This window comes from Phlebotomus papatasi, chromosome 2, assembly GCF_024763615.1.
Source record: "Phlebotomus papatasi isolate M1 chromosome 2, Ppap_2.1, whole genome shotgun sequence".
In the NCBI taxonomy this organism is placed as follows: domain Eukaryota; kingdom Metazoa; phylum Arthropoda; class Insecta; order Diptera; family Psychodidae; genus Phlebotomus; species Phlebotomus papatasi.
Window position 1 is genome coordinate 89,644,834 of NC_077223.1, and position 144,179 is coordinate 89,789,012.

Consider the following 144,179-nt stretch of genomic DNA (forward strand, 5'->3'; position numbering starts at 1 on the left):
TTGATTTTAGAGTATTATGGTTTTGATTTTAGAGTATCATGGTTTTGATTTTAGAGTATTGTGGTTTTGATTTTAGAGTATCATGGTTTTGATTTTAGAGTATTGTGGTTTTGATTTTAGAGTACTGTGGTTTTGATTTTAGAGTACTGTGGTTTTGATTTTAGAGTATCATGGTTTTGAATTTAGAGTATTGTGGTTTTGATTTTAGAAACTTATGGTTTTGATTTTAGAGTATCATGGTTTTGATTTTAGAAACTCATGGTTTTGATTTTAGAGTATTATGGTTTTGATTTTAGAGTATCATGGTTTTGATTTTAGAGTAACGTGGTTTTGATTTTAGAGTATCGTGGTTTTGATTTTAGAGTATTATAGTTTTGATTTTAGAGCATTGTGGTTTTGATTTTAGAGTATTGTGGTTTTGATTTTAGAAACTCATGGTTTTGATTTTAGAGTATCATGGTTTTGATTTTAGAGTACTGTGGTTTTGATTTTAGAGTACTGTGGTTTTGATTTTAGAGTACTGTGGTTTTGATTTTAGAGTATCATGGCTTTGAATTTAGAGTATTGTGGTTTTGATTTTAGAAACTTATGGTTTTGATTTTAGAGTATTATGGTTTTGATTTTAGAGTATCATGGTTTTGATTTTAGAGTATCATGGTTTTGATTTTAGAGTATTGTGGTTTTGATTTTAGAGTATTGTGGTTTTGATTTTAGAGTATCAAGGTTTTGATTTTAGAGTATCATGGTTTTGATTTTAGAAACTCATGGTTTTGATTTTAGAGTATTATGGTTTTGATTTTAGAGTATCATGGTTTTGATTTTAGAGTATTGTGGTTTTGATTTTAGAGTATCATGGTTTTGATTTTAGAGTATTGTGGTTTTGATTTTAGAGTATTATGGTTTTGATTTTAGAAACTCATTGTTTTGATTTTAGAGTACTGTGGTTTTGATTTTAGAGTACTGTGGTTTTGATTTTAGAGTACTGTGGTTTTGATTTTAGAGTATCATGGTTTTGATTTTAGAAACTTATGGTTTTGATTTTAGAGTATCATGGTTTTGATTTTAGAGTATCATGGTTTTGATTTTAGAAACTCATGGTTTTGATTTTAGAGTACTGTGGTTTTGATTTTAGAGTACTGTGGTTTTGATTTTAGAGTATCATGGTTTTGATTTTAGAAACTTATGGTTTTGATTTTAGAGTATCATGGTTTTGATTTTAGAGTATTATGGTTTTGATTTTAGAGTATCATGGTTTTGATTTTAGAGTAACGTGGTTTTGATTTTAGAGTATCCTGGTTTTGACTTTAGAGTATTGTGGTTTTTATTTTAGAGTATCATTGTTTTGATTTTAGAGTATTGTGGTTTTGATTTTAGAAACTTATGGTTTTGATTTTAGAGTATCATGGTTTTGATTTTAGAAACTTATGGTTTTGATTTTAGAGTACGATGGTTTCGATTTTAGAGTATCAAGGTTTTGATTTTAGAAACTTATGGTTTTGATTTTAGAGTATTATGGTTTTTCTAAAATCAAAACCCTGATACTCTAAAATCAAAACTATAATACTCTAAAACCAAAACCATAAGTTTCTAAAATCAAACCCATAAGTTTCTAAAATCAAAACCACGATACTCTAAAATCAAAACCATAATACTCTAAAATCAAAACCACAGTACTCTAAAATCAAAACCATGAGTTTCTAAAATCAAAACCATGATACTCTAAAATCAAAACCATGATACTCTAAAATCAAAACCATAAGTTTCTAAAATCAAAACCATGATACTCTAAAATCAAAACCACAGTACTCTAAAATCAAAACCACAGTACTCTAAAATCAAAACCACAGTACTCTAAAATCAAAACAATGAGTTTCTAAAATCAAAACCATAATACTCTAAAATCAAAACCACAATACTCTAAAATCAAAACCATGATACTCTAAAATCAAAACCACAATACTCTAAAATCAAAACCACGATACTCTAAAATCAAAACTATGATACTCTAAAATCAAAACCATGAGACTCTAAAATCAAAACCATAAGTTTCTAAAATCAAACCCATAAGTTTCTGAAATCAAACCCATAAGTTTCTAAAATCAAAACCACAAAGCTCTAAAATCAAAACCACGATACTCTAAAATCAAAACCATGAGACTCTAAAATCAAAACCATGATACTCTAAAATCAAAACCATGATACTCTAAAATCAAAACCATGATACTCTAAAATCAAAACCATAAGTTTCTAAAATCAAACCCGTAATTTTCTAAAATCAAAACCACAAGTTTCTAAAATCAAAACCACAATGCTCTAAAATCAAAACCACGAGACTCTAAAATCAAAACCGTAATACTCTAAAATCAAACCCATAAGTTTCTAAAATCAAAACCATAAGTTTCTAAAAACAAAACCATAAGTTTCTAAAATCAAAACCACAATGCTCTAAAATCAAAACCACGATACTCTAAAATCAAAACCATGAGACTCTAAAATCAAAACCGTAATACTCTAAAATCAAACCCATAAGTCTCTAAAATCAAACCCATAAGTTTCTAAAATCAAAACCATAAGTTTCTAAAATCAAACCCATAAGTTTCTAAAATCAAAACCATGATACTCTAAAATCAAAACCATAAGTTTCTAAAATCAAACCCATAAGTTTCTAAAAACAAAACCATAAGTTTCTAAAATCAAAACCATGATACTCTAAAATCAAAACCATCACACTCTAAAATCAAAACCATAAGTTTCCAAAATCAAAACCACAATGCTCTAAAATCAAAACCACGATACTCTAAAATCAAAACCATGAGACTCTAAAATCAAAACCGTAATACTCAAAAATAAAACCCATGTTTCTAAAATCAATCTCATAAGTTTCCTAAATTAAACCCATAGGTTTCTAAAATCAAACCCATAAGTTTCTAAAATCAAACCCATAAGTTTCTAAAAACAAAACCATAAGTTTCTAAAATAAAAACCACAATGCTCTAAAATCAAAACCACGATACTCTAAAATCAAAACCATGAGACTCTAAAATCAAACCCATAAGTTTCTAAAATCAAACCCATAAGTTTCTAAAATCAAACCCATAAGTTTCTAAAAACAAAACCATAAGTTTCTAAAATAAAAACCACAATGCTCTAAAATCAAAACCACGATACTCTAAAATCAAAACCATGAGACTCTAAAATCAAACCCATAAGTTTCTAAAATCAAACCCATAAGTTTCTAAAATCAAACCCATAAGTTTCTAAAAACAAAACCATAAGTTTCTAAAATCAAAACCACAATGCTCTAAAATCAAAACCACGATACTCTAAAATCAAAACCATGAGACTCTAAAATCAAACCCATAAGTTTCTAAAATCAAACCCATAAGTTTCTAAAATCAAACCCATAAGTTTCTAAAAACAAAACCATAAGTTTCTAAAATCAAAACCACAATGCTCTAAAATCAAAACCATGATACTCTAAAATCAAAACCATGATACTCTAAAATCAAAACCAAAAGTTTCTAAAATCAAAACCATAAGTTTCTAAAATCAAAACCAAAATGCTCTAAAATCGAAACCACGATACTCTAAAATCAAAACCACGATACTCTAAAATCAAACCCATAAGTTTCTAAAATCAAAACCACAATACTCTAAAATCAAGACCATAATAGTATAATAGAATTCAAAACCACTATACTCTTATTTCGAAACGATGATTTTGCTGAGATCAAAACCAAAATAGTCTTAACTCGAAACCTCTATACTCTAAAATCAAAACCATGACCTTCTAACTTTAAAACTTCTGTATGCTCTATCAGTGTTCAAAACTACGATTCTCTAAAATCAAACCCACTGTTCTCCTATTATTAAGCACAATTTATTCTATTTTTTAAACTATCATACTCTTTTAGAGAAATTCAAGCGCAAAATATCTCAATTATAGGGGAAAATAGTTTGAAATTCTTGTACTCTTGATTCAAAACCACGTTTCTTAATTTTTTCTAACTCAAAATTTTTCTCTGTGTGAGGAATTCTTTTCCTTTTTCATTCTCCATCTTTTCACTTCTTTTTTGGTTTACCAAAATCGGTCAATTGAATCAGAGATCGAATTGACAAGCCTAATACGACAAAATTTGGATTACTGTTATGAAACTATTTTATTTTTCTTAAAACAGCGGAATGTGTCAAGAATTTAGACAAAGTGGTGTGTTATACAAGATAATTGGTATTATTCTTAGTTAAATTGCTTGTTATAACTATCGAATTGTCAAGTTAATTAGGCGGTAACACTCTTCAATAGCAAAAAATTAGATGGAAAACAATGAGTGCTTTAATTGTCCTTAGTGTCTACGGAATATACAGTAGAGTCTCGCTATAGTCCATATTTGGTTTCAAATTTGACACTTGGGTCGCACTATAGTCCATGTAATTTTTAAAATTATCAACGACTTTTAGTATTGAAATTGCTCGACGGCTTCCACTTTCTTTGCGATTGTGGTACTTGTCCTTGCTCTCTTCATTGTGGATCACAATTATCACAACTACTTAATAAAGTTTGCCAAAAATATTAAAATAATTATGCATATCGCATACTAAAAAACATAACCTAACTTAAAATCAGTGTTTTGAAATCAACGGTCGATAAATTGTGGACTATAGAGCGATGGCTTATAGCGAGACTCTACTGTATCACGAAACACTTATTGTTCTCAAGTACTTCTGCATTATCGACTTTTCTTTGTGTTGGTTCCTGTCTGAACTGTTTGGTGGTTTTAGAACATGGAAAGGACTGGGGAAAATAGCCGAGACAGGAACCAACACAAAGAAATGTTGGTTATGTAGAAACACTTCAGAACGGTAAAGTGCTAAAAAGCAACATGTTATGTTTTTCATTGGATTAAAAAATCATAAAATAGAATCAAAAACACAACGCGGCTTAGAATGAATACATATTGTTGTTATTTTTTTAATAATAAGATTTTAGGGTCGGCGGTCCAGCTGCTGTAACATACTAAATCCGCGCCGTGTTCCAAAATCACCAAATAGACATGACAGGAACCATTACTATTAAAGTCGATAACATAGAGGCACATGAGGACAGGTGGGACAGGTGGTCTGATGATTAGGGGGTCTGACACTTCATCGTGGAAACGGAATCCAGAAGGACCACTAATATCTCTGGGGTATTGAATACATAAAAGAAGAGCGTGCGTTTTTCGGTTTAGCGTCACTCACAAGATCTTCCATTTGAGCTAATCTATGATCAACAATTTAAAATTTAAAATTCATTCACTTTCTCGCCTTGATTGCGAGATCACAAGCCTTATGTAAATTTCAAAAAACATTATTACCCAGAGAGCATCAAATGCTAACCGATTTCAATTCAGCTGAAAACCTATGTATTTTCAGCAAAATACTGCTAACATTAAAACGACACTTGCAGTGTAGTGCTATTGCCATATATTTGGTTAGCGCTATTTGTTCGAGAACTGCTGATCGGTCAGCATATTTTTGCTGGTTAATTCAGCAAAAATATGCTGAAAACGTTACCTTTTCAGCTAACTGTGCTCGCTGGTACGACAGATCTTTGTGATACCGTGATACATATCTCTCCGGAAAATATTATGGAGTTCTATGTTAATATGTTTTTCCTGCTTTTTCCGTATCGATTCTCTTCAAAAGAAGTCCAACCCCCTTTCCGCTTTCCTAATTAGTCATTAATTTTCTTTCAAGAAGAAAAATCAATTAGACTATTCTTTGTTTTCTTATGCTTTGGTTCAATAGAGAAAGCAAAAAGATTCTCACACATTTTACTCTTCGAATGACCATCTGACGCAAATTGGATTATTCCATCATGTTTCTTGCTCATCCTTCGTTCAGGAAGAGCTTTTTTTTCAAATCCAGAAAAGAAACCAAGGGTTGTTTTTTATTAATTTTTATCACAAAATTATACCAAATCCTGAAAAGCATCACGAGAGAAACAAAGTGGAAGATTTCTCTGAACCGGAAGGTTGAATTTTTCTGGGTTCAGAGAAAAAACGGATGTGGAAAAAAAGGGGAAAAGAAAATTGTGATGGGAATTTGATTAAATTGTGTCACCAACAGATGTTTTATTTATTGTACATTTTTTCCCTCATTCACAGAGTTAAGATTTTAGAAAAAAAGTTAGTTAATTTAAAAAAAGAAACAACTTGCTGAACATTTGGAAATGAAATACAAACAATTCAAATGCAATTAAACATTTTATATGAATAAAAATCACATTTTAATGTAATTTGTCAATTTTCACTAATTTTATGGCGTCAATTTGTTTTATCGATGCTTCCATGTGTTTATTTTACTGACCAAAATCGAAAGTAATTTCATTGACAATCTAATAAAAAATAGCATAAATTTCTTTTAATGCTCAATTTTTTTTTATGCGAAACTTTTAATTCACGCCAAATTATCTCCTAAAGGTGTTTTATAAAAGAAACTTTTTAGTGTCATGAATCAAATCTCTACAATAAATCAACACTCTTGAAATGTATTTTGAGGAAAACCTCTTCCGAACAATTATACCACAAAATTAAATAAAAAGACATTTCAGAGGTCAAGATCTTGAGTATATTAGTTTGTTTATGTTTTTGATACTGCACCACTCTACGAAAAATCTCCGTAGTTCCACGGGAAATAAAAACATGTTGTAAACGATAATCTAAGGAAAAAGTATTTTTACGTTATTCGAATTATTAATGCGAAAATAAAGTTTAAAGAAAATTTGTTAAATTGGCAAAAATTTTGAAATTTTTTGTATTATTGTGAATGGGACTGTTTACTACCTTAAGAAAGCGACAGAGATAGTAGTGACTAGGCCAGCTGCAGTGACAAGGCATATGTTCCATTTCAACCACTATTATTATTTGTTATAACTTATAACCTGGGTTTGGGAATTTGCGAGGTAGGTTAATTGTATTCCAAAGGTGTTTCTTGATGACGAAAGGACGTCTTCCTGGACTGCATCCGAATTCCTAATACGTGCCTTCTACTTCTGTGGGAGCTAAGGACGACTGGGATCGCTATTTGTCAGTGGTACAGTCGGTAGAGTCTCTATCTGCAGAATATCAGATGGGACAAAAGCCACGAGAATCTTAACGAGGGGACGTCGTCGAGCTAGCAGGAAGTAGCACGCATAAGGGGAAGTGGGACACTTTTGATTAGGGGCAGCTTTGAAATTTGGCTTTTTCTGCTATTTTTAAATGAAACTGAACCTTATAATGCTGTAATTTAGCTCACATCAGGATGTAGCTCAATTCCATTTAAAAACAAGAGAAAAAATACTAATTTCAAAGGTGCCCCACTTCTTCCTACTGCTAAAAGGGTCCAGACATTAGAGCATCCTGTTCCAAGCATCCAGGACATAACCTCTTGTAGAATTATGTTGTTATGTATGATAAGGCCCTTCATTCCTTAACGATGGGCGACAGACCTGTAGAATTCCAATCGTAGCGGTACCCATAGTCGTAACGCTGATGCGACCTCACCCGGCCGAAGCTCCCATTTTAATTCCAATGGACTGAACACTTAGGTAGACGGTAAAAATTCAGGCACAAAATTGTTCCAAAAATTAGCTCGTCCACGGACACCGAAAATTTTTGGTATACATTTGTATCTTCTAGAAGAAACAAAAATATACCCAATATTAGTAACGAATTTGTTTCAAAAAGTAGCTCGTCCACGGACACCGAAAATTTTTGGAATACATTTGTATCTTCTATGAGAAACAAAAAGATACCTAATATTAGTAACGGATTTGTTCCAAAAAATAGCGCGTCTAGTATAAAATCGTATCCATCCTCTCACACTCAGTCACCCATCTCCGAAGCGAGGAGGACGCCAAATCTATGGCAATTTTCGTGCTACATGGGTTCACTTTTTTAATTCGAAATTCCCTTCCTCTCCTGCTGCCAGCACTTGCTTATGATTTCGTCATGCACGCGTCTCTATAAAACACTCTCAAGTTGATTTTTCTTTGATGTTCCTTATGAACTTTCACCACCGAAATCCATCTCGACTGAAGTATACGCCTTAACTGTAAGACGAAATCACTTACACGAATTTGTTCCCGATAATGGGAACAAAAAAATTCCCCATATGAGTAACAATTTCGTTCAAAAAATTACTTCGCCCACGGACACCGAAAATTTTTGGAACAAATATGTTACAGTACAGATGTAGAAATAATATCGTTATAAAAAATGTACCGATTTGTTCCTGACAGTTGGAACAAAACAGCCGAGTGCAACAAAGTCTATTCCAACTTTCAGGAACAAATTTGTATAAAACGAAATAAACTGAAATTTATAGACATTCCACCGTATCAAAACGGTTCCAAAAGAAAACTCTAATAAAATTGTAACTATATTTCGTAGCAAAACGTAAAGAAAACTTTTTGGAACAAACAAATATCTTCTCTAGGTAGAAATTAATTCCAAAAAAAAACTGTTCAAGGAAAACTTGTTCCCATATTTTGGTCAGTGTCCAAAAGTTTTTACCGTCTAGGACGGCTTGCGGCCTTCTGAGGAGCAGGCAATTTTCATCAAGCCAATCCGCTGATTTGGACGAGGGTTCTGGATAATTTTCCGCGAAGCATATAGAAATGGGCTTGACTAAGAAGGATCTCGAAGTATAGACAAAGAAGACAGGTGCACGCACATTAGGGTGGCTCAAAGAGAAAAAAATCTGTTGGAACTAATCTCAGGGTGTTCTACATGGTGAGACAAGATAGTTTTTCTTCGATGACCATATGATTGGATGCTGTTTAGAGGTATCGTAAGTGCAGGTGACTTTGAGCCCTTCCCCCTCCCGTTCGTAAGCTTTTCTTTTCTTCTAGAACTTAAGAATGGTCTTTACCGATCCGATCTATCATATCTGATAGGTTAGAACCATTCTTAAACATTAGAGTTAAAGAAAAACTTACGAACAGGAGGGGATCAAAGTTACTTGCATCAACGGTAGCTCAAGGACCCTTTTTAGTGTGTAAAATCAGAAAATTGTTCTGTAGGGTAATTGAGCTACCTTCAAATAGCGTTCGATCATATGGTCGTCGAAGAAAAACTTTCTTGTCTCATCATGTAGAACTCTCTGACATTAGTGTCACAAGATTTTTTTTCAGTTTGAGCCACCCTAGTGCAAATTTTAGATTCGTAGGGGAGATTGAGAAAACCACTACTTATTAGAAGAAAACACATCCCTTCGTATTGATTGAAATATTTTTCAGCCTGGTACCTATACTTTTTGTACAAATTATACGTAATCAAAAATTTCATTTGCTGGCTAATTCTGCCCTGGTCTACCCTATGGCTTACACAGTTCTACAAGAAGTGAATAGAAAGCTTATGGCGGCTATTCTCAGGGGAAGGAGGTCTAGAAGCAATTGAGAACGTGAGATACTAGGCTGCGCTATAGAATGCTTCAAGACCAATCTATCGGATCAAGAGCTTAGAAGCTTTTTAGGGGAAACTGGGACACCATCAAACACGAGGTACCACCAAACACTGCGATTTTTTAATAGGATATTGGATATCAGAGGATAAGACAGATAGGAAACACTGGGAGCAATTGAGAGCGTCAGGTACGAATTTGTACTACAGAATGATCTAGTACCACCAGTCATTGAGGTCAGTAATAGCTCGGCTTCATGCAGCGCTTGAGAAGGCGAGATTAGCGTACCAATGGTGCCCGCTCAATGAGAAGCCCATTCAGACTCACTCAGCTTCTTGTTTCACCTCCAATGCACCTCATTGTCGTTCGTTGACATATCAGTTGCTCGAATGAATTTTAGCCTTTAAGCGTAAATGGCACAAATGGCTTATTCTCTTGTCTTTTTTTTTGCCTTAACGAGAGGGAACTTCAGGTGAAAGCAACACCTATTGACACTTTCAATATCATTTGGGATATGAAATTTGAACACATACTGTCTTAAAATTTAAAAAAAAGGAAGCATTTTATCTCAGAAACAAACCACTTTGGGATTTTCCAAGGCTTGTACCGGTGCATATCAAAATAACCTCGTATAAACGGGTTCTTAAGGGTTAAAATATAACACAAATTCATTGCAATCTCTACCAATCATTATTAAGTTCCTATTTTCTTGAATTTCAATCAAAATAAATTTTCTGAATTGAAAGTGATGGCTATAAAATGTGTAAGCACATTGTAACTCAATTTGCTACAAATTATACTAACATCGAAGAATATTTCAGTATCACCTTCTCGCGAGTTTGTGTGCTGGAAAAGCATTGAGAGAAAAGTCAAATGGTATGGGAAAAGTTCACCCTCTAATTTCCTTTTAATCCACTTTTGTCGAGAGCTTTATTTGCTCTCCAGTTTGCCTGGTGGAGTCATAAATAAAGTGGAAAATATTCCTCTTTAATGTGCATTTTGCCCTCCCTATAGGGAATAATGTTTCTCTCTCTCACTCCTTTCAAATGTTTTTCCCTGGAAAATTTTCCCATCATGACTTTTTGGGAGGGGGCATGAACATTTATTATAATCAAATAACAATAATGTACTTAAATTTTATGATCAGAAATATGGCGAATGAGGGCAAAATAGCGCGCGATTTGGGGCCTCATTCTCCTTGGGGTTTTTGTGCGCGGAGAAAAGGTTTTGATTTAACGATATGTCAGGAACAGAAATTGGAGTTGCGTTCTATTTTTGCCATGAAATTCTACCCACTATATATTAGATTGGATTAAATGGAGCAATATTCGCTCTGCTTCACTCACTATAAATAATATCGGCATCCTTTTTCTCGCATAATCCTTCTTCTCTCATTCCATTCTCTCGTTTTCACCTCTTATTCCGTTATTTTTCCGACAACACGGCCGCGAATTTTCCCAATTCCCGCAGAGTTTTTCCATCATCCACGATCAACAAAGAGGTGCTCTGAGATCAGTTGCAGGTGAAAATTGTTTAGCTTCAGGTTCTCTAGCTGCAAATTAATTAACGTTGAGTATTTCCACGTTTTTCCCTCAATTCACAGAGATAGAAGATGTGCGCTTTTCATCTTAAGACATCAAAAGAATCCTCCTCCACTCCCATAATTCGGAACACCAATTAATTAAGTCAATTCAACGCGGATCCATTGAGAGCTTCTTTGCACATGAAGGCATATTTGATGTGCTTGGATATTGAGGAAGTATTCAAATGATTGGCTTATTGCTTAATTGTTTGTTCGGTTTGGTGAGAAGATTAATTCAAAATTCAAATGATTAGTCATTTTGCGGCTTCTAACATACTCGTGTTATGTTTGTCTGGCTTTATGGTTTCAGTAGTCAAATGTTTGGGATATAATTATTCTCCGAATTGAAATTTTATATAATAAATGTGTGATTTTGACCACGAGGTAATATTATTTGAAGAATTAAAAAGCATTTTTTCATTCTGCTTTTGGGATGGGGGGTTCCGCAAAATGTCTTCGTTATCTCAAACTCTTTGAGCTCTATGTTTATTTGTAAGGGGCTATAGGGGAGACTTTGGCAAAATTTGTCAAAACGGATATTATATTTTTTCACAAACTACTAGAGAATCTGAATTTTTTTTTATCATATTCTTATAGGAAATTTACCGCTCTACAACTTTGCCAAAGTTATTTTCCTTCAACTCAAAAGAACAATGCGCTTTTAAAGCCATTTTCCAAAAGATGATTTTGTGGAAATTTTCAAAATTGTTGGGGCAAATTTTGTCAGGCATGGGGTATTTTTTGTCATTTTCTTTCGTTTTGTTACGAGTTCTTGTAAATCAAAGAATTATCCAATTGAGATATTTTGATAGGAAATTTATTCCTTTATAACTTTTGCAAACCATTTTTTATTATCTGAATGAGAAGTGTGTTTTTCAAGTTATTTTGGAAAAGCTGTTTTTTGCAAGAAAATTCTCTTCTTGGCAGAAGAGCGAATTTGGCGAGTTGTACTGAACGAAGTTTGACGAGTAAATGTCATATCGCAAAACAGAGAAAGAAAAAGGTGGCAGAGAGTGTTTTGCACTGAGAGAAATCCGAAAAAGTTAAAATAACATTCCGGAAATGTTTATTTTACCCTGCACTGCAGTATTGATCCGAAATCGGTGTAGATATTATGCTTTTTAGGTGTATTAGGGGTTAAATTTACACTTTTCATGTTAATTTTACCCTTAAAAAGGTGTAATATTAACATTAAAAAATGTTGATATATTTTTACACCTAAAAATGTTAAAGTTATGAGGAAAAAAGGTTATCGCACCCCGTTTTTTTCTGAGTGTGTGTTTATTGATCTGAAGAAAAATTTTAGCCCTAAAAACAAATTTGTGATGTTGAGACTGTTGGAAATTCTTCCAAAAATCATTTAATTAGGGTCGAATGAACACCTCTTCGACAGGGAACCCCTATTGACACTTTTATCAAAATGTTGAAAATTATTTAATGTATTTAATAAAATTTAAGTAGTATTGCGTTTTTCCATGAATCTACGTTTTTCGATAAGGAAAAATGTTCAAATTTCGTTTACCAAATGGTACAGTGTAGGGTGTCAATAGGTCCAGACACAAGTTCTTAAAGTGTCAATAGGTGTTCCTTTCACCCTACTTCCTGTTGGAATTGTATTGTTTCAAAAGTCGTCTGCAGTCTAATCAGAACCAGTGACTGGATGTGCCTTTTCGCCATGTGAAATGTCGGAATTATTCACTTTTTGCCAATTATTGCCCCATGCGTTCTGACAAATTTTAGCCCGAGTTTGATAAAGCTGAATCTGGAGGAAAATTACTCTGGAAAATTCGCAAACGGATAAAAGATTCGTGTTCACGATATCAAAATTATACAACAAACACACCTGAATGGAAAATATTTTAAAAACTTACTTACTTACTTACTTATCCGGCGCTACAACCAATTACTGGTCTTGGCCTGACTCAGGACCCGTCGCCACTCGAGCCTGTTACGCGCCACTGTTCTCCAATTCCGCACCCCTAATGAGTTGGCGTCCTGGTCCACGCCGTCGGTCCATCTGAGGCTGGGTCGGCCTCGTCTCCTCGTAGCATAAAGTCCGCCCCTAAAGACTTTCCAGGCTGGGTCGTCCTCATCCTTGCGAACCAGATGACCAGCCCACCGGAGCCTATTGAGGCGTATTTGCTTGACGACAGTTACCTCTCGGTAGCGCTCATACACCTCATAGTTGTATAGGCTCCGGAATCGTCCCTCCTCACATATGGGGCCAAAAATCCGTTGTAGGATCCTTCTCTCAAACGCGGCTAAGAGTTCGCAATTCTGTTTGCTGAGGACCCACGTCTCAGACGAATACGTGAGGACTGGCAGGATCATAGTCCTATACAGCAGTAGCTTAGTCTTTATGCTTAAGTTTCTGGACCGAAACACTCTTGATAGACTGAAATAGGCTTTGTTGGCTTTCAGCAGCCGTGCGCGGACTTCTGTTGAGATGTTGTTGTCGGCTGTGATTGTTGACCCAAGGTACACGAAGGAGTTGACAACTTCAAAGTTGTAGTCCCCCATCGGGAGCCCTGTTTGACCGATGCTCTCCGTAGATGTTGCCGGAGTCGCTGCTGACGAGGCCACCATGTACTTCGTTTTGCCTTCATTTATCTGCAGCCCCAGATTTCGTGCCGCATGCTCAATCTGGATGAAGGCCTCCTGTACAGCTCTGGGATTGCGCCCCATAATGTCAATTTAAAAAAAAAAAAAAAAAACAGGGCTCAAAATTTCAATATTTTTTATTTTCTATATTCCTTGATCGAATTTCTTAAAACCTTTGACGTTTATTAAGGTTCATGGAAGGCAATCTATGATAAAAATTTGAAGTCTTGGTCTCTTTTCTCTTATAGTATAGGGGAGACTGGGGCACATGTAATCATTTTCGATACATGCGAATTTGAGGTGATTTTCCTCCAAAACCATATTTTTTTGGTTTATTTCGAAAGCGGATCCTAGATTTTTTGCATTTTCGAAAATATTTTGAAGATAGTCAAGATGAATATTTCGTCCTATGTTCGAAATAAATTTCGATATCGAGTTTTCGGATGTCAAAGTTTAGAGGGTCTATTTTTTTAACCGATTTGCTCAAATTTGGATTTTTTTGAAAGATCTTGAAATGGGACTTAATCGGTAAAGTACCCGGAAATGATATACCTTTCTCGAATTTACTCTTTTGTTTGTTCTTATTTCCTTTCCTAAAATTTCCTTTTCTTAAGCAATTTTTTATTTCGGAATGGTAAACCGGTATATAACACCCAAAAACCATTAGAAAAGGTAATAATTGGATAAAAATTACTAAATTTCTAATGGTAGCCGTGGTGGAAAACGTAATTTTGAGAATAACGCGTTGAATTTTTGGTAATGTTTTGAAAACACATATTTTACGCGTATTTGGACGCGTAAAACTTTTTCTCAAAAACAGGTCATATCCTACAGCATTGACATTTATGTAATTAAGGCACAAAAGAAGAAGCGGCGAATAAAAGATTTGCAGTAGGATACAACTTCTTAAGGGGTTACGTGGGCTTTAAAGGCTGAAATGCAAAAATATTTTCTCAATTTTTTTCAACAAAAGTATTTTTAATGGAAAATCTTAAGCACATAAAAGTATAATTGAAAAATATTTCCTCAAATATTTTTTAAACATTTTAAAAATTCAGCATTATGACTTTATTTTTGAAGATCTATTTTTAAATAAACAATATTTGTGTTAGTAAGGATTACCATTTGACTAATTAAGGTTTGTTGAATGTGAATTAGTGTTTAATTATTTTAATGTATATCGACGACTCAGAATATAAGTCGAACAACTCGATTTTATTATCGATAATTATTTTCAAAGTTATGGAAATTTTAAATCTCAAAAATATACACTGCATTAAAAATCTCAGCTTCAAATCGCTCTCCTGTAAAATTTCCCTACTTCGAGTTATTCGTTTCTTATCCTGAGCGATCGATAAACCTTTTTTAACAAAACCCAGTGCCCATTTTAGTTTGTTGACCGCATGATAACAAAATTTACGTTTTAGATATTTGTGGCTATATTTCATAAATCTTCATAAATATTTTTTTGGTAAAGGAAGACCATGTAAATTCCCAGCAGAAACACATTGTAAATCAATAAAAGTTTCTGGAAAAGTGAGAAGATCAAAGAATAAAAATTTTACACGTGAGTAGACCATAAAAACCGCTACTGATGAAATTTCATAATGTTCCATTTGATGGAAGATATTGATAAACCTTAAAATATTTAAGAATCGTCATTGATATAGCCAGCTTCAGAACAAATTGGTGGGATAGAAAAAATGCGAATCTATTCCGTATTTTTCTTTACACTTCGTCTCGAGAATTCAAATTAAATTTGATGGATTTTTGGGGTTTGTGCTCGCAAATAAAATGCTGTCGATTTATTTTGCACAACATCTCGCATGAGCATATGTCAGTGGGGGTGGCAATTGTCGCCAGGGGATGAGGACACAATAGAGACCACCAGATTGTCGGCTTCAGAGAGCATTCGGTGTGTGTTCTTAGGGGCAAAAAGTAAACGATTATTTAGGCGATAGAGCTGTCAAATGCACTCGTTTATCCCACCCTCCTGGCCAAAATATCCCCTGGAAGCATCATCAAACACCCCCGATTCTCTTTTTTTTACCCGTGTCATCAGCCTTCTTCCCGTCTTCGGCACTTGGTCCCAGTCTTTCCCTCTCTCTAATACATTTATCGCCTCCTATCGATGGACCAACGTTGGACACGATGAATAATTTATGCGGAATTTTCATAGGAAAGTGCCGTGAAAGTGACATGGAGAAGATTTTAAGCCAGAATCTCAAGTAAGTAAGTAAGCCCAAAAGTAAGTCAAGTAAGTCCGAAACAATGGCTATACGATTATCCTGTATCGATTTTCCTTGTCCTTATAATTTCGACAGCCATAATCAAACTAAAGCTTTTAGTTTGCAATATTGACGCGTGGACTTCTAATTCCGGAACCACACAACTAACTCCCGGAGCATTACATCGCTTAGAACCAAGCATGTGGAAAGTTGACTTTTTTTATATGGAGCTATTTGAAGCCAAGTCCCTAAATTGAACTCGGACTCAGCTCACAGTGCTCCGAAGAAAAATGTATTTAAACAAAAATTTAGTATATTTATCCCTCGACGCGGTAAGGGGTGTTATAATACGAAAAAACTTCTTAATTTTTAGATATTTAGCGTAACGGTCGCGAGTACAAAAAAAATGCCATATAAATTTAAATCGAAGTATGAGAAAGTGGCTTCAAATTTCAGGCAACTTGCCAGGGGCTAGCTTAGAACGATAACACAATCAAAACGCTCCAACATAGGATGCTTCCCTCCAACCCAAGACCTACCATTCCGAAACATCTTGCAACCTCCGCCGTTTTACTTATGGTCACATAACAATGCATCTAAAAAATTGGGTTATCTTCAGCTGCCTGTGCCACAATTGTAGAATTCCCAATATCCATTCCTGTGCTCTTTAACAAATCTTGACTCTTGAATCTTAAAGCTATGCTCTTCAGCAGCTTACGATCGCCTTTAAATGCATTATTCGTAGCTCCATCGTAACAAACTACGTATTCATGAACTACGATGGGCGATCAAGATTTAATTCTTAATAAAATCGGTTGACTAATTCGATCCGAACTCAGGAGGACAAAAATAAGGGGAATATCCAGCTTATTTGCGCTCTAAAATATGGCGAGGGGGTTTGGCAAATAGACGATGTACCCAGGACCGTAGCGCTGGGGGTGGGGGCATTGAGGGGTAATGCCCTACCTTCACAGAGAAAAATTTTGAGTTAGAAAAAATTAAGAAACGTGGTTTTGAATCAAGAGTACAAGAATTTCAAACTATTTTCCCCTATAATTGAGATATTTTGCGCTTGAATTTCTCTAAAAGAGTATGATAGTTTAAAAAATAGAATAAATTGTGCTTAATAATAGGAGAACAGTGGGTTTGATTTTAGAGAATCGTAGTTTTGAACACTGATAGAGCATACAGAAGTTTTAAAGTTAGAAGGTCATGGTTTTGATTTTAGAGTATAGAGGTTTCGAGTTAAGACTATTTTGGTTTTGATCTCAGCAAAATCATCGTTTCGAAATAAGAGTATAGTGGTTTTGAATTCTATTATACTATTATGGTCTTGATTTTAGAGTATTGTGGTTTTGATTTTAGAAACTTATGGGTTTGATTTTAGAGTATCGTGGTTTTGATTTTAGAGTATCGTGGTTTCGATTTTAGAGCATTTTGGTTTTGATTTTAGAAACTTATGGTTTTGATTTTAGAAACTTTTGGTTTTGATTTTAGAGTATCATGGTTTTGATTTTAGAGTATCATGGTTTTGATTTTAGAGCATTGTGGTTTTGATTTTAGAAACTTATGGTTTTGTTTTTAGAAACTTATGGGTTTGATTTTAGAAACTTATGGGTTTGATTTTAGAAACTTATGGTTTTGATTTTAGAGTCTCATGGTTTTGATTTTAGAGTATCGTGGTTTTGATTTTAGAGCATTGTGGTTTTGATTTTAGAAACTTATGGTTTTGTTTTTAGAAACTTATGGGTTTGATTTTAGAAACTTATGGGTTTGATTTTAGAAACTTATGGGTTTGATTTTAGAGTCTCATGGTTTTGATTTTAGAGTATCGTGGTTTTGATTTTAGAGCATTGTGGTTTTTATTTTAGAAACTTATGGTTTTGTTTTTAGAAACTTATGGGTTTGATTTTAGAAACTTATGGGTTTGATTTTAGAAACTTATGGGTTTGATTTTAGAGTCTCATGGTTTTGATTTTAGAGTATCGTGGTTTTGATTTTAGAGCATTGTGGTTTTTATTTTAGAAACTTATGGTTTTGTTTTTAGAAACTTATGGGTTTGATTTTAGAAACTTATGGGTTTGATTTTAGAAACTTATGGGTTTGATTTTAGAGTCTCATGGTTTTGATTTTAGAGTATCGTGGTTTTGATTTTAGAGCATTGTGGTTTTTATTTTAGAAACTTATGGTTTTGTTTTTAGAAACTTATGGGTTTGATTTTAGAAACTTATGGGTTTGATTTTAGAAACTTATGGGTTTGATTTTAGAGTCTCATGGTTTTGATTTTAGAGTATCGTGGTTTTGATTTTAGAGCATTGTGGTTTTGATTTTAGAAACTTATGGTTTTGTTTTTAGAAACTTATGGGTTTGATTTTAGAAACTTATGGTTTTGATTTTAGAAACCTATGGGTTTAATTTAGGAAACTTATGAGATTGATTTTAGAAACATGGGTTTTATTTTTGAGTATTACGGTTTTGATTTTAGAGTCTCATGGTTTTGATTTTAGAGTATCGTGGTTTTGATTTTAGAGCATTGTGGTTTTGATTTTGGAAACTTATGGTTTTGATTTTAGAGTGTGATGGTTTTGATTTTAGAGTATCATGGTTTTGATTTTAGAAACTTATGGTTTTGTTTTTAGAAACTTATGGGTTTGATTTTAGAAACTTATGGGTTTGATTTTAGAAACTTATGGGTTTGATTTTAGAGTCTCATGGTTTTGATTTTAGAGTATCGTGGTTTTGATTTTAGAGCATTGTGGTTTTTATTTTAGAAACTTATGGTTTTGTTTTTAGAAACTTATGGGTTTGATTTTAGAAACTTATGGGTTTGATTTTAGAAACTTATGGGTTTGATTTTAGAGTCTCATGGTTTTGATTTTAGAGTATCGTGGTTTTGATTTTAGAGCATTGTGGTTTTTATTTTAGAAACTTATGGTTTTGTTTTTAGAAACTTATGGGTTTGATTTTAGAAACTTATGGGTTTGATTTTAGAAACTTATGGGTTTGATTTTAGAGTCTCATGGTTTTGATTTTAGAGTATCGTGGTTTTGATTTTAGAGCATTGTGGTTTTGATTTTAGAAACTTATGGTTTTGTTTTTAGAAACTTATGGGTTTGATTTTAGAAACTTATGGTTTTGATTTTAGAAACCTATGGGTTTAATTTAGGAAACTTATGGGATTGATTTTAGAAACATGGGTTTTATTTTTGAGTATTACGGTTTTGATTTTAGAGTCTCATGGTTTTGATTTTAGAGTATCGTGGTTTTGATTTTAGAGCATTGTGGTTTTGATTTTGGAAACTTATGGTTTTGATTTTAGAGTGTGATGGTTTTGATTTTAGAGTATCATGGTTTTGATTTTAGAAACTTATGGTTTTGTTTTTAGAAACTTATGGGTTTGATTTTAGAAACTTATGGTTTTGATTTTAGAGTATCATGGTTTTGATTTTAGAAACTTATGGGTTTGATTTTAGAAACTTATGGTTTTGATTTTAGAAACTTATGGGTTTGATTTTAGAAACTTATGGGTTTGATTTTAGAGTATTACGGTTTTGATTTTAGAGTCTCATGGTTTTGATTTTAGAGTATCGTGGTTTTGATTTTAGAGCATTGTGGTTTTGATTTTAGAAACTTATGGTTTTGTTTTTAGAAACTTATGGTTTTGATTTTAGAAACTTATGGGTTTGATTTTAGAGTATTACGGTTTTGATTTTAGAGTCTCGTGGTTTTGATTTTAGAGCATTGTGGTTTTGATTTTAGAAACTTGTGGTTTTGATTTTAGAAAATTACGGGTTTGATTTTAGAAACTTATGGTTTTGATTTTAGAGTATCATGGTTTTGATTTTAGAGTATCATGGTTTTGATTTTAGAGTATCATGGTTTTGATTTTAGAGTCTCATGGTTTTGATTTTAGAGTATCGTGGTTTTGATTTTAGAGCTTTGTGGTTTTGATTTTAGAAACTTATGGGTTTGATTTCAGAAACTTATGGGTTTGATTTTAGAAACTTATGGTTTTGATTTTAGAGTCTCATGGTTTTGATTTTAGAGTATCATAGTTTTGATTTTAGAGTATCGTGGTTTTGATTTTAGAGCATTGTGGTTTTGATTTTAGAAACTTATGGTTTTGTTTTTAGAAACTTATGGGTTTGATTTTAGAAACTTATGGTTTTGATTTTAGAAACCTATGTGTTTGATTTTAGAAACTTATGGGTCTGATTTTAGAAACATGGGTTTTATTTTTGAGTATTACGGTTTTGATTTTAGAGTCTCATGGTTTTGATTTTAGAGTATCGTGGTTTTGATTTTAGAGCATTGTGGTTTTGATTTTAGAAACTTATGGTTTTGATTTTAGAGTATCATGGTTTTGATTTTAGAAACTTATGGGTTTGATTTTAGAAACTTACGGTTTTGATTTTAGAAACTTATGGGTTTGATTTTAGAAACTTATGGGTTTGATTTTAGAGTATTACGGTTTTGATTTTAGAGTCTCGTGGTTTTGATTTTAGAGCATTGTGGTTTTGATTTTAGAAACTTGTGGTTTTGATTTTAGAAACTTACGGGTTTGATTTTAGAAACTTATGGTTTTGATTTTAGAGTATCATGGTTTTGATTTTAGAGTATCATGGTTTTGATTTTAGAGTATCATGGTTTTGATTTTAGAGTCTCATGGTTTTGATTTTAGAGTATCGTGGTTTTGATTTTAGAGCTTTGTGGTTTTGATTTTAGAAACTTATGGGTTTGATTTCAGAAACTTATGGGTTTGATTTTAGAAACTTATGGTTTTGATTTTAGAGTCTCATGGTTTTGATTTTAGAGTATCATAGTTTTGATTTTAGAGTATCGTGGTTTTGATTTTAGAGCATTGTGGTTTTGATTTTAGAAACTTATGGTTTTGTTTTTAGAAACTTATGGGTTTGATTTTAGAAACTTATGGTTTTGATTTTAGAAACCTATGTGTTTGATTTTAGAAACTTATGGGTTTGATTTTAGAAACATGGGTTTTATTTTTGAGTATTACGGTTTTGATTTTAGAGTCTCATGGTTTTGATTTTAGAGTATCGTGGTTTTGATTTTAGAGCATTGTGGTTTTGATTTTGGAAACTTATGGTTTTGATTTTAGAGTGTGATGGTTTTGATTTTAGAGTATCATGGTTTTGATTTTAGAGTACTGTGGTTTTGATTTTAGAGTACTGTGGTTTTGATTTTAGAGTACTGTGGTTTTGATTTTAGAGTATCATGGTTTTGAATTTAGAGTATTGTGGTTTTGATTTTAGAAACTTATGGTTTTGATTTTAGAGTATTATGGGTTTGATTTTAGAGTATTATGGTTTTGATTTTAGAGTATCGTGGTTTTGATTTTAGAGCATTGTGGTTTTGATTTTAGAAACTTGTGGTTTTGATTATAGAAACTTAGGGGTTTGATTTTAGAAACTTATGGTTTTGATTTTAGAGTATCATGGTTTTGATTTTAGAGTATCATGGTTTTGATTTTAGAGTCTCATGGTTTTGATTTTAGAGTATCGTGGTTTTGATTTTAGAGCTTTGTGGTTTTGATTTTAGAAACTTATGGGTTTGATTTTAGAAACTTATGGGTTTGATTTTAGAAACTTATGGTTTTGATTTTAGAGTACTGTGGTTTTGATTTTAGAGTATCATGGTTTTGATTTTAGAGTATCATGGTTTTGATTTTAGAAACTCATGGTTTTGATTTTAGAGGATCATGGTTTTGATTTTAGAGTATCAGGGTTTTGATTTTAGAGTCCCATGGTTTTGATTTTAGAGTATTATGGTTTTGATTTTAGAGGATCGTGGTTTTTTTTTTTTAAAAAACATATTGTTTTGACTTTAGAAACTTATGGGTTTGATTTTAGAAGCTTATGGGTTTGATTTTAGAAACTCATGGTTTTGATTTTAAAATATTATGGTTTTGAATTTAGAGTATCAGGGTTTTGATTTTAGAGTCTCATGGTTTTGATTTTAGAGTATCAGGGTTTTGATTTTAGAGTCTCATGGTTTTGATTTTAGAGTATTATGGTTTTGATTTTAGAGTATCGTGGTTTTGATTTTAGAAACTTATGGGTTTGATTTTAGAAACTTATGGTTTTGGTTTTAGAGTATTATAGTTTTGATTTTAGAGTATCAGGGTTTTGATTTTAGAAAAACCATAATACTCTAAAATCAAAACCATAAGTTTCTAAAATCAAAACCTTGATACTCTAAAATCGAAACCATCGTACTCTAAAATCAAAACCATAAGTTTCTAAAATCAAAACCATGATACTCTAAAATCAAAACCATAAGTTTCTAAAATCAAAACCACAATACTCTAAAATCAAAACAATGATACTCTAAAATAAAAACCACAATACTCTAAAGTCAAAACCAGGATACTCTAAAATCAAAACCACGTTACTCTAAAATCAAAACCATGATACTCTAAAATCAAAACCATAATACTCTAAAATCAAAACCATGATACTCTAAAATCAAAACCATAAGTTTCTAAAATCAAAACCATGATACTCTAAAATCAAAACCACAGTACTCTAAAATCAAAACCACAGTACTCTAAAATCAAAACCATGAGTTTCTAAAATCAAAACCATGATACTCTAAAATCAAAACCATGATACTCTAAAATCAAAACCATAAGTTTCTAAAATCAAAACCATGATACTCTAAAATCAAAACCACACTACTCTAAAATCAAAACCACAGTACTCTAAAATCAAAACCACAGTACTCTAAAATCAAAACAATGAGTTTCTAAAATCAAAACCATAATACTCTAAAATCAAAACCACAATACTCTAAAATCAAAACCATGATACTCTAAAATCAAAACCACAATACTCTAAAATCAAAACCATGATACTCTAAAATCAAAACCATAATACTCTAAAATCAAAACCATGAGTTTCTAAAATCAAAACCATGATACTCTAAAATCAAAACCTTGATACTCTAAAATCAAAACCACAATACTCTAAAATCAAAACCACAATACTCTAAAATCAAAACCATGATACTCTAAAATCAAAACCATGATACTCTAAAATCAAAACCATAATACTCTAAAATCAAAACCATAAGTTTCTAAAATCAAAACCACAATACTCTAAATTCAAAACCATGATACTCTAAAATCAAAACCACAGTACTCTAAAATCAAAACCACAGTACTCTAAAATCAAAACCACAGTACTCTAAAATCAAAACCATGATACTCTAAAATCAAAACCATGAGTTTCTACAAAACCACAATCTAAAATCAAAACCATGATACTCTAAAATCAAAACCATGACTCTAAAATCAAAACCATGATACTCTAAAATCAAAACCACAAAATACTCTAAAATCAAAACCACAAAACCATAAGTTTCTCTAAAATCAAAACCATGATACTCTAAAATACTCTAAAATCAAAACCACAGTACTCTAAAATCAAAACCACAATACTCTAAAATCAAAACCATGATACTCTAAAATCAAAACCACAATACTCTAAAATCAAAACCATGTACTCTACTCTAAAATCAAAACCATGATACTCTAAAATCAAAACCATAATACTCTAAAATCAAAACCATGATACTCTAAAATCAAAACCATGATACTCTAAAATCAAAACCATAATACTCTAAAATCAAAACCATGATACTCTAAAATCAAAACCATAAGTTTCTAAAATCAAAACCACAATACTCTAAATTCAAAACCATGATACTCTAAAATCAAAACCACAGTACTCTAAAATCAAAACCACAGTACTCTAAAATCAAAACCACAGTACTCTAAAATCAAAACCATGATACTCTAAAATCAAAACCATAATACTCTAAAATCAAAACCACAATACTCTAAAATCAAAACCACAATGCTCTAAAATCAAAACTATAATACTCTAAAATCAAAACCACGATACTCTAAAATCAAAACCACGTTACTCTAAAATCAAAACCATGATACTCTAAAATCAAAACCATAATACTCTAAAATCAAAACCATGATACTCTAAAATCAAAACCATGATACTCTAAAATCAAAACCATGATACTCTAAAATCAAAACCATAATACTCTAAAATCAAAACCATGAGTTTCTAAAATCAAAACCATGATACTCTAAAATCAAAACCATAAGTTTCTAAAATCAAAACCACAATACTCTAAATTCAAAACCATGATACTCTAAAATCAAAACCACAGTACTCTAAAATCAAAACCACAGTACTCTAAAATCAAAACCACAGTACTCTAAAATCAAAACCACAGTACTCTAAAATCAAAACCATGAGTTTCTAAAATCAAAACCATGATACTCTAAAATCAAAACCTTGATACTCTAAAATCAAAACCACAATACTCTAAAATCAAAACCACAATACTCTAAAATCAAAACCACAATACTCTAAAATCAAAACCATGATACTCTAAAATCAAAACCATGATACTCTAAAATCAAAACCATAATACTCTAAAATCAAAACCATGAGTTTCTAAAATCAAAACCATGATACTCTAAAATCAAAACCATAAGTTTCTAAAATCAAAACCACAATACTCTAAATTCAAAACCATGATACTCTAAAATCAAAACCACAGTACTCTAAAATCAAAACCATGATACTCTAAAATCAAAACCACAGTTCTGTAAAATCAAAACCATGATACTCTAAAATCAAAACCATGAGTTTCTAAAATCAAAACCACAATACTCTAAAATCAAAACCACAATGCTCTAAAATCAAAACTATAATACTTTAAAATCAAAACCACGATACTCTAAAATCAAAACCACAATGCTGTAGAATCATCACCACAATAGTCTAAAATCAAATCCCCAATACTCTAAAAGAATTCAAAACCACAATAGACCAACATCAAAACCAATGTACTCTAAAAGCAAGACAATAATATTCTAAAATCAAAACCATATTAGTCTTAAATATTTCAGATTAAGCAACATACTTCAGTGGAGATGAATTCCGATTGGAAAAGTTTATATAAAAATATCGAAATAAGACAGACTATGAGAGGTTCTAAGCCTTGATACTCTAAAATCAAAACCATTATACTCTTAAATATTTCAGATTAAGCAACATACTTCAGTGGAGGTAAATTCCGATTGGCAAAGTTCATATAGAAAATTGAAATGAAAGATGCATATGAGAGTTTCATGGAAGTGAATACGCGCGCATCATATGCATCACGTGGAAAAAGGTAAAGAATGAAATATATAACATTCACAAAAAACCCTCAAATTGCCTTGATTCAAAACCTCAGAATACTCTACTTTCAGAACCAGCAATACTCGACAATCAACACAGCAAACACTCCAAAATCAAAACCATGGTACTCTAAAATCAAAACCATGGTACCCTAAAATCAAAACCATGGTACTCTAAAATCAAAACCATGGTACTCTAAAATCAAAACCATGGTACTCTAAAATCAAAACCATGGTACTCTAAAATCAAAACCATGGTACCCTAAAATCAAAACCATGGTACTCTAAAATCAAAACCATGATACTCTAAAATCAAAACCACGTTACTCTAAAATCAAAACCATGGTACCCTAAAATCAAAACCACAATACTCTAAAATCAAAACCACGATACTCTAAAATCAAAACCACAAGTTTCTAAAATCAAAACCACAATACTCTAAAATCAAAACCATAAGTTTCTAAAATCAAACCCATAAGTTTCTAAAATCAAACCCATAAGTTTCTAAAATCAAAACCATAAGTTTCTAAAATCAAACCCATAAGTTTCTAAAATCAAAACCATAAGTTTCTAAAATCAAAACCACAATTCTCTAAAATCAAAGCCATGATACTCTAAAATCAAAACCACAATACTCTAAAATCAAAACCATGATACTCTAAAATCAAAACCATGGTACTCTAAAATCAAAACCATAAGTTTCTAAAATCAAAACCATAAGTTTCTAAAATCAAACCCAAAAGTTTCTAAAATCAAAACCATAAGTTTCTAAAATCAAAACCACAATACTCTAAAATCAAAACCATGATACTCTAAAATCAAAACCATTTTTGCTATAAATTCAAAACTATTTTTCTCTAAATTTAAGAGTAAAAAAGTCTAAATTCAAAGCTACTGAATTTCAAAACCATCGTACTCTAAAATTTAAGAAAATGCTCTTATAGAAATTTTTTCTTAATTTAAGCGAAATTTAAGAAAAAAATTGCTTGGAGCAAAATCGAACCCTTAGTTAGAGTATTTTTTTCTTGAATTTAGAGGGTAATTTTTCTCTGTGTTAAAACTTCCAATACCCTACATTAAAAACCAGAAACTAAGATAATGTTCTAAGTAAACTGTTCGTAGTATGATATGGTTGAGAAGAAATTAATCTCCTATTAAATGGCCTGATACGTCTAATCTAATAGTTATCGATTGAAGTGCTTAATGCAATTGGTTAAAATGGTATGGAAAATCAAACGATAATTTTGTGAAAAATTTAAATATTTTCACAAACATCTTTAAAAAAATAAAATAGAATATTTTATCCATCAATTTGGCTTGTTATCAATGAGTTGAAATTGCAATTATTTGATGATTAATTAAATGAAATAATGTTTTTCAATGGTTCTGAGCAAAACGAGCGTAAAGATTCTTAGATTTCTTACATAAAAACTCAATATATTTCCTTCTCTTATTTACGCAATCTCAAGATAGTTAAGGGGTTACGTGGATCAAGAAGACTGTAAAAATATACATAATTTCTTAATTCTTTTCAGCATATTAAAAAAGATATTTAATTTAAGCTCTTAGGCATATAAAAGTAAAATATTAACATAACCTATATTTTCTAAATTTTTCATTTAAAATTTTTAAAAATTTAGTCATTGAAACCATATTTTTGGAGATTTTTCTGAAAAAGAAAACATACTTTTCGGTGAAGAAGTTTTCTCGGAATTGGTCCAGCTAAAGTCCAAAAATCAAATATTCTTGTTAGCTGATAAGTCAAATTAATCCTTAAATGAAAGACTTTTTGTTGATCATAACGTATTCTACATTCTACAAGACGAAACATTTTTTTTTGTTTCACTTCATTCACTTACATTCAAGCGAAGTGGACGGCAATCGACTAACCAAAATAGATCAATCAAAAATTTTGATTAATACCCTAAGTTTAACTACTGATGCCCTATCTTAAATTCAACTCTAGCTACGGCTCTGGATGTACCTAACTGCAGGTACAGCTATGAGCGACACAGCCACTCTCCTCGCTACCAATCTATTTCAAAAGTCAGCAGGCCACAAATAACCGGAATGTCCGGTCACCATTACTGTGGCTCCAAAATTTACAAAACACAACTGGAAGCGATCCTGGAGATAATCATGAGATCTTGTTCTTGATCTCTTTCATCCTAATCCGTTAATTCGTATAACTCTATTGTAAGACGAATCGATTCCGCGGCTAAAGTTACTGCCGTTATTGATTGGGTACATAAAGTGCCTTGTCCTTAGGGGTAGCACACTGAATATAAGGTGAAGGTTGTGAATCTCTAAAAGAGAGAGCGATCATGCCCACCGATGGTATAATACTCTAAGCTGATAGCCAGTTGATCCTGAGGTACAAGTACATCAATACACCCTTAACAAGAGAAATATTGTCGAGCTACCATCAGCAGTAGGCTGTTGATGCCCGATTTTCAAGTCCTTGATTTTTTTTTCTTATCACACTATTCAATTACAAAGAGGAATTACGAATTACGAATGGGGGTGATTTTGGTAAAGTGATACGCTAGAGGATGTTTTTTATGGGAGAGGGGGGTCATCAATGACCGGGAGTCCATATCTACTACCGCTTAAATTTAAGAATGTTGACAAGCTGAGAAAAGGCTATTTATTGATACTGCTTGAGTTTGAACAAATCCTGAAATATTTTAATCTGAATCTATAAGACATCAATTTAGCTTCTTGTATGTAGCAGCCTCGGAGAGAAATTTGCATTCGCCCTAAAAGAAATGTTAATAAATGACCAAGTAATACGGCACGCAAGATTTTTAGTACAAGATGCTGGTGAATGAATCGATAAAGAGCGAATAAAAATACCCACAATTACTTATCTTACATTTTTCGGAGTCAAGGGCTTCGAGTTCTTTCTCTCGTGGACATTTTTGCAGACTCAATTGACGACTTTGGGCCAAAAAGGTGTCTTTAGCACCAAATGATGAAGACAAAATACCTTTCGATTAATAAAGCTTTTTTGATTTTTTTATGGGATTCACCTTGTTTTGCGATTGTCTGATGGCTTTATTATCTTCTTCCTTTAAGTAGTAAATCCATTGCTTTTTCGAAATCCATCCGCTCGTTTTACCAATAAATTTTAACAATTAACTTCCATTTTATTGAGTTTCATTTTTTTGGCCTAAAAATTCTATTGATGAAAAATTATGGTATTTATGTCGTTGATATAAAACGCTACTCATTGGTAAGACTTATAGAGACATATTTTCTTAACAAGTTATGAAGATGCAATTATGCATAAGTTATGACAATTTTCATTGTCATGCCATGAGATGCCGTGCAAAAAGAGTCCATGACACGCGACCAAGTTAAATACCAAAGAAAATACCTCAAAGCATTTATAAATATCTTCATTTATTTTTTGGAACATTTGACTGACAAATAACAGTTTAAAAGAAAGACACACTGTTGAGTTCTTGCATTCGAATTGGCACAGTATTTGGAATTATTATTTCGTAATTCGGGCTCTGTGTGAGTCTCCTTATTCGATAATAGAAATTAAGAAAAGAATCAGCAGTTTTATCAGCAAAATTTGCATTTTTTTTTGAGTATCTACCTAATATTTACACTTTACATCCTAACACTATTGCAGTAAAAATAAATGTATAGTTTTGAGAAGACACGCAATCACAGCATAATGATATTTTCACGTGATATTTTTTCGTTTTTTTCTTTATTAATTTACTAATATATTCTTTTCGATTAGTATCGGAAGAGAATAATTTTCTATCAATATGATTACATAATTTGATATCTAAAATTTTCCATTCGTTTCTTTTGTTATACATTTTTCTCCATAATGACTGTCATCAAATTACTTAAAGAGACAATTTTTCATATATTTTTTTAAAAGTATATTTTAAAGCTAATATTTTCTGCAAAATTCAATGCAACACTTTACCCATGAGTACAAAAAAGATACTTAAAACTAAAGGTTTTTAATAATAAGTTAATACTAAAATAAACTATTTCATTTATGATAACGACTAATGAGCGTATTTTCTTTTCACGTATAAAAAATATAATAAAACTAGCACTGGGCTTAAAATTACAAATAATTTAATCCCAAAACTATTCGTAAATGTTTGAATATAGTGTGAGAATTATATTCAGTTGTAAACTTAACATCAGAGTACTAAATTAGCACACTGAATATATATTTTTTTAATTCCCTAATTTAGTACACTGACAGAGTTGAAAACCCTATAGCCTAATATTTCTATAGATAAAGATAAAATTCAAGTGTCTTCTTGAGCAACAAGCTGAGATAATTAAATTGATTTTTAGACTTACATTAGAACTAATAAAATTTTAGAACATAACTTTGATTCACATTATCTTGGTATAAGGGAAGACTTGCAGGCTTCGCACAAACTCTGGCTTGAACACTTGACCACTTTATATTTTTCTCATATTTCTTTAATGAATCTGAATTACTTTTTACAGGAATTGTGTGAATTAGTACTAGCTATTAAAATTTATTGCTAGAGGTAAGATTCATTAAAGGAATATGGAAAGAAACATGAAGTGATCGAAGCCAGAGCGTGTTCGAAGTCTTAAAGCATTGCCCTATTTTATTTACCACATATATTTTTAACAATAGAAGCACCAATAGATTCAACTCTAATATATTACAATTTTGTATAAAAATACAAGTATGTATTTGTAGAAATTTTTTAAATCCTCTATAAGAAGTTGCGGAGTATCCTGTAAGAATTATTCCTTGAATAATTCTAAATTTTTGACAGATGTTTTTATGTTATTTAATCAATTAAAATTAACATTTTAGGATATTCAGAAAGTATATTGAAGTTGTCAAAAAACAAAAGATTCTGTTATTCTTTTTAGTACAAAAGTTCCATTATTTTTTAGAGATTTCCTTTTAACTTTAAATAGTGAGAATTTTAAAGGTTGCGAACAAAATCTGCGAAATTTTTTAAAGTAAATTATATTAGATGGGATATTGTTAAAATTTCATTTTAGTACTTTAATATTTTAGTACTTAAATATTTAGTACTTCACCAAGAGGGAGAGTGAACTGCAAGATAATCTGCCATTTAGAAATTCCTCGTGATTAGGATAAATTATCATTCGTGTCGAGGCTTAAAATGAAATATGTCTTGCCCAAAAACGGGCCACGTCAATGGCAAGCGAACTTGCCGACATCAAAGGACATTATCTTGCTGACACGTCATTAGGATCAATGACAATAATAATCTTTCAATAATCCCACTTTAGCAATGAGATTCTTGTATATGTTTTTAAAAATATTTCATGATTTTCTGCGTATTTTGAAAGTAGTTGCTTTAATTTTTATCACAACTTACATGAATTTCAGTACTAAATATCTTCATTTTTAGTACATCTCGGAATTTATCCACTTGGTTTATAAACTTTAAAACTTTTCATCAGGATCTAGAAAATATCTACAATTGCGTAAATTGACAATTTTTAGTACATCTCATGTACTAGAAACCTTTCCTTTCATTTCTAGTTCTCTTATAAATTTTTCACTAACTTTTCTTCTTGTTTGAAGTAACAAAAATTAAAAAAAAATTGGTCTCATTAATCGAGTAGTAAAACAAATTTGTTACTATAAAATTTCTTTTTAAACAATTAAAATCACTTTTATAAAAAAAATCAACACTTTTGACTAGCTTACGGGCAAATTAAATTTGATTTTGAATAATTTTGTTTGTTGCAAAGAGCAAGAAAATTTTATCTTACATCCAACATCTTCAACTCTGCCGAGATTGAGCATTCTAAAGTTTTTATAGAATGCCTGACAATTTCGTGATCGTGCATTAGATCTTCAAAAAAAAAATCAGTTAACCGAGGAGCGGTGAGACTTGTCACAGTACAACTTCACTGGGGAGAGTATCGAAGATTGTTAACTAGGAAGTTCTTCGCTTGACTAAAGTTATCGTGATCTTGTTGCTGGTGATCACGTTGGGGAGGAGTCTGGTGAATCGGCATCATTGACCACTTTAAGAAGGGTGTAGCTGTCACGATTCATCAGACGATGCTGATGCTGGGCAATTAAGCTGTTGCCACGTCGCAGAGATCTTCGTCCCATTTCCAGAATCTCCACGGCAGGGTCAGCTACAAAGTTTTTGTAGGCGCGCACAAAGACGAAGATCATCGAAAAAGTGCCGCCTACAATGAGGCTGTAGGAGAGGATCGGAATGGCTGTAGGTCCAAAAACTGTCGCTACATATATCCACCTTCTGATTGGCGGTGTTAATTCACTAATGCCCTAAAAGTAAAACCAAAAACTCAGCCAGATGATCTCGGTTTAACTTCACTGTCAACCTACCTCCTCAAGCCACATAATCGGAAAGACAAAGTCTCGGAATTGCTTTACTGACTGGATGTGAAGGGATTTCTCTACTTTCAAATTGAGCTGCACTCGAATTTTTCCTTCCAGTGGAACTCCCAATTTCTGCAAAAGAATAGCAAAGTCGAACGGTTATAGCGATGGGCTTTCGAGATTACAAACAATAAAAGAGGAAGAACAAAATTATTTTGAGTTCTTTAAGGTATTGGAAAATTTTCTAATCTATTTAAGTTTATTTCGATTAAACGGTATTGATTAATTATTTGGTAATCAAGTATTTTATCAATATATCATACATATTTTTTACTTGAAAAATAGAAAAAAAAGAACAGGAATTAAATTAAGTTTTCCCGTTGCTATCTTTAAGGAAATTGGTATTTATTTTGACATTGATAGAACGTTTGTTGAATGAAGATATCTAAAGCTCAGGAAATCCGTTAATTTTTATAATCTGCTGTTTAAACTTAATTGTTTCTGAATAATTAAATTATTACACTGATATTGTTACATAGACCATCAAACATTTCACTCCCTATGTTGTACGGTTTTCAGTTTTATCGATACATATTCCAAAAAATGTTTAACTCTTTCCGGACCGTATCATATCCGGCGAGCCTATTTTGCGAATTTTTAATTTAAGATATCTTAGCCCAGAAATTAAATATTACTGTTTCTAATCAATTACAAGGATCGGATTTTATCGGTTTTAAAGTTCCTCAGGAGATAATAGACGTTCTACGATCCTGTTTAATGAATTTATAAACGAAATTAAATGATAAAAAAATAATGATAGGTGAAAAATTTAAATTATCCTTTGTGTATTTAATTTTATAAGAGCTTTAGTCCCCTACGATAATTGGATATGCCCTAGAAAGACCTACGGCTTATGCCAAGAGACGGCTTAATGGGAAACTGGTGGGATTGTAGGGGAGATTGGGGCAAAACTTGTCTAAACGCATATTTAATTCTTTCACGAGCTCTGAGAAAACTTAAACGTTTTGTAATGAGCATCTTTTAGGAAATTTAGTGCTCTACAACATTGCAGAAGACTATTTTCCTCTATCTCGAAAGAAGTGTTATTTTCGAATCATTTTCTAAAAGTCGATTTTGTGTAGATTCTCAAAATTGCTGGGGCAAATTTTGTCAGCTTCGGATAATTTGTGACGTTTTACTCTCGCAAACGTTAAAATATCAAATAGACATATTTTTTTTATAGGAAATTTATTCCTCTACAACTTTGTCGAAGATAATTTTTCTCTATCTTAACGAGAAATGTGTTTAAATTGAGCTAATCAGTATACTGATATTTTCTGTAAGCCAAATATTCCGAAAATAGGGCTAAAAATTTCATTATTTTTATTTTACAAAATCCTTCCTCGAATCCCTTGAAACTTTGTTAGTTTAAGAAGGTTCATGAGGGCTATCTTGTAATAAAAATTTCAAGTCTCAGTCTCTTTTATTTTCGAAAATAGTGAAAATTTAAATTTTCGTTTTGACAAATTTCAGTCCAGTCTCCCATAGTCCAATTTATTATTTTAATAATAATTATGTTAAGTCATCTCTCAGTTTAAGTTGGAGATGTGTCAAGCGCAATAGGGAGTAAAAGAATTTAAAGATATACATTCCCGAAACATATAAGTTCTAAAAGGTAATCCAATTCAAATGTGCTCTACTCCCCCCTAACATAAAATTTATTTAATTTCGTAAACAACATTATTAATATTCTTCAAATTAAGGCAAGTCAAGGTGGGAGTTCGGTCTATTTTTTTGTTCTTCAATTTATTTCTTCAGCCAACGTTTCGATCCTGGATGGGATCTTCTTCAGGGCCTAATTACAATACTTAAATATCCATACGGTCGAAAAACCATAAGTGAATTCTTCAAATTATCTCCAGATATCTAAAAATTATCTCTGCAGAGCCGATTCTCATACACATATTGCAAATTTTCTTCATAGCGATATATAAAAAAAAGATTCCAAAGTTTAATATATTTTGTAAACAAAAGCCATGTCATTAATTCAATATTTGCATTTTATTAGAACTTATAGCGGAGAATACTGTATAAGTGTTTATTTGGACAGTTAAGTTTTTTTTTTGCTTTTTATATATATTTTTTCATGTAATCACCGCAAATTTCTGTCATTGATCCTTTTAGTACGTTTATGTACTAAATCTTGAGTAACGTGCAAAATATTTGTTCAAATGACAACTTATTAATTTCGTTTATTCACTGCGCACGGAGTTTTTTTTGTATAAAAATAGCTTTCTGTACTCAACAATTAATTTGGGGAAGTTTTGCCAAAATATTTGCGCTCATATCCCGCATGATAAATTTCTATACGTTAATTGCAGTGGAGTAGTGTTAGTTATTAAATTTTCGGTAAAAAATTCTTTTCAGAACTTTTTTTTTGAATTCTTATTTAACGTATCACAGAACATTCTAAACTAAAAGAATATCGTTCGTAAAAAAAGTGTAATATTCGTTCTGAATAAATCTACAACAATTAATCCATAAAATAATTTGTCATTTTTTTTAAAAATATTTTTAAAATTTACTTAGAATGTAACTGAAATTGAAATAAAATAAAAGATAAACTTACCGGTTGAATTTTGAAGTAACTGCCATGCAACGCCCTATTGGGACTGAGTCCTTCGACACTATCGAGCAGCATTGGATCGGCTTCCATGAAATGAGGATGCGAAATGTAAACAGGAGCACCTGATAAGGACAAAAAGAACCACCAGTAAGTAACTGATACAAAATTGAAAAACTTTTGTGTCTTCCTACCATATTGACACGGACTGATATTCTGAAGACCACGAGTTGCAGCATACTCTTCAGTGTCGAAACAACTGTTGTTGCTGTTGCTCTTGGCGTCACCGTAAACATCTTCTGGCATGGTGTAAAGATCAGCGTCTAATCCTGCATTGAAAACAAATGAAGAGTTCGATTGAGAAATGGAACTATGGGGGTCTTATGTGCAGCCATCCTTCATTGTGGCAAATATTAGTTCAAATCTCTCAATGCCTCAAGTTCAATATGGCCATATGCGTTTCCTCGGCATCGTGGCACATCTTTTATTTGGTTAAGAGATTTCCCGCATCAGAGGTAATTTTTCTAATCACCTGTGTATGTGTGTGTGTTAATGAATTCATATGATGTGCAAATATTTGCTTAATTTTGCACTGCAGTGGGTGGGAGACGAACGAGAAAATCAACAGTGAATTTGAAGTGATAATAGAGCCGAGTGACATGACATTATTTTCCCAATGTGCACAAACCGACCAGAGCTTTTATGTACTCTTCATTAGAGATTCGAAGGTTGTTGCGATGGGCGAAGGCTCTAAGCTGCGCAAAGTATCGCATTTGCCGACCAAATGGAGTATAAAAGATTTGTCCACATCAAACAAGTGCTTCTTGTGGCCAAGGCCAAGCCATTGGTAGTTGAAGCTTTCGTGCAAAGAACTCTTCGAAGTTTTCACATTTTGTCCATGGAATGAGATCAAGAAGATTATCCAGAATGGCTTGCAACATCGCATTATGTGCAATACACCATTCTTTGATGCTCAGGCCATCGGACTTTTCCAATGTGATTTTCCTATGAAATGCACTTTTCTTGCCTTGCAGCAAAACTTTTCATTAGATATTCCTCAGAATGTTTTGTTTATTGAGAAATAATGATATAGAGAAAATGGTAATTCTCTTTAAAATTTTGCAATATTGATGGAACTCTTTCACTACAATTGGTGGTATGATTTATTTGCTTGGATTTTTTATAGCTGAGCTTTAGGATTTATTTCTAATGTAGCTATAAAGATCATAGATGATATAAGATATATTACATCTGTAAGTATGTTCTTTATATTCATTTCACAATTAACTTCACAAATTATCTAATTTAAAGATATTCATGACTGATCATTGAGCTCAGAATGACTAACATGGATTACAGTTTATATCCAAACCAATAGATGGATGGATACTTATTTCATCATTAATAACTTAAGGGCGCGGTACATATACTTTTGTGTTAGATCTGTAATTCTGCGGCCACCGCCGTCTTAGCGTTGATAAACCACCCCAATCCTATTTTATGAAGGAGCACCGCCCTTCACTGAGAAAAAAGGGGGTGCGATTAACTTTTTTTCCTCGTAACTTCAACACCTTTTTAGGTGTAAAAATATATCAACATTTTTTAATGTTAATTTTACACTTCTTTAAGTGAAAAATTAACATGAAAAAGGGTTACTTTAACCCATAATACACCTAAGAAACATAAATTCACATCGATTTCGGATCAATAATGCAGGGTAAAAATAACATTTCCGGAATGTTATTTTAACTTTTTCGGATTTCTCTCAGTGTTAGAACAAGACCTAGGACATGGTGGTTGAAGTAAATGTAGAATGTGGCTTGGGAACGCCCCGATGTCGATTCCAAACACATTGATGAAGCCGCGGAGAATTGAAAGAGGTGGAAGTTTTATCTATTAGTATCCTAACGCCATGAACCCATTAGGAACAAGTTTTTGAAAGGTCATGTGCAAAATATTTCAGCGAATAACAGGTCATCGTCGGATGGGAAAGTTCAGCCTCGAATAAATAACTTTTCTTTGCATGAGAACGACGATTCTTCCCATCCGACGATCATCGGATTATTGTTGTTAACAAATCAGATTCCTGAATTTTCAAACATCAGTAAAGGGTCCAAGACACAGGCTGATCCTCAGGAATTTTTAACTTGTAAAATTTGGCAGTAATTATTTATCCCAAACCATCATACACCGAGGGCTTAGGATAGAATTTATCGATCAGAAGTTCTTTGCATACATTTTTTTACTTAATTTTTTACTATAAAATTTTACAGACTAAATATTTTCGAGGATCATCCTGAGTCAACTTAATGATTATAATAGACCCAGGTTAATCTTTAAGGATATTTATGCTGTAGAATTTGGTAGTAAGGGATTAAGTGAGGGAAATTTGTGGAATTATCTCTAATCGATGATCGTAAGCCCTCCATGTATGACAGTTTGGAATAAATAACATTTTACAGACTAAATATTCTCGAAGATCTGCCTGATACTATTGGGGCCTTTAGACTAGGTGAACTCTTTAGAATATTACAATAAATTAAAAAACTTGGATTTTTGGGATTTTGAATATTCTACAATCCCAAAAACGATTCCATTTCACAGTTCTTTCTTGAGTAAAAATATAAATTAATTAAGATATAGAATCTTTGGGGCTCTGTTTTATAAATAAAAATGGTTCTAGAAAAACTATTGCTTTTCAGACAACACTAAAGCCTTCTATGGAATTGTCAAACTTAACAAAAACTCTTAATTCGCGCATAATCTGATCATTTTTTTATTAGAGATCTTCTGGAAATAAGAATCGGCTTTTAAATCCATATTTGAGCTTAAAGATATTTATCTCTATAAATTATAGAAAATAGGCAAATGTTATTTAAAGTTTTGGAAAATACTATTAGAACTTGGTATTTAAATAAGAAGGACCATTGTACCATGTAAAATAGTTAGAAAATGGTTGTTTTATAAATCTTCTTACAGGAGAAAAGGTTATTTAAAAATAAGCTAATCATATTGAATGAAATAAAAGACAGTAAAAGCATATGTGAAATGAATGATCGACTTATGTTAATAAGTTCAGGAATTCATTATGTTTATGATTTAGATGTGTATTAATTTCCTCAATATAATTTTGTAAACCTTCATATGAACACATACACATAACCATTCAATATATAAGAAAAGTAATCTAACATACCATCTTTACCCACAGGCCCTCTGTAGATGAGTGGGAGGGTGCGGCAGATGTCCTTGTCATAAACATAAACTATGTCAGATCCGGTAATTTCGCGTGGTGGGAAAAGAGATCCCTCTGAAGCTGTGATGTTCCTACATGGTGGATCCTTCCAAAATGGTAAGTGATCCAGTCCATTGATACGATTGAGATAGCCAAACTTATCCATTCCCGTGTGTCCTGTGTAAATCGTTTGTATTTCGGGTAGTGTTCCATTTCGCTGAAGAATAGATCAAAGTACCAAAATTATTTGTGAATATTTAAGCATTGACAGAAAATTGGAAATTGGAAAAGAAGATGAAACTTGTGGATATGATTAGTCTGATCGTAGAACTTCACACAAGCAGCTGATCAATCGATGAGAGAGCACAATCAAGTTTAAGGACAAACCACTCTGTTATGATCTAGTTCGGGTTGTGCTTGAGTGAGAAGCTCTCGCGACCTCATGCAATTAGAATACTTGCAGAATGAGATGAAGGTAATTGGTGTGCTTTACAGGCTAATTTAATGCCTCTCTCGTTCATTTATTAATCATATGCGACACGGTATTCTACTCTCGGGTGTCTCGGAATTCGGTTAATGCTGCCTGCACAAGGAGGGCCACTTCTTCAGTATAGCCACTGCTATAAGCCTGTTAGATTTATTCTTATCGCTTCAAGATCGTCCGAATGACGTCGTAGACGCTATTCGGACCTGTTATTTCAAGTGAGTTTTCTCAAAAAGGAAGTTTTAATTAAATTAACTGTTTGTTTAACAGTTTTAAATGGTTTTAATTTTCTTCTTACTAACGATGGAAGGAGTCTTGAAACATTTCTTTTAAGTATAAAATTTAGAAATTTGGTTTTTGTTTGATTTTTTTACAGTATTTACGAGTGAAACCAGTATTTGCAAAAGGATCAAATTTGGATCAATTAGATCCTATTATTTTTACCAGTGCCCCTTTAGGATCACGGACAAGTATATTCTTTTGTTTATGCATTGTTTTATGAAAATAGCCCTCTTTGCTCTGTATTTAATTTTGTCTTAAAAAAAGCTAATTTAATTAGTACTTAATTTCCCATTTTCAAAATTTAAGGTACACCTAGAAAAATGAGATTTATTTAAATTAAATATTTTGGATTTTAATTTTAAAAATTCTGGGTAAATATTCGAATGAAATGAGTTTCCTTTCAATACAAACGAAATAATTTTGATTTTAAAAATATTCACCATAATTTTAAATATTTTTGCATTCAATTTATTTTATTTATTTATTTTTTTTTATATTTTTGCAGTAAAGATTAATTTAGGTTTTTCAATCACAAAATTTATTTTTGAACTTAGCAAAAGAATTTTGCTTTCAATGGAAAATATAAGCACTTCTTTTTCCCACTTCAAAAAAAAAAAAATCCTATGAAGTGTTTATTTGACTTTAATTCAGTTTTCAATAGGAATGTAAGTTTAAGACCTTAAGAAGGGGATAAGTTCATACAGACTTCAGACCTTATGCCCTAAACACACTTACGACTTTAGCCGAGAGACGACTTTGAGAAAATTATGGATATGGAGTTTAAGCATTATTTTTAATATAATTACGCTAAGCCGTCTCTCGGCTAATCCTCAGGTCTGTCAAGGTCTTTTGGTTTAACCGTACTGAAAGCTGAAACGCTGAATTTCTTTGAATTCATATCAAACAGGATTTTTTTGGAAAATTTTCTCATAAAAATTAATATTAAGGATGGAAGATCCATTTAATTTTAAAAAATCAATAAAATTTCTTGATTTTTAAGATTGTTAAATCTTCAAGAACTGGGCTATTGTGCTGGACACACTTTCGGCTTAAGCCGACAGACACTTTACCGTTATTATAATCAAAATAATATTTAGGCTGCATTCCCAACAATTTCCTATACTAACCCTTCTCTCGGCTTAAGTCGTATGTCTTCTAATGCATAAACCTCTAGTCTGAAGACCGCTTAAGGCAAAAATTTGTAGTAATACGGGATTCAGATCTAAGGTTTATCCATCAGGCTTAACTTCTCTAATTCCTTATCAGGCATGATTTTTTTTTAGGAAATTGTTGTTTTGGATTAAATGTTAAGGGCAAAAGATCCATTAGATTTTGAAAAATCAATAAAGTTGCTTGTTATTTAGATTTTTGTGACCTTCGGGAACTGGGCTAAACCTCCAGTCTGAAGCCGGCATAAGAGTCAATGCCAATGGAACTTTATTCGAATTTATAAGTTTTATCTTCGTAAAATACTTACTGCTATCAGTAGACCCATCCGAGACATTGGCCTCTTGTTTCGAGGATAAAACTTGTGTGCTAAGCTCACAAGGGTGTCATCGTAGCCAAAGACCAATTCGTCAACTGTGAGTTCAATGAAGGGCTTGTACTTTGCCGCCGTGAGCATTAATGAAATGGTTTTGGCCAGGAAATATCCTAAACTATTGCTTTGGGTTGAGAGAGTCTGGAAAATACATTTTTTAAACGATTTTTAGAAAGGAAATCTTACACAAATGCTAAAATTAAACTTACCAATAGGGGTATATTTGGTGTGACTATTCTTTGATTCTTGTCAACACTGAGTTCAGGAACAAATTGAAGTATTTTCTTGTGTTGAAATGTGACTGTGTAGTTGTCATGGAATTTGATATTCGTCTTCTCCATGTCCTCCCTGAAAGAATAATAAATTAATATAAACTTGAATTCAAATCAATTGCGTTTTTAGATGAAGAATATTGTTAAAGGAGATCACCAGTGGGGGGCCATCAGTGATCGTGAAAAAGTTTTTTATTAATTTCCATATCAGTTACTTGTGTCAGAGACTGAGCATTGCGTTCTCTCAACTGTGGCATGGTCTTTGACGCAACGTCTAAACTTGAGGGCTTCTATCATTACTTAGTGCCATCGATCATTATCAAGGTGTGTACACATGTGCTTTCTTGTATCGCGGAAGAATGGACTAAAATGCTACCAATGCATAGTCAAGTTCACCTGAAGCAATTCATAAAATGCACAATCCGTATAATTTTTACACAGAAGCTCCATCACTCAACAGTAATATCGATAAATGATCATTAAGTCAATATTATCACGATTATCGCTATATACAAAATGATTGTGTAAAAATAATTTTGTCAATTATAGAAGCAGAATGGGTATCTTAAATGTTGAATTTTTGCAATTTCTCAACATATTCTTTCAGTGTCATTCACGATATTACGTAATGACATTTTCGCACGTTTTTTTTTTTCAAGAAAAGGCTAGCCAGCCAGTTCGAGAGAATGAATCTTCATCCATAATGGACAATTTCTTAAATATTTTCTTTTCACAGTTTCATGTGATTTTGTCTGAAAAAAAGTGAGTTAAAATCTTTGTTGAACTGACCGAGTGTCGAGACATAAAAGTAAATTATCTCAATGAAGAAATTTTGTGAGTATTTACAGCATTTGTTGAAACAGCAATTAAGGAATAACTTCAATAATTTCAAGGGAAATTGATGTTTGTAAATTAGTGTGGGAAAATTCCTCACATTTGCTCCATTCAATGTGAAAATAGTGCGGGATTTTCACCTATTAACATTCTATTTACTGCACAATTTCACACATTTTTTATGAATTGATTGACAGAACTGTTTTATTGGTTCTTGAGTAACTGCCTAACATGAATTCTATAAATAAACGAAATAATCTGTTTATTAATTTGAGGAATAGACGGATATTTTATAAAAAAAATCGGGTAGGGGAAAATGCCCGTGCTTCGTACGGTCCCAAGCTTTTTAATGACTAATTTTTTTCTATATTTCTGATTAGGGGAGACCGGGGAGGTTTGGGACAGGGGTAGTGTGGAACAAGGCGATTTTTTCATTATTTTTTTTTAAATAAATGGGATTTAACCATTACTCAATTCATAGGCAATATTAAGATATATCTTGATTAAAAGAATGGATATCCTCAGTTTTATTTTTTTAATTCTATGAATACTTTTTTAAAAATTGATAAAAATAGTTAATCCTGAGCCTTGTTATTATGTAATTTAGCTTCACAATTGGTTTGTGGAACTAAATTACATCACGGAAAGGTCCAGATCCATTTAAAAATACAAAAAACCTCCAGTTGAAAGGTTCTCCAATTCAAAGGTGCCCTTCGTCCCCTTAATAAGTATGAATTATTATTAATTTTTTAATGTTTGAAACATATATTTACAGGCTAATTTTATGCCATTTTTTTGTAGGCCAAGATACCTTTTTTCAATTAGATCAAAGACTAAATGATAATTGATTTAAATACACAAGTCATACCTTTGAACAACTCATTAGCAACAATTAATTGAAATCACATTAAGACTTTAATATGCAAGTGTGATACCCGGATTATACAAAGAACAATTAATTTTTATTGTAAACTTGTAAACTAGTTATTTATTCTTTTGTCAGAATTTAAATGGAGGGGGCTCAAAAAACCCAAGAACCAAGAATGGGCAGAAGATATGAATGCTAAGACGAATTTTTCCGTAAATTGCAGTATAAAATTGCATATTTTCATAATTCCGTGGAAGGTTTATCATATTATTCATCGGAATGTGCATATAAATCACTTTTAATTCCAAAATAGTCATAAATGTAGACGCAATCATAAATTATGTCAAAATAATAATAAATGAAGCTTCTCGATGAGTTAAATCTTCAAGATTTAGAACAAATCTAAACAAAACGTTATTTGTTGAAGTTTAACATTAAAGCGCTTGGTCAAATGACAGATAGCGGTAAGGATATTTAACATGTTTTTCTTAGAAAAGAAGAAAAAATAAAATTTAAGCACTGAATAATATAATTACATGTATTCTTTAAGAAATTCATAAAGTTTGATAGCGACATTGTACCGTTTAAATATGTGTTAATTTTAAAAAGTTTTTAAACCGGACAATTTAACCGGTTTTGGTAGGTTTAGTGTTAACGTTCATGGTTTCATCATCCTACCCCTTAAATCACGAGGGACAAAGAACCGCTTGAAACCGAATAAACGTCAAAATAAGTTTATCCAAGTAGCGTTTTCACTACACAGAAAAAAATATTTTGTAAAAATGTTCGTAAATGTTTGTGAATTTCTATGGAGGAGTTACGAGATACTCGTGAATCGTATAACCCACATACAAGCTCGTAAAAGTTTGTACTTTTTTCACAAACATTGTTCGTAACATGATCATGAGACGAAAATTTTTGTACTTTTACAAACATTTGTTCGTAAATATTTGTAAAATTTTGTCATTTGTTCGTAAATGTTCGTAAAATGTTCGACAGAGAAACAAAAATTTACGAACAAATGACAAAATTTTACGAATATTTACGAGCAAATATTTGTAAAAGTACAAAAAATGTTCGTCAAATGATTATGGTACGAACACTTTTTGTGAAAAAGTACAAACTTTTACGAACATGTTTGTGGGTTTTACGATTCACAAGCATTTCGCAAATCCCCCATAGGAATTCACAAACATTTACGAACATTTTTACAAAAATATTTATTTTTCTGTGTATAGACGTACAATTTTCATTTGACGTTTGTTCAGTTTCAAATGGTTTTTTCTGATCTCTGCTTTAAATATTTAGAATTTAAAAATTACCTGTAGACGAATGGTCCCACTTCAACCAGTTTGGGCTTCTCTCCATTGAGAAATCCCTCGGGATTAGTGACATTGAAGATGTAAACTTTTGTCAGTCGTACGACCCCAGGCCGCTGCCAGTATTGAAAACTTATTGTGTTATTCCAAAGTTTTAAATTCTGCAAGAAAAATCAAAATGATTAATAAGTCTTCCTTGTTGAGAGTTATGCCTTAGACAAACTTACGGCTTAACCCTTTAAGGATGAGTGGGAAACCGGTGTCCCAAAAACAAAAACAATTTTTTTGACTAAAGGAAATTCTTTTGCTTTTCTCTAAATAGGGTAAAGTGTGGTATTTCAGGACACTTTTTAGCACTTTCGAGTTTCAAACAGCTTAACGACTTCTCAAATATTTTTTTCCTTGCTTATACAAATATTTATGTTCCTTATGCTGTCCAGAATAAGATTCTTATCGAAAAATGTTGAAAAATGCATTATTTTTTTTATTCAAAATAGTAATGTATTTTTAGTGATGTATTTCGGGACAGTTGGGTATTTCGGGATAGACAAAAGTCACTACTATTATGCAAATAAATTTCACAGAGCCTGATTATTTACCTTTAAGTATAAGTTCTAAACTTTACTCTTTCATAAAAATTTTGTTTAAATTTCACTTTTAAAGTGACTTAAATCGAAAAAAAAACTAAGCACTGTTTGTGCTGACATCTGCAAAATTAACCATACTGAAGGTTTTGTAAAAAGTGAAATTCATATGTATTTCACGCTTTAAATTAAATTAAATTTCAGAAGTTTTAAGTTTATCTGATACGTAAAGAGCTTAATATTTCACATAGGACTTAAAAATAATTAGAAAACAAATATTTATAGGATTTTTGATGTGTCCCAAAATACCCATATTCACAGCGAACAGACTGGGCTTTTCTACATGGTCATTGCTTTTTTACGCCTTCATTGCTTTTTTAAACGTGGAAAAAATAATCAAAAAATTGCGTTACCAAACCAATTTTTGCACTAATTTGATATTTTTTATGCCTTATGAGTTAATTTCCTTTAAAAAGAAAATGATGTATTAGTATTATTTTCCAATTCTTGAGAAAAGAGCAAAGAGCAATTGACTGTTCAATTGCTTTTTGCTCTTGATTCAAGGTGTTTAGATTTGGCAAATTTTACTAAATAAATCATTTTCTTTTTAAAGAATATTGTCTAAGAGAATGGAAAAAACATCAAATTGGTGCAAAAGTTGGTTTGGTGCCGCAATTTTTTGAATATTTTTCCCACGTGTAAAAAAAGCAATGAAGGCGTAAAAAAGCAATGACCATGTAGAAAAGCCTAGTGTGTTCGCTGTGACTATGTTCCGAAAAGCACATTGTCCAGAAGTACCACACGTTGCCCTAGTTCAAAAAATAGTTTTTATTTTTGGGACAATGATGTCCCATTCGTCCTTAAAAGATTAAACCGAGAGACGGCTTAATGGGAAACTGATGAAAATGTAGTCCAATCATTGTTTTGATTATAATTACGTTTAAGCCGTAAGTGTGTCCAGCACAATATGGTCTAATAAATAGTCTCAGGCTGACACTTGAAAATATTTAGCTTGTAAAATTGGACAGTAAAGATTTATTCTAAACTGTCATACACTCAGGGTTTAGGATCATCTTATTCTTTTAGTGCCTAATTTTACAGGCTAAATATTTTCGAGGATCAGCCTGAGTCATTAAGGCCCTGTATAGGATGATTATTCTTTCAAAAAACTTACCCTAAGAATACAGTAATCTAACCATGGAATTGAAGAGAGAACTATTCCAATGATAAGTGTTATAATTCCTATTATTATCACAGCCACACGATCTGAAATGAATGGAAGTACAGGTTATAATATATAGTTAACTATATATGAAAGAAACCTGACATTGACTTGGTCATTAAAGAGCTCATAGCTCAAACCGTCATCATTATTTCAATATGATGAAGAAGTCGATTGGTCACATTAATCGATTTGGAGGTCTGTACAAAAAAAATTAAAGCTGGTTGAGCAATTGGGTTATCGCTTAAGTGAGCTTTCGACAAACACCTTTTTCATCTGATCATCTGTGCTCAGGTACAAGAAGTACAATGCTCAAATTTTAGCTGCACTAAGAAATCCAAATGTATCTATCTATTCTTCAAATGACGAACATAACTTTTTACTATTTTTTTTATAGTTTAATGTTGATGTTTTGTTGTAGATTTTTTCTTTGGATAGAAAATCCATTTAGCGCAATTTTGTGTTTTTACATTGCCTTTTCTCAATTTTACCACACAATCTGAACTTCAAAAAGCTATATATTTCATTTGATTGACAAGGATGGAATTGAGTTGATATGTGGATAAGGTGCGTTTCCCATTTGTTGCTCACATGGGGGTGTCTTTTCTTTTAATTAATTGTTTTTTCGTTAGTTTGGTTGCTTTTATAGTTCAAGGCTGATCGATAAATTGCAAATTAATTGCAGGATTTCCAAATATATTATTTCTTCATTTGCCATATACTCCAACTCAAGTAAAATAAGTTTATCTGAGTATATATCAATAGTACTCAACACTTTGTGCAAGGAGAGTGATGAATTCAAAGTGTTTTACTTCCTCAAAAATACAAGTCTTCAGCAATTAGAAAATACTTTTGTTAGCCAATTCACGTTGATTCTGCAGCCATTTTCGTACAATTACAATTAATCTCTTTGGCAATCGTTGTGTTAGTTCTGCACAATGAGTTCTAATAATGATCAAAGCTCTTGTGGCATTGAAAAAAGGCACACAGACCATAGTTTAATTTGCTACTTGCAGTTTTGTTATTTTTTTCTTAATAGCAATTTTGAAGAATAATTTTTTGTTGTTGCAGCTTTTCCTGAAAGTGCGACATAATCCTAAAGTAGGACGGTGTTGTGCAAATACTACGCAATATGTCAATGTCTCAATTGTAGCCCTAAAATGGCAAAAAACAAAAATGCACGAACAACGCTTCAAGAAGCTTAAGAAGCCACTCAATTTGTCCCAGCATTGAAAGAGCTGGTCATATCTCATTTTCTCCCCTCAAGAGTCACGCCTAAAGTATTAATTTTGCTACCAAAAATCTCACTTTCTTCAGACGTCTTGCACAATTTTCCAATTATCATTTATCATTGCCGTATAATTGAAACAATATTCAAGATAGTTTATTGGTCAATTTGACTCATATTGGCGTTGTTCAATCGATGAGGACTTTAATTATCAGTCCCTGTAAATGCTAATTGCATGGAACGTATTTTTGTGAATAAAAAATTGTCTTGAATTCTTCATTTTTGGACAAAAAAGTGCCGCAAAACATGAGACCCGGAAGCAATGGAACGTAATTCAATTTTCTGCGTGGAATATGATGAGGTAAAATGTCGCAAGAATAAAAAAAGAACATCGTGTTTCCATTTCACAATTAACAGGCAGAAAATGTGTAATAAAACATCGTTTAGCAAAACTGGCAATTACAGTTTTTAAATTGCGATTTTTTGGTCTTGGTCGAAATGTGTTGAAAATTTCAATTGAAAGTTCCCAGAAGATTTGGTCATAATATTTTTCAATTTGCCATTGAGGTTAATCAAAGATTTTGGTTATTGCAGAAAAATCGGTAGCATTATTAGTTCTATAGTAAAATTGATAGAGGAGCGTGGGGTAGTTCCACGTCATGCATTACTTTTGAAAATTGAGGTACAGTAGACTCTCACTCAATCGGCTCTTTCTCAATCGGGCGTCAAATTTTGTTGACAGTTTTCACGCTTAATTATGAAGCTAATTTGCTCAAATTCGCTGTAGTTCTTCCTATTTTATCGTGATTCTTTATAATTGAGCACTTTTTGTTGAATTTACAAAGGCTTTGAGGCTAAATTCAATCGCTAAACCGGATGACATTTTGCCCCATATTCACGATTGAGAGAGAGTCTACTGTATTTATTTAGAATTCAAGAGAAATTATCAAAATATATTTTAGTTTGGATATGGTTCATCATCGTTTAGTAAATGATTTTTTTTTAAGTTCAGTTGCGAGAAATTGCCTTACTCTGCCATAATACAATTTCCATAAATGTAGAGATTTTTCTCAATTATGATGCAAATCTTTTTTAATTAAAACTTTAAATTAATCTTTAAACTATCACGTTTTAATTCAAAATTAGATAGGGTAAAGGCTCATAATTTTGGACAGTCTGCTTAGAAGCATCGATGATCCAAGTTTGAAGTGCGATATTTTCAAAACTAATTGATTTTTTGTTACTCTCTTTTCTGAAGGGTTGTTTAGAAACTTGGAAAGCTATTTATCGTCTTTGTTTTTACTAGAATTAGTCTTAATAGGTTTAAAAACGAATTGGTATGTAGAGGTGTATTTGACTCAAACTTTGGACACCTCGGCTATATATTTGGACAGCTAATCCGTCTTAATAGGGTGCCCATTGTTCTCTATTTCAAGAATCAATCTTGCGAAGTCCTCTTCTTGTAAGGGAACCGTATATCACAAAAAGCCCGAAAACTTTCCATATCATTCATTAAAGTGAGTTGACTTCTGTAATCCAAGTACTCGCGGATTCGCTCATTCACTGGCTTTTCCGGGTGCCTTTTAAAGCTTTTCTCACTACATCTTGTTCGTAGAGATAATACTCCTTTGTTTCTCCATTTCTCCAGGCATTTATACAACCTAGTCATCACAAAAGCTAAAACTTCAGGAAATTTCTAGGAAAAAACACCTGTCCAAAATAAGGAGTATCACCTCACTGGTAAATGTCTTAAAAAATTGCACATTTTTCACACGAAAAACGTAATTCACAATGCAAATCTCACTTCAGGTCAAATGTACAAATCACCACTAACGTGAATCAACACAATAATCAATGAATATTTAATAATAGGGGAAACTGGGTCACCACCAAACACGGGGTACCACCAAACACTAATTTTTATGTCTAAACTACTTGGACTATCTTTACCATTTCTTCCATGGACAAGCATTTCTATAATGCCTATAAATTTCTATAAGTCTTGTCTTTCGAAGTCGAATATCTGATTAAAAAAGATGGATCAGTGTTTGGTGCTACCCCGTGTTTGGTGGTGCCCCAGTTTCCCTTTTCACTGTTGGATAACGTTTTTACAACTTGCTTGGTTAAAATAACCGTTTTTTACCGTTGGCACAACGATAATTTCTGGTTAAGTTATTATGTGCTGCTTGGGATGACACCAAGTTTAACAGCCCACGCCTGCCGATCCTCCGCCACTTCAGGAAGATGTTCGGATTCGATCCCAAGGCGCTCCCACGCAAGATCCTGAATTTTATCCTAAGGCACTCCCACACTGAATTTTCAATAAAGCAATTTTAACTCAAATCATATTCAAAATTTAGTGTATTTAGTGTTAAAATCTTCCAAAAAAGAACAAATCTTTAGATTGAATTCATTATTCATCAAATATTGGAATAAAAATCCATAATTTTAATCAATTTATTTATAGTGTCCAATTTTATCCTCAAAGTGTCCAAATTTAGAAACTGTTCAAAATGATGAGTCTTTCCCCTATCCTTAATATTTCAAAATAAATAACATTTTTAACGTATAATCGGTGCCTGAAGTTTCATACCCGTTCTTACGTTTTATGCGAAATTTATGGTTGCCACGCTATGATAGTCGATATGGAAATTCTATGTTGATATGTTTAAACCGTTTAAACAGTTGGAATAAACAGAATTAAACAGTTCAAGCTTTGAATAATTAATTTATTTCAATATGTTTTAATGAATTTTGTCCAATGTAATAATTATACTTTAATACCTAGTTCTAGGCCTCTAATTTTCTGGATAGAACCATGTGTAAGATCCTTTAGGGCCATAGAAAAAATGAATTATCCGAAGCTTGAGTTGTCCGAAGGTACCGCGCATTCCCTTACACTCCATGTATACTAAGGAATTCTAATTATGTCACAAGATGCATTGATGATGGAATTGATTTCGAGTTTCATGACCATGATATGTCTTATTCTGTTAAATAAATTCTGTTTAATTTTATGTTTAATATTTTTTGCAATCACTCCAACTGTTTCATTTACTCGAACCCAAGATAGAGGCAAAAACATTGACAGAAATTAATCACTCTAGGCAAATATTAAGTGAATATTGGTGTGTAATCGGATAGTATGTGAAACATGTACTTTAATAGGCAAAAACGTATGGATGAAAATTTTGAAATAATTAGTATTTGTTCTTGTTTTGTGCCTCATACACTGGCTTATTTTGGCTACTCCGTGAAATAAACTTGAGTAATTGCAATTGTACGTGGAGAAAAAGACCATTTGGCTGGACTTTTTTTTACTCCATCTAATGTATCTCTTGTGGTTTAGAAAAAAGCCCTCTTTCGAGATAGTCTTTGTTGGTAAACTCTTGCTCAAATTGTAGTTCAATGTTCAAATTCAATTTTCTGTTTTTTTTTTTGTATGTGCGTTTCCTCAGCAGTATTTTTTCTCCATATAGACACGATACTTTTTATTTTTATCCACAAATTCAGTTGATGGATCTAAAATCATGTTTAGTCACTATATTAATATTTTTGAATTGGATCCGGAACGTGGTTGTTGATCGTGTTGATTTATTTACAATGACACGACAATAAAGTAAGTTTTTTTCTCCATATATTTCTCGGAATCGTCTACACTATTATTATTAAGAAAGTATCCATCAAGAACGCAACTGTAATTTAGTAAAATTCGAGAATTTAAAAGCTAAATTCCCTTTAGTACAATTGCGTCATTTTTATTTGTACAAATTTTCCTAGAATGTTACAAAAATCAATAGAGTTTGATTTAATGAAATAGACTTTCTTATGCTTTATTTGCTTTCCCAATGTGCATCATCTAGGAATTACAGGTGTAAAATTAGGTAAGATTAAGTTGCAAGTTTAATAGGAAAATAATAAGTTGTGAAATCAACAAAATTCACAAATTCGCACTATTAATTTTATATTTATTTGAGGGCTTTACCCTGCCACAACTGCTTGCTCTCTCACGTTATAAAGTTTATCTAAGAGATGGTAAATTAATTAGGGCGCATTATTTGTAATTTACAGTTTAAATTAGTTGCAAAGTGTTAGGTAAACTCGAATTAAATAACTGATTAAAATCTACCGTCTTTCCTCCATAATTCGTAGTACTTGAAGGGCTACAGATAGACATTAAAAATGTTTTTTTTTTCTCAATTTCTTTCGAAAAAATGACGTTTTAGGTATAATGGCTGTTTAGTTCTTATTATTGTCCGATTTATTTTGTCTCAATTCTTAATTAAAAATATAGCAGAACATAACTTTAATAAAAACTACTTATTATAGGGGAAAGTTTTCAGGATTCTCATACACTCTAGCTTCGAATACTCCATCACTGCACTGAGAGAAATCCGAAAAAGTTAAAATAACATTCCGGAAATGTTTATTTTACCCTGCAGTATTGATCCGAAATCGGTGTAAATATTATGCTTTTTAGGTGTATTGGGGATTAAAGTTACCCTTTTTGATGTTAATTTTACCCTTAAAAAGGTGTAAAATTAACATTGAAAATGTTAATATATTTTTACACCTAAAAAGTGTTAAAGTTCTGAGGAAGAAAAGTTAATCGCACTCAATCAGTTAATCGCATTTAAAATTATTTTGGAGAATCTTTTGAGAGATTTATGAATCGGTTCAAATCGATTGAGAACCGGTAAAGGGTATATGATGCAAAAGAAATTTTGCGGTATAGCATCTAAGTTACGAGTTCGAGCATTTTTTCTTAAGGTTTAAATTTTGCCTTATTAAAAATGTATAATAAGAATCTCAATGCGGATGTCATCCATCGGAGAGTAGTGTATTATTTCAATAAAACAATTTCAACAATAAAATGAAAAAGTATATATTCTGATGTTTTGAATGGTAGTGTATTTAATTTTTTAATTTGTATTTTGCTGAAATACTTTTATCATTTTAATTAGTTAGTTGACTAATTAGTGTTAGTGATGTCTTTTTTTGTCTTTTTGGTTGTTAAAAAGTTATATTATTACAGTTTAAAAATAATTTTTAAGTACTAAAATAAAAACTTTAAAAACTAATGAAATTATTTAAAGTTTGCCAAAGAAAGAATCAAGAATTTATGTCTACTAAATCTTAAATTAGATTTTATGGAAGACTTAATCCTATAAAACATTTGAACCTTATTCCATTTAGTAGGGGATGCTCTGCAGCTCCGTACAGAAAATGAAGTCCGACTTTCAAGATTTTTTTACCAAATGCCACAAAAGTCGAATCAATTCTACCGCTTTATTAAATAAATCTCTTACTTATTAGGTTTGTAATTCCACTGTTTATTGTAATAAATTCTTAACCGTTTTCTAAATAAAAGAAGAAGTAAAAATATTCTTAAATCTTCTGCTCGTAGTGATTGTTGAACTAGAAAAATTGCTCAAGTGAAGCCAAAAATGGGCGGAAAAAGTGTTTTATAATATTTGCGTATGACGATATTACTAGTTCTTGAGGTGACTCTTGAGTTAATTATCCGTGAAGACAAGCCTTAGCATCCTTTCACTCATGCGGAGATCTCAGTGAAGCCACTGACTTATCGAGAGAATGTCATGCTTCATTTGTGGTTCTTTTGCAAACAAAACTTAATTCAACAATAAGATCAAGCAAGTACCTCTTGGGCTGACGTGGTGAAAGGTGTCAAGATACGAGTCTGGAAATGAGACTGAACTTGCGCGTGTTGGAGATTCCAGAGTCTGGGAGACATTGCACGAAATATATAATAAAAAGCTCCACGCGCCACCTTTAACTGTGAACCGGTGAGAAAATGTGAGCGTTCTTGACAAGGTGAACCAGTGCTTTTCCTAATAATTCACCTTATGAGGTATTTTGTTTGTACTACAAGGGAATTATATATGTATCCACTCTCTTCACCAATCTGACCAGTAAACACCATCGCAAACAATTGCGCATTCATTGATGTTGATACATGGACCAATTGCCTGGTTTTTCATTACACACAGCCCAACAACCGCATCTATTGGGGCTATATTGGATGGCTGATTGAAAATTTAATAATAGCTCCTGTGAGAGGTTTTAATTTATATAGCAACTCATTCAACATTTACGATGGCAATATTTATGCAAGATTGATGACTTCTTCTCCCACTGTGCGTGTGGGGCCCCTCATAGCACCGGAGATGCATTTGGGAGGTTCAGATGGTAATTTGAAAGCATGCGATCCGATTTTATTCAACATTGAACTGAAAATTACATTGAAAAACTAATTCGCCTAGACTCCACTAAGACGTAGAGTATCAGGTTTTCCACTCGAGAAGCTGCAAGGTGGGTATTGAGAGTATTGCAAAATATTCCTGAGAGAGACGCTTTTCAACCAACTCGCGCGTAAAATTCCGCTGTAGCGAATTTTTCGTTTAAAGCACAAATATACACAAAGTGCTATACCATATGCTAGATTTAATAGTCAATACAAACGTTGATTCAATGAAATGTGCGCTGCTTAGTAAGGAGTGTAATCCTCTAATCCATTGGAATTTGTTAAGAGAAATGATCATAGTACTATTGGTATAATTTAATCGAGATTCTGGTATTTTACATTTGATATATATTAGATATAGTGTAAATTTTCCAAAGTTGTCGCGAATAGAAATGTCGTGAAGTCGGTATACTCTTGTTGAATTCCAGGGTAAGAGATTGTCCCAAAGTATTTTGAGGCTCTTGATATTCATTTATTTCTTTTAAGACGACAAACTAAAGCTAGAAAAGTTGGATATAAATTTTATCAATCCTTATTGAACTGAACAATTTCATAAAGGGATTAGGTATTTGAGAGGATCGGATATCTAAGAGTTAGGACCCAAGTAAACTCAGGCTGATCCTCAAGAATATTTAGCCTTGGAAATTTGGCATTAGAGAATTAGGTAATGAAAAAATTTATGCAAAGGATCTCTAATTGATTATACTTAATCAATTAGTTTTTAAAAATGGGTGCGATGAGTCACATTAATTGAAGAACATAGAAAAAAAATTAGTCATTATGAAACTTGGGATTGTGCAAAGCGTGCACACTTTCTCCTATCTGAGAAATTCAAGAACAAGCACACACTGTGTATGAATGGATGTACTTGAAATTTGAAAGGATAATTCATGTTTCTGTTAATCCTGCAGGTATTCAAAGTAATTCAAACAAATTTTTGATAATCCAAAAAATTCAAAAATTTTCAAAATTCAAGTTTTTAAAACAAATCAAGATGCCTAACAATTCCATCACCTTACATTATTCAAGTACTCGGGTAAATTAAAGTAACTGAATTACTTTTATTCTGCAAAATTCGGGCATACTAATATTTAAAGAATTTGAAAAATTCAAATAAGGGGTCAACCTGAATTATGAGGCCAAAACTTAGTAGTTTTTTCTCGCTTTTTATTGAAGGAAAAGGAAAAGACTAAGTTTTATAAATTTTTCGGTACATGGTTAAGCATATTTCAACTGCTTAAATATTTTTTTTTCGAAAACCAAAAATTACCAATTAAAAATTAGTGTTCAAGAAGAGGATTAATGCCGAAGAGAATAAGCCCTTTTAATATTTATTTCATTTTTTTAATAAGATTTTTCTTAATCTTTTACGCCAATTCGAAGAGATGTCGTAAAAATGAGAAGTGGATAAAATGCCCTTGGATGTTCGCCGAGTCCTTGCAAATCTCCTCGATGCGTTTTGCTATCTTCCCCATATCTTCGGGCCGGAGGCAGCCAAAATCGCGAAAGCCAAAATCCCGAATGCCAAAATTCCGAAAAGTTTATCCATCTATTAAAGCAAAACAATTATGGATTTGTTTTGCCCTTGTATTTAAGGGGAAGTGAGATATCTTTAAATTGGGATACCTTTAAAATATGATTTGTTCATTAATTGCTTAGTGATATTGCCCAGATCTTATTCGAAAATAGTAGAAAAAGGCCCATTTCAATGCAAAAGTGTCCCAATTCAAAGGTACCCAGCTTCCCCCCAAACCGTTATACGGGATTCAGACCTAAGGCTTAGCCATATGGCTTAACTGCTCCGATTTTTTTTTATTACTCACGATTTTTTTGGAAAAATCTACCTGAGAATTGGATTATTAAAGATAAATGACCTATTAGGCTATCAAAAAGGAATAAAATTGCGCGCTATTTAAGATTTTGAGACCCTCGGGAACTGGGCTAAGCCTCTAGTCTTAAGATCGCTTCACTAGGCATTTTAGGGTATGTTGTGCACTATAATAAGTGCGGTGGCAACCAAAATCCCGAATGTTCAAAATCCTGAAAGGGATTAAATTATGGAGGATAATGTGTAGAATAATTTCCCAAGATGCACAAATTTTCCTTTTGCTTCCAGTAAATGCGGATGCAATCGTGGGAGTACCTACGGAATTTTTAAAAATTCTGGATTTTGGCTTTCGAGATTTTGACCGGGACCCTAATAAGTGCTAAATCCAAATTTTAAGCCTGTCATTTCGTTATATAGTATTTGATTTCTGTCCTTGTAATATTGAATATTTAAATATAAAAATCCGCTAATGAAGTTTTATAAGGGGTAGTTTAGAAAAATTGGTTATTCTTAAATCTTACAGAACGAAATTCTCAGTGGTACTTTTGATTATGTTTTCTTGATTTGTTGTAAAAATTGCTATATTTAAAATAAATTTAGGGTAGGTAGTAATTCTCTGTTCGAATTCTAGATCTTCTATCCAAAAAATTTCGTAGAAATCGATTTTTTAGGACACTTATCGATCTGCTCATCGAACTTTTACCATTCAAATTAATATATTGATAAATACTCGAATATTTATTGTTTAGAAAACTCCTTTACCTTTTCAAGTTACTTATTTCTCGTGCATATTTTTCTAAGTTCAACTACTACTCTAACTACTTCAGTACAGTGTTTGAATTTAATATCCCAGCATTCTGCAAACTATTAATGCATCGCTCATGTTTAAATATTTAAATGGAAATTCAAAATCTCCGTAAAGTTGTTTTTTACCATCATTTAGTAGCATGAAAATACTTCTTCAGCTGCTGTGCAGCAGCACAGGAGGAATGTCATGTGAAAATTGCAAAATATGCAATTTTACACACGGACACACACAGTTTTCCACATATAAAAGCTTCTCTTGTGGTACGGTGTTGTAGGAACTGCCAGAGAGCTTCTCGTGTGACAAGAAGTTCCATCCGGCATGAAGAACTTATGAGGCACGTATGGAAGATTGTCGTCAAAGCTCTAAACGACCTTTAGAGTAGCTACATCTAATTCAGGTCAGTGACAGTATAAAGTTGTCTGATCTCTCGGCGAGCATCATAATTGCAGAACAAATTAAATAAGACTGTTATAGGATCGTAAGTGAGAAAAAATAGCTGTATTATTGGTGTTATTAGAACTTGGTAACTTATGAACTCCCATGACGATATCATTAAGGCAAGTCTACATCTGTTTTTTTTAACTAAGCGTGAATTATAGCTAGAAAATTTGCTAGTAACTAATGTCCCAAGTAAAGGAAAAGATTATTTAGGAATTGTGCACATGAGTCATGTTAATTATATTTGTGATTAAGCTACCACTAATTGTAAAGTGATCAGTTATATAATTTTACAGCATTAATAAAGCAATAATGCATAAGAATTAATTACCGATATTCTTTGAACTTATGCAACTTTCTCAACTCCTCAAGGAGTCTCAATTTAAAGCTGTACTGCAAAATTACATAATTACTATTGTTTCCATTTATTATAAAATTTTATCTAATATTGAGCTTTAGGCTGCTATCATACCTCCTTAATTCCATAGTAGAGTCACATGAAAATCACTTAGTAAGGTCAATAGACTTTTACATTATGTATATTGACTTTTGATTTTTTAGTAAAATCCTAACAGTTTGTTTTTTAATAAAACGTGTTAACTATTCCAAATTGACCTTGTACTTAGTGGTTTTAAATTACTTCAATTTAAGATGTGTATTAAAAAAATGTCACAAGGTTTCAGGAAGTAATTTCCCATTCTGTGAAGATCTTTTGAGAATGGTTAAAATATCACGAAAAGGAAATAAAACTGGTTGTACACACCAAAAACGGCAAATATCATTACTATAATTTCTTATTGTTTAATTCGAAGAACTATTTTGCTAAACTTTTTATTAGCATAAGAGTGCTTTCAGAAAGAACTTATTGAAGTGTCCAAAAAGGCCGATGCTTAGTGGAAAGAACTTGGTATGCAAAAAGCAACAATTGTTTTTCAGATGTGATTCTTTCATAATCTCATCTATATTGAACAATATTCTGTTTATGTATATAATGTTTCTCAAATTACGATGTAGATGATTATTTACGCTAAATATTTTTTTAAACATATTTTTCATAATTCTAAGCTTTAAAAGTGATCTTGCTGTTTAAAATTGAGAAGAAAATGTATACGGAATATTTTTAAAAACGTGGTGAAAGAACGACCAACCGAATATATATTTCAGATAGACATAAAATATTTATTTATCATATGCTTACTTTACAAATTTATGCAAGAATCTTTTAAATCAATAAAATCTTATAGATCCAGATTCAAATCAAACAGAGAATATCATTTCAGATTAGGTACTTCGAATTTTTTAACATTATATTTCTCTGATTCATTTACTTTTCTAAATTTGTTAGATTTATGTATAAACCACATGTAATTAAATATGTAATTGTATAAAAAATTTAAATCTAATGGAATTATTTTTATTAGCTAAAGCTTAGAATGATTTAAATGCTTTTGGTATCTGACAAATCAGAGCACTTGACAAGACTGAAGTAATTTTCAGGTTAATATATTGTATATCATTAGATATAAGTATATAATATTTTATTGTACAAATTTTCAATATTTTTGTCTAATACTTCAGTAAACATAATCTATTTTTCAAAATTCCGAAAGGGAAAATCCCGAAAAACTAAAATTCTGCAAAGTCAAAATCCCGAAAGCCAAATTTTCGCAGGATGAGATTTTGAAAGAGCAAAAATCCCGAATGCCAAAATTCCGAAACCCAAAATCCTGAATGGATCACAATCTTGAAAACTCAAAATTTCGAATGGGTAAAATCCCGAACAGCCACAATCCTAAAAGTCAAAATTTCGAACATCAAAATCCGGTAATTCCAAGTCCTGATTGCCAACATCCCAAATGTCAAGAATCCGAATTCTTAAAAGTGTCACAGCTACTTTCACGGTTGTAACCGCACTTGCTGGAGGCAAAGTGAAAGTATCTGTACTTTCGGAAATTATTTCGTTCCTTTGAGGATTTTAATCATTCGACTTTCGGGAATTTGGCGTTCCAGGATTTTAATATCCGGGGTTTAGATATTTTGGGACTTTGGTTTTTAGAGATATTCACTCATTCGTTATATCGACCCATTCAGGGTTTTCGACTTTCGAGATTTTGACGCATTTGGGACTTGGGCTTTTTCGGGATTTAGGCGTTTAAGATTTTGGATTTTAGGATTTTAGTCGCCACCCATTTAATTCCGATAGTCTCACTGCGTGTTCGATGTCTGCCTAAACTTTAATTTAAATTACTAAAAGTCGAGCCAATCAGTGAATTTTTTAAGGTCAAAATACTATTCATTTGGATTAAATGTTCAATGTCATATAAATAAATGCTTTGGTGTATTATAAGAACGATTTCTATATGTTACAAGCAAAACAAAAAACATTTTTTTGGGTTCTCAAGAAAGTTGAGATATAGGATGAAAAAATATGAGGAAATAGAACTATTAGTAAAAAGACTGCAATACATCAGAAGCACTGTTCAACTAATTATCCTCGTTATACTCCTAATTATTTAAACACAATGATTGTGCTGTAAAAATCCTCGTAAAACAAATTTACTGGGGTTAAAATTGAATTTAACTAGCTTTTTTTTTACAATTTGTTTTATTAACTTTTTTTTGATTTGTTGCAGAAATGATTTTGATTTCATTTACGGGATTTACAAAAAAAATTGGTTGCTTTGTAAAGTGATAAAACATAATCAGGAGATCTACGTGTTTGCTGAATGAAGTAAAAATTTATAGCGATGTTTATATTCGAGAATGTAATGAAATTTACCAAGAAGCAAAATAGCTGCCTTATAGAACCAAGTATTATGTCTTTTAGTGCACTTTTAAAAGACTTAAAGTGTGAATTTTCTGTTGAAATTCCTATAGAAGCTCTTAAGATCCTTAAGGGTGCGCCACTTTACTTATAGTAATCTCAGTGATGGAACCAAGAGCGTTATAAGTAAATAAAAAGACTTTGTTCTATAGTGCCTTACTTAAGGAATTCTACAAGACTATATTAAGAAAAAATTGCTTCTTGGGTTTGATTAACGTTTTTAAGACAAATTTTCACGTTAAAATGAACTATACTAGAATATTTTTAAAAAAGCCCTGAGACTAATTTTTATATCGACTCTGGTAAGCTTCTTTAATGACCTTATTATCATAACTATGATGCTTTTCTTCAAGAGATTACTTACTGTTATTTAACTTAACTCCCTGAGAAATGAGCATGGAGAGTGGGGTTGGCCCAGATGAGGGCTTTCCATCGCGCGGAGGGATTCCAAATAGCTGATCACGAGCATTGCGACCCACTTTCAGGTACTGTTTGTGCAATCCCATTTCTTAATTCTGCAATAGAAGATAAGAAGAAGGAAGTTAAATTTTATAAAAGTGTACGAAAAGAATCCAGTCATTGTTTCAATAAAGCCAGGAAGGCTTATATTGTGAAAAATCCATTAGATTAATGAGGGTTACAAAAAGTACCCCATCAATTTATGATTTATCGCGCAAATCACACTTTGGAAGCTTCAATTAAGTCTTCGGCTTTGGGATGAGCTGTGTTGTGAAAATACAATGCGAAAATGTGTGGAATACCCGAGGAAATGTGAGCTTCTTCTCACACTTCACATGAAACATTGGATCACAGGTAGTAAATAGTAATTAGATACTGAAATAAAACGCCTCTCACATGGCAAAAGGTTTGGATTTCCCCATTTTTAATCGTCTCGTGAGCTTTTTGTTATTGTTTCTTTTTTTTTGCACCTGGCTCTCCTCAAATTATTGATCAGACCAAACATTCCATTCGTCTTATTTTTCTAACCATCAGTTACTAATTTGTTTATGATCGGTCGGTATGAACTTCTTACGCACAAGACAGCAAAAAAGCGAATTTTTAAACTACCTTTTTCGAATATTATATTAATAAATATCAATTTGTGACCTCATAGATCAAAAAATTACATATCTCTTCTGTATATCTCGCACGCAGATCTGCAATGTACAAATTCCCTAATGGAAATTGATTTTTAATATCAATACGAGATGGTAAGGTGTTAATAAAAAAAATAATATTCTGTATCTGCAAAATTTGCTCGATTTCTACGATATTAAACGATTTTATTCACAATTCACTTGCGAAATCGTTTTGTGCAGTCTGGTATGCTACACAGATTATCATTGAGATCAAATTGTAAACATCAGACTGTTTGCGGAATTCTCAATCAGCAGCACATATTCTCAGCAGAGATTGCGACAAGTAGATTATTTAAATTTATTACAATATTATGAATTCCTCATTTCCATTGTGATTAATGCAGTAGAAGAAAATTTAGCAAAATGCCGTACAAGTCTGCAAGGGGGGAGTCCCATTCATGAATAGATCAACATTTATATTTGACATCCGCATATTTATAAGAAAATACAGGAATAGTATGGATTAAAAATCAAATATAGCAAAGGCAAAATTTCCTGAATTATCTCGAAAGTGCAAAATATTTTCATGATGAACAATGTTTCATAATACTTTTAATTTCGTCTTGTTCATCTCATATTTATGGTAAAAGAAACTATGGCAATTGTTAAAAAGTTATGTCGTGACTCGTTTTTATTACTTCTAATGTTATTATAGGGGTGAGTAGGGTTGTTTCACGCAGCTAAACTTCTTTTCACATATCTTTTGGCAATTAAATGTGAATTCAAGCTTATTGATATATTACAAATATGATTTGTACAATTCATAGATGTTATTTTAATATCGAAAAAATATATATATTTTTTTTAAATTTTTGTGTGTGAAACTGCCCCACTTTTCGTATGAACTTCTTTCGAAAATACATTTTCTTAACAAAATTTTGGAATATTTCTTTTGGATTTGTGAAAATTGCTAGCTTTATTCTAATTACAAACTTTTCTAGTCTATGAAGAAATGTGAAATGTCATATTTCACATTTTAGAAGACACTTTAGTACATGTAGATTGACTTACAAAATTTTTAAAATTGATTATAAAAAAGGTGGAATAATGTATTTTATTCGAATAAATTTCACACACTTTTCCCATACAGTTTTATAAGTTTTTTAGACATTCCGATCTTATTTGTACTAATATAACGTTTGGTTGTTGTTTCGAGAAGAAAAATAGGATTATTTTTTCACATCTAATTGTAAAGTATATTCTTTGGTATTTATTTAAAAATTTTAGAAACTACATTGCAAAAGAGTTAGTACACACATGTACTAAATGTTTTCAAATTCTCGGCTGAATTTCCTTTTACAATTCCGTGATCGGTTTTCGAGATTTTTCTCTCTCACATTGTAATTCAGTTTTATTATACACTGGATCTTAGTTGTACTAAATACACTTGGTGTTAATTATATCAAAACCCTTGTTCTCTATTAAAAAATTCAAGATCAAAAAGTATCGATAGTATCTTTCCATAAGTATCAGTTCCTTTTTTCTCTATTTTATTTTGCTTGCAAATTCAAAAGTTTATTTACAAATTATTTTAGGACTTGTTTTGTACTAAATCTTTTAAAATTTTCCTCATAGCGTATTCTCTTTTTTTTGTGATATGTTACACAATTTGTAATTAAACTTGAAATTGTAGCAGAAGTTTGTAGAAACTTCAAATTTTAGTACATTTTTTGTACTAAATTTTTTAATGTTTGCCTCATAGCGGTTTAACTTGTTTTTAGCAGCGACATTATGTTACATAATTTGCGATAAAATTTGAAATTGTAGCAGATGCTTGTAGACAGTTCTAATTATTTTAGTACATATACCTGTTTTGTACTAAATCTTTTAAAATTTCCTTTATTGCAGATTCACTTGTTTTTATTAGCGACATTATGTTACACAATTTACCATAAAACTTGAAATTGTAGCAAATGCTTCAAATAGCATGTTTTATTCGTGTACTTTAGTGCCCTCAGACCTTTTTAGCATTTCATAATTCAATCAACATTATACCAACATGCACTCGTGAGGTGCACAACCAAGTCTCTGGGCGATGCTACTCATTATTGTAAACTTGATACATGAAACAGAGCTATAAGTGAAAAATTATGAAAAACTGTTGTGAAATCATTGCTCGACAAAAGACCATCCATGGGAGCAATTGAGGACTCAATGAGTCTCAAGATTGATCAACGTAGTGCACAAAAAAATCGCAATTACACCTTCAGACGCAAAACATTCCGTCGAATTTATCCATGAGACAAATTATTCACGAAGCTCATTTCCCCCCCAAAATGCTACCTTTTTTGTAATGGTGTCCCAGACGAAATTGAAATAAACTGCTTCTAATTTATCCAAGAGGTGTTTTGAAATAAGTTAAACGTTTAGGAGAGGTGTACAAAATTCTGGGGGGGTTGTTTCTTAATCGGGGGACTATTATATTCATTAATGTTTATTACTTTTTATGATTCCATGGCATTAACTTCACACAGAAGTCTCAAAAATGTCTGATGAAAAAATATCCTGTTCTACGACTTGATTTTCAACGTTTTTTGGCAGAGTTTTTATTCTTAGTACTACATATTTGCGTTGTTTTAATGCCCTCTCATGATCTCGAACTTTGACTAAAGGCCAAAACTTTCTTGTTCTTCTTAACTTAAAGCTCGCCATCAACGTCATCAAAATAATATATGATGGATTTTATAAATTGTTATTCATCATGTAAGTGACAAGATCTTGATCATTTTAGTTGATGGTTGGTTAGAAAAAGTAGCAATGGTACTTTAGCAAGACATCCGTTTCGATGATACTTTTATTAAAATTTTGAAAGATGAGTTGAAACAATTGATGACTCTTCAATTTTAGCACATATATGTGAAATATCTGTAAAATTATTGGTATAATCATGCAAGGAATATTCTAAAATAATGAAAGAAACTTTTTTATAAAATTCATAAGCAAATAAGGGGTAATATAAAAAGAGAAAAATTCCACTTTTACTAATAACGTCAATTTCAACTCAAAATGTGATGAATCTCAGTTAAAATGTAAACAATTTTAAGTTAATAATTAGGTTTGCTGACTTATAATTCATTATAATAATTGAGCAATCACACATTGCGTCAATAATCCGGCATTAGCAGTTTTAATACTGATTCTTGTTAATTAATTGCATCTTACCATGGAATTATATTAAAACACCCATGGGTCTTTTTAGTCCAAGTCAGTTAATTTGTAAAAATAAGAAAGACAAGTCCTCAACGGTTAACGACGAATATTCTTTTTTAGTCTTTATCTTTTCATAATTTTTCTTTAAATTTTATTTCTTAAACTTCTTCATATTTACTAAACAGTTAGAACATGCATGTAGTAAATGTTTAGTATTATAAATATTGTATTGTATTGTAAAGGGACAGATAATCCTAACCGGCTTATGTAGGTGAGATTCTTAACGTGAGCTAACTCGGAGTGCATGCAAATTCGATTTGATGCTGAAGTAGGGAGACGCCATTCAGTTATCTTGAATCAAATTCGTGAAATTATACAAGTTTTGTATTTGAACCAAAATGTCAAGGATTTGGATGAACTGACAGAAAAGTGTTATATGGGTGAAATGTAGACCAGAATGTTCTCTATAATTTTGCCGTAGAACTTGAACTCATCGATTACTCAGAAGCCAAGATAAGCGAGGTTTTTTGTTTCTTAACTCGTTTTTTCATCCAGAGTGCCCCAAGTGTTCATTTGTTGAACTTCAACTAAATCAAAGAATTGTTGTATTTTGCGGGACTTTCCATTTAAACCCCTATTTTAAGTGGCTTGGTGGAGTAGAGGCAGTCAAATTGGCATCTGAGTGATTTCAAAGCGTTATTATGGGAAAAATCAATTTTTTCACACTTAAACGGCAAAATCGGAGTGATAGCGTAGTCTGAGCGGAAAATGATGTATGGACGAAATGTAGAGACAAATATCCTCTACAATTATGTTGAAATAATCATCAAAATCGGTTCAGCGACAGTCGAGATAATTGAGGTTATGTGATATTGAAATTGGTTTTTCGACTGTGGCGCCCCTGGTGTTGGTCCCACGAAGTTCAAATATTCTAGAAAGTTGTAGCATTTGGTGAGATCTTTCGTTTAAGCCCTCATTCATCAAAATCGGTCACATAGAACCGGAGATATGATTTTTTGAATTTCGTGAACTTTGACCCCTCATATCTCCGGTTCTATTGAAACCACAGCGCACATACGCACCATTTTGGAAACGTCCTAGACTGGACTACAACATACTAAAATTTCATTAACTTGCACAATGCCGTTTTTGAGAAAAGTGACTTTGAATTTCGATGAATTTTGACGCTATCACAGCGCCACCTGTAGTGACTTTTTGAACTTCCATCTGAAAGTGCTCATCGAGACGAAACCAAAAAGATAAAATTTAGGTCGCTATGTTAATTAGAACCGGAGATAGAGGCCGGTCAATGTTCGAACTTTGACCCCTTATAGCTCGGGTCAGGGGTTATGGATCGACTTAAGGTTTTTTTTGTTTGATAGGTATAATCAACGGCTACAACATACTAAATTTTCAGCCCGATGCACAATGGAATTTTTGAGTTATTTAACTTTTAAGATTTAAAAATTTTCTTTTTAAAAAAAGCGCCCCTAGCGGTGGTTTTATGAACTTGCGATGTTAGAAGGGGAAGTGGCATTTCACGAGAGCTTTCCAAAAAGCCCTCACTTTTTAAATTCTGACAATTAGAACCGGAGTTATGGCCATTTTAAGAAATTTTTTTTGGACCCTTATAGCTCGGGTCAGGGGGGTCGGGGGACCTTAAGTTTGGTATTGATGGAAAGCTCTAAGGCCCAGCTATAACATACTAAAATTTGAGTCCGCTGAATGCCATAGGGGCGGAGCTATTGAGAAAACAAAAAAAGGGGGGTCTTCAAAATGGCGGAAGGAGGGGTGGGGGGTGGGGGGTCAATGCACCAAGTTGCAATTTTCACCCGATATATAACCTTTGCCGAAAACCGCAAGTCGATATCTTTTTTAGTTTAGGAGCTATTAAGCTCCAAAGAGCGGCCGGCCGGCCGGCCGGCCGGCCAGCCGGCCGGCCGGCCGGGAACGTAAATTAGCCACATATATATTCGTGATCAGGAAGTGCTGAAACACATTTTGGCCAAGTTTGAGGTCGATCGGACGACATGAAATTTTGTTAGGATTATAGTAGGTGAGATTGTTAAGAATCTCACCTAATATTTAGTACATGCATGTACTAAATGTTTAGTAACGTAATTACTTAAGTGACAATTTGTAAAAAATGCTGAAGGATTCTGATACTTTTCATTTATATCATTCTGTTTTATTTATTTATTATAAACAAAAATTTAAAAAAAAAGTCCAGTAAATAAAAAGAGTTTTTTTTACATAAATGTTTAGTGTTTTAAAAAAATCCTAAACTTTTGTCGTGCCTTTTTTTCAAAAGTCAAATTTTCTGAAAGGAAGAAAATTATAATCTAAAAAGTTGTTTTTCAACTACTAATGAATTCTTTGGGTTGTAAAAATGATTTAATTACGAATACAGTTATTATATAAAAATTAGTACAAATATTTAAGAATTTTTTTATAAGAATGTAATTACTGCTTTATTCAGTCAAAAGTCTCACTAAACATAATAAAATCATTATTCTGTGGCATATTAATACTTCTTATTGTTTCAGTTTTCTTATTGTTTTTAAACTTTCTAATTTAGAACATACAAGTACTAAGCTTAGTGTAAAAAATTGGAGATGCAAATAACTTAAATGAAATTGTACGATTTAGATCTCTTGGAATGGAATACTATTGAGGTCAGCAGAAAATTTCTAGTATTCAAGGGTGTTAAATCATTGCTATTTGTTCTTTAGAACATGCTTGTACTAAACTTAGCGTAAAAAATTGGATATGCAAATAGCTCAAATGAAATTGTATGATTCAAACCTCTCGGAATAGAATGTTTTGAGATCACCGGAAAATTTCTAGCATTCAGGATGTTAAATAATTGATCTTCGTTCTGTAGAACATACATGTACTAAGCGTAGTGTAAAAATTAGGGGAACAAACATCTAGAGTAAAATTATATGATTCAAATCTCTCGGAATATAATGCTATTGACATCATTAAAAATTTCTAGCATTTGTTCTTTAGAACAAGCATGTACTAAATTATTGAATATGTCCATAATATTTATGTGATAATATTATATTTTTCATGTAACAACCTTACATATCTCTTTGGAATATCCTTTGACTAATTTCTTTGATCATTAAGTCAGCAGATTTTTGAATAAGTGCCAATTATTTCTTTTACATTTGCACACATAAAATGTATGCGCTGTTAGTTAAGTCAACAAATTGAAAAGACATTAGATAACAGTGACATTCTCAATCATCATTCAATCAGAATTATGCAACCTAATTAATATTGCAGCTAACAGGAAAATTAATAGAAATCATATACAATTTCTTGCGATTCATTGAAATATGCACCGTGTTAAATTTTTTTTTTGCTTAAACACAATCTGAAGAACAAGCCAGAACAGCAGATCGTTAGGAAAACTGTTGAAAAAAAATGCCTTAAGGTAAATTGAAATTCCGAGAATTTTTCCGACTTTTCCCTCATACGCGAGAGAGGTTAATTACCGGAATTTCCTTGGTGAATTTTTTGAGGTTGCAAAAATTAAATGTTTGGTTAAAGAGTTAAGGATTTTTGTGGCAAGTGGCAGATATTACAGTCGAGTGTCTGCATTTTTGAATTATCGTACTAAATGTGGAGCAATGACTGCATCACGTGTTGAGATGCATCTCAGCACTTTCCATTGAATAACCCAGTGAAGGCTTCAGAGAAGATCGTCTCGAGGTAAGAGTAAAGGTGTTTTGCGAGATGTGAGCAAACAGAGTGGATGTAATACAAGAGTGGATCTAAACACGAGACACGAATGCAGGTGAGATGAAAGAGGATTATATAAGTCTTCATCATGCACCAATGTTGACTCTCTCTCGCGATTCTTGTCTCAATTGCACTTTCGCCACAAGCTGAACTCACGATCGAGCGAGATTAGTGAGTTAAACCTCATTGAGTAAACTAACCGCAAGAGATAATCCGTTGATGTCCTTTGCGACCTCACTGACACCACCGACAACACTCTTGCGGAATTCCTCAATCAGGTGAAATTCATCGGTCTTTCTCCCTACTTTCGTCTTGTGCAAATTGTGCAGCCGACAATCAAGGTTATGGGTTGCGTAATGGCATTTTGTCCATACTGATCCGATTGAATAAGCATGTGTCTCACACCCAAAACAATCATAAACCACTTTCCATTGCCTTTCGGATGCGATCTTGAATTTGGTGCTCACAAATAAAATTCTTTTGCAACACTTCACACCCGGATGGTATCCACTAAATCTTAACTCTGCCGATGACTCAATATTTATTGTTGGCACCATAATGCAATCGATCGCTGGCAAATAGAAGCCCAAGAACAACAACAAACTTTATGGATCCATTCTTGAAACAAAAAAAAATAATAGTAAACCTATGTACGTTTACAGTTCCGAAATCATCATTACGTCTATTATACGATTATACCTCAAGGTCTACCACAGTTTATGATCTCTTTTCTTACTCACTGATTGCCTATCGAGAGTGAAAAACACTTTCCATTTCATAGAGTGCAATTTCACAGTTTCACGCAATGTCTAGACTGTGGAAGTTTATTTTCATTTTCCAGGATCATTATGACACAATATTCGTTATTTTGGATTAAAGATATGGACGGTTCAAATAATTCCAAAATTAGGTTACAGACCCACAACATTGTACGATTATTAATAATAATTTTCAATTTGATAATTGTGATATACCAATACTGACATTGATGATTTAATAATTTGTTAAATCGATATGGTGTTGAATTCGAATTTCAGCAGATTTTGCTTAGTCTCTTCAGACATGAAGAGTTTCAATTCTCTTTGCTTTGCATTAAATGCCACAAGGTATCGGATCAAAACTACGACAGCATGAAGAATATTTTGGTGCAAAAATTGACATCAACTTTTTTCACGAGTTTACCTATTTATATCCAGAAGTGTTATAGGCCTACAGGGTCCTATTTCTACGATAAAGCATCAGATCACCTGAATTGCACCTAAACTGAAGTTTAGTTTAACTTCTCTTCAGCCTTAAGGTTTAATATCTTAATTGCATCAATTTTTTCCTTCTAATATTTTAAGAAAAATTGAGGATTCTAATTTCTAAACATAAAGGAAAAAGGGACAGATAATCCTAACCGGCTTATGTAGGTGAGATTCTTAATGTGAGCTAACTCGGAGTGCATGCAAATTCGATTTAGAACTGAAATTGTGAGTCGCCATTCAGTTATCTTGAATCAAATTCGTGAAATTATACAAATTTTGTATTTAAACCAAAATATCAAGGATTGGGATGAACTGGCACAAAAGTGATATATGGGTGAAATGTAGACCAGAATGTACTCTATAATTTTCCTATAGAACATGATCTCATCGATTACTCAGAAGCCAAGATAATCGAGGTTTTTTGTTTCTTAACTTGTTTTTTCATCCAGAGTGCCCCAAGTAGTCATTTGTTGAACTTCAACTATATCAAAGAATTGTTGTATTTTGTGAGACTCTTCATTTAAAACCCTATTTTAAGTGTCTTGGTGGAGTAGAGGCAGTCAAATTGGCATCTGAGTGATTTCAAAGCGTTATTATGGGAAAAATCAATTTTTTCACACTTAAACGGCAAAATCGGAGTGATAGCGTAGTCTGAGTGGAAAATGATGTATGGACGAAATGTAGAGACAAATGTCCTCTACAATTATGTCAAAGTAATCATCAAAATCGGTTCAGCGACAGTCGAGATAATTGAGGTTACGTGATATTGAAATTGGTTTTTCGACTGTGGCGCCCCTGGTGTTGGTCCCACGAAGTTCAAATATTTTAGAAAGTTGTAGTATTTGGTGAGATCTTTCGTTTAAGCCCTCATTCATCAAAATCGGTCACATACAACCGGAGATATGATTTTTTGAATTTCGTGAACTTTGACCCCTCATATCTCCGGTTCTGTTTTAACCACAGCGCGCATACGCACCATTTTGGAAACGTCCTAGACTGGACTACAACATACTAAAATTTCATTAACTTGCACAATGCCGTTTTTGAGAAAAGTGACTTTGAATTTCGATGAATTTTGACGCTATCACAGCGCCACCTGTGGTGACTTTTTGAACTTCCACCTGAAAGCGCTCATCGAGACGAAACCAAAAAGGTAAAATGTAGGTCGCTATGTTAATTAGAACCGGAGATAGAGGCCGGTCAATGTTCGAACTTTGACCCCTTATAGCTCGGGTCAGGGGTTATGGATCGACTTAAGGTTTTTTTTGTTTGATAGGTATAATCAACGGCTACAACATACTAAAATTTCAGCCCGATGCACAATGGAATTTTTGAGTTATTTAACTTATAAGATTTAAAAATTTTCTTTTTAATAATAGCGCCCCTAGCGGTGGTTTTATGAACTTATGATGTTAGAAGGGGAAGTGGCATTTCACGAGAGCTTTCCAAAAAGCCCTCACTCTTTAAATTCTGACAATTAGAACCGGAGTTATGGCCATTTTAAGAAATTTTTTTCGGACCCTTATAGCTCGGGTCAGGGAGGTCGGGGAACCTTAAGTTTGGTATTGATGGAAAGCTCTAAGGCCCAGTTATAACATACTAAAATTTGAGCCCGGTCGATGCCATTGGGGCTGAGCTATTGAGAAAACAAAAAAGGGGGGTGTTCAAAATGGCGGAAGGAGGGGTGGGGGGTGGGGGGTCAATGCACCAAGTTGCAATTTTCACCCGATATATAACCTTTGCCGAAAACCGCAAGTCGATATCTTTTTTAGTTTAGGAGCTATTAAGCTCCAAAGAGCGGACGGCCGGCTGGCCGGCCGGCCGGCCGGGAACGTAAAATAGCCACATATATATTCGTGATCAGGAAGTGCTGAAACACATTTTGGCCAAGTTTGAGGTCGATCGGACGACATGAAATTTTGTTAGGATTATAGTAGGTGAGATTGTTAAGAATCTCACCTAATACAGGCCCAAATAGACCTGGAATATTTAGCACGCGAAGGATCAAACTGTGAAAGTTTACGCAAAGACCCCTAATCCATGATCCTAAACTTTCGTAGATCTAATATTTTGGGATAGTCTTGTACTATCAAATTTTTCTGACTGATTAATTCTGATGATCAGCCTGCTCAACAATTCTAAAATAATTTGTTCTAAAAAATCGACTAATTTAAAAGATGAGAAATGATAAACCAGCGTGATTTCACTTCAGTTTGAGGAGGCCTTAATCCTGTAAAAAGTAAAAAGGGATTTTTAGATTAGAAGTTTAGCTCAGCTTAGGTCAGGATTTTCAAAGAAAATGCAGTGATTTTTTGAGATATTCTAAGTGAAGCCATAATGATAAACCATAGTGTGGGTCAAAATCCCGAAAACCAAAATCCCAAACACCAAAATTCTGAAAAGCCGAAATTCAAAAGAGACAAAATTCTGAACATCTCAAAATCCCGAAAGCTAAAATCCAAATGTGTCGAAATTCCTAATGGGTCAAAATCCCGAAAAGTCAAGATCCAGAATGAGTTATTAGGGATTTGGATTAATTTTGGCTATTTGAGAATTAAACTTTTCCGGATTTTGACTTTTCGGAATTTTGGCTTTGAGGATTATGTCATTCAGGATTTTAGCGTTTCGTGATTCAGGTTTTTAGGGATTTTGGCGTTCGGACTCTTGACACATTCGAAATTTTGAGTTTTTGAAATTTGACTTATTCGTTATTTTGGCCTTCGGGATTTCGATCCATTCGGGATTTTGGCCCGTTCGTGATTTAGGCTTTCAGGATTTTGACAGGAATCTGGATAAACCTAAAGATAATTAAGTCAGGGGACTAAGGGCTGTCTCATATTCATATAAAATTAAACGGAAATTTTGAACTAGTTTGAAGTGTCTATATAAATATAACATTGTGCTAGATCGGAATGATTTTTATTCTAAAACTTCAATATTACAAAATGTTCTTTTATCAATTGACTAAAGGATTGACTGAGTAAAGAAAATGCAATAACGCATATTCAGAAATCTCGCTTGTAAAACGCCTATTTCCTCTACACAGAGAAAAAAAGAGGGTACGATTAACTTTTTTTCCTCGTAACTTTAACACTTTTTAGGTGTAAAAATATATCAACATTTTTTAATTTTAATTTTACATCTTTTTAAGGGTAAAATTAACATGAAAAAGGGTAACTTTAACCCCCAATACACCTAAAAAGGGTAATATTTACACCGACTTTGGATCAATACTGCAAGGTAAAATAAACATTTCCGGAATGTTATTTTAACTTTTTTGGATTTCTCTTAGTGTACGGTATGATGTGCCAGCAGTATTATTATTTTGTCTTAAAAAAGTGTTTTTTACTAAAGGCCTCTGCCTATATTTTCTATTATAAAATATACTAAACAATTGTCTTAAAACATTGAGAATCATAAAACAAACCATTTAAAAGAGAAGATAAAAGATAGATATTTGGAGTGAGTGAAACAACGCAGTACATAATGTTTGAATAAGATGATCTTATTTCATGGGTTTAATAAGAATTAGATACGACGATCCATGACGAAATTTATTACTTCAAAATAAACTATTGCAATTCAAATTTGAGCTTGAGGTCAAGGACTATGATTACTGAAGAATTCAACATATTTGTAAAGTAAAACCTCATTACCTAAGATTCTTTGTACAATCTTGGCTTTCAAATGCCTTTCTTGAGAGTGTTCACATTTGTAATTTGATTTTAAGGGCCAACTCAATGACTTTTTGATATATTAAAATCAATATAGAAATTGCAATTACGGGAATATGTGCAGTCGTAAATTCTGAAATTGCCTCTTAAAGTCCAACTGGTTAGCATTTCATAAACTTGTGAGAAAAATTCGTTGCCAAACGGAATTTTATGTAACGTGGTGCATACCGCCAGAATCAATTTAGCATTCGATTCACTTTATTTTGGTACCACGGTCATACAGGAGAAACACCCAAAAAATCCGCGCAATTTCCCTCCATGTGTGTTGCCTGAAAATCAAAAGAAATTAATAATGACCCACAAATGACTGGTCGAAAGCCGGTGTGGCTAAGGTAAAAAAGCTCAAGTGCTTTTCAATTGTGGCATTAAAGGTATAATGGAGCTCATTGTGCTTGGGATATAATGCAAAAACTGCGTCTCTCATTCTTCATCTTGGCTTGTTTGTCAATTTTATTGCTTATTAATTGCCCTGAGAGCTACTACGGTAGGCGGTAGAGTGAACAGAAGTCAGAATGGAGTTTGAAATTGTTTTTTTAATTGAGATTTCAACTGGGTAGATTTATCGATGAAGTCGCGTGTGATATGTACCTGATTCTGCTGGTTAAGTCTTAGACCGCACAGTATTGGATTACTTGAGAAGAAGACCATGTCGATTGAGGTGGTGCGGTAGAGGTAGGGCAGTGCATCTAAATGGAACGAAATCGCTGTTGCTGAAATCACATGTGTCGGCTCTAATAACACTATATAACAATATAAATTAGTTTTTACAAGAACTTCTCTTGATTGATTACCCACCATCGAAGTAAATTGGCGAGAAACCTTGAAATAATTTCATTATATAGACACCAGCGATAGTAATACAAAATCAAAATGAGAGTTTTTAGCTGGATCGATTTTTTCTTAATTATTTCAAAACCATACTTATTGCAAAAAAAACCACTAGACGTCTCGCGACTGCCCCTTTTGATGTCTTTCCCAATTGCTCAAACCCTCGAAGGTTCAAATTTTCCGGGATAGTCACATTGGTGGCTTCATTGAGCAATATCAATGAGGATTTTATTCGAAAGTTAATTGCTCGTTTATTCGGTCAATTCAAATCACAAAGTCATTTTTGCAATTTTCTTCCGCATCAACAGCGTTGTACGATTTGTTCATCGCACAATTGTACCCAGAGTGCTGTGGGTCAAACAAGTGTGAGAAAAAAGTGAAGAATTTTAATTTAAAATCATTCCTCGCCATACAATATTATATAACGTGCTTAAAGTGATAAAGAGAGAAAAAATACATGAGATAATTAAATGGGAGAGATAAGTCGTAAATTACCAGAGTTGAAAAATAGAATTTCAATAAATTTTATTAATTCTACTGTATTCCTCTTTCTCTCAATTTATCATTCGAATTAAAATCAGCCATCCTATTCAAGATCTCTTTTTTTCTGTTGACGGAAATATTTTCTTTTGCCATTTTACAACCATCATCTTTCAAATGTTTGAGTGTACTTCCATTATTTATGAGTGATTTATATTTCAGTACAAAAAATCATGATGTTTGCAACTAATCGAACTAATCTCTGTTGTAAAATTGAAGCCCTTTCAATGGGTTTTTTTTGTGAATTGGCATCTTTCACTCAAAAACGAAAGCATCTCGTTGTACATTCTAATTGAAAGTCTCACAGAGGTGATCGCCTCGAGGTATTTTCCGGTCAAATTCAATGCGAGGGTCAATTTAGTGAGTGATTTTTTCTCAATCTCTATAGATACATACGTAACATTGTGCTGTAGATAAATCTCATGAATCAAAATACAGATGGGAGGTGCAATTTTGGGCGTTATACCACTTCCTTGAATTGAATTGAATAACTTGAAAAGTTTTAAAAAATTTGTATTGAATATGTAAGTTCTGTTTCGTTTTTTGATTGGAGAAAACTCGTAAATATAAAGAAATTGTAGAAATGTAAACCCGAAAATATTCAACAAATATTAAGAAAAAAAAATATTCAAAATATTAAGAAGGGGTTTTCTATAATTTTACTCTGGAGGTTGGAAAACAGTGTTAAGACGGCGATGGTCACATGGTGGGTTATTTTTGCGTACTTACTGATAGCATACTCTTTTTTATTATTCGATTTTTTATAAGTCAGATATAAATTTGATTTGACTGAAGCAAGCATGACAAGTGTTTAGAGAAGTACAAGATGTGTTCAAAAAGTAAGGTGAATTTTTAAATTTTGAGGGCTACGTTCGTTTCCTGATATTTTTTTTTGTTATATTGATACATGTATCCTCAATTTATCTTGCGATGATCACCGATCTTGGATCTTTAGTTTGTTTTTCACAGATATAAAATAAAAGTTAGACCTATTTTAGATTCCTTGACGGTTTTTTACAGTCAAGTCTGCTAATCCGGGCGCTTCGCTATCTGGATCGTTTATGACTAATCCACTTAAAATAATATTTTTATTTTTATTTCCGTAATGTAGTCACTACAGTAACATAATATAACTATTCAAGTTTGAGAAAAAGCAAAAATAATAATTTTATCCATTAAATAAGTGAGTGTACTCGACTCATTTCAGTCTTGTGCCAGCTAGATTCTTCACTAAAAATTTTCTAGCAGTGATATTTTCGCTAATGACAGCTGGTTGATTGAAAACATTTATTGTTTTTTCCTTGTGAAAAAAGTATTTTAAATCCAAAGGTTTATTTAAAAGTAAATTAGCGAAAAGGTGACCCAGTTAGTGCATGTTGGCTTATTTCAGTATTATCATTATTTTATAATGGTCATCAACGCTGAGACGGCAGTGGACGCAAATAATTTCCTGCCTGTAATGTTGCCTCTAAGAAACACACAGTTTCAAAGGCAGATTTTCATTTAAATAAAAAATAATTTTTCTTTAACATTTTTGATATTTTTTTTATATTATGTTTCTGAATGAAACAGTGAATAATTCTATGGATTTAGAAGAAGTAAAAAAGAATTTCATCAGTCCAAAAACAAGCATTTAAGTAGCAGTCTTCGGAAAACGATCCAGTTACCCCATCTTACTATACTTATGAAAAAAAAAAATCGATCAAAGAATCTATATTAAAATTTGTGGGGAAAAATGAAATGAAATGGTATTTTAGGAGTCTTTTTTAAGCAAAAATAAAATTTAATAGTTCTGTCGTCTATTCACAAAAGACCTAGACCATGCCAATGACGATTCTCCTCCTGGACCTCAAAAACCGATTAAAACCGTTGAAGCAGTAAGGACAATTACCATGGAACACTGTTGAATAACTATAAAAGAACTTTATGAGACTATTGGTATATTGATTGGTTCATGCTATACAATTTTTTTTATAGATGTTTTGGACTTGAAGCGTCTATAGTAGCGAATTTATCTCCGAAAGTCATTCAAACATCCTTGTTTGTTAGTGATTTTGCGATGAGAAGCAAAAATTTAGTCGTTACGAGGCTTGGGATCGTAAGAAGTATGGACATGTTCCCCTATTTAGAACTACTTCATGTTTAATATTACTTCAGTTTCCCCCCTGGAAATTTATTCTTTAAATCCGTGGACAAAAGTGTTCTAAATCTTCAGATTTCCTCACGATCTTGGAACAAAATGCCCCACCCTCCCCTACAGTATCAAAGTTTCAACCTTGAAAAAGTTTGTCACGCGGTTATAGAAAATTTTGATTTTTTTTGGAATGCTCGGAGCTTTCAAGGGCTCAAAAGTGATCTTAAGGAGAATTATAGGGAAATTATTGTATTAAAAGTTATCAATAAAATAGGCTGAATTTGAATTCCTCTGTCTTGTCAATTGACACAGTTTTGTGGTGTATGGTATTTGAATGTCTTCATGGGGTCCAAAATGTGTTGAGAGTGGATGGAAAAAAGAGGGAGAAGAAAAACAGTGGTGATTGAGTAATTTCAAACGTGTTCTACAATTTATGTTCAACTCCACTTGTTACGTACGAGGAGTGAGATGCGATGGTGAAAAGCTTCCAGCACAAGAAATGGAGACAAAGTTGATCTCTTACGTTGACCACACTTTCTGCATTTGCACGAAGTAAACTCTTATACCTCAGAGTCACCACGCCATTGAGGTAGGTCAGTCGAGTACGAACCCAGACTTACATCCAAAAGGTGAACATTGCCGAAAATAAGAGCGTAATTCACCTTTTCACTGTCTTTCATCTCATAACAGTTTCGTCTTTTTTTTTCTTCTTAATGATCCATCCACATGCTTTTCTGCAATTTCGACAAGAGATAAACTTTCTTTGAGACGTGTTTTTTCTCAACTGACTTGCAACTACAAAAAGATTTTTTACTTTTTAACAGTCTTTCTCCAGCGCATATCTTTCAGCAGAAAAGACAACTTCAATTCTCAATCCATTAATGGAATATTAGTTCGATGAAAGAAATATGATCACGAAAAGGCGCCAAATGCTAGTAAAAACTTGTGAATTTTGTGAAAGTTATGAAACTTATTCATTTCTTTTTCGTCTCGGTTTATGATGCATTTTGGTGCCAGACCTGACTCAAAAGCTCTTGAGTCAAATGTCATCTAGACTGCATTTAAAATAAATTCAAGAAATTGTATTTATCATTGTTTCGACTTGTCCCACTTTAATGCACGAATAAATTTTTGGGAAAGACCAATTTTGTAGACGAAAGATTGCAAATAATTCAGAGATATATAAACTTTCTTGGCATACAATGAAAAGACAATTAAATGCTATAGGGAAAATGTAAAAAACTTAAGCGTGCTTTCGCGTGGATAAAATTTATTTTCTGTTGAATCGATACTCGATACATGAATTCTCTGGGAATTTGTACACAGAAAACACGTGAAAAGTATCGATTTTGTTTGAAATATTGCTAAAAGTGAATTAACTGGGGTATTAAAGTTGAGAAAATCCAGTCGGATTGCACTGAAACAGATTTCAATTTTTGATTTATAAGTCAGGAGAAAATGGTGTTGAATAATTTTTAAGACATCTTTTTGCAATGAAAAACAAAGTTAATTTCCGAAAGTAGATTTTTGTTGTTTTTTTTATCTATATTTAAAAAAAAGATCATTCTAGTTATGATTGATGTCTTTCAAGTCATTCGTCAAAAAGTTGCTTGATGTATCGAACATAAGTATAAAGATATCGCCCACTAATTTGCCCTTCAAAATATAAAATAAAACGAAATAAAAAAATGGATCACATAAATTATCTAGTTTTGATGCAATTCGTCAGCAGGTTGACACAAATTATCTTTTATTTTGGAAAAAAAATAACCCAGTTGAAAATATCTTGCTTTGGTATTTGTTTGTTCAAAGGGTTTCAAGGGCCTGACAGGCCTGTGGCAAAAATGTTGAAGCTGTCGATGTACCTGAAGTTATGCCTCACGCACAATAACTTTTGTTTTGAAAACATGTTTTTACATTTCAATAAGAGTGAATGAAATAGAGATCTAGTCATCTCACTTTCTCTCATTGGAAATTTTAAAAACATATTTACAACCAAAAGTTATTGTGCGCTGGGTATTAAACATTGAAAAACAGTCTATATATTTTGCTTCAAAAATTTGTAAATATTGATGCAATGTTTGTTTTTGTAAATCAATTTTATGGATTTTTTGTAAATAAAATTGTTATCAATCCTTTAGCGAGTTTTTAACATTCTGGATCTAATTTTATAAAATATGTCTTGTATTTTTTCAATATTGATGAATAAGAAATGCTTTCATCTTGTATTTCATATTTTTCAATAAGTTATAAATTTATTTCTTAATTTTTCTCTTTGTTTTATTATTAAAAAGATTCTTTTTATTCTGCAATGCTTTTTAAATCAAGAATTTGGTCATAATTTGAATAAAAAACTTTTATAAAAGTATATATTTAAACTACATTTTTGAAATTTTCATTTTGAAATTTTTTAAAAATTCAGCGTTGGGTCCAAATTATATATTGGTAACAAATTATTTCTTGTTAGACCATAAGTTAATCTGTTTTACTTGATAAAAGAATTTTTACAAAAGATGATAGATGAAAGATTACTGCTTTTGTGATATAAAAAGAAACAAAAAAATCCTTAATTTAAGTACGTTTAACTGATCTGCCATCAAGCAATATTTTTTTGACCACTGATGAATCTACTTTGAATAACTTTGACTACTCTAATGTAAATTTTAGGGAAAAAAACATTTTCTATCATTAGGTCCTAAGGGCTGATTTTTCAAAATTTTTGAATTTAAATTTAAAAGTTTATTTAAAATTAAAAAAATATATATAGCTTAACACTAAACCTACCAAGACCGGACAAATTGACCAGTTCATAAACTTTTTAAAATTAACACATATTTAAACGGTACAATGTTACTATCAAACTTTATGCATATTTCTTAAAATATGCGTGTAATATATTTTTCAGTGTTTAAATTTTTTTCCTATTTTCCTATTTTAATCTGTCATTTGACCGAGCGCGCTAGGAAAATCCACCGAAAAGTGTCGGTAGGTTTAGTGTTAAATGTACTTGCATTAGGGCAAAGTGTGGCACCTTTGTATTACTTTTGAAATTGGACTATTTTAATATAATTTGGCTCCACAATTAATTTGTGGAGTTAAATTATATCACAGTAAAGTCCAGTTCTATTTAAAAATTAGAGATCCACTATACATTTTTTATTGTAAGCCCAGATGGGGCCCACCTAAATAGACTTACAAACTTATAAAGGGAAATTGGGGAACTGAGGTTGTCACCCTTTTTTCAACTTCCTGAGAGTGAACTGTCCACGGCGACTGATGTTCACTCTCAGTGTACTGAAGTACTGATGTTAATTGTCATAAGCAACAAGAGCACCATATAACAACCTTCAGTACCCGCCTTGGGATGGTAGCGGTTGGGTGTGTAGAAGGAATAAAAAAAATTGGATTAGTGGGTTACAGCCGTCGACAGAGTTGACATGCGTCGAATAGGCCGTACGCTCTACATTATTAAGATTGAAAAAAAAATATTCTAAGAAAATGTGCTGTTTTTTTTAGTTTTCGTGGCCTATGTAAACCCTTAAAAACAGTGTAATATTCTTTGCAAAGGGAAAATGAAGAAAATATAATAATTTCTGATCAGTTTTGTGTTACTTGCTGAAAATATTGATTTTTTGCTAGCCATTTGATAGTTTCTGACCAAAAATGCTATTTTTTCTATTTTTAATTTTATTTTGTTTTCACAGTGCATAAAATATTAATAAAGATCTGATTGATGTGGACAATTTGGTCGACACTGGACTGCTTGACGGAAAAACAGTGAATTGAAGATTTCTTTTGGAAGTTATGTAAATGACAGGAAAGGACACTTTTTGACTTAATTTTTGTCACGAGAACAGTTACATTATTTTTGTAAAAGTTGACGTCATACAGTCTTTCTCTTTTATAGCCTTTCAATTTAAAAGATTTTGCTTTTATAAACGGTGCACTCGATGGTGTTAACAACCATGAAAGTGAAAAGAAGAATGTGGAAAGTGGTTCTGTCTGGTTTGATGGTAATTCCTCAATTTCGCAAGTTGTAGTTCTTGACCAATGCATAGAATATCGTGTGGCCGAAATTCAAACTGAAGAAAAACTAGAACGCGGCTTTCTTCTTGTCTGACATGCCTCGTGCCATCGTAGATTGCAAGTTCTTTTTAAGTGCGTTTACAATTGCAATCGCTCTGACGCATAAGTACGCATGAAGCTCTGCACAATAACTCTGTGTTGCGGGATTACATCACAGCATAATGTTTATTTTTGAGATATATACCAACGAGTGCAACTGGTTTTTTTGGTCTCGAACAGGTCCCAAGTGTAAAAGTCTGGTTGGATGGAATGCATTGGTGCTTAAGTGGAAAATCTGCGGTGAATTTTGCGCGCAATAGAACAAAAGACATCAACAAGACGACGAACCCAAATATCAAATTGGGTAGCTCAATTGCAATTGTGATTTTTCCTTGTGTACCAAATGGCTAATTATGTAAAGGAGGCAATATTACTGGATTTCACTTTCAATCGCTATCGATATGTATACATTAAATGAGAGTGAGAAGTCATCTTGGAGTCATTTGCACCGTAGCTAAATCTTCAGAGACACTCACAGTCTAACCAATATAATCACTATACCCAATCCGATATGTACGGGCTTAAAAATGATGGAAAAAGAATATTTTAAATTTCTCCCATTTTGGCATCACTCCTATATAACTACAGAGTTGTCTCAAGTGTACTGCACCATGTTTGCCACATACACATTACATAATTAAGGTATTTATAGTATAATAATTTACTATTTACAAATTTACAATAAATATTATATTGAAATTGCGCAAGGAAATTCTGTCGAGACGTCGAGAGACATCACACATAGTTTTCGCATGTCTTCTTTTTTTTTCTCCTCTTGTCTTTTTGTCCCACAACGGAACTCATTATGTAAGATGTAGTTCAATGTAATGTGACATTCAAGCGAGTGATGATTTTATTTTTGTTACAAAAAGACAGAGAAAGAAATGATTTTCTCACAAGACAAGGAGGAAAAAGCTCAAGCATTTTCAGGGGCAATTTAATTTAAAAATTAAAGTACATTTTTAGGATTGCCTCACCTTCAATAGGATGTTTATGCAATTTGAACATAAAATAAAAAAATAGAGAAGGAAGAGTATCAATTTCAGTCATAAATTTAAACAATTTAAAATGTATTTTAGTAATTTCTATAATAAAAATAAATTTTATTTTAAATTTTTTGCAATTAAAAACAATCTTGTCAAATTAACAAGACAAGTTTGCCAAAAGGATGTTCTTCCATACAGAATGTAGAAAGGTTTCGTCAAATTGGCAAATAACATCATTTTTAACAATTTTGAACAAAATCCATTTGTCCGCTTAACAAAATTCGTTTTCAGAGTAGAGACTTCAGTAACTTAATGGGCAAAGCGATGGCTTTCCTACATGGAGACCCTTGGTTCAATCTTTGATTCCGGAAGAAAATTGGTAACATTTTTACCTCTCAGAAGAAGTACAAAATTATTAATATAAACCAGCAAAAAAAAGGATAGAAAATAAAGAGAAATAAAAAAAAATTGTAACAAATTTAATTAATTAATAAGTTTAATTCAAAATTAAATAAGTAATGCAATATTGTACTAAACTAATATAATAGTTTTGCCCATAAAAAAGGTATTTATAAGTAATACAAAATTGTTGGATAGAGTATCTTCATTTTAGGTAATGGCCTCTACACATTGGGAGCAATTTTTGTCAAAAATTGCTTTTCTGAAGGAAATTCCCTGCAGCGTTGTTGGGGGAAACGTCAAATTTCTGTCAAAACGAAATTTTTGACGAAAATTGCTCCCAATGTGTAGACGCCTTAAGTCAAAATCGAAATTTTAGTTTAAGATGTCCACACTCTACACCTTATGAGAAATTTCTGTCAAAAATGAGGTTCAAGAAGAGTCTTTAAAAAAAAATTGCCTACACTTTGGGATGAATTTTTGACAAAAAGATGGGTTTTTGAAGAAAATTTGTCTAATGTGAAGGTATTTTTTTTCAAAAATTATATACAATTCAAGGTAATTTTCAAAAAAAAATTAATAGAAATTAATGCATCTACACATTGCGAGCAACTTTCGTCAAAAATTCGTTTTTTTGAAGGAAATTGCACTATTCTATGCGAAAACGTCACAATTAATAGGAACGACATTTCCGAAAAACACTCTTCTTTCATATTTATGGGAAATTTTCCACGACAATTCTCTTAATAGACTATCCCAAGGAACTTCCACAAACATCTTTTCTCACTTTTTCAGCTGTGAAATATTTTTAATGAAAAATACCAAATCGCAATAGAAAAACACTGCAGAAGCAAGCGGTCAAAAATTTTTGGAGGTATTTTTCTTCAAATATTATTTGAAAAGTAGGAATTTTTATTTCAAACATTTTTGAAATAAATTTTGATAAAATCAGCTCCAATGTGTAGATACTTTTCTCAGCACGAAATAAAAAAAACGCAATTATAGTACTTCTCAAAAAATAAGATTGTAGTATTGCAATTTAATCCACGTTTGAAAAGTTAAGATCCTTTTGATCAAGTAAGGATTTTCTTTAATATTTTTTTTTAACTTAAATTTATCTTTAAATGTGAGATAAAAAACTTTAAACTTAAGTAATTTGAATATTTGGGGACAAGTTGGACAAAATTTAGAATGTTTCAAAGAATTTCAGTCTGATAATGAGATACAACAGAAAGTAAATGGAAATATATTTAGACCCCTTCCTGTTTTAGGTGCTATATTTTCCTTGAATTTCGTCCATTTTATTTATCATTTAAAATTAAAAATTAAAACAATTTATTTCCATGATTTTTCGGAAAAGGGCATATTTAATTTTTTTGTACTAAAATTGTTTTCTTTTTTACTTTTAATGCAGCTTTTAATACAAATTTCAGATTAAAATGGTAATATCAATGCTTTTTGAAATATTTTTATCTCTTTGAAGAATAAGCTTATTTTCCTATTTTTCGTTCTTGTTATATAGCGATATTGATTTTTTAGTACAAAACACAATCATGTACTAAATTCACAAGGTTAATTTCTATCATGTGCAAGTCCCATAATGTAATATTCTTATTTTTTTGATAATTTTCTAAATTTCCTTTATTTTTTTCAATGTTGGTATTTCTTTTATAAATGGTGCACCCCTTATTTCCACATTATTCAATTGTCCATAGTGATCATTTTCTTGGACACAGACATTGCTCACAGTGTAATTTTTTGAAGTTGCTTCTCTGTTTTTTTTTTGCAAGTCGATCGAACGTGTAGGACAGTTTTTTGGGATGTTTTCACAATATCTACTCACTTTAGATCCAATATTGCCCGAATGGTTGAGATGAGAAGGTTAATTTATGCCCGCCAATGAGTCAATTTTGCCATTTTTACTGCTCTATATGAAGGATAAACACAGTATCACTTTATCACCACATACAACATCCATCATATGCAGAAGTTGATCGAGGCATTCAGAGTTTATGAAGCACTTGTTGATCACAATTTTCTTTTATCTATGAAAATTTATTAATGGATGTTGGGAAAATCACTCAACACTTTGAATTTTTTATTGGTAATTCTACAATTCTTTTAGCGGATAAAATAAAATCCATCTTTCGCACCCTTGCGAAAGATTTCAACTACAAACTAGTCGATGATATTGTACACTGTACAGAGCACCAACTTAAAAGCTCTGTCTTGCGAATCGGAATAGTTGTCTGTTCGGGAGGGGAAAAACTAGCGAGAGGTCGGTCACCAATTTGGTGATGAAAAATCCGTTCCAGTGGACTTGTCACCAAATGGTAGAGATTTGTAGTAAAAATTTGTTTTATATGTCGAAGAAGGGATAAAAACAAATGGTTGAGCACGATTTCATTATTTTTTGATTTAATCACCACAACAGAAAAAAAATCACCAGATCGTCTCGGCCTATAAATGTTGAAATTGTCAATTGAAAATTTTTACTTTCAATCGCACACGAATTTCTGTGTCCGCAAAATATGTACAAAAATCAATTCCCGGCGAAATCCTCACCGGTAGGTTCCAATACCTTCCGCAGAAGGACACAGGACTTAACTCCGGGAATGTCTAGATTTAATGCACGGCAAGTTAGCACTTGGTAGGAAAATCTCAGGAGCGATGCGTCTGGCCAGCCAAAAGTTCAGTCGCGAATTGAGCGGTGGTTGAAATTCACTTTCTGACCGTTGCGAGCTCAGTGCGAGACTTTCGGATATCAAGTGCGCTCTGTAAGGCATGCAGGCAGCCACAATCTAAGCTCGCGAATCGTTAATGTAAGTTATTTAAGTTGGGTACGATGGTGGGTAGGAGAGAAGCTTTGCCGTTTCGTCCGTAATTGTATGTGTGCAAATAATGTGGCGGGAAAAAAACTTTTCCAGCCATTTATGTATGCGTGTTGATCACTTGAATCGATGATCGGCAAGATTCATCGATTTTGTCTCTTCAGCGCTTCTCAATACTAATTTTTTTGTTGAGGGATTGGGAGACTGTATGACCACAATTTAATTTGCAAGTGAAGATATGGAAATTTCCATTAAAAGTTTAACGATCATCTTGCATAATAAATTTCCCCGAAATTCTGATTTCTTCAGAATTAGTTGAATAAATATTAAATAAACCACGTAATTAATTGTTTTTAAATTATATTTTTGGGAAATGTAAAAGAATAATAAGATCTATATTAATATGGTACGGCAAAGTCAACTGTATGGAGTCCCAAATAAAAGACTTCTTAAACAAATTAATAAAGAACCACGGAATAATATATTATTTCTTTAATTTTTGGTTTTACTTTTAATGACACACATTAAAATGTATCAATCCCTGTAACTTTGATCCTAAACACGGACCTGGGGAAAAGCCCTGGACGTCAGAAGACAATTTCGAATTTTCTTTACCTTCTTGACGAATTAGTAAAATTAACATAAAAAATATTTTGTCTTATGTCGTTCAGAAGGTATTTCCGGATAAATTTTGCAAATTTCCAAATAATTCTGTATATGACAGTGTTGGAATGCTTGACAAGAGTGATAATACTTCTTATAGGGTTCTTGAAGGATCAAAAAATTGAAATGTATCCGGTTATATGTCCAGATTTTTGTCATTTAACGTTTTGTATATATTTCAATATTTGGAAATTACATCTGCATTTAATTATCCAATTATCAAGTACCTATTATAAACTAAAGACCATTTATTAGGACTTTTTGGAGAAGTGCAATGGAATAAAATTTTCCAAATAATCTTGCTTGATAAGGAATTAGAGAAGTTAAGCCATATGACTAAGTCTAAAGTCTGAAGGCTTTCAGCTTGAAGCCGGTATATGCGGAATTGTTAAAAGTACTAGAATTTTGGATCTTTTCCAAAGCTTTAGAGAACTTACGAAAACATTAATTAATAGAAATTAAAATTAAGAGCCAGAACACTTTTTTTTATTAATTGCCTCATTTATTTTAAATTTAGAACATATCTGAGGAAAGGATTAATTTATAGTGGGGAGACTGGACCAAAATTTGCCAAAATGGATATTTTATTTTTTCACGAGCTCTCACAAGGGCGCATCCAGGATTCTAGTAAAAGTGAGGCCAAATGTGAAATTATGTTAGTTGGTATTTTAGGAGTAAATTGTTAGGATTGCACCACCAAAAAGGGTTTTTTTTTTGAACGCAAAATAATTTTCTTAAAAATCGTACAACAAGCAATTAACTGTAATTCAACCTAAAAGTATTATAGATTATAGAAAAATTAAAAAAATCCTTTTCTATGATCATTGATCTTTATCGGGAAATTCTGTTTTTGGAATTGGTTGCATCGACCATTGTCGTATCTACATTTATTTATGTTAGCATTTTACGCAAGATGCGACGTCAGTATCCTAGATTGCACCAAATACAGATGTAAATATCTATGCAACCGACGATATATCTGCACCAATTTTGATGAATTTAGACAAAGTCACAGAAACGTTCACACCTTTCGTTCTTATACCTTGAGAATATTATCCCAAAAGCAATATCATTAGATTAAAAAGGCCTTAGACTTAACTTTAAAAAATCGTCATTAATCTCATTTCAATCCGATTTTTATTAATTAAAGCTGTTTAAATTTTTAAGGAGCCAAAGAGTTTGTCTTGCTGCAAATTTTGATAAACAAAAGTTCTTTAGTGTGTTTTAAACGCCATTGAAACCTAATCTTGATAAAACATCGAGAAGACATTTTCTTAAATACAATGGCAAAAAATTGCTCAAAAATTTCAATTTTCTTTCTGTAAAACTTTTTTTTTCAAAGATTTTCAATAAAAAAAAATAAAACAAAATTAATACTGCACCGATATTGATTATTTTAGGGCCAGATATGAAAAGCTTGAAAAATTCCTTAAGTTAATCTTCTACGACAACATTGTATACCCTGAGAGAAATCCGGAAAAGTTAAAATAACATTCCGGAAATGTTTATTTTACTCTGCAGTATTGATCCAAAATCGGTGTAAATATTATGCGTTTTAGGTGTATTAGGGCTTAAAGTTACACTTTTTCAAGTTAATTTTACCATTGAAAAAGTGTAAAATTAACATTAAAAAAATGTTGATATATTTTTACATCTAAAAAGTGTTAAAGTTATGAGGAAAGAAAGTTAACCAAACGCCCGTTTTTTCTCAGTGTAGCTATGCTTTGACAAAATTTAATTAGAGAAAACATCTTGAAATTTTCAAAATTCGATAATTTTGAGATATTCTCAAAATATATTGTCCTTGAAGGGTTAATCAATTTATAGAACCATATTGTTATAGTAAAGTTACAATATTATAACTTTTCTACGCATTATTTTTCTTTTAAAATTTTATCAGATATTATATGGGATAATTTATGACACCTTGATTCACAAATGGAAAAATATAAAATTGATATATTTATAAAACTTATTCCTCTACAACTTTATCGAATACCGTTTTTCTCTATTTTAATGAAAAATGTGTTTCAGTTAAGTTAGTCAGTATTGATATTTTCTTTAAGGTAAATATTCCAAAAATAAACTTCACATTTTCAATATTTTTTATCTTGCATATCTTTTGAAAAAATTAAATTTTTCCTACGGCCGTCTAAAAGTGTGATTTGCTCTAAAAAGTAAAAAAAAATGATTTTTTCTGGCCCTCTCGTCCTCAAAGGGATTAAAACTTTGTACGTTTAAGAATGTTCATGAAGGCTACGTATGATAAATTTTGAAGTTTCTGACCATTTTATTTTTGAAAATAATGAATTTTTAATTTTGGATTTCACAAAATTTTTTCAGTCTCCCCTATTTATAAAATAAAAAAATAACATGTTGATTAATAGAATATTTCTAATCAGCTTAGAAAATATTCAACAAAATACCTAAGTAAATTTGTAGGTGCTGGAAAACATGCAAATATGATCCATCCATTGGGGAGTTAGAAATCGAAACAAAATTGAAAATCGCTTGATTAATGTAAATTTATTCTTTCTTTGAAATCGAACATTAACATTACATGAAAATGTTGTAATTTTTAATTTTCCACTATTGAAATTGAAATATTAATGGAAAATTGCGAAAATTCTATTTTTAACACGACTTGTCTGTACAATACATGTATCATTCCCATTATTTGCCTTAGAATGCGGAACTGGGAATTAGAAAATTCTGTCCTTATGTTTAACTAAAATAAATTCTGTTTAAATGTTTATTTTGCTTGTATTTTTTTTTACTGTCTGCTACCAGTGTTTCTTTGTAAACATTTTTTGTTAGTACTGATTTTGCAAGTAACGTTTTTTTTTCATAAATCCTTTTTGATATTTGTTTCCATACAAAAATTAAATAATTTTCAACGTGTTTGCTTTCTTTAAGTCAAGTCTATTACCCTATTGATTTTTCTTTTTTAAATTTAATTAAATACATTACACCCTGCTGTTATCGGTATGGGGAATTTTGTAACAAATCAATTAAAATTACAAGAGATTTAGCCTTAGATTCTCCATACTTGCCAATTTCTCAATAATTGACAAATGGAGCTTTCACCGGTGTTACACTTTTGCCATCATTCCATATATAGTGCCTGCATAAGGTGTTTTGTCGTAAAAACAGCCACCTTCTCTGTGATGTGTGTCGTTTTCTTTCATTGAAAATTATATGAAGCAAGAAATTACTCAATTGCAATTGAGTGACAAACAAAATGCAAAGAGATGGATCATAAATCTGTGCCACATGGAAAGAGAAATTTATATGATTTTTAATTTTACAATGTAACAAAGCCAATTCAGGTGGAAATTTAATTTGTTGTCTGCGGCTCGATTGTTCGCGCCATTGGAATGCCTTCCGATGTGATTATCACATTTAATGACAAAAACCAACCATGCAATTTGACCAATTTTCTGCTGTTGTACATTTTTTCTCACCTAGAGATCATTTTATGCTGTATCACTGTAAATTCAAACATCTCTATACTGATTTGTTTTGAGATATATTGACTTAATTGATATTAACGCACTCCCTGTTAATTCCCATGCACACCCATCATCGGCGTCATAGCTTCAGATGGAATATTTGTGACTGGCTTTTATTTTGGGATTTTTAGAGATTGAAGATGCGCAAAAAATCGTGACCTTTTTGTTCCACAAAGAACGAAAATGCCATGAAAATATTTGTTATGTCTGTATCCCGCGAAACTCGCGAAAGATTATGCACTCATGCTGCAGTTGCACGATGTTATGTCATCTGGGCACTCTCTCGATATGTCTTCGAACGGTTTAAGTATGAAAATTCCTCGGGTTGGTCCCCGCTGCCCTCCCGAAAGTCGATTGATCGTAGATGTATTTTTTACACACACTGAGTTGAAGGATAATAGTTTAGAGATATCATTCTGACCAATTAACTTAAACTATTCAATTATGGCTGAAAGTAAAGGAACTTCTACTTATTGTCTTGTAAATCAATTATGATAACTTTCACTAAAATAGCGTCGAAGGAACACCTCTTCGCAAAGAACCCCTATAGACCCTTGTCTTAAAATGCTGAAATTTATTTAATATAGGGTAACTGTACCAAATTTTCGGCATAGTTGCATGCAAGCGCTTAAGTTTTGAGTTTAAAAAGTAATATTTTTATTACAAATAAAATTTTTTGTTACTTATTTTTAAGTAGTGTTACTTAGAGCCTTTTAGATAATTACTGTCTTTGTTTTCTCTAAAATCATTCTCAAAATATTTTGAAATTAATAGTAATACAGTAGAGTCTCGCTATAAGCCATCGCTCTATAATCCACAATTTATCGACCGTTGATTTCAAAACACTGATTTTAAGTTTGGTTATGTTTTTTAGTATGCGACATGCATAATTATTTTAATATTTTTGGCAAACTTTATTAAGTAGTTTTGATAATTGTGATCCACAATGAAGAGAGCAAAGACAAGTACCACAATCGCAAGGAAAGTGGAAGCCGTCGAGCAATTTCAATACTAAAAATCGTTGATAATTTTAAAAAATTACATGGACTATAGTGCGACCCAAGTGTCAAATTTGAAACCAAATATGGACTATAGCGAGACTCTACTGTATAGACATAGCTTTCGGTAATATTTCGGCCACCTTGATTCTTGTAATTCCTTATCCTTCCGTATTTCTTCCAAAGTATTTTTCATATCATTTCATTCGTTGAAGCGACTTTTTTTGCATTGTAAAATCTCTAGAGTACGCAAAAACTAAAAATTCATTAAAATTTGAGGAACACAATAAGTGGCCGAAAATACAAGCTGGACGAAATTAGGTACAGTTAGCTTATTAAATAAAATATGAGTATTGTGATTTTTTTCTGTAATCTACCCTTTCCTATAAGTGAGATGTTAAAATCTCATAACCCAAATGGTAATGAAACTGTCAACAGGTGTTCCTCTCACCCTACATTGTTCTTCTTAAAATATTAGCCATGTCTCCTTAAAATAAAAGTCACTTAAGAACTCTTAAGTGTCATTATCTGTTATGGATATAATATTTACAAAAGAATTCCAAAAAAAAAATAAATAAATAAATAAAATGTTGGTTACAATTTAATTGTAGGACAAATTAAAATAATTACTGATTCATTACTGGTTCAAACTTGCCCTGGATCTAAATTTGTACCAACCAATTAGGAAATACACTATCTGGACGTTTTCATTATTAGGTCGGGTATCTGACGAATTTATTTTGAATTCAGATCTTCCGGTGTTTATCAGAGCCCGTTTTTTTCATATAAAAAACTCAAATTTTGTCCGAAACTTTCGACCCTTGATATGGGCTTTCCTGAGTGGGCTTCGTCTTTTAACGAACACCGGAACCATCGAAAAAATCGTGACAATATGTCGACTTGGCAATCACTGCAATGATTACACGGATCGGTAGGTTTGTATATGCAATGACCCACACGATCTGGTTTGTTTCTGAGAAGATCGTGTCAATCTGTAACATTCTAGACACTCTTACGACTTAGACCGAGAGATAGCTTAATGTAATTATAATTAAAATATTGATTTGACTAAATTCCTATCAGTTTCCCACTAACTAAGTCATTTCTCGGTTTAAGCTGAAAGACGGATCAGTCAGAAATTGAGGCAAATATAATCTGATCATTATTTTAAATTAAAATTGCGTTAAGTCGTCTCTAGGTTTAAGTCATAAGTGTGTCAAAGACATAAGGCAAATTATTGTCCTTAAAGGGTTAAAAGAGATTATCAGTTTTTAAAGAATTTTTACAAAAGTATTTTGTTCAGGATACTCAAAAAATTATCTAAATTTTGGACAACTCTGATGTCAGTTACATGAATGAGCCTTATATCTACTCCGTCTAAGGCTCATTTCTCGTGAAAATACCTCTATAACAGGTTGTGGTTACTTTCGCGTCAACAAAAATGTTCCAAAGCGCATGAACTAGAATTAGACGAGGTGCTAAAGAAAAATTCCAATATCTGCATATGTAATAAATGTGAGAAAAATTATGCTTTCTGGAGATAAATTCAATTCCCGGAATGGTATAAATATCGCCCTTGTGATGATCATACGGATTTTTCTCCTTTTATCTCTCATCGCACGACTAATGATGAATGAGCTACTCGTATTTCATATACTGCTAATTACTGCACCAACAATGTAATAATACAAATTTTAGCATATTCTTTCACGAGATCGTGTATCTCTGTGCTTTTTGTCTATTAGAAAATTTACTTGTGTAACCACCAAAGATCATGATAAATAAGAAGATGCGACAGGGTCGATAATTGCGCAATTTCTCAGTTAATTGAATCAATAGCAAATTGCACATGGTGAATGAATTAAATATATGATATAGTACCGCGCCGTGATACAAAAACCTTTGATGATCATAAAGTGAGAATAGTGAATGAATAGCGGTGAGTAAATGGAGTATGAATAGCATATAATTGTATAATAAACACAGGTAAATATGGGTAAATACATCTGTAAGAGGTGCCCATCAAACTACCTTGGTCCATTACATAAGTTTCTTCCATGCCAGAAGTCAATTGAGAGCATTTGGTGCAAATTCATACGAAAGACTTCAACAATTTGAGCGACGAACCCGCTACTGCGCATGGAAGATTCTCCAATTTGCTTTCAACTTGGTCACTAGCCCATTGAAATGAGCAATTAAAAAATTATTAGAACTCTCATTTTTCGCAACAATTGCACTTAAAGTGGCTTTAGAGCAGTGAGACAGATACTTTGGTGCAATTGTTTGCGTGAAGAGCTAGCAATGTCTTTTTTTTTGCTGTGATGAATCTTCTGGGACATTTCCCTGTTGTCACACAATGAGAAATGGGCTGTAAATCGACAAAGAGTGGCATCGATGTTTCCACATATGAGGAAAATAATTTCAACTACATGTGATTAACAATCATGAGCGATAAAAATTACAGATATCTTGCATAATTCACTCGTTAATACTATTTTTATGTGAGGGAAAAGTGTTGAAATTTGCATGAGGACACTAAAACTGTATTATTACTCCATACAATTAATAATCTTTGATGAATTAAATGGTTATTTAGTCGCATCAATCGTCTGCAGAATGCAATTATATTGCCTTGAATATAGCGAGGTTGGCTTAAATGGTGGAGCGTAAATCAATAATCACGAGTATTTGACTCTTTTACCCTCTCAAAAGTTTCCATTTAACCAGACATATTTATGTTGTTAAACAAATTGAGGGAATCACCGGTCATCCTTTAATTTTACGAGGTTTTCTCATGAAACTTCCTTGTCTGGGACACTAAAGTAAAAATCCCCAGGTCGGGATACTCCACAGGCGACCTTCTGTGCGAAAGAAAATTCCCCTGTTTGTCCTCACCATGGTATCCGGTTTGAAATAATATTGTCTCATGTCTTTTGTGAAATAATTTCGCAAGCATTTTTTCCTGTACACTCCATCATGTTTATCTTATGGTTTACTTGCCAGAAGCTGAGTACTTCTTTATGATCTTGGCAAATAAACAATTTTAGTTCTCTCTTCAAGGTTATGGGCACTTTTTCTGCCATATTTATCATACTATTGCGTATCTATAAGATCTGACAGAGATCATCTTGATGAAAAAATCACATAACTTTCTTGTTTTGTGGACCATCTGAATTACTGCCACATGCCCATGAATTTTTCAAAACATGTGTCTATCTTTTCACTAAACTACTAATAGCACTCAATGAGTATAAGCTTAATCAAATTATCTTTTGATGCCTTTTCGAAGGTGTCCGATCAACATGATTCAGGAGTTTTTTTGTGAATGGGACTGACGAAAAGAACGGCAAATAACGTTTTATGACATAAATAGCTTAGATAGTAAAAAAAAACCCCAAATGATGCCGCCATCGAAAGTCAAACAAATAGATCACGTCATGTAAAAAATACAACAGACACAGTTGAAGGTCTGTGAAATTTTCCTCGTAAAATTAGTGGTCAAACATTGAAATCACCACGAAGTTCAAATAAACATCTTTTGGTGTTTCCCAGAGGAAGAAATTAACTAATAGGATGTCTGATCTTTTGAAAAGAATGATTCTCGATATACTTGGATCTTATGAACCTACCTACCTGAACTTTTTATTATAAAAAAAGGTATTTTTCTGGGAGTTACTAGTTTTTTTTTATGAATACAATGGAAAGTTTTATTACATTTTTCATAGAACTATTCTACATATTCAAAATTATTACACTTTCCTGAGATAACTAATAGAATTTTGAGTCACGCCCTTTTAGAAATTAAAGCTCAGTTCTCAGTTCCCATGATGTAAACTACCTATAAAATTTCTGAAAATTCTCAGAGATCAATTGTGAAATCAATCGTGCGGTGCATAGAACAACTCTTTATGTTTTATTTCGCAAAAATCGGAAAATACGGAAGAAGAGTGATGAATACAAGCCACGAAATGTTCCTTATTTGTCCTCAGAAGTGAAACTTTGATTAAAATTGTGAAAAACATATAGATTGAAACAAATATCGTGATTGTTGTGCATCTTATTGCTTTTGTAGTGAACAAGTGGAAGGACTCTAATCCAATATCTGCAGGGCAATGAGGAAAACTAAGGAGAGTACCATTCAGCAACAGCGATGAGTATCATCAGAAAGCAATTCAAGTAAGAGACCTTTTAGATCTAGAAATTTTGATATTGATCTTGGCTTCAGAATTGAAGCATTGATCCTGTTGATAGCTCTTATTTTTTTTTTTAAGAAAATCAATCAAGAATTGATGTTATGCTTTTTCAGGCGAACCTATTTTTTATGTTCTTTCGTGCGACTTTCTTGTAAGAGAAAGCGCTCTACCTTCGGACTACTTAAGCTTCGAACGACTTATTTTTTTCAATATATTTTAAATGAATTTAACCAATTTGAATATTATATTTAATAGATAGTGTAATGGTTCAAAATTCCTGAGAAGACCATTAGTCAAATCTATTAAATATACAAAAGAATTGAGTTGTCCGAAGCTTGCTTGAACCGTCCGAAGGTATCGAGCTTTCCCACACTGTTTCATTTTAAAATCTCTTTAGGTTTCAGTGCTGTTCTACTGATCAAAAACAAATCAATTTTAATCAGTAACTCAATTTAGAATGGGAACATGGGAAAAATATGAAGGGTTCGAAGCTGGAGTTTGTGCGAGGCCTGAAAGCCTTTCCCTAAGCTTTGGCAAGCTATCCTTTACATTATCTTTAATGCCAATTATACAAATTTAAGCGATTTCTAAATGTTTTGCGGGGTTTACGCCATATATATTTTGAACACAAAAAAACGTAGTCCATTTAAAATAAAACTATTCATACTTACTTTTTGGGCTTGTTGAATGAAGGGTACAAACTAATTGACGCTTATCCGCAAAAACTTTCAATCACGTTATTTATTAAAAGTCACTCAATCATCACTGTCAATAAATCACACGAGGCGCCAATAAATTGTCATGGATATTGAGGTCGTTCTGACCATCTGACCACTGATGATGCTCACTTGGTACTTCCCGATCTCCGTGCAATACCTCAGAAAATAATCTTCTCGTGTGGGTGGTAGAATGATAATTTCTCTTGGCGCACTTTAAGATCATTCGCAGCGATAGTCGATGCTGCTTGATCATTGATCGAGAGGTCGAAGCACATATGAAGATTCTTATCAGTTCAGTTCAAGTGTCACTGGGCAATTGCACTTGATCACTATTATTATTAATTTTACACTTCCGGTAGTTCTTTATGGTATGGTTTGCCTCATCGAACCCTTGGCACACACTGTCACGGCTTTTTCAATCTCGTTCAAGTGATAAGCTCTTTTTGTCGCGAAAAATTCAAGCACAAGAAGACACTAAAAGACGTGCTGTCAAGAAGCCTCGATGATTGCAAATGATCGATAGGAGCATCAAAAGCTTCCTGCTTATATTTAACACTTTTATCTCAACCTCTCACCCCGACTCATGGCTTTTTCCCCGCCCCTCTGTGAAAAGCCCAAGCTTTGCAAGCACACGTTGCCAATTGAGCATGCAATTGAAGGCTATGAGCTTATGTGTGCATTTTATTGTCTTGGGGAAATACACATTCCCAAGTGACTGTCTCAATTATTAAGAGTGAGAAAATCGCAAGGGGAGGGTTTGTCTTACACGGGGAAATATCTGATAATATTTTCCGCTTATTGTCTACTGTAAACGATTTTGTCCACAAATATTTCCGTGGGAATTTTATTATGCATATCAATGAACTCTCGGCAGACTGTCTTGTGTTTATTCGCTTCAGTTGAAAATTGAAGTCTAGATTTGCTTGTCTTTGATTGTAAGATTACAATGAGGTTTTAGTTTATCAACTCTGAAAAATATGTATTGTCACCTTATCAAGAGAAGTTTGTCAAAAGGATGTTTCTCCATATGATATGAAAAATTGAGTTGTTCAAGGCTTGAGTCGTCCGAAGGTAGTGCGCTTTCCCCTATTTATTTTCCAATATAGGGATGGGGTTGTCAATCCTTTACCCTCTGTAGAATTAAGTGCAATGAAACTCGTTTGATACCTTTTGACCACATCTACTTACTTTCTTAATATTATCTATTACTGTAACAAATTACTGATCGTGGGCCAGACTCAGGATTCATTGTCCATCAAATGTCATATGCCACTGTTGTCTAGTACCACGTCTCTAATAAGGTATCATCTTGTACGATGTCATCAATCGGTCGGTAGTTGGTACATCTGAGGAAGGGTCACTCTTGTGTCCCTGAAGGTTACAGTTGGTTACAGTTGGTTCTCACCTTAGTGAGAAGTTGATTATGGACAGTGGATAATAGTAACGGGACGTTCCACTAAAAGGAACAGGATGAGAACCTAGTCAGAAGACACTTTATGCCAAGTTGAGGAATGACCCAACGTTAAAATACCAAACGCAAAACAATTTGATTATAAAACAGCTATAAGAAAAGGAAAGTATCAATGTAATCGAAAGTGAAAAATGACCACGTACAAAGCGGTAGCACTGAGGATATACGGCTTACCAAAAGTACACAAAGAAGGTGATCCATTTCGCTCAGTAGTGTACTTTATCGAGAGCCCAATGTACCACCTAGCAAAATTCCTCGCATTCATCTTATCACCGTTAACTCTTTCGCGTCTTTAGGGTAATGTCATGACTCGGGGAAAAAAGTTTTTTTTTGGGTATTTACATTAATTGAAATCTATCTGTTCGTGCACGACATCATAATACAAGGATGTAAGATTCTTGGCTCATTTTCTCAAGACTCCAGTTAGATCTCAATTAATGTAAATAGCCAAAAAGAAACTTTTTTCCCCGGGTCATATATGACCCTAAAGACGCGAAAGAGTTAAGAGGGGGATTTCAGTGACGCAATAGGCAAGAGCGTTGTCTCATGAGCGGATAGATCTCCGGCTTGACTCACAATGTTGTGAGTTCGAGTCCCGCCCGGTGCAAAGATATGGTCTGATTTAGACAATTTTAACATGTTAATAATATCGTAATACAATGCACCGCCTTCGCCCAACAACTCCGGGAGCATGGAAGTAGCATCCATACCACGGGGAGGCGATCCTGGGAGGTCTACAATGGACTTAGCAGATTTTTCCAATACGAGAATTTACTGTAAAATTGATTACCTTGTATAAAATATCTCGATAATAACCGTTAAGAGACTAAAGATTAAGAATTTCATAAACTTGTACAAAAGATCACAGTGTAGGATGTGTAGGATCAATACTTATTTTGAGCTTAGACGCAGTATCCCCTTTTACGAACATCAAAATTGATCTGACGATACAAGAAGTAGAGCAGCGCCTAGAAGGAATTCCATAAAAAGCGAAAAAACAAAGCATATAGGCAATGGAACCTGGAGGATTACGTTTGGGGGAATAAAGAAAATTAGAGATTTCAGTTTACAAAGACTTTATTTAAGAAAACACCAATAAAGAATACAATTTAAAAATGTTTGAAAAGTTTTAGTTTAAAATAAGTGCAAAAATCCCAAATAACACGTTGTTAACCGATTTATAAAATTGCAAAACGGCTTTAATTGAGTAAGTAGAAGAGCATAGAAAATTGTACAAAAAGGTTTTGAAATAAATCAAATTCTCAGCTTACTGATGAAGACGTACATCAAGGGTTGAAAGCTTTGGAAAAAATTTGGAGTCTTTTAATTTAAAAAGAACGAATTCTCTGGCGAACTCCGGAAGAGCTACAACAACGTAAATATTGTTCAGTCGCGAATATCATTTCTTTTTTAAGAAAAATAATCCTCATTGTTTTTATTATAATAAAAAGTCTCAAATGTAAGAGCGTGTTTAATTAAATAATCTTAATTTTCAGAAAGGTTAAATCTTCAATTAGAACAAGACTAGAGACAAATGACTTGCTATAAATTTCATTCATTAATTCACAAATAAAGTTTAATGCATATGTAAAGGAATTAATGGAATATGATCAGTAATACAAAAAAAAAACAGACAAATGAACAATAAAAATTAAATTTGGTTAGTAAAAACTTACACATTAACAAAACGTCTCGTTTTTTAAGGAAAATTAAAATATTTTATTTGTCTTTCCGAGACTTTGCATCCAAATTTCACTAATTTTGTGATGAACAGAACAAAATTAATTTTTCATTGCTTTATTTGTACAGTGCCATAAATGGTAAATCATGTTTTAAAAGAACTTTTAGGAAAGCAATCAATCTGATTTTTTTCTTTATACTCGTGTTTCGTGTCAAATATAACAGCCTATGTTGGCATGAGGATATTCAATGCGTCAAACGGTAGAGCACTCGCTCTATGTTGTAAGTGTCCTGGGTTCGAATCCCTTTGAGGTCACCTTGCTTTTTTCTGGTGTTAAAGGTGTTCGAAATGCATTTATTGAGCTTTACGGCACTTGATTCCACAGAGCATGAGACTGACACCACCATAATGAATATAATAACACCAAGTAAGAAAGGGATTATACTTTCTCGAATCGATATTAAATAAACTCCTTCTCGTTGTGATTTTCGATTACTTAATATTTTAAGGTTGATTTTACTTCTATTTAGGTGTAATATGCAGGAGAGTTGATAAAACTTTTTTCATTTTAAATTCTACCCTTTTTGTTCTAAAATTTACATTAAAAAAGTGTTAAAACAATCTTTTTTAAGCGTTGAAATAACTCTTTTTCAAATCGGAAAATGGATAGATTTACTCGATTTACTTTTGTACTCTGTCCCAACAAAAGTCGTACATTCTTTCATATAAAATGTACTATCAAACGTACGACAATTTTCGGGACAGAGCGAGTACATTTTTGTTTTTTTTTTTTTAATTTTTGATCATATCCTTTATGAATTTTTTTCTTGATATCGATATTCTGTTAGACCATATTTCTATTTGATGTTCCATATGAACTTTTCCAAACGAGAATCATCTTGACTGAAGTATATTCTTAAAACGAAAACACTTAAGCGTATGGTTCAGTCGAGATGTTCACGTTGAAAAAGATTATTAGGTATGGGAAAGACCGTTATGCCCTAAACACACTTACGACTTAAGCCGAGAGACGGCTTAGTGGAAAATGATAGAAATTCGGTTTAACCGCTATTTCGAATACAATTACGCTAAGTCGTCTCTCGGCTAATCCTCAAGTCTGTCAAAGCCCTTACCTTCGAAAATTTAAGCTTTAGAAAATTTAAGAATTTGGCCCATTAGAATATAGCTAATCCAATATCTCAAATTATCAGAAAAAAGCTTTGGATGAAATCAAAAAAGAACATAGTGAAAAAAATGAATTGTCCGAAACTTGTGGCGTCCGAAGGTAGCGCGCTTTTCCCTATATCGATATCCTTCGAGTTAATTCAAATTGGCGACAAAGTTGTTTCAATTCTACGGGTTTTCTTTCGATATTCACACAGTTGACGTAGTTTCTTGCATTTTACTTAAAATGCTTAAATATATTTTGCGCTTCAAAATTAAGCTTTTTATACCGGTTTACGAATAAACTTTAAAAGCTTAAAGTTCAACAAAATATAATTAGTAAGCAATAAATTATTTTTTAGCTTAGGAAAATCCCCGTCAATCCCTAACTAAAAATAATTGAACTGATTAAGCAATAAACAATGCTATAATAATACTTTTTATGTATTCTTACTAATAATTATACAAGATTTTACTTGAGAAAAAGGAAAAACCTAAACGCAAAACATGTTTTATTTTTAAAACAAAACATAAAAATGCTCCACTTTGTGACTTTCTCACCTCAATTTGTGGTCAAGTAAGAATTCACATGTCTCGCTAGTTGCACTTTAAACCACATAAGTTTGATTAATATGTAAACCAGTACAGTCTGATCGATTTGGGTTGACTGTGGTTTTTCTCAAGAATCAGAGAGAAAAATCTTGTCTATGGAGACAACAGAAAAAAAAGATCTAACAATTCTTGTCGTTGTAATTTTCACTTAGAAGACCAATTAGGTGTCCTCGACACTTTGAACAAGCTACTATAAATTCTTTGCCATTTAACACTGAGCTTTTCTTACTGGCAATTTTCTTCAACAAGATATTACCTTGACCACCAGGTTGATCAGTAGCCCAAATAAAATTGCAAAATCTCAAAATCATAAAATCGAACCAATTTTGCTAATTGCACCAATGACTATCATGTGTCAGATCGGCGATTAAGAAAACATGTGGATATGTTATTTACATAACTGTAAATAAATTGTGAATGAAATGGTGAAAATTATCTTAGGTCACGCTAAGAAAAGCACCACAACTGCCAAGAAGGTGCAGAAATTCATCATCGATTCCATCAAAGAATCTCTGTTCAAGAGTCAAATTTTATAACTTAATAATATATTGTATGCTAATTGCTCATAACTATGCAAATAGAAGATACATTGTAGAATATTTTTTAATGAGCTAATGTTTTCATCAATTCCTTCCGATTGCTGGAACAGAAAAAAAATTAATTCTCCAAGATCCAACATGAACACGTGAATATTGCGATTCCCATCCAATATTAATTTAATCAAACAAAATAATATCATGGGAAAATGCATAGCAAATCACTTTATTGCACGTGAAGAAAAATCAATTAATTGAATAAAAATTATGAATGAAACGTGGAAAATTTTAACGGAATGTAGAAAAACATGTACATATATGCACTATGCAATAAAATAGCAACTAACGGATTCTTCCTAGCCAATTTAAAATAATGCTACATTATTTTTTATTATACTTATGATTCCAACATTATTAATTTTATTAATTATTATTATTATTATTTTATTTATTGTAAACCTTCTGACAGTATTTCCTTTAATATGCGAAAAAAGGTTGTAAGAAAATGTTTTCCAGGATAATTACGATCCAATAAAGTCTAAAAACATCCATTCTTCATTATCTCTTTTAGTTTAGGGGCTAGGTGAATAAATCTAAAAAAAATCAAAATCTTATCGCTTCTAAAATTAACATTTTTACTTTTTTTCAATTTTTTTAAAAAAAATTTATTTTAGTCAGATTTAAATCGGTATTTTTCTTGAAATTGGAAATGAGTTTTTTCTGTGACCTGTCACACAAAATTGTGGATAGCAACTAAACGAAGAGTCAAAATGAGTTCAAACTTTCAAAAGATGTTAGTAAGACTATTACCCAGGAGGTCAATTCTGAACATCTTTTTGGTAAGATAAAAGATAATTTTCGTTAAAGATGTAAATGTATGTGTGAATATTCCGAAAGTGTAGCCGAGAAAATTCGATGGTAACCCGAACATAAAATTTGACGAACTCAACGATTTTCAAAAAAAAAGTAAACAATGAACATTAACATTGCAAAAAATATAGATTTAATTATTTTCTGTTCCATTTTCTGCTACTGTGGAACCTGGGATAACCCATATGCACCTCTAAGGGCAGAATTCGGAGTCTCATATGCCAAATTCTCCCGTTTGCTGACACTTTCTCTCCTCTGTGAGAACACTCTGTTTCCCTTCCCCTTATACAGAGGGGAAGTGACTCACGGTTTTCAAATTATAACCGTTAAATTCTAGGAGAGAAATTGGCTTCTATAGCTTCTATAATTTTAACTTGTTATTATTTCCGACAATTATATGGAATAAAAAATGGATATTGTAGATATTGATATAAAATAGCATTTCTCGATCTGCCCATCCACTAAACGTGTTATTACTGAATGTGATATTTAATTAATTTAGTGGTTTATTAGATTTAGTTTTATTAAGTTTTATTAGATGATGAATAATGCGTTTAAAAATTCTTATAATGTTTTCCTAATTGTAACTACAATTAACAATTTATTATTGAGCGGAGCCATAGAAAAAGATCTTTCTTTTTAAAATCTTGAAAATTCATTACAAAATAGACTTTGTAAAATAAAATTATATGAGCATGACATTGGAACCGCGCGGCACTTAAAAATATATTCCAAATATCGCGTGTAAAATAAGTAAATTATTTACCATAGTAATATTCGAGGAATACTTAATCGTCGTAAAGAACTCATTTTTCAATTGAAAGTTGAATTTTACAACGATTATCGTTTCAAATATGAACTTTTTAGTTTAATAAAAATCATCGTTTTACGTTTTATTTTTTCTAAGTTCAACACAGGAAATTGTTTATACTGTGTATGGTTAGATTTATATACTTACTAAATTAAGTGTTATACGGCAAAATTTGCGAGTTGTGAATGCGTTTTTGAAGACAAATATAAACTTCAAAAAGTAGCATTTTAATAAGCTAATCATCGATTCATATCACTTCAAAAGTAGTTTAGCTTTTAAAATGTAGCTTTTTTTTTTTTAAATATTTTGCACTTTACTGACAGTAAAGTTTAATTTAAATTTTCTTGCCGGTATTAGAAGGCAATTTTTTAAATATACAGCAATGATTAATGATATAAGTAAAATACGCTCATGGTAATTTTAATCCACATCATTTTTCATACTTAACTGTGAAACAAAAATGATTTAAAAAAGTATTTAAAATCTTTTAATAAATATACATATGACATTACAAAGATTTGTTTTTAAATAACTGAAACAAAATAAAGCAAATATAAAAACTTTATACTAAACCGAAGTCAAAGTTTTTTAGTTTCAAGGATTTAGAAGCAATCACTCTATTTTGAAATAAATATAGAAAAAAAATGCAATGTTATGTTTTTTTTCGTAAGTAACTCATATTTAACAAAAAACATACTTTTCATAACTTTATTTTTAAAATAAACAGTTTTTATTTGCAAAGAAAAAGTCTTCTTACCTCCTCAAGAGTAAGTAAGATAGATTTTAAATTATCTTTTCCCGCTAATTTAAAATTAGTTTCTTTCGTTAAGAAATTTTGAGAGTGGCGCCACTGTCACTTCATGGAAAATTTTGCGGGAAATAATATTGAATTTGGTAATTTCGGTAATTTTTGTAGTAGACCTCTAACACTTATCAATAAAATTTACGAAGATCCTGCTTTTCTTCATTTATAATGCGTCGCTATAAGAATGAATAATTAAAACAAAATTGCACGTATTTTTGTATTCAATTAAAAAGAAAATAACCTTACTGTCGTTTTTCGCGGGATTTCTTCGAGGATCATTTTTTTTATCACAGACACAGAAAAAAGTACATTTCGTTTACTACGTGTGGCGCTGTGGCTATTCGCACACTATCGCAACTTAAATTTTCACGCATACAGTCAAACAAATTCTGTGTACGTGTATAAAAATATATCTTTTATCTTACCAAAAGATGTTCAGAATCGACCTACAGGACACAACACTTTTAAATAAATAAAAACTTTGTGATCATAATAAATGTGATTTTTGTGAAGACCATCTCAAGAGGGTATTACCTGATAGAGGGTTAAGTGTTTGATGCCAGAGTATGTGCGAAACCTAAAGCCTTTCCCTAGTTTCCATATATAGTCTTATTTCCACATTTTCGATATACATTTATTTATTTCCTAATTTATGGTAACTTCTTATTTTATTGTATTTTTCAAAAATTCAAAAATTCAAGATGGCGATTTTTTTTAGGTCTTATGTACGTTTGGACGAAATGTTCGTCTAGACCACCTATAAAATATATCCAAAATAAAGGAAATCGACTAGAGATCTTTGCAGGGGTGGTTCTATTATTTTTGTCGCCATTGTATACATGTTTCAGCTTCTCATCTCTTAAGGAATCAGAGCTTGATTGAAGTTTCAGAATTCTGAAACTTCAATCAAGCTGTTTTGAAACCTGTTTTGAAACCAAACAGTAAGAGATATCGACTTGAGGTTTTTGATGACTCTCACATAAATTGATATCATCCTGAAAGGTTTTTTGTTACATATTTTCCCCTCTAAAACAATGTATTTTGGGTTTTATAATAAATAACTACTGAAAATTCTTTAATTGTTCTACATAACGCTATGTATAGGTGTCCAGATATTTTTTTGACAGGTATTTTGACTAAATACGAATATAACCAAAGTAACTTTAAGAAATTCTAAGATGCTTTTTCAATGACACAAGTTTAATCACACTAGAAATTTTATTTGTCAATCTATTTCGTTTATATTGGATATGTTTTATGCATATTAAAATTCTCAAGGGGTGATTAAGGGATTTTCAGAGTCTGTGACGATTTGATGAATAGTGCCGATATACAGATATCGGTATGAGATTGGTAGATCGGCATGACATCGGCTGATCAGCATGAGATCGGCAGATTGACATGAGATCAGAACCATTTTTTGAAGAAATCAACAGATTGGCACTCGTGTGAACCGTGAAAGGCACATTTATTTACCCCGTGAAAACTCTAAACATGACCGCATTGATGTCACTACACAGAAAACAAATAATTCGTCAGTTTGTACTCGCGATCTTACTTTTTCGTTCGTTACCCAAGTCTCGGGACCATAGGTGAGAATAGGAATAAACACAGCTTTGAAAACCGAAAATTTAGCAGAACGACTAAGCTCAGCCTACCTTACCATGCTTCTGCCAGGTTACCTCATTACTGCAGGGGTTTGACTGATCCGCGACGAGAGTTCTAACTCCATCCTACCATCACTCGTAAATAACAACCCGCGATACTTTATCTTCTCCACTTGTGTCAATGGGACTCCACTAACATGTAGAGTGCATTGTACAGATTATAACAGATGGTGGATGTATAACAGAAATATAACAGATGTTGGAAAAAATTTATCTGAAAAACGAATGACTAGGGGATATTGCCTGAGACTCACCTCACCGGTGTATAGCACAAAATCAAAATCACCCTTATTAAAGACGCCAAAATGTAAATTCAAATAAAATTTTCCTTACCTATTCGATTTTAGGATGATTTTTAAAATGGGTTTCTTAAGTATCTTCTATTTATTTCTAAAATAAGAATGAATTCTCTTTTACTTTTTGTTTTTAGAAGTTAATAAATATTTAACCTGTTTTCCGATTACTGACAATAATATTGTACTTAAACACTAAGCAATAGTGTAATTCATGAGTAAAAGTACCCCACCCACCTCTTCACCGAAACTTTTCTTGTACATATAATATTGTATTAAAATAAAAATATTTTTTATTATAAATAACAAGTTTATACTTACTACAAAAGTAAGATAATTTTCCTAAGATCATGAACAAAAAATATGGAAGAGAATTACAGAAATTTCGATTTACATCAATCGGTATTGTGTTAAAACACCAAGTCAGGGTAAATATTGAAATAAGCCATAAAACGTTGCGCACTGTTCTTTACCCAATTAATTAACCAATGTGCGACAGGATGGGCATATTGTCGCTATAGATGAGAATTTTTTTATGTCTATTCTACAAGAACATCTTAAATATGTGCGTGTATTCTTTTTTGCCAATAGAGATATCATTCACGGAAGTTTATGTGTTATTTGAGAAGAAATATTTGTCAATGGATTCTTATCCAAAAGATGACATGATTGAGTTCTAAGGTCAGTTGAACAAATTTTCCCGAGAGAAAAACATTTCTCATGTCTTCGTGGGAAAAAAATCATATCATAAAATATTGTAAAGCTTGGGTTGAGTAATTCGTCGTTTTGTTTGAAAATTGCCGATTAAAGTGAAAATGACATGAATTTAGATTGACACTGATTGGCACGAGAGATGCACAATTTTATCCATTTCACGATTGGGAAATACCCTTTTCGCATCGATTTTCCAATTGTAGCGATTTCTATCTGGGATTTGTTTATATAATCTAAAGGAAAAAACGAATTCAATAGATTGGATCTTTCGTAGCGGAAAATTAAATTCTTTCAACTCTTCATAAACACGTTTTTTGCCCTACATTATTAGCCGCCCCATGGACTATTTAGGTGTGAACTTAATTGTCTTGAGACACAAAATAATAAGTGATGTTTTTAATGAAAGGTGCGATTGCTACAAAAAATTAATCAAATAATTGTTGATTTCTTCCAGAAGGCAATTTTCTAACAATTATAACAAGTCATAAGTAGGTCTCAATTGAGTTACAAAGAAATGTATTTTCTTAATTTTGTAACAAATTCATTCATGCTTTGTTTAAAGAAGGAAAATGAAAGCAGTGGGCAAACTCATTGGAAAGATCATGTTCAACCACTGTTTTTCAAATATTCAAATCAGAATAGCGTCTCGTCTAACACGGGGAAAGGGGGTTCAGCCTTAAGATATTAATAACAATCAGCTTTAGGCACTATTTTAGGCCTTATCGTTAAGATTTGAATGGTAGGCCCTTAATTAAGGACTATATTGTGTCACATAATGGCAGACGAATGAAACTGTCAAACGCACTTCCTGATTTCACTTCCGAATATGCAAATGGTAAAAGTTACTAGGATAGTTCATATTCACCATTGCTCATCGTTAAGAGCGCAATTAGTATCCTTCACATATATTTTCTAAAGGGGATTCACTATGCGAGCTTCCTAAAAGTCAGTTATAAAAAATAGGGGTTAATTAAAGCTTTAATTGACGCTTACCTGGTTTTTTTCTATTTTTGGATACGTTTTAGCGGTGGTCCAAGTGAATATTTCATACAAATATACCTATGATCTACAAAAGTCGCCATCTTCAAATTTTGAAGTCATATTTTAACCAGTCTAGAAGCCCTATTTTTCAACCGATTTGGCTAAACTTGGATTTTATAGAAAGGTCTTGAAATTTCCAATACGATTGCATCGGTTGCAATTGGTATTGGATCGGTTAAGTACCCATAAATGAGCTATGTTTTTAAAATATTCTTGTTTTCTGACTGTAAACTTGTTACCTATCTAGAGGCCAAACAGTAAGAGATACGAATTTCCAGTCTTCGGTGAATCATTATTATGTTTTTTCCCCAACTCCTCCCTATCCCTTCCAAAACCATGTTTTTTGGTTTATTTCGAAAACGGCTCCAACGATTTCTTTTATTTTTTGATATGTTTTGGAGGTAGTCCAGATGAACTTTCGTCCAAGGATATCTATGACCTAAACCTAAAACTTAAAAAATATCCATCTTAAGTTTTTGAAAGTCATGTTTTAATCTGTCTGAAGGGCCGATTTTCAATCTATTTGGTTAAATTTAAATTTTTTAGAAAGGTCGGTGGCAGCCAAAATCCCGAACGCCAAAATCCCGAAAGCCAAAATCCTGAAAGGGATGAAATTATAAGTGGGAAAATGTTTAAAATAATTTTCTAAGACACAGAAGATTTCTCTTTGCCTCCAGAAAGCGCGAGTGCAATTGTGGGAGTAGTTAAGAATTCGGGATTTTGGCCCATTCGGGATTTTGGCGTTCGGGATTTTGGCTTTCTGGATTTTGACCGGGACCCCTTAAAATAAGTAATGAGTAGATAAAATATCCGTAAATGTCCTATCTTTCGCGTGTTTACATTTTTTGTTTTTCCGTGTTCTTCCAACTCATATCAGAACATTCCAGAACGCTCATTTCTTTACCAATTTTCGATTTTAAAATGAATCAATTTAATCGTTAGTAGACCACTAAGGACCAATAGACCATGCGAAAAAACCAATTCACTGAGAGCTCTATCTCCTAAGTTCGATCACTTCGAAAAGCTGGGACGCTTTGTCTTCCCTTTTTGTACTAAAATTTAATAAAATACATTTTATTTGATATTTTTTGTTATTCGATATAAGAGTTCTCCTATTTTGGCAATCTTATCACCATGCAATTTTTGTACTAAAAATCTAGCTCTAATACGGCATTGGACAATTATTTTCAGTAGTCGTATATATTTTAGAACTCGAAAGTTCTAAAACTTTTCGCATGTGTTATGAAAAGAACTTTACTTACAACAATTTTAAGAAAGAATTAAGAAATATCCAGAAGTTCTAGTGCGGTTCAGTACAATGACATGTTCTTATATTTATACCAAATATTAGATGTACTTCAGTTCTAAAATGGTTTTGCTATTTTAATTTTTAGTATAAGTCAACTGAATACGCATAATTTCATAATCAGTTTTTTGTTAATAAATACTTAATTTTTTTATGAATTTGAACAAACAAATATATTTCTCTTTAAGGTAGAAATGAGTATAGGCGGTGCACGGAGATTTTCTCCATAGATGTGTAGAAAATGCAAGTAAATCAAGATTTGTCCTACATTTAGTCGCGCTCACTCTTTATTGAGTGCAACTCTTTCGAGATTACCAAGTGCAATTACACGAGGGATTATATAAGGATACAATATTAGAGCGTGACATAAGTTCTTGTCCATTGATTCCCAAGTAATTAATGACACTGTTTTTTTTTGTTTGTCTTAGATAAGACTTAATAGATCTTCGTGCAATCAACATGCGTGAGCCCATGGAAATAGAGTTGATCGGGTTTCGATGTGCAGAATATTTCCCAACCCAAAGCACTTTCAAAAACATTCTTGCTCTAATTTCCCAATTCAGCCCCCACTTTCACCTTGAGTGTTCTTTGAGGTTCTTCTTGCCTTGCACTTTTCAGGATTTTCAATGTTTCGGGAAAAATAAATTTCTCAGAAAAATCAAGGGAACATTTTTCACAGAGCTCAAGGAATATATTTTTTTTTAAACTCGGAAGCAACGCATAACCAGAATATTTCTCAATAATGTTTCGGATGCAGTTGAATTGAATTTGATGAAAAATCAATTCACTTTGGTTGTTTTCATTGAGGGTTTTTCTTTGATTGACTGCTCATGTGTTTTCACAAAATGTTTCTCCAATTCTCTCGCAAGAGCCTTCGGAAAATGCTTCAATCGGAAATTGATATGATTTCATTTTTTTTTCTCTTTTCATTGGCATTTTGATTTTAGTAATAAGTGGAAGAATGTTAATCTTGTGAAACAATTCTGATTATTCTTGCAATCAAATTCACTAGAAGTTTAAATTGCAGGGAAAATACAATTTATGTTTAAAATGCAAATGTTTTATGCAAATTATAAAGTCTTTCTCCACTTCGATATATTTTCTTGCCAATTTGTATAATTTCTAGTAGAAGAATTCTGTAACAGTATGACAATGTCATATGACAAATTCAATTTTTTTTATGTGGTAAATGCGGATGAATTAATCGAAAATCCCATTCATATCAGTGACTAAGAGCTTCATAGAATTTTTTTGCAATGATCATTCGAATCTCACTGGGCTTTAAAGTTATCTTGCTCTCGAATTTATCACTAAAATTTGTCATATGACATTGTCATATTATTACAGAATTCCTCTACAGGTCATGACTCTGTGGAATAAACAAAAACTCCTTTCTTCAAATAGAATTTTCTTCATTAATTTAAATTATCTATTAAAGCATCATCAAACGTCTGGATGAAATACAAGATGATCCGTGAAGATATTTGAGATGATGAACAATTGGTCTCATCATGATGTTTTTGCGACCCACGGCCAGACGGAAAAACTATCCATCAGACAATGGTCAAGGGTGAATAAATTAGACTTAAGCTAATTATCTAGCATCACCGCAATCTACAAGAAGTGCCTTCTGACGCACATTGGGTAATTCTGAAGAGTACCATTTGGTCACAAACTCTGGACGTAAAAACAGTCGTGAACTGTGTAAAAAGCTAAGATGTTTGCACACGAATATCTCTCATGACGATCAATCTTTCAAATATTTATTTATCTACACCTCTCTTTTTTCTGGGCCTAAGAATTTCGCTGGTTTGTTTCTACTTTTTATGTTGATTGAACTGACTCTACAAGACATATGATTATTAAAAAAAATCATGGAAAAACTCCCAGATTTGCAAAGTGCTTGAACGATTTAAATGCTTATACGAAAATTGTTTTAATGAGCTAAGTTATTTATTATTATCCAATTTATTGGAGAAAAATCGTACGCTGAAGTTCGAGCTTAACGTCAATTTCCTTGCAATTTCTTTTCAAGTAATACTACTCAATTTAATATGTGTAATATATAATAATAGAAATTAATTATTGGTGAATTAGTGTTTAATCTGGTAGGAATCGGTTTTGACTTTTCAGAGATTCAAAGACCTTTCCAACAAACTCAAGCTTACCAAAATCGGTTAAAAATCATGGTTATTACAGCTAAAGAACCTTTCCACCTTGATAACAACTACTATTTTCAAGACGGAGATCTCAGTGGAGCAATAGACAAGACCATTAGGTTTTGGGCGGATGATATCTGTGACACGACTCTCACAGTTGGGAGTTCGAGTCTCTCCCGGAGCGATACTACAAAATATTCGGAAAAGGACATTTTCACTTGGAATAAAATGTAATAAAATGCATCGCCTATGCCCAAAAAACTCTGGGGACGGGGCATGGAGGAAACAATTACAGTAAAGGGGAAAGCGCACCTTCCAACACGGGATTCAACAGCAATATAGAAAAATGATAGCATTGTGAACATCGCGATACGATTAATAATAATTCAAGACCATTTTGTTATAAAGACGAGTAGTCTGTCTAGAGAACCTGTAATGTGCGCTTTTAAATTTATCTATGTTTTGTTCAACTCTGGAGATTGATATTTTCCACTCCCAATTTATTCGGGAATTAACCTGTTTAATTATTGATGTGTGTGGTTTATTGTGTGGTATAAAAATCTCTATCTTTTTATTAGGTGCCGGCCAAAATTCTGAAGTCAAAATTCCAGAAAGTCAAAATCCCGAATTGGCCAAAATCTCGAATGGGTTAGAATCTCAAAAGTCAAAATCCCAAAACCAAAATCCCGAAAGTCAAAATCCCGAAAAGACAAAATCCTGAAAGCCAAAAACCCGAAAAGCTAAAAAAATTCAAATGGGTCGAAATTTCGAAAGTCAAAATCCTAAAAACCAAAATCCCGAAAGCCAAATCGCGAGATTCAAAATCCTTGAAAGCCCGAAAAGATGATTAGGGGAAAGTGGTCTGCCTTTGAATGCGGCAGCCTTTCAATGTTTCAATTTTTCTTTTATTGCTCAAAGCAAAAGTTCTATTTTGTGAGCTATAATTAATACTATTAACTATTTTCTTTTAACTTGGATTACTAAAATGGAATTTTAGCTTTGGGAAATAAAAGAAAAATTGAAGCATTCAAAGGGTGCCGCATCCAAAGGCAGGCCACTTTCCCCTATCTCAGACATTTTTCTCCTAGATTTCACGTGCCCCGTCTTTCAAGGATTGATCAGATCCGGCTTGCCCCATGAGATGACTGTTTCATTGAAATTAATTTAATTTAATTAATAAACAGTTAAAAAGTATGTAAATCTCTTTCTCTTTGACAAAGAAATTAATATTACTTTAAAATATAGCAAGAAGAACTGATATAGTGATATTTTCAAAGATTTACTTTTAAATTGCAGATTTTTATATAAAAATCTTAATGAATAGTTATGCAAAATAGTGTAATTTTTGGGAGAGCAATTTATATTTCGGAAATACTTGAATTATGTTGACTGTTTATTCAATTAATAAGCATTCCTTTATGAGTACTTATCTCTCGTCCTTTGAAATCTGATAACCAATGAAAACTACCCTAGATTGACCTATACATGATTTTTTCTATGGATTTGCGTTTACCCACTAGTTCCACAAGGTTAAAGGATTAAAGAAAAAATATAGGGGAAACTTTCGCAGCTTCGTAATGTTTCACTTTTATCCTAGATTTAAGAAGTGAAAATAAAAAAATGGGCCTAAAATTCTAATTTTGGTGTGTAATGTTTTATGTGTTTTTTTTATATAAAAGTATCTTTTCGGAATTAGGTTTAATATTTACGTAAAAATCTTTTGCTCGAAGAGAACTGTTTTGTATTTTTGTGGAAAATTCACAAACACTACTACCTTTGCAGTTCGGGAAAATCGAACTTTTGCAGGTTTGGTAAAATATTACTCAAAGCTATTGACCACCGGCTTTGGGGATATCACACTGTTGTTTAGTCACACTGTACGAGCTGATCTGGAATACTTGAGTCATTGATGGATTCTTTAGAATACGTCACAAAATTTAGCAAAATATTAAACATTCTTCACGAAAATCTCGTAGAAAAACACACACTTCCACAGCAAGATGTGACTTCATCGGATGTTTTTGTTTTATTTAACTCAATTCAAACATTAAACCTAAATCTGCTTATAGTAGGTGTGATTCTTTCATAATCATAAGCAATTGGCTATCTGCATTGTCAGTATAAAATGTTATTCCAAGTTTCAAATAACATCTCTTTGAAAAATTGCATAACACTGATTTTAAAACACGTTATAACTCCTAAACAATTAGATAACTCCTAAAAACAAGTAGATGAATGTTCTATCTAAATACTGATGTGAAAATTGATGTAGGGGAAAGCGCGCTACCTTCGGACGATATATGCTTCGCAGAAATCATTTTTTTTTCATTGTGCCATAAATGAATTTGGTCCAATATAATATAATATTTTGATAGCTAGTTCAATGCCTCAAGTTTTTTGAAAAGAGCCATTGATAAAATTCATAAGGAACATAGAGAAAAAATTGAATTCTTCGAAGCTTGAGTCGTCCGAAGGTAGCGCGCTTTCCCCTATCCGTGTTTACGGTGAAAGTAAGGCGTACGTAGGCATAAGAATTTTATACGAAACTGAGCAAACCGGGCAGCTTTGAAAACATTTGCCAATAAATTTTTATTTTCCTGTAGACGAAAATTCAAAGATTTTCAAGAATTTTGCGAGGTGGGATTACACTCCTAATAAGAGTTATTTTTTAGACATTTTGCTATAATTGATTCGGCTTGTGTGGCATTAGGTTATAGAATTGAAACTTGGCCTTCATTTTCTGTACGAAGCTGCAAAATTGTCCCCTAACTTTTGGATCTTTTTTTTTTTTTTAAAATAATATAGTAATAGTAATGTCTGCTCAACATCCTGAAAAGGAAGGTAGGAGAGGTGGGGCTATTTTGAGTTGTGGGGTTATATTGATATACGATTTTTTCGCATATTTCCAAAGAAATCAGGACCTGACAATTGACAATTACTTTATTTAGATCCACAATTATTTGGTCTATCCAAATTACATCACGTTAACACTCAGTTTTCTTCAGAAATATTCAAAAAATCGTATATCAATGTAGCCCCATAGCTCAAAGTTGTCCTACCTTACTCTAGGCTTTTTTCTAGTCTAGAGAGTTAGGCGTGTTTTACTGCTTTCGTTTTTAGGGATAGGATTGTCAATACCTTGGCTCTTGGAATTAAGTCCATTGGTGTAATTTTTTATGCCTTTAATGCCAGGAAAATTCCAGGTTATCTAAACGAGATTTGAATTCGGGATTTGGTGCATTTGCATCATAGTCCAAGTACTCTACCACTCCTTTAATTTTTCTTAGTAGGGGAAGGCTTTCAGGCTTCCCACGCACTCTGGTTTTAAACGCTTCTTATTTTTCTCAGGTTCCGTTCATGTGTCTGAAGAGAGAGAGTGTACGAAGCTTGAGAATTTTCCCCTACTGTTAATTTTGTAGACTTTTCGAAACCAATTTTTTGATTAAAATTGTATACATTTCTTCAAAAATGCTTTTAGTTAGGATATTTTTTAATAATTCCAGCATCCTATCTGACGCTTGACGACGCTAAAGACGCAATATCATACAATTTATTATCATCATTAAATGTACAAGAATCAAAGCAAAAAATCTAGCACGTGTAATTGATTTTAAGGGTTTTACTATTTCTTCTACTTAAGTAGTAATTTTTGCGTTTAACCCTATAGACATTTATGTGCTCTTGACATTGCTGTCGTATTACTTCTGTGTTGAGAAAATTGTGCAAAAAGTTTGCCATAACACCCGAGGTATACATTTTTAGCCACAAAATAGTAATTAGTGGGACAAATTCAGGGTAATTAACATAAAATGCAATCTCTCTCAGTGCACATGGTTTATGTAAATCACATGCCATAATGAGCATCTCGTCACGTTGTCAATCATGTGGTGAATGAGCAAATTGAGTGTTTTTCTTTGGGATCCGACGAGATGTGTTTTCACCTCGAGAAAAACTTCACAGGAAATTCACAGTTCGACACTTGTGCCATTTTGCCTGGAGAACCATTGTGACCATACAGAATAGATGACAGAACAATTAATTCATTGTCATCGAAAATTACTAAGGAGGAATACTACAGTACTTGATCTTTGGCACCAAGACTGAGCAAAAGCGACAAGGACCATGTCGGTAAATTAAACTGCAATTTGTCCATTAAAATATCATTAATGGGAAGACAAAAGAGGTCTAATCACTGTTTATACTCCGATGCATCTTCTGAACTATCTATGTGGCCAATATTCGAGCAGAGATTATTTTGCGTTGATTAGAACGCGATCCTCTCCATGAGGTCGACCATCGTAAACAACTCAATTGCGTTAATTCATGGCATTGTTGTCACTAATTTTAGTGTATAAGGCACTGTTTTTTTTATTCTCTCCAAGCAATCACACCCAATTGAGGAAACATCATACCTGCGTCAATTGATTCTAAACACATTTTCAAGTGCATCAGCATATCACCATCAAATTAATTGAGGATGTTTTTAGCTAGAATTGTTTGTATGGATGAAATGTCTGTAATTTGACTTATTGGATTCCGTTGGAGAAATTAGATGGTAATATATCTCACACAGAGTTTTCCATCACGGAGAATCCCCATTACATTCATTGTCATCCAATTGATGCCTCAGAGCGTCAGCAAGTAGTACAATTTATTTCAACAATCAATAAATTATGGTTATTTGAGATTGCACTCCTTGGAAATGAAAGAAAAAAGCTTATTGAGCCGATCATGAAGTTAATTTTTCATAGGAATTTTTTTTTGATGGATATATCCCTCAATTTAATTTACAAGCATTACTTGAGCATGTGAGACTCTCTTGTCAATGATGATAAGGCCAAACAGTGCAATTTACAATTTGTTTTGCTGGAAAAGCCAGAGAATACATCTTATTTAAATTGGAAAATTCCGCAATCTTTAAACTAATCTATCTTAAGTTATGCTATTGATATTGATGCAAGTGAAGCTGGAGGAAATATTAAATGTATGTTTGTTTATTTACAACTTTAATGAGTAAAAATACAATACATGTGTCATTAAGATGGAGGATATCTAGCCTAAGATGTTTGGCACCTTTGGCACCTGGACAAGATATTGTCCAAATAAAACGTATATGCTGTGCAGCCTATCACGACCGCTTATACAACAATCTGATAATGTTCTTAACTGTTACCGAGTGCGCCATTAAAAGCCAACCCTCTAACAGCGTTATCACACTTGCACATTAAAATTTTAATGTGATTCACATTAATTGTTGCTTGTGAGCGTCCAAATATATTATTTGTGTCTTTGAGTCATTTAATATTTGGGGTTTTTCTATTTATTGATAAAGAAGTGGACTTGGCCTGCAAAAATAAGTTTAAATTTACCTAAAGCATAAATATTTTTCACATTAAAAATAATAAAATCAATTTATATCAAATTTTGCGGGCCAAGTCTACCTTTTTATCAACAAATAGATCAAATTTTGAATATAAAATGATTCAAACACACAAATTACACATTTGGACTCTCACCAGAGACAATTAATGTGAATAATATTAAAATTTTAATGTGCAAGTGTGATAACACAGTAATGCTTTCGACTAATACATTAAAGTACCTAATTAGTTCTTAACGTGTGTCCAATCCAGATTATTCATGGCCAATATCAATAAAAAAAAACAGACAGAGAGGCGGAAGCTGCTTGGTAAAACGGTACTGGCTCAAAATGTATTTAGAATATTGCCAGCTTGTTTGATGGAGTTTATCCGGAGAACGGGGCTGGCTTGACAAAGTCTGCCTTTATTAGGAGAAATTTTTCTTAGGGGATGCAAATCTAGTCCTTAAGTCCCTTAAGTTAATTACTTAATTTCATAAACCTGTAGAAGCCAGGAGCTTGTGTAGTACAATCACGCTTAAAAAATATGTGAAATTAAGATAAAGTACTTAATTAAGGTAATTGTATAAGTCCTTAATTAAATGGTTTATATTAAAGACAAAATTAAGGAAATGAAAGCATACTTTCCAACAGGTACTTTATAATAGATATTCGTGTAAACATTTTTAAAGGGGTTATCCTAAACAACTGTAAAACTTTCTTTTTAATTCCGTATTTTTTTTTTATTTCTCAAAGATAAAGACCTCGACCAAGAAGAAAACCGCCACGAAAAGTTTAAAATTAGCGATAAAAGTTCTCCAAAATGGAAAACTACCTCACACTAAGATCCTTAAGAAAGACTCTGAAAACACAATTTAGTTGACCACTGAAGAAGATACCCATTTGAATCGAAAGCCCTGGGCAAAACCAAAAAAAACGTTTTCAACTTTTCAGTGGCAATCACCGGAGATATCCCTCTAAAAGTTGGAATCCATCGTGGTACTTTACAGTTGTGTTTCAAGTAGTATTAAAAGTTGTAATACGAGTAGTAATATAACGAAGAGAACGAAGTTAGTAGAGTATGTCATTTAAAACGATAGATTCCAACCATCCTGATGGCAGAAATTCTTTTCCTTACCAACATCACAGAACTGTTGTAATATGCATGTATATCAATATGAAACATTATCCTGGTCACAAGATCATTCCTGCTTCCTCGAAAAAATCATAGATCTTCTAGGATTTTATTATATATTTTGTTAAATATACCGCAGAAACCTTTGTTGTCCAGAAGATTCTTCCTACTTCTTCCAGGAAATCAGAGATCTTATGTGATTTTTTTTATTTTGAGGTTTTATTTTTCTGACGTATCATATTTATTCATCTACAGTAGAGTCTCTCAAATCTGAATCTCTCAAATTCGAACGCCGTTTGGATTCAAAATGTCAATTGTGAGGTTATGTTAGAAGGTCCGTATTCCAGGTGAATGAAAATCATATTTATGTGCTTCTTCCTGAATGTTTACATACATTATAGTCGTGTAAAATGAAAAGGAAGTATGTTACCACAAAAACTTGCGAGAAAGTACGAGAATTTGATTCAAAGTACAATTTAATCTCATACAAATTTCGTTAGTTTTGAAAAAATCGTTCGAATTTGGGAGGTGAGAAATGTCAAAAATACCCCCCGAGCGTTCAAATTTAGAAGACTCTACTGTATTTCTCTCCCATGATTAACTTGTGTTAACTTTTTTTCATCAGAATATAACCAGCATACCATAGGAATTATTTAAGGATTGAGAGCTCTTAGAAAGAGGGTCTGGGACGAGATCTAAACCTACCACCTGTTCCCCTTTTTCAACTGGAGTCTCCCTCTGGTCTGCACGCAGTAAGTCCTTACTCGTCCGAGTCTAGTCAGTAACTAACTCTCTCTTTTGTCCGTATTTATAATTAGTACTGCCTCTCTATTAACGATCGCCGTTAAAGTCCAGGGGTGTCAAACCCTAATCAAGTATGCGTGTAAAAGGGAGGAAAGTATACACAACGGTAGGACATTTTGGTGGATGCAGGGTTTGGCAGTCGGGAAGTCTGGCGCTTGCACATGTGTCCATCGCATTTTCTATTATAATTTCCATTTTTTGCCGCAAGATGTTGCTACTTTCTCCTAAAACATTCTTAATTAAGGACTTAATAATTATACTTATTAAGGACTTACTTTATATACATAGCCAGAGTCCTTATTAAAAGTATGATCAACGACTTAAATAAGGATTAAATGTCTCAAAGAGCAGTGTGTTGAATGGTATGCATAAATCAAACTTACGCGTGGGAGCCCTTATAATATTTTTTTTATCCGAACCGCTTTTTATACTATTTGATAATTTTTGGTTTTTCGATAAAAAATATAATTTCCTGATCTTTAAAGGCTGCTGTAGATTGGGCAGTATCTTGATAAAAATGAAAATTGATAAAAATAGTGAAATATTACTCACAAAGGAAAAATGTAAAAATTATGAACCATTTTAATTTTTACTGGCCAAAATATATTTACGACTTACCAAATTCGTTGATTTACTGTTCAAAAATATTTTCCCATCATAAAATCGATTTTAATATTTGAAGTTATTAAAGAATTTTCAATCAAATGGAATTTGGTCAAATCGGTTTATCATTAACGTTAGCAAGGAAATTATGCCCTATACGATACGGCTTAAGCTGAGTGAGAGACGGCTTAACGTAATTATAATCAAAATAATGATTTGGCTAAATTTCCATCAGTTTTCCACTAACTAAGCCGTTTCTCGGCTTAAGTCGGGAGACAGATTAGTCGGAAACTGATGAAAATGTAATCTCATGATTATTTTGATTATAATTACATTAAACCGGTTCTCAGCTTAAGTCGTAAGTCAGTCTAGGTCATTAGTCTTTGCGCTTAAACACTGTCTAGAGAAAAATGAAAATAGAATCATTTTATGTTGCATTAAGTTGATTCGTTCTTTCTAATTGTTTTTAAAGGTTACTGGTCAAAGTTGTTTAAAACGTCCAGTTTTTTTTAATAATATATCAAAATTAGGATCGTTTCAAAGGTTTTGAAGATTTAAGTTTTATTCGTTTCGAATATATTATATATCAATGATACATAATTTTTATAAATGTCGTGTAAAATGTATTGGGTAAACTTTCTGCATTAAGTATACATTAGTAAGGCTATTTAATACACTTTGCTAGTTGGGCACAACTTAGAATCCACATTAAGATTTCGATCATTTAAGCGGTCTTCTAGATTAGAGGTTTAGCCCAATTCCCGAATCTGATCCTAAGTAAAATTTTTCCAAAACTCGTGATTGATAAGAAATTAGAGCAGTTAAGCCACATGGCCAAACCTTAGATCTGAAGTCCGTATTAACCTCATTCAAATTCACTTAGCAACTTTTATACTCTTATAATAATTAAGTTATTATCGTACAATACGTACTTTGTTGCATCCTGCAACAGAAGTTATTTAGTAAGATAAAAAAAATCCCCAAAGTTAATTGATTAGCGACTGTTTATCGTCAACCCGGAATGCATAACTTGTGCATTAATTTTGTTCATATGAAATGCAATTAAACCTCTGTCATGTGTATTATAATTCGTAGAAGAGTACAACAACGTCAGTGGAGTATGTCAAAGAAATTATACAGAGTGTAATTTCCCTGATTTTCCTTTGATGACGTATGACGCTTTTCTCTGATTCCACTTGCAATTATATGGGTAAATTTGCAATTGTAGGCGAGACCTTGCCAATCTGCCCTTCGTCATTCGTCAAAGACAAGCTCAATGAGTGATTAATTGTATTGTATTTGGTGAGGAAAATGCATGTGATGAAGTTTTTCCTGAAGCCAATTGGAAAATGATGGGTGGAGTTTACGCAATGTGAAATTTGTTGGATGAGACCACTAAATGTTGTACAATTTGTGTGCATGGTAGCATTGGTGGGCAAATAGAGTGAAATTTCACGGTCTGCAGCCCATCATCGACCTACAATTGTGCGATTTTTCAATTGAGTACAGTGACAAAATCACCATTTAATCGGCATATTTGGACTCTATTCGTGTCAATTTCGATAAATTGCATTTTCACTTCTTTATTTATTTTTTCCTATGAAAAAGAAAAAAAATAAACGAGCATTGTCCACGCGAGCTTTTTCTGTCCGTAGAAATATAGGCATAAGAATATTCCAACTAGCAAGGGGAAAAACTTTCACCCTGGAATATCTCATGTGATTCACAGGTGATCATTACATAAAATAAATGAATGTTTATTAAATGCAATTTATGAACAATTTGTGTTTGTTTTATTGATTTGTTGGCAATTAAGAAGCACTATCCCATGCATTACTTGAATGTCTACGAGTGTAAACATTGAAAACGCCTACCTGACAAGTTAAGCATAGAATCTTGTGAGAAGATTTTTGCTCCATGAGAAGGAGTATTTTGCCACCAAGTCACCGGGGAATTCCATCAAGATATTTCTCTTCAATTGTAAACACTTTCCCATGCTAATGGGTAGCTTGCATGAGTAAGTTTATTCGCACTTGAGAAAATTGTTCTAATGCTAAAAATAAATTGGACAGCACCACGCAAATCTACTGAATCATGCTGCAAAGTTCCGATCATTCGCAGCAGGGGTTAAGCTTCCGCAGAGCTTTTGACAATTTCTTTCATCTTTTAGAATTAAAAAAAAATCTAACTGCGAGGTGACTCAATGCAAAGAGGAACTCCATAAATTCTAGCAATTTATTCTTAATTGCGCCACATGATGTTTTTTATTATATATTTGCAATATTTACAGCAGTAGTTTGTAGAATTTATTTTCATGTAAAGTGCGTTTTTGGGTCAAGTTCACAAAATGATTTTCTATCGGAAAACATGTGTTTACAAGCATTAGGCTAGTGATTTAGAGTACTATTTATTTCTGTCATAGACATGTAAATTTCTTAATTAAGGAATTCTTGTTTTAAACGCAATGGGATATTTTTCGAAAGTGCAACATATGATCTTGAATTTATTATAAGAAATGAATTCTTCTATTTTTACGTATATCTAACTGTAAATCTATGATCATATTACTAAAAAAAATGAGTGACTTGATATCCTTGTCAATTACTTTTGGATCTCCTCAGTAACTTAGAACCAAGGAGGTGGCAAGAACTTTGAAGAATGTGGTCAGTTGTAGTACAAATGCTTACTTCCTTCAGTCTAATAATGCCTCAGTTCCGAAAAAAGTTGTACGTTTGATAGTAAATTTTGCATTAAATAACAGACAATAATAATAATAACATTTCAATAACAGACTTCAAAATCTCCTAACTAAGCATTTAATACTAAGCTTTAAAGGAGAATGGTCAAAACTATATGGGCGCTGATCCCGGAATCGCCACAAACGAGAGTAGACTTATTTTCTAGGTACTGATATAAAATTAAAAAATTTCCGGGATCCAGGACGATAAACACTAGGAGTCCTTGTAAAAAGGCTTTATCCTTCCGAATAATCGCTGTTTTGGTAACGAATTGCGCGAAAACGGCTAAAGCGATCTTGGTGAAATTCGGTATAGGGTCAGTGTATCACTTAAACAATTTATTTATGTATATCACCCCCTCCCCCCACCCTCCATTCTGGTAGCTCCCATACAAAATTAGAGCACTTTACTTTAAAACTCCTTTCTAAGAGGAGGCAGAAAGATATAATTCTACATGGGAACAAAACTTAGGAAAGACTCTTTAACTATGCATAACACCCCCCTCCCATCTCCCACTCACCTGTCTCATAGTCCCAATATAAAATGAATTCCTTCGCACAATTTGTGCGAATTGTTTTTAATGCACTGATTTGCATATTAGTACAATTTCTGTAGACAATAAATTGAGAAGCAACTCCAAAACCTTGATTAAAATATCAAAAAGTTCACCACTAATGCCAATTAGATTATTCAATGAGGATATGTTTCTTTCCTTAACATACCAACAGATCTTAATGAGGCGAAAAGTGAAATATAAAAAGAACTGTGTATAAATGGATCTAAAAATCTTAGAAAATTATTGTTAACGTTATTAGTTATTCATTTTTTTTTCATTCTTTTCCAAAGCAAATATTTTTTTCTCAAAAAGGAGGGTAAAATGCTCTCATTTTGTATGAGGCTTCCAGAAGAGATGACCGTTTATGCTCACCGTTTGTCGTATTTTCGTTTTATTTCTTCAATTTTCTTATATTATTATTATCACCTAGTGCCACCGAGTATGAGATAAGGTAATACGCTAATTGAGATTTTGCATAAGAATTGCAATGAAAATGCGTAAATTAACAAAATACGGTGAGGCTTTGACGGTGGCGGTGAGCATTTTACTTTCAATGTGATTTTGCCCTTACCTTGTTAATTTTCGATATAGGGTAAGTGTGCCAAATTTCGGCATAGTTGCATACAAGCGCCAAAGTCTAAAGTTTCAAATGTAATATCTTTAATATAAATTGATTGTTTAATTTTTCTACTTAAGGAGTGTTGCTTAGAACCTTGTAGACAGTTTATCGTCTTTATTCACTGTAAAATCATTCTTAATACATTTTAAAATGAATAAAAATGTAGACATAGCTTTGGTGCCCTTTTTCGGCCATCTTCATTCTCATAGTTCCTTGCCCTTCAGGAATTCTTCCAATGCCTTTTTCACGTCATCTCGTTTGTCGAAACTACATTTTTTGTTATTTTTTTGTATTGTACAATCTCTAGAGTATGTAAAAACTAAAAATTCATAGAAATTCGAGGAACAAAAAAGGTGGCCGAAATTGCAAGCTGGCCGGAATTTGGCACACTTACCCTACATAATATATTTTAAAATGGGTAAAAATGTTGACATCGCTTTGGATAGTATTTGGGCCACGATGAACTCTACTTTATTCTGAAACACTTCTACGGTATTTTCCACATCATCTTGTTTGTAGAGGTAACAATTTTCTTGTATTGAACTTCTGGGGAATCAAAAGAACAAAAAATATGGAATTTCGAGAAACAAAGGAAGCGGCTGAAATTACAAATTGGCCGAAATTTGTTAATTTACCCTATAACTGAGAAAAAAGTGGGTATAATTAACTCCTTTGTCGTCATAACGGTAACATTTTAAGGTGCAATGTTAAAAAACAAGTGTGAGGGTAAAATTAACATAATAAAGGGTAACTTTAGCCCTTAATATACTTAAGAAAGGTAATATTTACACCGATTTTAGATCAATACTGTACACTGAAAGAAATCCGAAAAAGTTAAAATAACATTCCTGAAATGTTAATTTTACCCTACATTATTTATCCGAAATCGGTGTTAATATTATACTTTTTAGGTGTATTATGGGTTAAAGTTACCCTTTTTCATGTTAATTTTACCCTTGAAAAGGTGTAAAATTAACATTAAAAAATGTTGATATATTTTTACACCTAAAAAGTGTTAAATTTGAGAGGAAAAAAAGTTAATCGCACCCTCTTTTTTCTCAGTGTAATAATTTCCGTGTTTCCGTTATGTTATTTTAACTTTGATTTCTCCCACAGAGTGTAAGGATTCTTTCGGTTTTTTTTCCGATGGAATTGGTCATGATAAATCGTCAGCAGTCCCGTCCCGACCAAGACCTAATCGTGGAGAAATAAATTGAATGGAATACAATTGAGTATGATAAAGATATTTTCACCATAATTTCTGTAAGTAGCTAATTTTCCTATAATGAATTCTATATAAATTAGGTTCTTTTTTACAATTTCACATTCCACAGCATCTCATTTGAATACGTGTTTAGAATTCCATAAAATATTTTCATACTAAAATATCACTGAAGGAAAATATCAAAATATGTACATATAACAATTGAGAATTAAAGTTACAATTGAGCGCGTCGTATTAATCTTATTGCCATAAATAAATTTATTCCGCACTCGAGTTCAAGGTGTAGAGCTCACGTTTAACTTCTCTCAGCACACTGTAAATTTTATTTAGTAATAGTATACCATTGCATTTAGTTTTGAATTGTGCTGAAGCGAACATAATTATTATTATTTATTAATTTATTTCTCAAGCACCTCCATAAAATTATCAATTTCCAAAAGGAAGTTCCCGTAGAGTAGAATTTCCTTCCCGTCTCTCTGCCAAGTTGCATTTTGATTTGTAATTTATTTACCCCTAATTTGTGTGTGTTGTAAACATGGGTGCTAGCTGGGATGTTTTTAATGTTTGAAAGAGAACACAAAAGAAATGACTTTTCAACCCTCGGAAGAAAGAGTGTGCGCATTGTGTTTTGAATTTTTAAATGTTGTTTAATTGTTGCAACTATAAAACCTCATACCTCTTTCTGTGCATATTGAATAAAATGGACCTTTTTGCTGCCTCTATTTGCTCTTGGCATATTTCGAGGAAAATATAGAGTAACAAAACACTCACCTTTTGTGCTGTTCCATTTTAAAATCAACCCCTTCCTTTGCCTTCCTCGGGAAAAAGCATAATTGACAAATTTCAGTCAAGTCATGTGAACATAATGCTACAATTTATGACTTCTGTAACAATTTTTGTTATGGGACTTGAATATTGTGTCTCCTCACAAATTACTTGTGATTAATTTAAAGTGTCAACATCTAAAATTGGTTCAACTGAAAGAGAGTTGAGTATTAGCCATGGTTTGGTGTCTCCTAAATAAATCTTTAGATAAAACTCCTCAGGAGTCATCATAATTTTAATGATGAGAAGTGCTGTAATTGCAGATTTTTTTTCTTCATGGTTTTTGGTGCAATTATGTATGTACTAACCGAGATGGTCCACCAACCAATCTGGCATCACCCAATGCTATTATTCAGCCGATCGAGCTGTCACATACACACTCCAACATTTTTAAGCGACCCTCGTCTTTTATTTTTCTTGTTCGGCTGTTTCCACTGCAGTCGCAGAGATGGAGTGGTGGCCTGAAACATCTGAATCGGATTGAAGCACTCAGAAAAATTCATACAAAGAGGATAGTAAATTCATACAAAGAGGGTAGCTCTGCATATGCATAATGCTTAAACTCGTATTTGGGAAAAATATATTTGTTGGTTCAGAATCGGTTTAATCGAGTAAGACCAGTTTAGGTTTGTCAAAAAGACCTTTCCAAATTGACAGAGTTGGTAAATACGGACTAAATATGTTCAACGTACACTGAGAAAAAAGGGGGTGTGATTAGCTTTTCTTCCTCGTATTTTTAACACTTTTTAGGTGTAAAAATATATCAACATTTTTTAATGTTAATTTTACACTTAAAAAGGTGTATGCACCTTTTTAAGTGTAAAATTAACATGAAAAAGGGTAACTTTAACCCATAATACACCTAAGAAGCATAATATTTACACCGATTTCGGATAAATAATGCAGGGTAAAATTAACATTTCCAGAATGTTATTTTAACTGTTTCGGATTTCTCTCAGTGTATGACCTTGAAAAGCCCTTAAAAGAATCGTTAAAAGTCACAATTGTATATAAACGAATATCTGTGTAAGCCGCTCAAAAAACAAATAAAAATTAGAAATAAAATTCTAATTAGAGGATTTACTAAATAAATGTTGTAGGGGAAGGTGGAGCTGGTTCACACAGGTGAACATTTTTTCAGAACTCATTTGCTAAACGAATGTGGACCATATTCAAAATGAATATGTTGCGTTAGTTTCTCTTGGGCTTTGACTATCTGAAATACAATTTGCTAAATAATTATGTTTTTGTCTAAAAAAATCTTTATTTTCGAAAGTAATGCATGCGTGAAACTGCCCTACCGTCTCCTAGGGCAAGAAAAAATTAAATAATATAATATCACATAAATTCAGAATAGGATTAATACGTTTAAAGGAATCTATATGAAATTTGTGCTAAAGTAAGACTCAGCAGTCAGCATAAGAATTTCTCTGAGTGTAGTACTCAAATTCTGTTCGATTACACAATAAATCATAAACCGTTTATAATTCTAAAAGCACAATACACTGCTTGAAATAACCCCGGATGTAATCTTTGAACTCCATATAACTTTTATATTCCACAAGTTTAAGGTATTTATTTGTTCTTGTGAATTAACGTGGGCGAACTTCAGTACTTTCCGTGCACATTGTCGTGTTCATTCTTGACTAAATAAGTTCGCAGAATAGTGTGATTTTCTTTCATTGACGATGTAGCTTATTATCCTATTTTACATTTTCATTCACCGTATTAAACATATGCTAATTCTTTTCTGGAAAATACAGGATGTCCACCCTCCTGCAGCATATAAACTTTGGACGTGAATGTCGGTGACACTTTTGGTTTTTAAACCTCGTATTTCGTATTTAACACCCATGATGTAAACTCCTCATCATCCTTCAGTCCCATGTAAAAAATATATAGGAAAAGCGTGTTGCTGGACAATTTTAAAATGTCATTTGGGCGCAATATCCCGTCGGGAAAGTGTTATTGTCACATTTTTCCGAGGGGATGACTTTTAACACTTTTCCGTGTTTCCGTGAGTGACTTGCCACGAGATGTGTCCTTCGAATTGTGGGGAAATTCACTTCGACTCCCTTTAGGGTTATTGGACTCAGACAAGTCTACGATTAAATCATTTTCCACACTTGATTATTTTCTTGGAATTTGCTACTTTTATTGTATCCTATATGAATTAATTTGCATTTGCATTGAGATCGGTAAGGTGTTAGACTTTAATAGCTCTTGGGGAAATTTAAAGACATTAATAGAGGAATTTCCATGAAAAGGAAATATATATTGTTGTATGTAATATGAATATTGTTTATTATTTTAAAACGATATTTAAGGAAGAAATTTTCTATTGTCAATAACAATTAAAAATTTTCCGATTATAGATATCAATACTATTTAATTGTTTTATTTGTTGGTTTTGCGATACTTCAAACAAACTTGTAAATTGATCTTGTACTCAGTTCACAATGCTCTGATAGAAAATGTATTGACACAAAAATCTAGTGTATTTATCTCTCCATACGGTACCTGATCTTATAAAATGAAAGATCTTCTCACTTTCAAGATATTTTGTGTAATGTCCTAAGACAGACTTTCGACTCAAGCCGAACTTGGTCTTTCTGAGGAAGTTTTGAGGGCAGAAGCCTGGCTACACTTGGAAAGATTCTGAATTTGATCTAGCTATGTATTCGTTTTTTTTTCAAGTTTGAGCTGGGTCAAATTCGAACTGACTCGATCAAATCAGAGATCTCTGTGCCAATGAGACCAGCACTCTTATCAACTGAGTCACAAGATCCTTGGTTAAGCATTTATTCAGATGAGTGTTAGACTAATTGCTGCTACTCACTATAAGTGCTATGAATAATATTTTGAATATTTTGTAGCAAGTTGTTCATGATTTTATTGGGAAAGCTGTCAAAATATCTTCAATAATGCTGAAAATGAACTTAAATTTTTCTAGCATGAAGGGGACATAATTGGCAATTTCTTTAATCAAATTTATTAGATACGTAATATACGTATCTAATCGGTATATACGTATTTTTTTTTATAAATTCTATGATTGATAAGAATTGGTTTAGGTAGTTTGGCCTACGTCCTCTTTTGTATGTTTAGTTTTGACAATAGTAAAACGATAGAGGTAGTTTTCCAGGCTTCGCACATACTGTGGCTTCTCATGTTATTTTAATGAATTGACCTATTGGCAATATAGGGTGGAGTAACCACTTATCGCCACTTTTAGGAAAAACTGAAATTAATTTAATTATAATTTTTAATTCTTTATTATAAAGTAACTTAAATTTGACACAAAGTTTCTTAGATATGTTCTCTATAGATATATCAAATTAATAGTCCCTCAATTTAACGGTGGATTATTTAAAAAAATATATTTTTATTAAAAATTTAAAAATAACCACTTCTTGCCACCTGCTTGAAAAGGCCCAAACTCGATTATTTTGGAGAATATTATTAAAATATATATTCAGCGTTGCTTTTTCTTCCTGATATCCTTTTTATTACTCGTATTATATAATTTTTCTTCGATTTAACTATAGGTGGCGAGAAGTGGGTCACTGGCGAGAAGTGGTGACACCACCCTAGGTATTTCGAAAGCTAGTCACGAATTTCTTTAAAAATAGGTAAGATTCATCAAAAGAAGATTGGAAGTGCTCGAAGCCAGAGTACATGCGACACTTGAAAGACTTCCCCTAATTGTGAACTTTTTCAGCTTTTTCTTACATACTTTTATATATAACAATATAAGATTTGTGAAGAACCGAGCTAACATGTTAAAAAGATTTACTTAGGATAACTGTATCAAATTTCGGCCAGATTGCAATTTTAGCTTCTTTTTTTTTGCTACTATAATTTCCGTGAATTAATTATTTTGTACACTTTATATATTAGGGGAGACTGGGGTAAAACTTGTCACAACGCATTTTTAATTCTTTCACGAGCTCTGAGAAAACTTAAACGTTTTATAATGAGCATATTCTTATAGGAAATTTACTGCTCTACAACATTGCAGAAGACTATTTTCCTCTAGGGTGGAATAACCGGCTATCGCCATGTTTAGGAAAAAATTAAATTCATTTAATCATAACTTTTGAATCCTTGTTACAAGATAAGTCAAATTTGACACAAAGTTACTTAGATGTATTGGCTCTAGATACGTGAAAACAATAATCCTAGAACATAACGCTGGACTACTTAAAACACTGATTTTTATTAATAATGCAAAAATAACCATTTCGTCGCCACTTTTTACCACTTTTCGCCAGTTTTGTAAAATTTGTAACCACTTCTCGCCACCCACTTGAAAAGAACCACACTCGGTTATTTTAGGCAATGCTATGAAAAGAATACATTCACCATTTCTCTTTCCTTGTGATCACTTTATTATTACTCTCTTTGAATGATTTTTCTTCACTTTTATTTGAGAAATCAAATTATGGGGCTTTTGCAGAAAGTAAACAATGCAGATTTGAGAACTGAGAATGTACGAAGTGAAGTTAGCGTCGCCTATTGAAAAGATATGGCGACAGGTGGTAAAATCAATTCCAGAATATTACCACTTCTCGCCATGCCTCATTTTTATACAAAAATAATATAAAATGAAATATTAATTGATTAAATACAAATTTTATGTATTCCACAAGTGCAATTAAATATTCAATAGACAAATTATTTACCCAAATAGGTATTTTTGTCTTGATGAAAATTTGACGACACTTAGTACATTTGGTAAGAGATGTTGGATTCGATGCACTTGCTTAAAATATTGCTCTAAAAAGTGATCAAAATCGTGAATCCAAAACGAATAATTATTATTTTTCGATTCTATGCGTAGAAGTAGAAACAATACAAAAAAATTGCGGCTCATTTATTTCATAAATTGCGAAAAATAGCGATTTCAATGTAAGTGGCGAGAAGTGGGGTACTGGCGAGAACTGGTGATTCCACCCTATCTCGAAAGAAATGTGATTTTCGAATCATTTTCTAAAAGTCGATTTTGTGGAGATTCTCAAAATTGCTGAGGCAAATTTTGTCAGTCTTTGGATAATTTGTAACGTTTTACTCTCGCGAACGTTAAAAATAACAAATAGACATATTTTTATAGGAAATTTATTCCTCTACAACTTTGTCGAAGACATTTTTTCTCTATCTTAACGAGAAATGTGCTTAAATTGAGCTAATCAGTATTGATATTTTCTGTAAGCCAAATATTCCAAAAATAGAGAGGGCTCAAAATTTAATTATTTTTTATTTTACATAATCCTTCCTTGAATCCCTTGAAACTTTGTAAGTTTACGAAGGTTCATGAAGGCTATCTATAATAAAAATTTCAAGCCTCAGTCTCTTTTATTTTAGAAAATGGTGAATATTGAAATTTTCGTTTTGACAACACTGAGAAAAATCCGAAAAAGTTGAAATAACATTCCAGAAATGTTAATTTTACCCTGCAGTATTGATCCAAAATCGGTGTAAATATTACCCTTTTTAGGTGTATTAGGGGTTAAAGGTACTCTTTTCCATGTTAATTTTACCCTTAATAAGATGTAAAATTAACATTAAAAAATATTGATATATTTTTACACCTAAAAAGTGTTAAAGTTCTGAGGAAAAAAGTTAATTGCACCCTCTTTTTTTCTCAGTGAAATTTTGCTCCAGTCTCCCCTATACGATGCAAAAATGCAAAAAATGTTGCTTCGACGAATGAGATGATGTAAAAAAGACTGGAACAACTCCGTGAAAGCAAGGAATTATGAAAATCAAGGTGGCCGAAAGTAGGTTTTCGCGGAAGTGGTCGTATTATTTTGGCCGCCACTGTAGTTGCATGTTGATTTTAAATGAAGGTTTGAATTTCATGACAATTTAAGAAACAGTTTTATGTACCGGTACTCCATGCATTTGTAATGTTGTTTGTATATTTTAGAAACTATTATAAAGTCTACTCTCTAATTTTCAAATGTAATAGAAATATTTAAAACCTATTTAATTGTTTCAAGTTAATTACAATTTCATATCTTAATTCTTCGATTTTATTTTTTACAAGTTGATTCTCAATTCTAATTTTCTTTCATAATGACAGTCTCTGTAAATGAAATTAAATTTTGAAATTATGTTTTCTCGAAAAAATAGCTTTTCTAAGAGAAAGTCAAAAATTTAAAAATCATAATTGACTTCAGTGAAGGTGAAAATCATCATATTACGGGAAAATCATTAAGGCGTTTCGACTTATTAAGCCAATCAAGCGAATTTTAAAGTTCACTTTTAGTAATAAAGTAACTAAGAAACATGTGTATTCAGTGATCTCCGCCTTTTTCTTATCTCTGAAGGTAAAGGTCAAAATTTTTAGAACGATTATTCACCTAATTTAATGGAATTGCAACTAATAACTGTAATTAAATTTTAATTGATTGTTATTTATCCGTAAAGTGATTTGCAAACAGTTTTATTTAATTTCTTTGTATCTTGTATTTTATTTAAAGAAAAACCATTGAGAAAAAATTCATTATCAGAAAAATCATATCGATTGTCAAATCCGAACCTGTTTTTTTTATTTTAAATGGTTTTTTATTAATAAGCGTGGTTTACCTGTATACTAATTCTCTGATTTTCAAATGCAAATAATAATTTAATAATTTGGAAGAAACAATATAAAATTATAATAAACGCTGAGTTAGGATTGTGTCTTGGCTAGTTTGTATGATCTTATTTGCTTCACAAGGATGCAATGCCAGTCAGTGTGATTCATTTCTAAATGGAAATTTTAATTTTCTCATAAATATGAATTAGGGGAAGTTTTATTTATTTTTCCAGGGAAAGACAATGATAAAATGTTTCGAAATTAAAATGTTGCACAATACTAGCAATTTATTGTGAACATTTGTGTGGAAAATGCGTGGAATTTCCTCTCATCATAATTTCTCTTAATCGAATTGACTTAGAGAGCTTGTGATATAATTAGAGGCGAAGTGTTAACAAATTGCACGACAACACTGCATTTTGGCTCAATTGCAGTTCAAGAATGGCACGTTGATGAACGAATGACTTTCTGAGGCGATTTCTCAGCGTAATTGCAGACTTATATAACAATGAAATGTTGTATGATATTTAGACAGAGTGTGAACCATGGAAAAAAATGTGGAATATGCTAATTTTGTGTAAATAGTGAATCTGCATTTTGTGGTTTTGACTTCACTTCAGTGTCCCTCTTTAGCATATACATTTGTTCAATCGTCATCATGTAAATCTTACCCATTGGCAAATAAATCAAAATAGAATATAGAAAATTCATGTCAAAGGACATTGATTTTGTTTACACAAGCAATTAAATTGAAAAAAGAAAAAATGAGGGGAATAATGTTTGATATAATGAGAATTCACTGCATTTGCATGCATTTCCCATAATATGCATACCGACTGAAAAAAAAGTGAAATATTGAATCAATTGCATTTAGTGAAATGATTGACATTGCAATTACTGGCCAAAAATCGGCCTGAGGCTAAGGATTGCGTGATGGATAATCAGCATTTTGGATGATTGTTTTTAATTATTTCAATTCTGCATTTGCATTGAAAATCGCGAATACCATCAAGTGCATTGTGTTCATTTTATTTAATTAGATGTCTAACTTCATCTGCAAGACCTTCTAAATTAATCAACAACTGAATCCAGAGGGATCGGAATGTCGAATAAAACGGATAATGGACTTTCAAATTTTAGAGAGTGTACACAGAAAAAAATATTTCGTAAAATTTTTCGTAAAAGTTTGTGAATTCTTAATTGGGACTTACGAAGGGCTTGTAAACCCACAAAAAAGTTTGTGAAAGTTTGCAATATTTACGGTGAAAATGAGGTGTACATAGGTGGCCATTTTTTGTACGAAGCTGGGCAAACCGGAACAGCCTCGTAAAAATCGTCACTAAATTCTAATTTTCTTCTAGAGCAAAACTTGTAGGCTAGGCATGTACCCGTACTTCACCATATCTTCGAATTAAACAAATTCAAACTAGTTTTTTTTTTTGGAAGTATTTCTTAAATAAGGGTAGGGTGATTTGTGGAAAGGTGGACACTTAAGTAAAATTCAATTTCAAATGCATTTTTAAGCCCAATAAAAATATTTATTATTTTCATTTATTTTGTATCATGGGATTCCTTGTGGAATACTCTAACAGAATCTTAACAATTTTTATTAGAAATTTCAACCAATTAATTGGAATAGTCAATCAAATTAGAAAACAACACATTTTGAAAAGATAGACAATATTTTGGAAAGTGGGACAAAAACTTTTAGAAAGATGGACATAGTGACATTAATGACACAATATTATACGAAATATGTAGAAAATCAATTGTTGGTGGTTTTCTGCGTATACTTGCACATTGGATACTTATGCTAATCCCTGCTTTATATCCGGGAAACACTTGAGGATTCCTATTACCAAGAACTTTCTGGACGTCCAACCAAAAAGAGGTTCTGTAAATTTCACAGACGCGCCCCGCGTTGTCCAGCAGTTATAGTTTTAAAGCAGATGCAACTTTTTAGCAGATTTGGATACCTCATCCGGCCAGGTCCTTTTCCACTTACTTTGGGAGTTCTGTAGAGGCTCCTCTTTGTCTTTCTTCGGGTGTTTTTGCGATATTTACTACCCACTCTGTCAGAAAAAGTGGCCCTGGGAATCTGAAAATCTTGGCAGCCTTTCTCCAAAAGATTTTCTCCTTAGCAGCTACTAACTGCTGTTGCAACTATTTCTCCGGGTACTAAAGGATCCTTGTCTTCCTTGTTAACATAACTTCACTGCACAAAATCACCAAATTCATTCACAAAATCAACTTGTCCAAAATTTCATAAAACTTGTTTTGAATGCAACACGAAATTAAATCACTTTTCTCTTCTTTTTAAATGTAATATTTCACAAATATTTTTTAATCACCTTTTAAATGGATGTATTGTCCTTCGATTTTCACTGTGGACTTAATAATATTTTACAAATTATGCCGAAAAATCAAGCAACACCCTTTTATATTTTTCTAGCAACTTCCATAATTAACAGAGAAAGTGACCACTACCGTGTCAAGGTTACGAATATCACACATGCAATACATTTTTTAAATTTTTCTTGTAAGTCACTCTTTGATTGTTTTATAACGATTTTTGCATTTTTAACTTCTAAAATAATTATAAAATTAGGTTTAATAATCTTTTTACCGAAAATTGAAATATTTAATTGATTAATTATCAAGTTTTTAAGGAGGTGTCCCACATTCCAAACTGCTTGGTCCCACTTTCCAAACTGTCTCGCTTTTCACATTTTACCCTATCAGATTTTAAATAAAAGTTAAAAGTTTCTGTTTTTTTAATGACTTTACACTATGTTCTTGGTTTCTAACCGATCGTGTGACATGCAGTGAGATTACTAAGTAAGTTGTGACGGTTGTAGGTAGGCGAAGTTGTTTATTGGAGGCCCCTCACAGACATGGAACAACTTTCTGCTCAATTTGAGCAGAACAGATTTTCGAATTATCATTTGCAGCCTCATCTGCATCTTGTGAAGGCTGTGGAGCTACCCTAGAGACAATTGAGAACTTCATATAGGACTGCCCTTTATTGTAAGTGTGTAGAGAGATTCTTGTACCATCCAGGGAGAGGGGCAGGATCTTACACCCAAAACGATTCTGAATTATATTCATAAATCTGATTGGTTCTGAATAAAGTAGATGCACGGGAGATACAAAGTACTCAACAAGCCTAGGTATCACTGTCCCGATTTACCATAATCTAATCTAATCTAATCTAATCTTTTTTAATCACTGAAATTTAACATTTAAAAAATAGCAAATTATAAATATTTTCCAACGCCATTGACAGAGTTGTGGTTTAAACCGAGAGACGGCTTGGAAGAAAACTGATGAGGATATCTTATAGTTTTGTTTCATTTTTGTAGCTTCTTTAAATAAGATTTGATAATATTTTTGAAAATGTTTCCTGTTGAGGTCAGTATTCGCTCCAAAAATATAGGGGAATGTAATACGGGCTTCAGATCTAAGGCTTAGCCGAATGGCTTAACTTCTCTAACTGGTTATTGGTCAAGGTTTTTGATAAAATTTTGTTTTACGATTACATTAAGAGCGAATGATCCATAAGATTTTCAAAAACCAGAAAAATATTGCTATTTTGGATTTTGAGACTTTTTAAAACTGGGCTAAACCTCTAGTCTGCAGACCACTTAAGCATGGTTCGCTCACAGTGGACTTTCAAACAATGTGAATTTTCCTTTTGTATCAAAGAGCTAGTTCGTCATTTCATGAGACGATATGAGAAATGGTAAACCAGCTCTTTGTAAAGAAAGAGAAAATTCATATCGTTTGAAGGTTCACTGCACTGAGAGAAATCCGAAAAAGTTAAAATAACATTCCGGAAATGTTAATTTTACCCTGCATTATTGATCCGAAATCGGTGTCAATATTACCCTTTTTAGGTGTATTAGAGGTTAAATTAACCCTTTTTCATGTTAATTTTACCCTTAAAAAGGTGTAAAATTAACATTAAAAAATGTTGATATATTTTTACACCTAAAAAGTGTTAAAGTTCTGAGGAAAAAACGTTAATTGCACCCTCTTTTTTTTTCTCAGTGTGTGTGCGAACCATGCCAACGTTCTCCTATCTGATCTATGATCTATAATTACTTCAAAACCTAACTAATGTGACTTTAATTGAAACAAATTTTTAATAAATTTAGAGAAGCCTTGAAAATTTCGTATGGATGAATCTGAGGATAAAATTCGGCTCTAAAAGATTCATAAATGCACCCTTAGAAAGAAAAACACTTGAAATCTCTTCAGTGGTGACAAGAAGTTTTTCCAAATGACTGTCACGTGGCGCTGGAAACATTTACTTTCATGAAATCCACTTGAGATTGACTTAATGCGATTTTATTGCATCTCCACGGAATTTAATGCCATCTCTCAATCTGCAAAGAAAATACGACGCCGATATGCTCCCTCATTCTGATTCCCAATGTGAGATTTTGACGCGGTAACGAGGCGTGAAAATCCTATTTTGTGCCAAACAGCACCACGAAGAACTGACTGGAGCTTGATGGTGCTGGGCGAGTGTGTGATGGGAGAGCATAATTGTCGCATAGGGCTGAAAAGCAACCCCTATCCTACTCCCACCCCAGATTTGGCGGTAACAGATGCTAAACAGCAATAAAGGAGTGATATTGTTGCTCCGATGCTCAACTGGCATTTTCCACGGTGAGATGCAGCCCCTCACTGATTTTATGCCAATAAAATTATGATATTTCAAAGCACATTCTGTGTCATTCATAGCTCACCCATTCCTGTTTCATGGCACAACTTTTAATTAGATTGAGGGGCTATCGCACGCGGTGTTAGGGCAATTAGGGAGGGAGTGGACTTAATTATTTAGGAAATATTGCGAAAAATTTCTGAAGTGTAAAATAATGATTAGGAAAAAATGATCATTATTGCCATTGTGCGGAGCTCAAATGATTTATGCGATTATAAGATCAATTTGGCCTCTGTTATATTGACTCCATTGACTCTAGTTTTTTGTCCACGTCACATTGGATAAGTTGAATTATTGGTCTTAAATACCAGAAATTGCACATTAGATGCCAATACAATTGTTATTTTTTGGTTGCCACCTCTTGTTGCTAATATTTTGATTTTTTTTATATTAGCGAAAAGTAATATAAAATTTGCACATATTTAGTATTGATTGAATAAAAAAATGGCATCATTTCATAAATTGATATCTTGAAAATAATTATTTGAAAACTTCCGCTATTAAACAAAATTCTTGAATACTGTTATTGGCTCAATATTAACAGGTTGACTGTGGGAAAGCGCGCTACTTTCGAACAGCTAAAGCTTTGGACAACAAATTTTTTCTATACATTTTAATGAATTTGACCCATTACTATATTTAGAATTTAATCCAGTGCCTGAAATTTCTGTAAAGAGACATGGGTCAAATTCAAAAAATAACATGGAAAAAATCAGAAATAATGTCTTAAGTTTCACAAAGGTCCATCTTTAATTTTTTTGATTAACGGTTAAGCCGATCACAGTTTAATAACACTATTTTTTAAATAAAGTAATTCTGATTCATATTTGAAATAATAAAAAAAACTCCTAAACTTGAATCAAAGTAAATATCCAATGAAATCTAAATGAAAATTTCGGTTTTTGGTATTTAAATTTCATTAAAATGGTTTTAGTTAAGCCTTTTGAGTAAAACCATTAGCAAAAAAAAAAAAAAACTGTAAAAGCACACTCTTAGAAAAGTTTAGACGTGATTACTAATGAAAATTAGTTGTTCGGGCGATTATTATCAAATCTATTTAAAATAGTTCTTATATTCTTAAAACATTATACTCATAATAAATTTATTAGTAATGAGAATATAAGACAATATTTACGTGGATAAGTTGCGGCAATTATTTCATAATGCTTTCATACAATTATATTTGCTTGTGTTAATTAAATGAAATCATTATCCCAACTAATATTGGTCACTAATTCCTTTTAGTTCTCACAACCAATGTAAATAGATGGGCCTATATTTTCATAAAGTTATGACTACTTTTCCAATAGTAAAGAGTGGTTTTTATTTTAGTAATGCGTTGAAGCTCTTTCGAATTTTAAGCAACTAATAGGAAATATGCATCACAATGAATGCTATATAGTAACCACAACTAATATGATATAGTTATTACAGCCAATAAGATGGGTATCAACCCCATTTATTTAGTAATTGGAACTAATATGTTATAGTACCCATTACTATTTTGATTTAGTTGTGATAACTAAATGAAAAGGATACTTTATCTAACTGTGGTCAACTATTTCATTTAGTTACCCAAACTAAATATGTAGTTGGGTCTATATTTACTATATTTTATAGTTCTAATAACTGCATATGAGCTTGTACGAACTAATTTTTTCTAAGAGTGCACTTCTATTAAAGAACTTCTTACTACTTCAAATACTTCAAACAATGAGATTTCTGATCCATGATTTTGATTTTTATCAAAGACCAAAGCCTTAATATGGATCAATCTGTATTGCTTCGCACACTGTACCAAACTTTTAAACGTTGAAATGTTGCATTATTTTTTTAAATTAATTTTATTAGTATTGAAAAATTAAAATTATTTTAATTTAGAAGTACTATAATTAGAAAGAGTAACAATCATAGATAGTAACGGAACAAAAAACGAAATTTCAAAAATATTTAAAATAGTTTTTTAAAGCTTCTTTTATAGAAATGAGCACCGTAACAAACTTATGATTCCTACTGTATTTATTTAAAACAAAAAAAAACTACTTATTTCTTTTTAAATCTCTCCTAAATGAGATCATGCTGAATAAACTAAAAAATAATGAAAACCCCAAAAATGTACAAATGCAGGTGACAACAGTCAATACAAAATGGTGATTTGTAAATTACCTATTTTTTCGCTATGATTTTGTAGCCAAACCGGATTTATTTTAATTCAAAACGAAGGCCTTTATTCTTGGTCAGTAAAAAAATTAAATGGTTCATAACTTTAACCTCTTAGTTTTCCATTTTTAATAATATACACAACATAGGATTTTTAAAATAATATTTGCTGACCATTGTTACCAAAAACTGCCCATTCTGCAGCCTTTATTTAAGGAAGAAGCCTTAAGAAGCCTTTAAGAAGCCTTTAGTCTTTAAGAAGAAGCCTTAATTTTACCCTGCAATAAGGATCCAAAATCGGTGTAAATATTACTCTTTCTAGGTGTATTAGGGGTTAAAGGTACCCTTTTTCATGTTAATTTTACCCTTATTAAGGTGTAAAATTAACATTAAAAAATGTTGATATATTTTTACACCTAAAAAGTGGTTAATTTCTGAGGAAAAAATGTTAATAGCACCCCCGTTTTTTCTCAGCGACCCATTTTTGTAGAGATTTAGCTTTCTTACTGACCAAAAATTTTATATTTCACTCTACAACTTCCTTTTTGATTTTTTTGTTGCCTATTTGTTTCTTTTTCTCATATTTATTGACTTTCGAATTATGATCAATTTCTGAGAGTGAGTTGTTAGTTAAATAATTTTTGAGGCAGTCATACACCTATAAATATAGAAAAAAAATAAGCAAATGCTTATAATGTAGCTGTAAATTAGCAACCCTTCTCAAATTACAGAATCAAATGGTAACAATTGGATATTTATGGTAAAAAGATGATATTTTGAAGGGAAGCTGTTGTATTCCATTCAGCAAAGAGGCGTTAAAGTTACATGTAATTCACAAAGAGAGCAATTTCTCATAAATTGAATGTGTAATGACAAATGGTAAATAATCAAAGTTGCAGAAGAAAGTAAATTTCTCCCAATTCACCCCTTTAACTCGCCAGCCTAAGCATCTTCTACCCCCTTTTTGGCAATATTTTTCCACCCAAAGAAATAAAGAGAAAAAAACTCACATAATGGAGAAATTGTATAAGCTATTAATCTTCAGTTCACTTCACAGAATTATTATTGAGAAAATGTGAGTTGAGACGATTTTATTTTCTGTACAAAACAGACGTTGCCCCCTTCTTTGATATCCCAACTGGGAATTGCAAGACAAATTGACGGAGATTTTCCCCATGTTGAGGGAAAATTAATTAAAAAACAGTTTAGTGGTACATTACTCGAGAATTAATCATACAAAATACGATATACAACCCCTATATTATTTTTTTTGTGTGTTAACAACAGTGCTAAATTTTTGCACATTTCCTCTAGGGTGCCTTTTTTGAGCCAAATGATGGTACTTTTGTGGAGTCGTAAATAAAATAATAGTGATACTTTGACTTTGATCAATATACAAAAAAACACTATGAAAAGCCTACCTTTAATAAGGTTTTTCTGATTCAAAAGGGTTATGATTCTTCAATAAACCAATTAACAAGTATAATGAAGATAATAAAATGAGAGGTACATGAAATTCCTAATGAAGTCCTGTACTTTTATTTTAATACTTTGAATCGATTTACTTTTACTAGGTAGGTAGTATTTGATGATATGACTGACCATCTGCTAATATAATATTTTTGTATTTGTAATTTCTGTATTTGACCGGTTTTAATTGTCAGAATTTGAAAAATTTTGATGATTTGGAAAGCTATCATCAAATGCAATAACTTTTTGAACACCTCATTTTCATACGATTTTATCAAAGGTCTGAGTAATCGGGAAATCGATTTTCGAAACTTCGAAGTCGAATATCTTAGAAGTTCCTTTGCAATTCTAATGAAATATTAGTAATGTTGCAGCGGTCGCAGCTGAAGTCCAGAGTTTTTCTACGGTGGGTTGCACTTTGTCCCCGCTTTATCCTGACCTGAGTTATAAAGGATTATATCCTGAACGTACCATACCTTCGGTGTTTATGAACCGATTTAAGTGAAATTTTAATATCTCGTATCTGATATCGAGATCTTTCTGACGATAGATTGCATCCGTTCCTTCTCCACTCCACTGTTCTCCGACTTTACCCTTACAATATTGAAATTGACCGCACTCTATCTGTAATGTTTACTAACCGATTTTTTTTTTGTTTACTGTCCATTGCTTCTTCAACACCAAAAATTTATTAATTAGGAAAATGAGTGGTAAAAAATATAGTTGTTAGCAATACCAAGCTAGAGAAATGTATCTCTAACAAATGCAATATAAATATCAGTAACTGAGGGGCGTGTTCAAAAAATATATGAGCTCAATCATAAAAAAATATATAAAAATATGAAAAAAAAACACCAAGATATTGTTGCTCTACTTACTACTTATTTAAATATTAAGTATGGTAATCCATTTTAAGCACCAGTCGTCATATAATGTAATCGCAACCTACTTTCATCGGGCAATATTACTTTAAAATTTAAATTGCAGTGCCTGTATTAGGTTTTATGTGATAGTATAAATCATTTGGTCGAAACGTAAACAACATTATTTTATTATTTTTATGTTTTAACATGATACAAAAAAAAATGTAGCTCATCGTTTGCTTGAGAAAGCCTGGGGTGACTTTTGTAACTTCTCCTCGATAGTATCTACTGTCAGTTATGAAAAATTTAAACGATAGGTGTACCTTTTGTAGCTACTACAAATATTTAACAACCGTCACATTCTATTAAGAATATCACAATAAATGTTCTAACGATGCGTAAAAAGCCATCATTGACTTAATCTAATAAGAGATAGATATTTATCGATACTATCGATTCGATAGCATCGAAAAGTTATAATTAAACCCCTGTACTGAAATCATGTGCCACAGAAAAGTCTTTGTAATGTTTTGTAAAATTTGTATAATTGTTATAATAAATTAAGAACGTTGATCTGCAAGTAAGGGAAAGCGCGGTACCTTCGAACGACTTAAGCTTCGGCATTGTCTTTGGATCTAAATCTAAATAGTCCCGTAAAAACGTAGTTTTCTATATCGTATCTTTTAGTATGAACAATTAAGTACTGGATTTTTTATTAAATTATAGGAGTAATATTATAGAGAATGTAATTAATTAAAATCGTCTTAAAAAATAGTTGTTAGAAGCGTGAGTCGTTCTAAGGTGGAAAGCACTAAAATTAAACGAAACTTTCAATAAAGAACACTACGGACACCATTTAATAAATTAGAACCATGCTGCAAAACTTTCACAATCGGGGATGAACCTCAAATATATAACACCTTTTCTCATTAACTCTTTCGCGTCATTAGGGTCATATATGACCCGGGGAAAAAACAAATTTTTTGACTATTTACATTAATTGAAATCTATCGGTTTGTGCACGACATCATAATAGAAGGATGTAAGATTCTTAGCTAATTTTCTCAAGACTCCAGATATTCTGGAGAAGAAAAGGGACAGATAATCCTAACCGGCTTATGCAGGTGAGATTCTTAACGTGAGCTAACTCGGAGTGCATGCAAATTCGATTTGGAGCTGAAGTTGGGAGACGCCATTCAGTTATCTTGAATCAAATTCGTGAAATTATACAAATTTTGTATTTAAACCAAAATATCAAGGATTTGGATGAACTGAGAGAAAAGTGTTATATGGGTGAAATGTAGACCAGAATGTTCTCTATAATTTTGCCGTAGAACTTGAACTCATCGATTACTCAGAAGCCAAGATAAGCGAGGTTTTTTGTTTCTTAACTTGTTTTTTCATCCAGAGTGCCCCAAGTAGTCATTTGTTGAGCTTCAACTATTTCAAAGAATTGTTGTATTTTGTGGGACTTTCCATTTAAAACCCTATTTTAAGTGTCTTGGTGGAGTAGAGGCAGTCAAATTGGCATCTGAGTGATTTCAAAGCGTTTTTATGGGAAAAATCATTTTTTTTACACATAAACGGCAAAATCGGAGTGATAGCGTAGTCTGAGCGGAAAATGATGTATGGACGAAATGTAGAGACAAATGTGCTCTACAATTATGTTGAAGTAATCATCAAAATCGGTTCAGCGACAGTCGAAATAATTGAGGTTATGTGATATTGAAATTGGTTTTTCGACTGTGGCGCCCCTGGTGTTGGTCCCACGAAGTTCAAATATTCTAGAAAGTTGTATCATTTGGTGAGATCTTTCGTTTAAGCCCTCACTCATCAAAATCGGTCACATAGAACCGGAGATATGATTTTTTGAATTTCGTGAACTTTGACCCCTCATATCTCCGGTTCTGTTTTAACCACAGCGCGCATACGCACCATTTTGGAAACGTCCTAGACTGGACTACAACATACTAAAATTTCATTAACTTGCACAATGCCGTTTTTGAGAAAAGTGACTTTGAATTTCGATGAATTTTGACGCTATCACAGCGCCACCTGTGGTGACTTTTTGAACTTCCATCTGAAAGTGCTCATCGAGACGAAACCAAAAAGGTAAAATTTAGGTCGCTATGTTAATTAGAACCGGAGATAGAGGCCGGTCAATGTTCGAACTTTGACCCCTTATAGCTCGGGTCAGGGGTTATGGATCGACTTAAGGTTTTTTTTGTTTGATAGGTATAATCAACGGCTACAACATACTAAAATTTCAGCCCGATGCACAATGGAATTTTTGAGTTATTTAACTTATAAGATTTAAAAATTTTCTTTTTAATAATAGCGCCCCTAGCGGTGGTTTTATGAACTTGCGATGTTAGAAGGGGAAGTGGCATTTCACGAGAGCTTTCCAAAAAGCCCTCACTTTTTAAGTTCTGACAATTAGAACCGGAGTTATGGCCATTTTAAGAAATTTTTTTTGGACCCTTATAGCTCGGGTCAGGGGGGTCGGGGGACCTTAAGTTTGGTATTGATGGAAAGCTCTAAGGCCCAGCTATAACATACTAAAATTTGAGCCCGCTCGATGCCATAGGGGCTGAGCTATTGAGAAAACAAAAAAAGGGTGGTCTTCAAAATGGCGGAAGGAGGGGTGGGGAGTGGGGAGTCAATGCACCAAGTTGCAATTTTCACCCGATATATAACCTTTGCCGAAAACCGCAAGTCGATATCTTTTTTAGTTTAGGAGCTATTAAGCTCCAAAGAGCGGCCGGCCGGCCGGCCGGCCGGGAACGTAAAATAGCCACATATATATTCGTGATCAGGAAGTGCTGAAACACATTTTGGGCAAGTTTGAGGTCGATCGGACGACATGAAATTTTGTTAGGATTATAGTAGGTGAGATTGTTAAGAATCTCACCTAATATTTGAGATCAAAAATCACTAATTTCGAACTTTGTGAAATGACTTTTCGTTTTCAAAATTTTTTTATATTAAGTTATGTTTTTTAGCAAAAAGTTCTTTAGAAACACAAAATAGAATATCCAAAGATTGTATATTGCATATTTTGATGTAATAAACTACTCTCAATTTTCCAGAAAAGCGTGTAGAATTTTCCGGGTCATATATGACCCTATTGTCCCCAAGGGTAACAGTGTTTTCGTCCCAAACCTATAGGGAAATGTAGTTGGGACATTGTTTTTCTTTGTGAAATGCAGGTGGGACATCTTGCTCCTGGACATTACATCTTATATCTGATGAATTACAACATATTTTGCAATATTTTAGAGTATTCTACAAGCGTCTCATATTGTGCAATTGTATTGTGTGTGAATAAATAATGTGGATAAGTTTATTTTTGCCAAATACCACTCAAAAGGGACAGATAATCCTAACCGGCTTATGTAGGTGAGATTCTTAACGTGAGCTAACTCGGAGTGCATGCAAAATGCAAATTCGATTTGGAGCTGAAGTTGGGAGACGCCATTCAGTTATCTTGAATCAAATCCGTGAAATTATTCAAATTTTGTATTTAAACCAAAATATCAAGGATTTGGATAGACTGGCAGAAAAGTAATATATGGGTGAAATGTAGACCAGAATGTTCTCTATAATTTTCCCATAGAACATGATCTCATCGATTACTCAGAAGCCAAGATAAGCGAGGTTTTTTGTTTCTTAACTCGTTTTTTCATCCAGAGTGCCCCAAGTGTTCATTTGTTGAACTTCAACTAAATCAAAGAATTGTTGTATTTTGTGGGACTTTCCATTTAAAACCCTATTTTAAGTGTCTTGGTGGAGTAGAGGCAGTCAAATTGGCATCTGAGTGATTTCAAAGCGTTATTATGGGAAAAATCATTTTTTTTACACATAAACGGCAAAATCGGAGTGATAGCGTAGTCTGAGCGGAAAATGATGTATGGACGAAATGTAGAGACAAATGTGCTCTACAATTGTGTCAAAGTAATCATCAAAATCGGTTTAGCGACAGTCGAGATAATTGAGGTTATGTGATATTGAAATTGGTTTTTCGACTGTGGCGCCCCTGGTGTTGGTCCCACGAAGTTCAAATATTCTAGAAAGTTGTAGCATTTGGTGAGATCTTTCGTTTAAGCCCTCACTCATCAAAATCGGTCACATAGAACCGGAGATATGATTTTTTGAATTTCGTGAACTTTGACCCCTCATATCTCCGGTTCTGTTTTAACCACAGCGCGCATACGCACCATTTTGGAAACGTCCTAGACTGGACTACAACATACTAAAATTTCATTAACTTGCACAATGCCGTTTTTGAGAAAAGTGACTTTGAATTTCGATGAATTTTGACGCTATCACAGCGCCACCTGTGGTGACTTTTTGAACTTCCATCTCAAAGTGCTCATCGAGACGAAACCAAAACGGTAAAACTTAGGTCGCTATGTTAATTAGAACCGGAGATAGAGGCCGGTCAATGTTCGAACTTTGACCCCTTATAGCTCGGGTCAGGGGTTATGGATCGACTTAAGGTTTTTTTTGTTTGATAGGTATAATCAACGGCTACAACATACTAAATTTTCAGCCCGATGCACAATGGAATTTTTGAGTTATTTAACTTTTAAGATTTAAAAATTTTCTTTTTAAAAAAAGCGCCCCTAGCGGTGGTTTTATGAACTTGCGATGTTAGAAGGGGAAGTGGCATTTCACGAGAGCTTTCCAAAAAGCCCTCACTTTTTAAATTCTGACAATTAGAACCGGAGTTATGGCCATTTTAAGAAATTTTTTTTGGACCCTTATAGCTCGGGTCAGGGGGGTCGGGGGGCCTTAAGTTTGGTATTGATGGAAAGCTCTAAGGCCCAGCTATAACATACTAAAATTTGAGTCCGCTGAATGCCATAGGGGCGGAGCTATTGAGAAAACAAAAAAAGGGGGGTCTTCAAAATGGCGGAAGGAGGGGTGGGGGGTGGGGGGTCTATGCACCAAGTTGCAATTTTCACCCGATATATAACCTTTGCCGAAAACCGCAAGTCGATATCTTTTTTAGTTTAGGAGCTATTAAGCTCCAAAGAGCGGCCGGCCGGCCGGCCGGCCGGGAACGTAAAATAGCCACATATATATTCGTGATCAGGAAGTGCTGAAACACATTTTGGGCAAGTTTGAGGTCGATCGGACGACATGAAATTTTGTTAGGATTATAGTAGGTGAGATTTTGTTAAGAATCTCACCTAATATTGTGACAGAGACTGTTCAAGGGATTACCAGGAAGATTCCTTGAACACCAAGAGTACAGTGTTCATCAAAACAATCCAATTTTCCATGGTTTTAGCCAAATTAATAACTTCAAGCAAAAAAAACTCTTAAAAAGCCCGCGATATAGATTTTGAAAATGGTATGTACTGTACACTTCCCTTGACGACAATAGGGTCATATATGACCCGGGGTTTTTCCGAGTTTTCACGTAATGGAATTTTTTTTTCCTCTCTGAACTATTATATTTGATCATAAAGCATTAAGAAAAAATCAATTTTAACTCAATTTTACTTGAATTCATCTGCTGTATAAAAGTGTGACGCGAAAGAATTAAGTAAGATATAAAAAAAAAAACAAAAATTAAAAATCAAACATTTTTTTTCATTTTCAACATCTGTGTTTTCGTATTAAAGAATGGAGTCTATAAATGTTTGGAAATTCGTCAATAATGACTTTGATGAAAAAATAATTAGAGAATATTTTCATTGGTATTTTTTGGGGTTCAATATATTGAACCCCCATGGCATCTTCATTAAATGAATTCAACATACACTAAATGGAAATCGTCTCTCATTCACAGTTGGTTTGGCAGCACCAGAGAGAATATTTCTGGATGGGTATTCAGAAAAAGGATGAAGTGAAAATGCGCCAATTGCTACTGCTGCAGACATGAGCAGTGAGATAAAAAATGATTTTAAAACTTTGATAAATATTTTGAAATCAGTGAATGGGAACTTTTTGACATGGGAGGATTCGAGATGAGAGTATTTTTTTTCCGAGGGTATGAATGCAGAAGAGTGGATAGAAAAAAATAGTATACGTGGATGAGGACACAAAAGAGGAATATATACAATGCCAGAAAAGGGTAGCAATTTTTTTTAGCGCAGTAGAAATAAACTTTGATAAATACAGTGAAAGATTTTCAATTGGCTCCTCGCTGCAATGCGGAATTTTCGAAGAGTTTGAGGAAATCCATATTATTTCTCATAAGTTAATTGGTTCAATTGCAATTCATTTTGAACATATTGCAGTGTTTTAAGTAATTCGGTTGGGATAGGCTAATGATTGGGCAAATGAGCAGATAAATACCAATCTATTGTATTCAAATCATGCATTGAAGAGTCATTA

General features: G+C 32.5%; 1 protein-coding gene across 2 annotated transcripts; it reads right to left on the reverse strand.

Annotated features, from left to right (window-relative positions):
- Window positions 1-28,454: 28,454 nt before the first annotated feature.
- Window positions 28,455-93,593, reverse strand: LOC129804987 (lysosome membrane protein 2). Of its 2 annotated transcripts, none has more exons than XM_055852789.1 (11): window positions 92,985-93,593; window positions 58,446-58,596; window positions 44,643-44,734; window positions 42,888-43,045; window positions 39,801-39,939; window positions 39,529-39,732; window positions 37,247-37,502; window positions 34,245-34,379; window positions 34,057-34,175; window positions 31,434-31,559; window positions 28,455-31,373 (listed from the first exon to the last, which is right to left on the reverse strand). In XM_055852789.1, the coding sequence occupies exons 2-11, from the start codon at window positions 58,585-58,587 to the stop codon at window positions 31,062-31,064; spliced, it is 1,683 nt and encodes a 560-aa protein (XP_055708764.1). In that variant the 5' UTR covers window positions 58,588-58,596; window positions 92,985-93,593; the 3' UTR covers window positions 28,455-31,061. The 2 variants fall into 2 exon arrangements, with proteins under 2 accessions (XP_055708764.1, XP_055708763.1); XM_055852788.1 differs by lacking the exon at window positions 92,985-93,593 and adding an exon at window positions 81,960-82,926.
- Between the last annotated feature and the right edge of the window lie 50,586 nt (window positions 93,594-144,179).

Bases quoted from the DNA above. Each gene is read 5' to 3' on its own strand.
- LOC129804987 (XM_055852789.1), bottom strand. From the start codon at position 58,587: ATGGGATTGCACAAACAGTACCTGAAAGTGGGTCGCAATGCTCGTGAT. The intron at 39,940-42,887 runs GTAATTTTTAAA...TTATTCTTTCAG, and splicing joins GTGGGACCATTCGTCTACAG to GGAGGACATGGAGAAGACGA. The intron at 39,733-39,800 runs GTAAGTTTAATT...TGTATTTTCCAG, and splicing joins CACCAAATATACCCCTATTG to ACTCTCTCAACCCAAAGCAA.